Below are 144,179 nucleotides of genomic sequence, written 5' to 3' on the forward strand. Positions count from 1 at the left end.
GCCACACATGTACACACACACACACACACACACACACACACACACACACACACACACACACACACACACACACACACACACACACACACTCAAAACTCTTGTGTGTTTCTTTGTATCTTTTCCTGATATTTGTGTCTATGCAAGTGTAGCTGTGTGTGTGTGTGTGTGTGTGTGTGTGTTTGTGTGTGTGTGCACACTTTCTGTTTTTCTTTCTCGCTCTGTCACCTTATTTTGCTGACAGGACTATTTTTTCTGGACATCCATTCTCTTTGTTCTGTATCATTATGCTTTTCCTCTCATCAGCACATTTTCAGGTTTAAGGTTATTCTCTTCTGCAAGCACTGATAAAGCTGCACAGAATAAAAGCAGGCAGAGAGCAGAGTTATTCACACACTGGGAAGCAAAACAGAAATATGAAAGGCAGAGTGTTTTTTTAGCAGAAAAACAACATTGTTTGAGCTTGTTGTCATTTAAATGAGAAAATTAAGACAGACTTCTAATGTTTCACTAGCTAGTTTCATATAACAAAAATGCCAGTTTAAAAATTTTAATTAATAAAAACAAATAAATGTATGGTAATTATTTAGCTGTATATAGTACACACATTGTACCTGTAAATATTTCAGCTGTTTTGCACCTGAAATGGTTGCCTTCCAAAGATATTACCCGGGATTCATGATGCTTGCGCCAGATGCAGGCATAGCATTGGCATTCCAACACCAAATATGGCCGGTGAGCAATCCGGGTACGAGTTGTTTCCACGTGCATTACCTGCGTACGCTACACCCGCACAGCTCCCGGCCCCTGTATGGTATGCTAATTACCCCATTTGCAGCAGTATAGCATGCAAATGAAGGTATTTAGCAATCCAGGAAGTGGTGCAGGCATAGTGTAAGCATGCAGAAATGTAAACAATAAAAAACGGTTTACATTTTTGCAAACATAAAATCGGAGCCATGACAGCCAACCAAACACATGTATTATATTGTTAATATATGCCAATGACTAAATATATAACCACTGGCATAAAAAAACAAAAAAACATGTACAAAATATAAAAAGAACATTTAATTTTTTGTTCGCACTATCGCGAAGTATAAGCGCAGGGCAGCGGCGTGCAAACGGGATCGCAAGGAAAATAGAAAAATATAGAATAAAACTGCAATGTAACACATATCATGATTTCCCCATAATAGTCAATGGCAGGCATGTTACACCACATCATGGTGCAAGGGTTGCTAAGGGGCTGTGACAGTGTTTTGTGTGGTAGCTAGGAATTAGTAGGCAATGCCATGCAAATGAGAGGAGTAATAGTGAATCACAGATTCCCCTCTGGTGTAAGGATGCACCTCACAGCATAGCGTTATAACACCGAGGTGTGCCCTTGAGATAAAAATGACATCAAGAGAGGGCTGTCATCTTTGCTGTAAGCAGACAGGAGCATTGCTAATCCGGTTTTCCCATAACTAAGTAAAGCTGCAGGAAAGGGGTGTGTTGAATTGGCTATAGCTTTGCTTAGCTGAGCACACAAGGTAACCGAGTATGCATGTGAACAGAAATTAAAACGTGCTTAAACTCAGTAAATGGGTTTGCGGGGTGTGCACTGGAGCTGAAACAGGAAGGATATAGGAAAAAAATAAGGAAATTCTGCAGCAGGGAAATTGGAGTACAAATGACTAATTAACACCAGGCTGCAAGCAGCTACCTGCAGAACAAGAAAGGGGAGGGGCTGTACTGCAAAGAAAACAGTAAAGTGTCACAGCAGAACAAAGCAGAATTGCATTATATCAGCTACAAAACACAGTTTGCAACACATGACTGGGTAGGGAAAGTACAAAACAAGAAAGTTGGCAGGTGGATGCATGCCTGACAATGGAAGGGGATCCAGGTTTAAAAGTGAATTAAAGGGCAACAGATTAATCAAGGCAGGCAAGCATAACTCCACACTACAGGCCCCACACTTGCAGTACTCACTGTAAAACCCATAATTAAGATACCCTGCAGCTGGAATTGCTCATACACAGCCAATGACATCAGCAGCATCCATAGCACAATAGTATAAAGTGTGAAGGCACCACACACACACTTGTGTATTCCCATACACTCTGCACCATTGGTGTATACATATGGGGAACTTTTAATATGTACATGTTAGGGGCTGCCATAGCTTTGATCCACCAGCATGTGTTGGAAACTGAAGGTGGTGTGGAGGATGATGCTGACAACCACTTCGGGCACCAGAGGAGGAGAAAAGTGTTCAGACCCCGGGTAACCTACGAGAAGCTACATGATCTGGAGACAGTAGAGCATTACAGGGTGGACAGGGACACCCTACAGCAACTTGTGGAGCTGTGCCAGCCACGCCTCAGAGCCAGAGCAAACAGAGGGGACCCCATCCCAGTGGATATGAAGGTATGTGTAAGCCTGAGAATACTAGCCACAGGTACCTTTAAAAGGCCAACTGGGTATATCATGAGGATCTCACAGGCATTAGCATCCAGGGTACTTCACCAGTTCCTGGATACCATGTTACCACATGCCATTGAGCACATATACTTCCCCCAAATGCAGGAGGAGATGGCCAGCAATATGCGTCTCTTCCATCGTGTGGCAGAATACCCGGAGGTACTGGGTGCAATAGACTGCACACACATACACATCAAGTCACCACCGGTTGAGCAGGGTAGGCACTACATAAACCGCAAGGGATACCCCTTCATCAACTGCCAGGTCATGTGCAATGTCCAGGGCATTATCATGGATGTGCGTGTTGGCAGCCCTGGAAGCTATCACGACTCCCACATCTGGCATGCCTCACAGATGTATCAGGTATTTGCCAGGGGGGACATCCCAAATGGCCACCTGGTGGGGGATGCTGGCTATGCACTGGAACCATGAATGATGACTCCCATCAGAAATGCACACACACCCATGCAAGAATGCCATAATGAGGCACACGCACAAACCAGAATCATCACAGAGTGTGTATTTGGGATGCTTAAATTACGGTTCTGTTGCTTGGACACATCTGGTGGAGCCTTGCAATACTCTCCAGGCACGTGTGCCCACATCTTCATAGTATGTGCCATGCTACACAATATGATCCTGCAGAAACAGCTGCAGCAGGGACAGAATGGTGAAGGCCCTCACAGCCCACCAACATTGCCAAGGGCCCCACAGGCACAGAGGTACTCAGATCACGAACACCCTGAGCCAACCCCAGTAGGCAGACGGAGGCGTGCCCAGTAGGCCCATGCTTGGCAAGGAGGGAACGTCTAGCACACACACTGACAGTGTAGGCACCTAGGGACTAACACCGTTCTCAACCTGCACACACAGTAAAAATGGATGGCACACACACAAGACTACCTGTAAATTGTCATGTATAGGCAGTCTACTGTGTGCATCCAACATAGGCAGCCCTCAACTATTGCACACACAACTGCTTTTGACACAAGGTAAGTCAACACCTGAACAGTAAATTAAGCTATCAGCATGTGCTGATACTGTATGTATAGGTTCGTAGTATCATAGGTAGGTACTTGGCTAACTGCCCAAGGGCGTTCATAAGCCTAGCCAAAATGTGCCAGCATTTGCCACCCCATTGATTAAATGTCCCTCTGTGGAGCACAGCCAATGATGGGATCCCTGGGGTGCATCTACTGTTCCCCATCCATTCTTCAAAGTTTCTCTTGAAGAGTGTTAGTGAGGGGCTCTGTATAATGTAATTAGGGATGTTGTTCCAAAGCATGGGGAGTTTTTGTGATAGGAATCTGTTCCTCCAGCATGTTTTAGTTATTGTTGTGGCAAGGTATATGTCACTACAGCATGTGGCTCACTGTGACATGGATTCCCATAGGTGGAGCATATCCATTAAGTCTGAGTTGAACATGGATTTTTTGTCCAGCAGAGATCATCTCTGAGTAAACGAGATGCTACTGAGTAAAGCAGGAGTTTATTCAGTCTGGCTGCATAGGACATTTGTTTGAGGCCAGTAATCCTCTTGGCGAGGTACGTTCGTGGACCTTCCAGCTGTCGGAAGTGTCTTCTGAGGTACATCCCAAATGGTTTATCATACTCTATGATGGGACTGATGAGTGATGAGTAAAGGGGCACTATAACCTCAGTACGTCTAGATGTGAACCCTTTAGTAATCAGATGGCCTACATAGAAGGATGTCCTAACTACTTTGGAGATATGATTTTTAAAGGAGAGATCACTATCTACCTTAGTCCCCAGATCCCCTATTACCTCGTCTGTATTAAGGTGGCTGCCACTTATGTGTTAATATGTGGGTGTTTAGTTTTTCCCAAGTGGAATGACCATGCAGTTTGTGGCACTTAGCTTGAGGCCATGACTTTGACACCTTGTGTTGGTCTCTGTGAGGCCCTTTGAAGGATGTCTTGTGTCAGCTGGACTGTCAATTATGGCTCCCAGTTTGCAGTCATTGCCAAACATGGTCTGCCGTAGTCCACCTGTGTTTGCCTGCACCTCTGAGAAGTATATGCCAAACAGTAGGGGTCACAGGACAGAGTCCTGTGGGACACCAATTGTGACTGGTTAATAGTTGGGCCAGGAGGCTGCTAGTCTTACCATGTGGGTTCTATGTGTAAGCCTGTTGGCAACCCATCCTGTGATGTGTGGGTTCATGTACAGGCTGGTGAGTTTATCAATAATATCTGAGTGGGGAATAGTGTCAAAAGCCTTGGTGAGGTCCAGGTAGTATGTGTGAACCACCTCTCCCCTCATCTAATGCCTTGGTGACTGTCTGTAAGATGTCAAACAGGTTCAGTAAGCATAATCTGCACTCAACCAAGCTGACCTCGGTTGGGTCAAGTGTTTGGAGGTTACCAATGTCTTTGTTAATGAGTGCCATGAGGATGTGCTCCATAGCTTTGCAGACCAGACTAGTCAGGCTTATGGGGTGGTAGTTACCATGGTCAGTTGTGTTTCCACTTTGTTGGAGTGAAATAACCGTTGCTATGTGCCATTGCATGGGCATGTAGTCTGTGTAGAGGCTGAGATTGAAAAGCTTAATTATGTGGGGGGTTAGTTCACCTTGTAGTGTTTGGAAGACGCAGTCTGGGACACCATCTGCCTCCACTGATGCTGTGTTTTGCCATTTGAAAGGGCTATTTCCACCTGTGTGTCTCTGATGTCTGGGATACTGTACTTTACGGGTATTGCTGTGGGCTCTTTAGGGGTGAAGTTTGCACTGAATGTATCTGCAAGGATGCTGTCGATATTAGTAGGTTCAGTGTATTTTGTGTTATATTGCATCGGCACAGTGCAAATGTGTGTGTTACCACTTAGATCCTTGACATAGCTAAAGAAGGCTTTATGGTTATCTTTCAAATCCTTGCCTATTTTCCTGTTGAAGTTAGCCTTGGATGATTTCACGAGGGACCTAAGTTTCTTACTAATACTGATCATGGATGTCTGCCCTTCTTGGGATTTGCTGTTTTTCTGGACTACTGTCCTACTTCTGTTGTATAGCCTGTTTATAGCAGGGGTCCACCAGACTGATATCTTTGTCTTGGAGGAGTGAGTCTTTGTTTACCAGTGATAGCACAATCCATAAATCCTTGAAGGTGCTTATAGAGTGCATTTGTAAATCTTTTTGTATCTTGAGCAGTGTTTTCCCTTTCCGTGGGGGCTGTGAAACCTCCCACCTCTGTCTTTAGTAGTGTGAAGTTAGCTGTAGGAAAGGTTTTCACTGTGGTTACCTTGGGTTGGGGCGCTGGTTGGGTGAGGAAATCATCAGTGAATAGTTCATGGTCAGATATAACCAGTGACTGATTTACCTCTGCTGTGGTGCACCTGTCACCCATGTTGGTGATTACCACTTCTAGTATGTTTCCACCTCTAGTTAGGGAGTTTACCATCTGATACAAGGCATTTGATGTGATAAATTCCAGGAAGCGCTAGGCCTGGAAGTGAGTACTCGAGTAAGTTTCCCAGTTAATGGTAGGGTAGTTGAAATCGACCAGTACCAGGGTGTTCGGTAGGACTGTCATGTTTTCCACTGTCTCCAGGTAGGTGGAGTGCTGGTCCTGGGTCATGGAGGGTGATCTGTAGCAGGCCACAGTTTGCACTGCAGTTGTGGCTTTTGTTAGCTGCACATGGATGATCTCAGGTATCATGCTGCCCCACTAACCTGGAGGTGTAGGTATCCCTGATGAATATGGATAGAACCCCTCCATGTCTGTGTCAGTCCATGTTCTGTGGCCGAAATGTGTGGTATGTGTTGTAGTGCTAGTGTGCTCTCAGGAGCCTTAAAACAGGTTTCAGTTACTGCACAGATGTTGACGTTGTCCATACTGAGGAGTGCTGTGAGTGCGTGCATTTTATGATTACAATTCCTGGCGTTGAGTAGCATAACCATCATTGATTTTGCTATTGTACTGTTTATGGAGGTGGGATTCACCTTTGAGACTTGGCTAATAAAGGCACCATGGGGGCGCCAAAGCCTTGGCCAGTATTCGAAAACCTAATGCTGACACATGCAAGCCGGTATCGTATTGTTGCATGCATGTTTCCCATCTGTGCTTGTTTCTCATCTTTCCTGTAGGTCTGTAGGTAACCCACTGGTAAGCAATAGAAAGCCTTAAACTGATAGAAGTCTTCTAGCTTCCAAGATAGGCTTTTGGAGGGATTAAGTATCAGTGTTCTGTATGTTCTTGCTGTACTTAAAAGTTTTCTGATTACATGGTGATTTTTCACTGTATATTGTGATCTGAAAGCTCTGTTTATTCACATATTATTTATGTTATGGCCTGCACTTTAGAGGTTCACAGATAGGTAGTAGGCTATCTGCCCAAGGGCATTTAGAAGCATAGCTACAGTGTGTTGGCTTTCTCTGCACCATTGATGAAGTAACTGAGCTTCTGTCAAGCATAGCCAATGAAGTGATTCCAGGCAGAGTTGCCGGAAGCTGTTGAAGACTGGGGTGGCGGAGGGTGATAGGGGCACTTAGTGATCTAAAAAGGGCATGTTAACGTGAAAAATCAACACCATTCAATTTCCCCAACAGGTCTTGCAGCTATAAAACTGGAGGGGCTCCCCCTTCCCCTGGCTGTATGGTTCTGGGACACATGATCTCACGGGTGTATATTCTGTTCCCCATTCACACATCAAGGTTTCCCTTGAAGTGTGTCAGTGAGGGGCTATGCCTAATGTAATTAGGAATTTAATTTATAGTCTCTCATTTCATTTGTTATGTTTTGATTTCAAGAGTAAGTGAAGCTCAGTGGGTTTGGATGCCTCCGCCCTTTGCTTAGCCTAGCTTACACATAGAAATCATCTAAATAGGAAAGAGACAGAAGCAATGTTAATGTCAATAGTGTAATGGTTACAGCAGTTGCATAGTATCTGTGTATTCGTGGTTCAAATCCCAATAAAGTCAGAGATGTTTTTTATGTTAAAAAGTATACCTTAACCACAACTTACATATTTAGGTAGTATTCTTCAGTATAATAAACATTTGAAATACCCATATAAACCCATGTGTGCCAGAGAGTAAAGTCAACAGAGATTGTAATGTTATGTAAGCACATAGTGAGATGTTACTTCACTGAAATGTATATATCCTGAGTAGTTAGCAGATGTGGCCGTGTTTGCGCGCACAAGTTATATGTTTTTAAATTTTGTTTAACCGTGTTTAACTGCTACTTTAATGTCACACAAACCCTTTTAAACATGCTTACAACTGCTTAAATGAGCCTTATTCTGGAGTAAAAAACATTTTTAAAACATCGCAGGTCTTAAACCCTGAAACATGCACACCATAGTCATGGGACTTACCACTAAGCCATCTAATCTGTATACATGTCTCATGGTCTTTAGACTACACCTTTTGCTATAGGCATTCCACAGTACTGACCACAAATGGGACAGTCACTTTGTGTACATATGTACAGTACATTGTAATGTACTGTAGTTTGTGAATCAACATATACTAGTCTACATATGTATAACTTTTAAACATTAATACTAAATATATATGTATATATATATATATATATATATATATATATATATATATATATATATATACATGTCAGTGATGTCTGCACACACACACACACACACACACACACACATATATATATATATATATATATATATATATATATATATATATATATATATATATATATATATATATATATATATATACAGTTACAGCTATAGACATATATATAAACATCTAGGAACACAGTCACGAAGCAATCCAAAGGAATTGAAGTGTGCACAAAACACATGCAGCTCTGGTATTATAACTATTAATATTAACTTAATTCACCATAGAAGGGATGGTTGTTGTGTATGTGGAGATTGGGGTGGGGGAGGAATGATGGGTAATGAAATTATGCATCAAGGAGAGCCTGGGTTGGATGTTCAATAAGTGAACTGGAGGGGTATACAGGGAGTATGGGGACAATAAAAAAGGACACAAAACAAGAACCATTCTCATCCATAATACACCCAGTGGGGTCACATTGCAACACATAATTCCACAAACATATGAACATTAACAAGTACCATACATATGTACACCAACTGACTGTCACATTTGTTTTCAGTAGTGAGGAATGCCCGTTGTAAAATGTATATTCTAAACACCATAACATTTGTCCATAGCTCAGGTGGCTTAGTGGTAAAGTCAGGGATTGTGGTGTTCATGGTCCCGGGTTCAAGGGCTGCTAATTTATTTTGAGGGCCAGAATAAGGGCTGTTGGATGCAGGATGACTAAGGTTTTAAGTGGTTTTGCACGGGTTTGTGCGACGGTAAGCGGCGCTTAAACATGGTTAAATGGATAAGCGCTTCACAGGTGTAACCTTTACTTACCGTCCAGCAGACCACGGGCAAACTTGCTTGCAACTGCTTAAATATGCATTAATCACACTGTCCCTACCAGTGCATGCTCTGAGAGTTAAAATAATAACCACTTTCAGGATTAGAACCTGTAAACTTATACACCATCCTCAGAGTAACCTACCAGTAAGCTACCTGAGATGTACCTATGCCATTTGTGTATTCAGACAGGTTAAAACACAAAAGGGAGGATTGTGTGGAAATAGGACAAACTACCATGTACCCAATGAAAGGTGCATGCTATATATATATATATATATATTTATATATATATATATATATATATATATATATATATATATATATATATATATATATATATATATATATATATATATATATATATATATATATATATATATATATATATATATATATATATATATATATATATATATATATATATATATATATATATATATATATATATATATATATATATATATATATATATATATATACATATATACATATATATATCTATAGAGAGAGAGATACAGAGAGATACATAGATACATGTCGATATATAGAGATATACATATATGTAGATATATAGATAGGTTAAAAACAAAAACATCTACACATCTATGGAGGTACATATAAACTTATGCAATAATATATATTATATATCTATATCTATATCTATACACATTTTATATATATATATATATATATATATATATATATATATATATATATATATATATATATATATATATATACATACATGTGGGTATACAGCATCTGAAGTGTTCAAATCTGAGTTTAACATGGAGCATAGCAATCACACATTCTTCCACCACCAGACAATATGAACATAACATATGAAAAGTATACGCCAATACACTATTACAAATATGTTCTATGGACATGAGCCAAATAGGGTTAGTCACCAACACAACTACAATGACTGCAAATATCCATGACAGAAATACACAGACATCTTTCATTTAGCAAACCTTTATTACATTCTGATGTATTGCCAAAAGGATTCAAGGACTAACATTACCTGCATGCTATACAGGAAGCATTTAACAGTGCCTTAATGAATCAGCTTGCAATTACCATAGTATTAGTCCACTAAGGGATAGGTGTTCACATATGGAAAAAACACCCACACACATATAGAATATGTATAAAAGCAGTTCCTACACACCTGCATCTGCTATGTACACCCACCAACATCTCCACCACACCCAAACTAATTACAACAATACATACTGTCATACCATAACCAATTATTCACCCACTGTATGACATCTGCTGAAACCTTGACATACCTGGACAGAGACACACTAACATGGCCCTATGTGCAATAGTTGCTGTTATACAATGGAACAGTTGCTGATGTTACAGGGTTTGGTTGAACTAATCCTGTTTCAGAGGGCTGAAAAGTAATTACACCAGGAAGTGTTACCAATTACTGTTTGTCAGCACGGTATGATACACATTTACACCAAACTAAAGATGTCTGGTGAGCACACTGTAAACCCCCTAACATTATATGCATAGCCATACAGCCTTGAGCTGGTCAAACATCCTGGCCAGACTGAAACATATACAGAAGTATTAGGTACAGACAAACCCTGCACAAGTAGCAATGTTCAGAAATATAACAGCAGTATTCACATTTAGACCAAATCTTCTAGGCATTACACATAATATATTTGTGTTTGTCTCCATACAGCTGTTGCAATAGAAATCAGACAACACTTCCAGGCTGTCTTCCTCACAAGTAAGGCAAAGGGACAACGCCCAAGTGGAGTACTCAATTATACTTCACTGTTGCCATGGTATTGGCTAATGGAGTAGCCACACAGCTGATGTGCATGTAATTAACTACTTCGGAACACCAATTGGTGGTCAGGATAGCACATGTTACTGATTTCTAACTATAAAAGGATGCCTTGTCACACATTCAAACCATCTGTATATACCTGCAGAACAGTACAAAATACCCAACAGAAGACTGAAACACAAACTGAAAAAGATTAAAATACCAGTCAATAACACCTCCAATTACCAAGAAGGTATGTATAATATTTAGTATGTCTGTGTATATAGAACCTGTTCTGTAATAATTACAGTGTAATCAATGCATATAGTGGAAATAGCTATCTTGTAGTAATGTATTGTTGAGCAGTAGTAATGCTTGTAGTATTCTATCTGTGTACTGCTGTAGGTTACAAGGCAAACTCCTCATACACCACAAGGGATGATATATATGGGCTTGGAATTCACCAATTCCTTTCCAGCCACTGTCAATGTTAGGGTTGGTCCAACAAGTATGTGCTATAACAGAGGGTAGTATATGTTGATATATTGTAACAGTAGACATATGTATGGGTGTATTAGTGAGATGAACATGTCAAAGGTAGGCTTACTGTACAAATATTATTTGCATTGTAGGATATTGTGCCAATAACTGTGTAATGTACAGTATTCTAGGCAGATATGTATTCCATTTTACATAGCATTTCTGTTGTTATGCAAACATGAGTTATGTATATTGGCAATTACAATACTCAATAATAGGATAATATGAATTGTAGTCATCTGACAGTTTAGCAGCATGATAGCAAAGATAATTGGAAGAGCTAGGTAACTATCCATGCACATAAGACATGTAATATCCACCTCTCTAGTATCGTTTGCAAGCAATAACAGCTGTGCTTGTGCACATGTTATGCAAGTGCGTAGTGACCCTTGTTACAGGGCTGGGCCAAATGGCTATGTGCACACCTACATAGAGTGGATATTGAGAGTAGAGACACACTGGTTGAAAATTCAGGTTTGTGTAGCCTAACCTCTCATTGCCAACCTAACAGCCGCTTGCAAATACTGTATGTAAGGTTGTGCACAGTACTGGTAATGAAACAAGTTGCATATCATCTTTAACTCCAGTGTAACATCTGCAGTAGGAGTGTAAGATGTGGGAGACTTCTGCCCATGTGTAGTAGCTGCTTCATAGGTGATGGCTTACAATATCTGATTATATCCTGATCATGTTGATAGTGGCAGCAGAGTCTATTGATACTTGACTCTGTTTGGGGAGTGGGTGTCCATGCCCAACAGAGCTCATGGTTCTGGTAGATATGTGAGTATATACCCAGAAAAGGATACAGACCTGTTGATACTTGCATCATCTGTAATCAACTATCAGGATGTGATGTGCTCCTCAGATGAGGATTGCTGCTAAAGGTAGCTACTATGTTTCTGTAATAGCCAGTGTTGTCACAGCCATAACACAAATATTTACATGTGAGCATCACTGTCTAAAACATCTTCATAAGCAATAAGTAAACTAAATACAATACTTGGTACTTGTAGTACTGAATGCTCATACAGGCATGTCCACTAGTCAACTACTGGTGTTTACTAATGTCAGCTTTGTGTATGTGGCCATCCTGGGGGAATGTAATCTCTATGCCATGTACACTGCCAAACCTACCTAACACCACACCCCACACATTGTCTGTGATGCAGCTACAGGGGTAAGCTGGAAGGCAGTCCAGTCTACAGCCATGACTGGACTGGACAGTCATTTGGTGTAGGTTAACACATGCATCTCATCACCACAACCAACACATACCCTTAACAGAACACAGTAAGGACACCCACACATACCACCACACAACATACACATTCACAGAGACTTCTAAGTGTCTGGCCAAGCAAGAGACCTCCCAAGCTGGAAAAGACAGACAACATAATACACAAACTGTATGACATAGTTTGCCAAATTGTGCCACCCCTCAGAACACGTGGCCAGAAACATGCCCAACAGTACACATTTGTGAATGCAAACTCTAGCACTATGTTACACACCAAGCTATACAAGGGCAAACATACTGTCAGCTGCCTGTCTGCCATAATTAGCCACATACCCATACACTCAGACCACCTTTTGAACTATACACATGGCTCTGGCATATTCCATGTTGTTGTGCAGGACCTGTGATGCAGTAGCTTGGACTGCATGGAAGCACACATGTATGAATTGTCAGGTCTTGTAGCCCATGCAGGCATGTCCCAAGGCCTAGGTAGCATTCTGCCATTGGCCAGAATGATACTGCAGTACAGGGACAAAAGGATTGTATTCCACAATCATCCAGTGTACTGGTGTAATTCAAAGGGTATCCAGTATCTCTCTACCTGGGATAACATGGTTGACAGACCATGATGCTTTGCCAGATAGGGCCTGCACCTGTCACCCCTGGGAATCTGAATACTGGCTAGTGCCTTCATCATGCAAAGTTCAAGTGAAAGTCCACTGCTGTAATAGGGACAGCCAAGCAATAAACTGCGGGTCTCGCTACTCAATGATACATTTCAGAAACTCAATATGGACTCACTTACGTCAATCCTTAACATGGAGAACATATCTGTGCAGTGACTGTGATATGGTTCAATGCTCCGGAGAGCACCCCTGCATGACCATGTTATAACACATACCTCACCTCATGGCCATTATCCTTTATTGGAACACACAGGCAACAGGTGTGTCCATATTCCTGAAGGATATGTACACCCCCATGCTAGTTGCACTTGCATAACTTCAGATGCATTATGCTGAGCAACTACCTTTGTGCCAAAGTGGAATCCAATTTGCACCTTGTGACAGATCACCCACCATGCCTCAACATTCCCAACTGTCATATTGTGCTGCAATGGGGAATATTATGTTTGAGACAGAAAACCATAATAATGGCTACTCTCAACTATCCCATTATGAACTGGGAAGACTCCTCATGTACCAACACCTGTACTCAATGCATGTTGGATTTCATTGACCCCAATTACCTGGATCACCATAGTCACACAAACAGGGCTAACAGTATGCTACACATAGTCAGTCTCCAAAGCCAATATTATGCTTCCTAAGAGTGAAGTGGTGACTGTCATGGCACCCATGCAGATGGACAATGCATGTGCAATACTGAATCCTACACAAATGCACTTTAAGCACTCACATAAGTGCAGTGATTGTGCCATTGAAACAGAACCAAGATTCAACCAAACACAAACAGAAAGGCAAACAGGTGATACCCTGCCTTAAACTGCACCACAGAAGGTAGTAACTGTTGCAAGAGTGAACACACGAGTGGAGGTGATCCCTGGTCAGCCTCAGTAAGATACAGATACACCATATAAAACCACACAAAGCTACTGTGAAACTAATCAGCCACATATTATGAGGCCAACCACAGAGCATTCTATAGCTGTGTCATGAAACATAATGGCAACAACAAGACCTGCCATGCTTCAGAGCACTATGGCATGAAAAGTACTGCACCTACAGAAATAGCACTTGTTCATCCAGATAGGGTCTTGGATAACCTAAACACACTCTCATCTCCCCCCAACAGGTACACATATTTATATATCCATGTACACTACAGAGCCCCCGTAATAATAACTATGCAGGTACAAACTGCACTCTCTAAAGCCATACATACAGCTTGCATGGGACCTCAACATCCCAGAGTGTATTTTACACAAAAGTCAGAACAATTTGCTCTCCACGTACACATCATGTTCAATCATAGCTCCATGTTAGGCTGTGTACACACTGAATGGTGCACAGCAACAGTTATCACACCCCAAAATGGTAGAGTCACCACTGATAATGGGGAATAGTGCACTACTCCCCTGCTGAGTCTGGTCTGTAAGGCCACGAACCTTGATAAACTTATTTGATGTAGTCAGTACAGATGTAGTTGACAGTAAGGTTGATTCACACAGCATATCATGACCTTGCCAGGTCTTAGAACACCATCACCAATACTGTGTTCCAGCTACACTCAGTAAACTAGGTGTATATTCCTATGTCACAGGATTGGTTGGCAACTGAACTGCTGGCAGAACCAACACTACAGAAGGTGTCTGACTAATACACGTACATCAAACCAGTGCCAGCTACAGTAATACAGGATTAATTCTTGGTACTCCCCCTCTTTGTTATCTATACCACACAGACTAACACAGAAGGCATCTGCCTATTGAAGTTTGTAAATGACTATGAGCTAGGAGCAATAGTTGACTCAATGAGTGCTGCGGGCAACATACAGAAGGGCCTTTGTGGGTCAGATGTGTGGTGTGTGACGTATGGCCACAATCTGACAGCTATGTATTGCATTGACATCCCCTATGTTAAAAACCCTGTACCCATGAACTACCACCTAGGCAGCGGTCATCATAATGGAAACTGTGTGTGTATGGGATGCAGATGGACAGTAGTCTTTCCTTTGATAGTCACTTCACCACACCAGTCAGGTAGTCCTAAGTGGCATCCCTAATCATGACAGGGTGCCATCCATGAATATAGAGATCATTGTTCAGCCATACTCAACACTCAAGTGACCCATAATAGATCGTAGATTTCCTTTAAGGATTATTGGCCATGTTCAGATGGCCTACACCGGCCTTCCCAAACCCTACCTCCACTATGTAGCATGATGCCTACCCTGAATAAAGCCATGTCCAACCCAGAGATGTTGGACATGCTACACTCACACATCCTGATTTCAATTAAACACATACTTCATGGACATCCACCTTTCTAGTACAAGGATCATAACATGCCTGACAGATCCCTGTCTCAAACACTTTACATACTCCTGTCATACTATGCATCCCTGCCCAGCAGAGCTGCACATTGCCCCTCTTTGAGACATGGTGTGATGACTGCATGGCAAATATATCACTAACCCTGTGGATCAGTTCTGTGGCACTGCTTGAACTGGCCACTGAAAGTTACCTGTCTGCTGGCTTCAGCTAGGTAACCTTTCAGCCTATGCTCATAAATGGCCCAGGGCATATAGCCTACTAGTTCACTATGACCATACATGCGATAGTTGATATCCAACCCTGCAAATACCATCAAGCTAGCCATTGTCCCATGTGTTTCACATGTGCAACACAGGTAATACATGGCAGGATGCTATACTGCTGTACAGTGCCATGTAGGTGTATAGGGCAAAACTCATACATGCAAAACTTTCCGTGAGCACGTCTTCAGGGTCACAGGTCATGTCCCTTAAGGCTGTGTATGACTATATATGTGACATATACATAGTATTAAGGTCTCTTGTATTAATGTGAACACATCCAGGCATGTGCTGATAGGTAAATACACCAGTACAGGCAAACAAACATGCCCACATAAAGAAAACATCCACTTGGAGTATGAGCAATGTCAACACTTGACACACACATATATGGTGATAATATCAAATCACCAGTAAGTGTCAAATATGTGTGAGTTAAACATGTCATTGGTGTTATTGTCATGCAGATTTGCAAAGACATATTTGTAATCATAATAAATGTGATACACATGTATGTGCAGCTGTACTTCTGTACTTCTCTGTGAGTTACTGTGACCTGTCTCCATCATTATGTCTTCCAGGTATGCCACGTGCCAGGCTCCCACCATACATCTGCTTGGAGGATGAGGTCCTCATTCCATACCTCCATGACAACCATGAAACACTCTTCAGCCATGTGCCACAGGATGCACAGCAGTGGGATGCCCAGTGGAAGGAACTTCGCAGGAGGATAAATGATGTTGGTGGACACAATCAGGAGGTGTGCCGAAACTGCACCGACCTCATTAGACGTGCAAAGCAGCATGCATATGCAATCGCCAGGGAACAAGCTGCATCAGGTGGGGGGCTACTTACCCAGCCCCCACTCACATGTACCGAGGAGCTACTGGCCAACCTGGAGACACCTGCAGAACTCCATCCACAAGCTTTAGCTGGAATTGTGGAGGTGGGTGTCTCACAACCACTGAGCTGGGAGTTGCCTGGTAGGTCACTACTGCACATAGAACACAACTATATTTTATATAGTTACATGTGTTACTCTACAATATTTAACATAACATCATATGCAAGGCATGTATGCACACATGCCACATACTATAGTTTGCTACTCTATGTATGCACAGATGTGCATACTCCATAGTATAGTCTATTGTACTGGCTTATGTGCTAACATGCACATTGCACCCTGTAGCTATCACACAGGTGTTGATAATGATCTTACTGCTGTGACACACCTATTTAGGTACCTCTGGCATTTCACAGCGACAGCAGCCTATTGCAGGTGAGATTGTTATTTATTAGGCTTGATAATGCACAGATCATATTAATTGCATGCTATCTGCCATGTGGCCATTTAACACACATGCACATTATGGTGGTATGACTGTCGTACAATGTCATGCGCTATCTGACATGTCCATGACATTTTGTGGGCTGACTGCAACACTGGTTAACTATCCTACAAAACATATCTCTCATCCCAAACATACCACCTTTCATCTGCATAACCCTGTCCTCAGTGGAGCATATGACATCTACGGGTGTATGTCATTTGGGACAACACTCTAATGTAGAATAGATGCCCATCCCAACCATTGGACAAAACATGTTTACACATGGCCATGGAGGATGGCCAGAGACATGAAGCAACACACACAGTAGAAGGGATGTACATGTGTGTACACCCTGTTGTACACTGGCTCCACACAATACAACTATGGCCTTTGTGTAATGGTGATATTGCAGATGTGACACACTAAACAACATACAAGCCTGTGCACAGCTTGTGTAGGTATGACATCAAACCACCACATAACATGTGTTAAACATCTTGAGTGTGTCACGACATGAAAGCTTTCACCTATACAGTATCCAAATACATACATGTGTTGCACAACATACACATACAACTACATCAGGCCACAGACACAGTACATTCACCTTGCTGGTGTCAGACATCACTGTCATGCTTGCTTCTCATGTGTGTGAGGTACACAGATGGCATGTGGGACATGGAGTACTGCTAGGTTAGCCATGTCTGGGCATGGTTGCCAGGCATCAGCAATATGGTTACAGATGTGCAGCGGTGTCATCTGTATACCCTTCAGTGACCTGTGTCACACATTCCATGTTAGGGTTTAGTGTGTATACACCTCAGTGATGTGGGTCACATTCCACATTAGATAGGTATTGTATCTGAACACAGTCATGGCTATGAACTGTGTCTGTAACTCACACTGTAAAGCAACAGTGAAGCCACATGATGCCCTGCAATGACTATGCACATCAGCTCAATGTGCAGTATGTCACTGTATACCTGTAGGGCGGACTGACAACATTGTGCCAGCTGAAGGTCCATGTTAGTATAACACATCCCTGCATTGGGACACCATTACCTTACTGTATATTTGAAAGGACACTATTGTGTTAAACATGTATGCATGTCATTCAACACTTCAGCAGAAGACATGTCATACTACATGTGATTGGCAAGGTCATATTCCTCATAAACCTATGACATCCCACCCTCCCTCTTACTTATGATACATAACTCCACCTATCAAAGCTTATGTTCCCTCAGAATATTTACTTTATAATGCAATTTTATGTTCTCTTCTGAACAACTTCTCCAAATGCATATCTCTTACTGTTTTCAACTTATTTACCTGACATATTTCCTCATCAGAGCGTAATACTTTTAAATACTTTTTTAAATGTTTTTGAACTTTGTGCTTATATGTTTTAAATGTTTTAAATGTTTAAATGTTTTATCTCTCAACCTGTATAATTATTATTGTAGTTGTTTTGCATGTACCTATTGTTTGTCTGTATTGGAGCTTTTCTCCCTAGGACTCCATTGAAAACGGGTTCTTTTGGCCCAATGGACTATCCTGGTAAACCAACTGCAAATAAATAAAATAAATAAATAAATATGCCACACATCAGGCTGGTGTACTGTTAACCTGTGCTGGTCTGTGGCACAATTGCAAAGTAGGGACAGCCATGTCAAACATGTGTGTACAGCCACATGCAAATTGTCTGTAGACTCAGCTCAGGGGTAAGCATAATAATGTTGAACAGACATGCACTGCTGTGGGGGAGATATGCAAGGTAGGGCTCAGACAAACATAGTATTCACTCAACATACACTTCTGCTCATTTCCTCATCACACATAGAGGCAGTGGCCAACACAAAGCATCAGTGGCAGATGTACACAGGTCAGCCATTTTCTGTTAAAATGCGGGGTATGTTGCACAAAACATGGCAGTGTGGTGCAAAGGTGCATAGTGCATGCATTGTGTTGCAGGTCTGGGGCATGACCTACTAACACAAATGGTGCAACACAGGGATGTATGCTAACTACTACTATAATTGTGTAAGGTGCATACCTTCTGCTATAACACATGCATGGTGTGGTGTGCAACACAGGGATGTATGATAACTACCACTACATTGTCTAAGCTGAATTCCTTCTGCCATATCATATGCATGTTGCATACCGTTGGGTACCATATCATGTGTCTGTGTGTCTGTGTGTCTGTGTGTCTGTACTGTGCTGTATAACTAGTAATGTTCAGTTCTTGTCTGCCACTCACAGGTTTTGATGTAGATGTGCTGCCCTCCTGTGGTCCACCTGATGTTAGTGTTCCCACAGACTCTAGCAGTGATGATGAACGTATGATTGAGGCACTGGCAGGGTTGTCAGGGGCTGAATCTGTGCCATTGCTTGCCATTCCACCTGTATCCCCCTCATTCCCACACACAGTTCTCATGCCTACATATATCCCATCACCAGTGGCCATAGAGGAAGGACAGTTGGTGGGTGGTAGCATGGAACAGGAATGTATGGAGACTACGGAAGGTGTGCCTGCACACCATGATCCTAGCCAACTGACTGGTGATGTCCCACACAGGCATGTGCCTAGGGCTGCTCGTAGGAGGACTTCTGGCCAACATGCCCCCTGCAAGACATAGCGCATCAGCTGGTGTCACCAGACGCATGTTTCAGGCTGTAATGGAGGCACAGGCACATGCTGAATGGCACAACAGAGAAGGTCTGAGGCTTCAGAGGGCTGCTGTCCATTCTTTAACTGACAACATCCAGGCAATTGCAAATGCTCAACATTATCTTGCAGATGTTTTGGATAGACGATTGGGTGATATGGTGGGAGTCCTTGACCGTGGCATGTCAATCCTCCAGCATGGAATTTCTGTGCTGGAACATCTGGTGGGAGAGAGGCATCGGGCATGTGGTCATAGGCCAGCTACATCACCTGCTGAAGGTCTACGTGAACATGCCCACTCCCATAGTGGCGGTAGCAGCAGCAGTGCAGCTGGTGCTGTTCTGTCCACATCAGGACACAGCAAGCCATGTGCACATGGTCCTGGATGTTCCTAACAGGGACACAGTTCCAGTGGACATGTGTCTTCAGACAGTGCCCAATCTGGACCTTTGCCTGGTAGTGCCCATGCAACCCCTGGCAGGCGCAGGTCACGTGGCCGTGGCCAGACATTGTGAACTGTAAACCCTGCCCTGTACAGTCTGCAGCTGTCAATAATACCCCTGTGTAGACCAGCCACATGCCAGACCTGTGTGCATGCATACACACACACAAACACACACACACACACACACACACACACACACACACACACACACACACACACACACACACACACACACACACACACACCAGTAACAAATGTAGGGCACCTCAACACAAATATGCATAACATCCACACACAGCCAATGAGATAAAAGGCCCTAACCCACACACATGATGTCATCCAATGGTGCAGCCTAGGCCTCTGGCAAACATTATCACCCTATGCATATGATGAGGCCTGTGCTACATCCCTGTCATCCACACCATCGGTGCAGGGACATGCTCATATGGTCTTATGCACAGGGTGAACATACTAGGAAGACAATTGTAGATTATCATTGTTGAGTAGTGTTGACAGGCAGTAGACATACCATGTACTACAGTTTTGAATGCATTTTGTACTTTTGACAATATGTATCATGTGTAACAACAGTAACTGCATGTTGATCTTGATATTCTGCCTTCCTCTTTCAGGTGTAATTGCATGTGCCAGGGGATGTCAGTGTTTGCAGTTAGTGTCCCATATGTAAATGTAGACTACTCACACGTCTGTATGACAATACCTGCATGCACTTTGTAGCTTCCACATCACAGTTATAATCTCCCAAGTTTCAAATATGTGTACTGATCTAATGATCCAAGAAAATGATAGCTGTGTAGTAAGCTACTGTGGCCAGAGCCATCACATCCATAGTGGGTGACATCAGAGGTATGGTTACCTGGAGCGTGGAGGAGGTAAAAGAGTGGTTTAGCAGATGACAAGGGTAAAGGCCAGTGGAAAAAGTAGTTTTTCATTGGGAAGCAGTAATACTCGCTCTCATGACAGGATGCAAACACACATACACACCCACACACTCAGGGATTCACAGACACAATAACACACCCACACACTCAGGGATTCACAGACACAGTAACCCACACTCTGACACACACACAGTTGCCAGTGTTGGGATAAGAACCCCTGCCTATGTGCAAGTCATAGTACTACATAATTACAAGACGCGCCACAGAGATTACATATGTACAGGTAGTCAGAATGGCCTAAAATCGAGGACATCACCAGGGATACTAGAATGCGGTGAGTGTATGTGGGGAGGGGGGTTCATCAGTAGGCTATGTAACAACAAGCCTCACCCCAGGGTGTACATGTTTACAGGTGGTTAGAATGCACTTCTAAGATTGATGACATCAACAGGGATACTAGATTGCATTGAGTGGATGGGGGGAGGAGGTCTTATCATTTCACTATGGTAAAAATACAGCCTCACTCCAAGGACCAGACAGCCATACACACACACACACACACACACACACACACACACACACACACACACACACACACACACACACACACACACACTGTGGCATTCACAAAGATATACACCTATGTCACACATATACAGACACTTGACATGTGTGAGATTCAAACTCCTGCCTATGTCTTGCTTTCTACACTTCACTCTGTACAGATGTCTACAACAGTGTACAGGAGATTGAAAAACATTTGGGATGTATTCCCTACCATACGTGACATATATGGACACACACACACCCACACATGCAAGTACTGTGAATCAAAAATCTGCCTATCTCATGACAGGTATTACAGAGTTACAGCACTATCACACATGCTACAAAGTGTACTGACTCTTTCCTTTGCCAACTGTGCTGGTATATGCACAATATATGCACAGGGAAGGTGTTACTGTTACAGGTGTCAAGAGGTTTTCCTTCAGTGTCACCCTTACTGTATACTATGTTGTGTGTCTTTCCCTTCAATTAACAAAACCATAACTTACCAGTTACGCAGGTTACTGTAGGAATGGTTGTAACATACCTGTGAGCTGTCCTCAGTAATCATTCATCTGCAAAGTAGCCCCACCACTTAGTAGTTATGTCGAAACATCTGTCCATACCTAAAGTACAGCCTACTGTACTTTGAGCATGTCACCATATACAGTTGGCAATGCTGAGGCTGCATTGCAACTGCATGATGTACTAAGACAACAGTCGCCTTCAAACATCAGATACTGCACACACATGGAATCTAAACACACATCTAAACCTTGTCATCACAATAAACAAAACATGCTGAAGGGATAGGTTCCTGACCCAGAGACTCCCCAGACTCTGGAATAGATTGCCCATACATGTCAAGCAGAGTGCCTCTTTGGCCCTCTTCAAAAGGAACCTTGACGATTGGATGGGAGAAAGGAAATTCACCCTGGGGATCACGTCAGCCGCCCTGCTAGACAGGGGTCCAGGGAAGTAAATAGTGTGGGAAGAAATAGCCAGGGAATTGTTATGGCTAGGCTTGTATAGGGCCTAGGGCTGATAGCCTAGTACCAACCTATGAACCTATGAACTTATGAACATGTACACATTTGTAGTCTCCATCAGTAAGTGGACTAGCAGATCATGAGGATACATTCCACACCTTCCCCACACCATGTGTGAAACCTAGCTGAGCATTACACCATAATGGATACTGTATTCATGTACTGGTAGGACACACAACCACCTTCACTGAGTAGCTAAGTGTACATTTATGCCAACAGCACATATCAGCAAGACACACACACACACACACACACACAGCAATATTCCATGTCATGATCCCACAAACTGTTAGTTGACAGTTCCACTGTGAAGCCAGGGCACTGTAATGGTCAACAGTGAGCACATCATATTTGCCACACACACACCTCATGATTACTGGAAGAGTGCCAGCAATGTGCTCTGTTTGAGCTAGGCATTACACTTATTCAAGCATGTGTGAGGTCTGTGGCTTGTAAACATCTCACCTCAGCACATTCTGGCTATTGTGGTAATAAGGTTAATGTCCAGACAGCACACAGCATGTATGGGTTGCAATTGTTGACATGGGGTATATGTAGGAACTGTGGTCACACATGGCTGTACATGTCATGGATGTATCACCTGTAACTACTCAGGAACATATAGAGCATAGCTGTATTTCCCTGAGTATGTCAATACAGGCCATGTGTGTAGGTCCTATGATCCTGTTATTTGGGTATGTTTGCAGGCATTGCATTTGGTGGACACATCTAATGACATACATGCCACATGGGTTGTTGTATGATATAATAGGTGTCATGGGTGACAGTAGAGAGGGAATATTACCTCTGTCAACATAGATATCAAACCTTATGTACTATCTTCCATGTGCATGTGATGTAATGAATGTAGCCACCTGTATGTACAAAGGACAAGAACATCTATGGTATTTTCATTTATGTTGTATTAGTGTGGGATGTACATATCCAGGGCAGGTACATCTAGGTCATATCCAACCATGAGGGTATTGTTTACTGGTGTACAGCAACAGTCAACTGTGTTAATGGTGACAACATCCGAGGGACCCTGGTATGTGTACAACTGACCTGGTTACAAACAGTGGTATTATTGCATTGCATAACACATTATACAACTGTGTCAGTACATGGGTACTTTGCACAGTTGATGTAGGGCTAGGTACAGTCCACCAGTCGAAGGTTATTTGGTGTTGTACCATACTATTTCATACCACATTTATGGATGTGTGTTGGTAGTCTGAGGACATGGTGGTGGATGTATATGAGGATACAACCTAGATTGCAGCTTTTGCCACTGTCACCTGTACCTGACTCATCTGTGATGTATTATGTTGGAGTAGTGGTCTTTATTTGTGAGTAGCCTTTATGAATATGTGGACACCACCACCTGGAGTGATCCATACCAGTGTTATGGCCCACATGTCTGGATATGAGTTATATGGTGGCAGTGCTATTGTGCGCTACAGAGCCTTCAGCCAGGTGTTCCTCACTGCACAGATGTCAGTATTCCCCATTGTAGGTTGTACATTGAGCAAATGGATTATGACAGCCACACATCTAGCACTGGTTAGCATAAGTATCTAATGCAATTGTCTTGTAGGTGTCAGGGTGTTACTTCTGTGTTTAGGACATTTGCCTTGGAATGGCACTATATGTGTGAATGCGACCTAGGTATTATCCACACTCCCTTGAATCATGGATGCATGTGATCTGTGACAAAGGTTTGTCTTCTTTCAGTCATGTCATCCCTGAATGACCGACACTGGACAACCTCATAATTACAGCAGGACATTGGCTCATTGTTTTGGTCAAGTGGTTGCCACTCATACCATGGCATCACTGTGAGTGGCAGTATTGTGCTTGGTATCAAATGCTACATCTAAGGTGACGGACAGCAGCAGACATTGTGTAGATGACCAATGTCAGATATACTTAGTGGAGTGGTCCTGCTAATAATGACAACTACTAAAACAGCTGGGAGAGGTCATCTTGACACCTGCACCTCAGAACCATTAGACAATGGGGCTCGTATATTAAGCTTGCACATGTCACTGTTTCAAGTATAATGCCACTGTCCACAACCTAATATCAATGTATGGCTTTCAGGGCAGCAATGTCTGTGACACATGCTGTACTTTGCATCCACCTGTGTGTCCCAGTTAACTGATTGTCTGTCACTTCCACACATGCATGATTGTGTATGCTTCACATATATACGGCAGTACTTCATGTACATGTATGCATGCTGTACTTTGCATCCACCTGTGTGTCCCAGTTAACTGATTGTCTGTCACTTCCACACATGCATGATTGTGTATACTTCACATATATATGGCAGTACTTCATGTACATGCATGCATGTGTATCGCACAGCACAGATGCAGATATATCATTTACGGGCCACATAAAGGTAAACCTTTATGATGTGCCTATATCCTGATAGTTAAGATGTACATAGCTGTAAACCTGTGTGTTTACAATAGGAGTCCATTACAATATGTTCTGTACATCTAAGTGTATGAGCATGCACACTGTGGCCTTCTGTGGTTAGAATCAGAGTGCATCCCAAACAGCCATGCTACTAAGTGTATAAGGTACCCACTGCCACCTTGTGTAATTTGAGTCAGTGCATCCAAACAAGCCCTTTGTTTCTAAGTGTATGAGCATGCCCAGTATAACCTTGTGTAGTTGTAGTCATAGTGCACCCCAAATGGCCCTGTGCTACTAAGTGTATGAGCATGCCCACTGTCACCTTGTGTAATTGGAGTCAATGCATCCAAACAAGTCCTGTGATTCTATGTGTATGAGCATGACCACTGTAACCCTGTATAGTGATAGTAGTTGTCCATTCCACAGATGGGCATACTCCAGTTCAGGACTTGTTGTGCTACAACTATACCTCTCAGGCCTACCTATGTCTTACCTGCAGATGATGTGTCCTGTTTGTGCATACAGATTGTAATGGACTCCTACTTTAAACACACAGGTTTACAGCTATGTACATCTTAACTGTCAGTATCCCTGTTGATGTCCTCAAGCTTAGAAGGGTATTCTGATTACCTTAAAATGTATAATCTCTGTGGCGTGTCTCAAAACTTCATAGTACTGTAATAGTGATCTGTAGATAGGCAGAAGTTCTGCTCCCACCACTGGCAACTGTGTGTGTGTCAGCAAATGGCTGAGTGTGGTTGTGTGTGCATTTGTGTCTGCATCTTGCCATGACAGTGGGCTTTACTGCTTTCCAAAGAGAAACCACCTTTTGCACTGGCCTTTATCCTTGTCATCTGCTAAACCATCCTTTTCTCCCCCTCCCCACTGCAATAATCAGTCCTGTGATGTCACCCAGCTCAGAAGCAGAATCAGATTAAGTGTAATTGTATGGGATCTGTGGCACATACCCCAACTGCACACCACTCTAGTAGTTGCCTTTATATAGGCAAGACTTGTAAGCACAATACTGGCAAGTGTGTGTGTGACTACCCTGTAGCCAGACATGCACATGTGTTATGTCTTTTAACATGCTGCACACCATGGTAGTCATCTGTGGTGAGTGGAGTCTACAAATTATTACATAGAAATAGAAAGGAATAGACAATCAAGAATGACTACAGTTGGGTATGTTATTTTCCTGTGCCACTGTCGAGCAGTGACACAGAAGTGGTCCCCGGGGTGTATTTCCATACCCATCATTCCCCCACCCAAACTCCACAATCCCTGTGGTATATTTCCTTAGCCATTATTCCCTACCCCAAACTCCACATACACAACAACGATCCCTTCTCTGGTGAACTGATTAAGATTTAAATGTTATAATACAAGAGTTGCCTCTGTTTTCTTTACACGTCAATTTCTTTGGAACCCTTCTGTGTCACAAAGGGTGTTCAGACATGTTTATATATATGGATATAGCTGTGTCTATGTATATATATATATATATATATATATATATATATATATATATATATATATATATATGGGTCTACTTCTAAACACCGACACGCCGATTCCCCGACACAAAACTCACCAACGCCAAATAACCGACAATACACAAACCCGACACAAACCCGACAACGCAAAACACCGAACACCAAATCACCGACACACGGAACGTAAACAACACGCGACACTACATACCATACACACTAGCCCTGACCCAAACCCTAACCCTAAGGTCCAACACTATCGCACACTTCACCTACCTGCACCCTAACCCTAACTCACTTACACACCCCTAGCCCAAGCTCCGACACTAACGTACACATCACCTACCTGCACCCTAACCCTAACTCACTTACACACCCCTAGCCCAAGCTCCGACACTAACGCATACATCACCTACCTGCACCCTAACCCTAACTCACTTACACACTTACCGGTCGCGATCGCAGATTACCTTGTTGGTCTTTCCACTGTCGGCGAATCACCCTGTCGGTATGTCGGTCATCTGGCGCCGGTGATTTCGCCGGGGAATCGTGTCGGTCTTTAGAATGGGACCCATATATATATATATATATATATATATATATATATATATATGTGTGTGTGTGTGTGTGTGTGTGTGTGTGTGTGTGTATACACATCCCGTAAGTGCATATATGTATTTAGTATTTAGTTATAACAGTTGTAGATATGTAGACTTGTCTATGTTGTTTCACAGAGTACAGTACATTCAAGGGTACTGTACATATGTACACAAAGTGACTGTCCCATTTGTTTTCAGTACTGTGGAATACCTGTAGTAAAATGTGTATTATAAAAACCAGAAAACATGTATGCAACCCAGATGGCTTAGTGGTAAGTTCAGTGACCTTGGTGTGCATGGTCCAGGGTTCTAGACCTGTGCGGGTTGTTAATAATGTCATTTAGAATTGAATAAGACACTTTTAAGCAAGTGTACATGTGTTTTCGTGACAGTAAGCAGCATGTACACACAGTTAAAAGACGTGCAACTCGCAGTACACTTGAAATGCCCTTCTTTGGCAATCCTGCTGATGTCATCCAACTAGAAATACACCTCTGGGAGCACTGCAATCTAGTAATCTCTGTAGTGCTTCCTGTAACTGTGGAATGCTGTAGTGTGCTAAGCTAGTTTGGTAAGTGTTCTAATCCCAGACTTGCCAACTGTGTGTGTGTGTGTCTCTATCTGCCTGAAGAAGGGAACAATGCTTTTTAGAGTACGCACACTCCTTACAATTCATATACCCAGCTTTGGCAAGGATGCTGATGTCACCCACCTAGAAATACACCTCTGGGAGTACTGTAACCAAGTAATCTCTGTAGTGTGTCCTGGAACTGCATAATGCTGTAGTGTGATAAACTAGTTTGGTAGGTGTTCTAATTGCCAACTGTGTGTGTGTGGTTGTCTGCCTGAGAAAGGTACAATGCTTTTTAGAGTATGCACACTCCTTACAATTCACATACTCAACTTTGCCAAGGATGCTGATGTCACCCACCTAGAAATACACCTATGGGACTGCGGTAACCCAGTAATCTCTGTAGTGTGTCCTGTAACTGTAATGCTGGAGTGAAATAAGCTAGTTTGGTAGGTGTTCTAATCCCAGACTTTCCAACTGTGTGTTTGTGTGTCTCTGTCTGCCTGAGAAAGGAACAATGCATTTTAGAGTACGCACACTCCTTATAATTCATTTACTCATCTTTGGCAAGGATGCTGATGTCACCCACCTAGAAATACACCTCTGAGACTACTGTAACCCAGTAATCTCTGTAGCACATCGGGTAACTGTGTACTGCTGGAGTGTGATTTAGAACTGAGGTAGGGTTCCATCCACAACCATGGCAGTTATGGATGTTTTGTGTGTGTTTCAATGTCTGTGTAGGGAGCAATGCATTATAGCCTACTCACTCGCAGAACATTTACAATGCCCTACTTTGGTAATTCTGCTGATGTCATTCCTTGTCAAATACACCTCTGGGGAATGTGTTCCTTAGTAATCCTCATGTTGCATCCTATAACATCTCTATGCAGTAATATGATATAGATCTTGGTCATGGGTTCTATACCCACACATGTCAGTTGTGGATGTGTTGTGTGTGTCTCACTGTCTGTTTTGTGAGCAATGCATTTTGGGCTACTCACTTGCAGGAAATTTGAAATGCCCTACTTTGGTAAACCTGCTGATGTCATTCCTTGTGAAATATATCTTTGGGGTGGGGTAGCCCTGTAATCTCCATAGCACTTGCTATAACTGTAATGCTGTAGTGTGAGAAACTAGTTAGGTAGGAGTTCTATTCCAAGACAAAGAAGGTGTGTGTGTGAATGTCAGTCAGAGCCTGTCTGGAGGTGGCTGTGAGTGTCTAATCACTGGACATGTTGAGAAACGGGTTTTGTAGTTTTCCTATATGGTGGCCATATTATATGTCACAATGTCCACCTCATGAGGATTACAGATTTCATTCAGCCAAGAGACTGGGTTGGCAAGCCATACCCCTACATCTGGCAAAAGGCCTGGTGAGCAAAGTAACCAACCCTACTATTACCCAGAATATGGTCTGAACCCATGTGTCATACACAAACACACGCCTAGAAAATCTCGCTATATTGCTAGTACCCTGCACATTGTTGACAGATAGTAGGCACGGTGTGATTGCAGTGGGCTGCAGAGGGCATGGCACCCTGTCCACCAGTACAATAGGCACATAATTGCGGACAATGCACCTTCACTATATGTGGTGCCATCATATGTGATCCACAAAGGACATACAATGCCTTACACACATGCCCTGCATGGACAGATGCCACTGACACCAGGGAATACCTGTATCATGCTATCAGTGCAGGTGCAGGGTCAACCTGCTGTCTATTAGCAGGTCCTGCCACACCAGGCCAGGATTGGCACATCTGATGATAACAGTCTGTGTATATAACATGTGTCAGGCAAACCAGGTACACTTAAACATGTCACTGTACATTAATGTGGGACGTGCACATCCCAGGCAATGTCCATGTCAAGGACTATCAAACACAGACATGGCTTGCATTGCAAAGTAACCAGGATGACAGGACGGTTAATACAATACCCATCTGTGTGGGACATTGCAGACACTACACCCCTGAACCACACTGCAGACCATTGTCAGGTGGCCTGATGCCAAGGATTACCCCTCACCTAGCCTTGTACAGACATCTTGCTCAGCCAACCACTACACATCCATGAAGTAATGCACACATGCATGTCAGTACTGGCACCTTGTGTTTGCATGTGGGGTATGATTTTCCCAACCACAGTCACACCCAGTATAACTCCCATTGGCATACTGACTGATGTCAGACACATTCACATGCCCTAGCCCATAGAACCTCAGGATAACCCCTGTGGTGCATGTAATACCTGTGCATTACTGTAATGTGACAAACTAAGTAGTTAGGAAGTGTATTTGTGAGCCTGCCAAAATGTGCCAATGTGTCTGAGTCCTTTAGAGATTGTGGTTGTGTTGACAATGACATCTGTTCATGTGGACAGCCAGGTGTGCTACACCTAATGTATGTCTACTATATCTCTGTTGCAGATGTTGCTCACCAGCACACATATATGTTCTTACAGCACACCAGCATGTCAGCTATGTGGCACATGGAGTAACTGCATGCACTTGTAATCGTAATGGCTAGGCAGTCAGCAGTTTGATCCCCTTTACTGGTAGATGTGTGACAGAATATGCTTAGGCTTTAGACTCCCAGCCCTTCTCTGATGTACTTTGCCTCTGTCTGTCCCTCCCACACACTCTCTGGTGGGTGTGGAGATGTACACCTGCTCAGCAGCAGCTTGTGTTTTGTAAGTGATGGTCATGATCAGGTGATGGCCTCTGCACCTATTGCAGTCCTCCTCTAGCTGACTGCATGTGGAACAGCTGTGGTGACATTCCCATAGCCAATTGCATGGAAACACAGTACAATATCTAGGAACATCGTGTTGGTGTTTGCCCATGACAGTCGCTGTGAGTGGAACCTGCATCTGGTGTTTGGTAAACAGCATCACAGATGAAATCTGGATATTCCTCAAACAACATACACAGTGGAAAATAGTCTAAAGACAGGAGGGTGATGTGCCAGACATGACTACAGCATGTAAGTGCAGCTATGCTTCATTCAGACTACTGCCAATTTAACAGGTTGTGTGTGGTAATGGTTAGTCTGCATGTTTTACTAATTGACAAAAAAACCCATCTGTAGGATCAGCTGTGGACTGGTCAGTGCGTGGAACCATTTGTTTCTTGTGTTACTCACAGAGCACACATCTGTGAACTGCAGAAGCATAGTGTGAGGATTGCAGTCAGTACACGGTGACAGTGATGAGAGCTACTGCCATCGCATCCCTGATTGGACATACATCACATGAAACAGTGGTATGACAGTCACTGTCTGAGGTTATCACAGTGACATGCCAATAATGGGCCACTGTTCATAGCTGCAGTCACAAGTCATCTACACTTTGGACAGATGTCATGCAGTATATATGCATGTGTTCTGCTCCCTCTGCAGATGTATGACATCTGTTGTCTTGGGTTGATGGTAATATCTATGCATGCTGTTATAAGTAATCCTGAATGCTGTTGACTATTACTAAGCCTTATCTGTGTTAAAACTGCAACACCATAGGCTGTATGGGATTGGAGGTCCCGGCGGAACTAACTGTCTCAGGTCAGCAGGTCATGACACCGGGCACCAGCACGTCTGGGGCCCAGCCTTGGACCTCCACCTCTGTTGGCTCTACACCACCTTCTGGTGGAACTGCCACTGAGGATGGGGCTTACCCCCCTGGGAGCAGGTCCAGACAGGAACCTGTCAGCCATCGTACAGTCCAGGCCATGGTGTGTAGGGGGCTCAATAATGGGTTTTGAGGCCAGCAACACCAGCTCGAGGGCAGAGTGGCACATTTAGAGGGTGAGCCTGCCCCTCCTAGACAGCTCCCAGCACAGCCACCTTTCCAGCTGTGAAGGTGCAGTGGTGGCTGCCCATGGGTGGGGACCTCCATCCCACTGTTTCCATTTGGGGGTACATGGGCTTGTGACTGCCAACACCCCTCCCCATCCAAGGTATATCCCCCCACATGTGTCATCTACTGCCCCTGTATGCTGTCTTGTCTGTCTTGTCTGTCATCCTACCCAACCTATCCCCCACCAGCATATCTACTCTACTTCTCCAACATCCCAGTCTCACCTTACGAAAATGGAAACAAAAGGCCAATCTGTTCCCAGAGCAACTTTTGCCCCATACATAGCTGTCCATTTCACACGTGTCCACTGGACACATGTAACCTTTTTAATTTGCATCACAACATACTACTGTTGTCCTCACCCCTCTCTCAGGCACACGATCCTGGTATGCACATGACTCCTAAAGGTTCCAGGTACACGTGATGCAGATGACCCCATTGTACACATGACACTACCAGTCCCTCTATAGTTACCCCATTTCACTTTTTAATCATGATGATGTTGCACACAGCACCTTGAAAGAGTTCTGTTCTCACATAATGATTGGACAGGAACTGTTTTGTTAATGTAAATAGAATGCTCAAAGTAATGCATTTGGGCAATGTACAAATGTTTGCGTGTATTAATGACACATGTCTGTCTGAGTGAGTCTTGATATTGCATAAGACTACACCACTAGATAATACAGGAGTTGTGGGTGTTTCTCTTTTCATTCTTTTTAATGCTTTGTTGTCACATTGTATGTTCTTGATATATCTATATATATCTATATCTATGTATGTATATATATCTGGACATAAACACACACACACATACATCTACATAATGAAATACATTTCCTATACTGCTGAATGACTGTGCTGGATGATATGTTTGTGATAACATACAATGTCTGTGTATCTGTCATGGCTTAGTGGTAAATCACATTGGCTGTGGTGTGCAGGGTCATGATTTTGAGCCTTGCACAGGCCATTTATTTTGTTACTGGGCAGGAGAAGGGCCGCTGGATACGGAGTGATTAAGGCACTTTTAAGCAGTTGTGAGCGGGTGTGCGCGGCTTTGCGCTACGGTAAGCAGTAGTTACTTTTCGTTACAGTTCCTTACTCTCAGTTACCTTCTTGATTGCTTAACCTGTGTAGGCAGTACTTACCCCTGTGCAAACAGGCTGAAACCTGCTCGCTGCTGCTTAAGAGTGCTTACTTCCGCTTACCCCCACACTAATTTCTTTAAAAGAAAAGAAAAAAGGGGTGATAGGAAAGTGGTGAAAAGGGGGCACAAAGAGGGAAAGACAGTAGGCAAGGTAGCTAGGGATGTGCAGAAAGGGTGTAGGGAATGTCCATAGCTGTCCATTTCTTCTACAGCAACAGCTGTGCATATGCAATAAATTTGGCAGTACATTTGGACACTCACAACCTTGAGAGAAGGGTGAGGACAACAACAGTATGTTGTGATGCCAATTAAAAACATTTACATGTGTCCAGTGGACATGTGTGCCAAATGGATAGCTATGTATGGGGCGTGCTTTTTTGCGGGAACAGATTGCCCTTTTTTTTTTTATGTTTAGGTGAGAGTGGGATGTTGGGGAAGAAGAGTAGGTATGATCAGGGAGGATAGGTTGGGTAGGATGACAGACAAGACAAACAAGATGTACAGGGGTGGTGTATGACACATGTGGGGGGGAACACCTTGGACGAGGAGGGGTGTTTAGAAGTCGCAAGCCCGTGAGCCCACAAATGGATACAGTGGGACTGAGGTCCCCACCCATGGGCAGTCACCACTGCACCTTCACAGCCCAGAAGGTGGCTGTGCTGGGGGCTCTCTAGGAGGGGCAGGCTCACCCTCTAGTTGTACCACTTGGCCCTCAAGCTGGCATAGGCAGTCTCAGATCTCCCTGTCGAGCTCCCTATGCACCACGGCCTGGACCGTACCATGGGTGACAAGTTTCTGTCCGCTCCTGCTCCCAGTGGGGCTGAGCCCCATCCCCTGCTGTGGTTCCATCTGAAGGTAGTGCAGGCCCAACAGACGAGGAGGTCCCAGGCTGGGCCCCAGATGTGCTGGTGCCCGATGCCATGGCCAGCTGAGGTGGGACAGGTGAGTCCGCTGGGACCGGCCTTCCCATACGAGCTATGTTGTAGCATGTTTAAGGCAGATATGGGTTAGTAAGAGTCAACAGCATTCATGATTAGTTATAACAGCATGCATAGGTATTCCCATCATCCAGGGCACCAGATATAAAATAGTTGCAGAGCAGGCAGAACACATGCATATATGGGTAAACAGTGGCCATTACAACAACATGCAGTTTCATTGATGGCAACAGGATTATTTTAACATGGCACATGCATAGAAACAGATGTGAATATTTATAAACCAATAGGACATATGTCCCAACAAAGGTTAGGAGTGTAGATATACCAAATGAGTTGTGAAAATAGGTTATTTTTGCACATATGGTAGGGGTGAGAGAGAGAGAGTTCAATTAGCAACTAATAAATCCTTGTAGTTTTCACAACATTCTTAGTCACTGCAGTGGTCTGTCCCTTACATGTATTATTACACTACCCAATGGCGTTATATTGTACAATGGCATGTTGTTAGATTAGTATGTACGGGACCTGTGTCTTACGTAGAGGCTTGACAAGATGCAGGTGTTAATGCAACATGTTTTGAGACTGCTGTCGTACACTTTGGGTGAGATGCTGGGATGACAGGTATGTTTGCATGTACATTCTCTGACTATGTACAAGTCAATCAGTTATATGTCATTAACAGCTGCCTACATTTCTTGGATCATCACACTAATTTGTCAGGGGAACAGGGCAAGAGGCAGGTGATGTGGGCCGTTTATCAGGACATACTGGGCAGACTGGAACAGTTGAGGGGTATGAATTTGCATACCGCTTTCCATTTGAGCATTCTAGCAAAATCTGTACAGTTGTTAAGTGTATATATGCATACACCTTTCTCTCTGAACATTCTAACAAACTGTGTGCAGTTGTATGGAATGATTATGCATACAACTTACTGGTGCTCCTGGGATCCAAAACCTTGCTTTGTGTGACAAAAGCATTAGTACAAGTACACTATGCTATCAGGCAATTGTTGTGAGGCTTTGCAATGTATTTAGTCTAATATGACTGACCTGTTTGCACTTCCAACATTGTTATACAGCACTTCATACACATTTTATCTGTATACCACAGTGTGGGTAACACTGCTTACTACAACAGTACTATTTAATAACTGCAACAGTACAACAACATATGACTGCAGAGTAAACAGAAGCAATGCAGGGGGTTACACCTTTATTCACAGCATATTACACAATTCTGTATACTGGTACAACACTTTCTGAGGCTCTTACATTTATTTGTTATGAAAGTACATGCAGGCTATTTAATAACCTGCTTCACGACGCACCCTTTGCAGCCTAGCATCATAGGCTTGCTGGTTCACAGCACACTCATCTGCAGCTGTCAGAGAAGTACAGTGATATTTAGCCATACCTATCCATTGTATACACAAACTAGGCAATTATTAACTATGTAGTGGAAGGAGTACTTACTCAGTTCTGGGGCATTCTCCATCTGCCTTGCTTCCTGGATCCACTGTTCCAGGACATCCCCCCTCCACTGCTTCAGGTCTGCATGGTGGTGCCTGACCTGCTCACCAGTCTGGGGGATACCTCTGGCACTAGTGAGATCACGGGCAAGACTGTCCCAGGCCTCCATTTTGTACTGCGAGCCCTGGTACTAACCCTGCAGTAGTCTCCTGTCACGGTGCTTTACCAGGAGCCATACCATGAAGATGGACTCCTGGATGCCCCAGTGCTGCGCTCTAAAGTGAGTGCCTTCTCCCACTCCAGCCATTCTGCCTACAGGGGTTGCTACAACCAGTTATGAGCTGTATTCCCACCTCTTCAGTTTAAGTAGGGCCGGATTCCCGCACTTTTCCGTAATTGGCCGGTTTTGAAAAGGCTAAGCTATGTCTTATTCATTACAGGTTATATATGTGTCTGGTATCTGTGATTCATGTGTACATACACTGTATGGGGTCCTGGGGACTTCATAACCTTATTACAGTGACACCTCAACTCTACGTTTACTGCAGTACTCCAATTCACATATTTATGGTCTGTGGTGGGTTATAGAACATTACACTGTACATAGATTCAGTTCACATGTTTGATTTGATTTTCCTGTGGTGAGGATTAGTTTGCTGATACCTTCTTTATATGCATTGCTATCATGGTGTAGTGGTTAACTACTGTGACTATGATGTACAGGGTCCTGAGTTCTAGCCTTAGAGCGGCTGTTTATTTTGTGGCTGGCCAGAACAAGAGCTGTTGGATACAGAGTGATTAAGGCACTTTAAAGTAGTTGTGAGTGGGTGTGCACGGGTTTGCGCAGAACTAAGCAATGCTAACCTCCAGTTACAGTTTCTTACACTCAGTTAGCCTCTTACATTGCTTCACCAGTGTGGTACTCGCATACCGCAGCCAAACAGGCTTACACCCGCTTGCTCCCGCACTTGCAAATGCACTGCATTTGATGTTTGCATCAGACACTCACACCCCTGGGTGGGGGTGAGGACTACAAGAATACCTTGTGATGCCTATGACATCGGCTTACATGCCTACAGTGGAGTGTTATGACCGTGTGTTTGTAGGTGTTGTGTAGTGGGTTATGCAATGACAGATATGGTTATGCCATACTTAGCCATATAAACTGGACTGTGCTGCGGTGGGACCCATATCGGGAATGGCTGCCCATTAGGCGTAAGCATGCCAGTCGACTGTACAGAATCCATGGCCTGTCCAGAGTTTGCTTCATACTATTGGTGTGTTCCTCTTACAATCTGCACCTGTCTGGCAAATACCTGGGAACTGATACCATTAAATACAGACAAGTAATTGGGTTTATGACCCCACATCCTTCAGCCGAGTCATGCTAATGCATAACCTATTATTCTATCAGCTTTCTAAGGTTGTAAGTGGAATATGTGCTTTCTGTCCCTATTTGTTCCCCCAATGGTTTATGTTCTGTCCAGTGGTTTTGCTCTTAGGGGTTGAGAGGTATGGGCATAAGCTCTGCCCATTTTGGAATATTACTTACATCCCCGGGGTGGTCCTAATACAACTGCGCCAGCCAACACCTGCATGCCTAGGCCCATAATTACATACCCATAGTTCCCCCACCTGCCCCTCCTCTACAGCACTCATCCTTACTGTGGGTGCTGATGGGGTCTAACCACACCACTACACACTGCCCACTCTCCATGTGTCAGGACCAATGTCGTACGTTGTATTGACCAATGGGTCATCAGGCTTGCATAACCTACTGGTCCGTGTACGTATACAGCCTGGTTGGGTGAATCATTACAGGGACTGACTCTGATGATCATTAATTTTTGGGGTATCCCACAAGGGACATTGATGTCTTTGTTTCAAGATTAGACCTGGCAGGTCTCTCCCACTGGTAGTATCCTGCCTGTGGTCTGGGAAGCAGTGGTGTGTTTACTTGTATCATGTGTTTGCATGTTTCACCTGTCTAGGTGAGGCTGGTTAATGCTAAGTGTTACATGTTTGTTGATTGGACCCCTCACCCCCATTTGCACGGCCTGTGAACATATGTAATTCAAAACTGCTGTATCTTATCCTAGCTATTTACATGTGTATATTTACACACACGCACACACACACACACACACACACACACACACACACACACACACACACACACACACACACACACACACACACATATATATATATATATATATATATATATATATGTATATCTATATATACATTACTATATACAGATATATATGTATATGTATGCATATATATATATATATTTATATATTGCTGTCTATGAATATCTAACAACATATGGGTGTATGGGTGTCTGAATATATGTGGGTATGTATATATATATATATATATATATATATATATATATATATATATATATATATATATATATATATATATATATTCTGTCTCTGTATGTATACATTTTTACTACGGAGAGGGAGAAGTATATCTCCATGTAGCTATGGGTAGATATACACACACACATTCCTCTACATATATACATCTACATCTGGTTATTCCATTCTTTGCCATGTAGATTAGACTTTGCTGCAGTGGGACTCATAGCGGGTGTGGCTGCTTGTTGGGCGATGCCTCTGCCCAATGAACACTTTTGCTCACATCCCTGGGGCTGTCCGTATAGACCCACATCAGCTAACACCTGCACACCTAGACCCATAACTAGCTACCCATAGTTTCCCCACCCGCACCTCCTCTACAGCACCCATCCTTCCTCTGGGTGCAGGTCGGGTCTGAACACATTAATACATGCTGCCCACTCTCAACTTCACGAGACCCATGTCGTACGTTGTCTCCTCAGACATCCCAAACTTTTAGTCCACAAACATTGGTGAAATGAGTGACCAATAGGACACTATTCACAATTTTTGGGTTGTCCCACGTGGGACACACATGTCTTTATTTCAAGATTAGACTCTATACTTCATTATATCATTACTCCCGTTAACAAGACACTACAATAAATTAATAACTATGACTATGTGGTAACGCACATGTTACACATGAGAGCTAGTAATGTACGAGTTCGGCGACATTATATTACAAATAGGACCGGTTTAGTGATTGGCGTTGTTGTAGCAGGCAGATCACAGGAATGATTCCACTATTTCATAGTGAGAAAGTCCTCACAATTTAGTTTTTGATAACAGCACTGTCTTCGGACAAAGTACACGCTTCTGCATTTTTGCAGATTCGTCCCTTCCCTTTTATGCACAATCTATTATTCTATCTACTGTCGAGGTTTGTAGGGGCACTTTCATGTTATTTATGTCTGCAAAAGGAATGCATGTGTTACAGGGAATGTACTTCTACATAAACATGTATGCATGTGTGTATGCATATATACTTATAACTAACTTGCTGACCTCCACAAGGTGGTCCAGTTAGAACCAGGCCATCCAACCCTGACACGCTTGGATCCATAATTTCATACCCATGGTTCCTCCACCCCACCCGAATTCGACATACACGCAAACCATCCATTCTCCGGTTGCTATCACAGCCATGACACACCTCCACACATTGCCTTCTCCACAGCGTTAGGGACCCTACACATATGTTGTATCAACCCATGTATCATCAGGCTCTCCCAACATTTGGTCCTTGAACACACCTGCCCTTGCTTGTGTAATGGTTGGAAGTCTACACCGCCTAGCAATTTTTGAGTAGTCCCACCAGGGACTACCCTGTGATTGTTTGTAAAGTAGACTTAGCAGATCGACACTGTTAACCCGCCTGGTAGCATCCTGCCTGTGGTGTGAGTAGCAGTGATTTGCTCAGCCCTGCCCAGCTTGATATGACATAAGCTGACAGCACTAAATAATACTGGGGTTACTGTTGATTTCCTTCTTATTCTTTTTGTAAGCTTTATTGTCACAACCTTCATTCTTCATATATATATATATATATATATATATATATATATATATATATATATATATATATATATATATTATACATCTGTACATACACATGCACATACCTCTACATAATTATATACATTTCCTATGCTGTTGCATGACTGTGCTGGACGATATGTTTTTGATAACATCAGATTTATGCATATCTGGCATGGCTTAGTGGCAAATCATATTGGTGGTGGTGTGCAGGGTTCTGGGTTTGACCTTTGCAGAAGCCATTTATTTTATTGCTGCCAGAACAAGGGCCATTGGATACAGAGTGATTAAAGCACTTTTAAGCAGTGGTGAGCGGGTGTGTGCATGTTTGCTAGGCGGTAGGCTGTGCTATCTTCCAATTATAGTTTGTTAAATTCGGTTAGCTTCTACTATGCTTAATGTGTGTGGGCACTGCTTACACCCGCACAAACGCACTTAGACTTGCTTACTGGTACTTATATATGTTTACTACTGCTTATTTGTGCTTACACCTGCTTACTAGTGCCTTATTCATTATGACACTACCACTTTGATTGAATGACATTAGTTAAACATTTCATGCAGTACTCCAGTTCACATTTACATGTTATTATGTAGGTTATACAGCAAAAGGATGTATAAATATGTTCATATACACATTCCACATGTAAAATTATATGTGCTGTAGTGGGACTCGAACTGTGCATGCCTGTGCATTATGCAGATGCTCTAACCACTATACTATTGATACTAACATTGATTATGCATGTTATTTTCTATTTGGATGATTTTGATGTGTAAGCTACACTAAGCAGAGGCCAACGATGTGCAAACACACTGCGCTTCGCTTACACTTTTAATAATGAAGCAATATAAATGTGAAATAGGGACACGGTGAATCTAATTGTGATAGTTCTAGGGACGGGGCTCAACATTCCACTACGTGCTTGTGTGTTTACTACTTTGATTTTATTTCAGTGTTCGTAGACACTCTTGTAGCATACATTTCAGTATCCACGGACACTGAATTAATTGATTACTATTAGAGGCGGGCTCTAATAGTAAGCACTGTAGGTTGTGCAACTGTGGGGGCATGTTTAAGCCTCCGTAGAGCACTTAAACACTCCCCCTGCACTTGCACATGTTTCCTGTGCACATCGAGGGTGTGGCAGTGCGCCCTCCTAAATATTCATATGGTGCTACTGCACCATCTGTAAGGAGGACACTCGGTGCAAGGCTAAAACCGTCCTTGCGCCGAGCTTCATGAATCCCGGGGATAGTGAGGGGTATGTTTCTACACTTTGGTACCAGTTGGGTAACTTGTGTTCTTAGAAGATGAAGGTGTTTATTGACTGTTCACCACAGACAGAGACTAGAGACTGCTGCTTACCATTTACAGTTTTACAGCTTTAACAAGGTTCAGTAATGAACAAACCCAACAAAGAAAATGCTATGGCTTTCACTCTTGTATCAGATTTACTTTTGGATAAGCAGTGTTTCACAAACAGCTTATTTTCTCTCGTAAAATCATTTGCATTTTATGGAGTATCCTGAACAGTAAACAATATAAATGCCATTGATAATAAGCTGTGAAAAAACAGAGATACTTTCTAAAACTATGGAAACATTGAACTGATAATAGCACATACAGATAATTTAAAATCAGAACCAGGAACGGAAACTGCTCATGAGCTGGTATCATGGAGCTGTAAATTATTGGTGACTGTACTGCACTGTGAGAATGGAACACAGTGATCCACTTCATGATGCTAGTGAAATACAGGTGCACACTGTAGAGGAACATGGTTACTATAGAGATCTCCTGTAAGATCCCACAGGGTTCAGTCCTGGGTCCTCTCCTGTTTGGTATCTACTTCTCTGAAGTCCAGGCCAACACGAAGGAACTCTGGCTGACAAAGTTCACAGATGATTACAAGTTGGGAGCTATTATTAACTCCCCAAGTGATGTTGACATCCTGCAGAAAGGCCTCAATGAGACCAACGACTGGTGTCAGAACCGTGGCCTTAAGCTCAATGCCAAAAAAATGTGTCTTCATCCCCTTTGGAAAAAACCTGGTTCACTTGAATTACCACTTGATGGTAGTCCACTGAACACAGAAGGCGTTATAAGAGATCTGGGAACAGAGGTTGACAGCAACCTCTCTTTTGACCACCAGGTTACCACTGTGGTCAGAAAGTCCTTCTATGTGGCACATCTCATTACTAAGGGTTTTGCATCCAGAAAGAAAGAGGTCATTGTCTCCCTCTACTCTTCCCTCATTAGGCCAATCATCGAGTACAATGCTCCATTTGGCATGTACCTCACTAGACAACTGTAACAACTGGAGAGGCCACAAAAGTACCTCACAAAGAGAATCGTAGGCCTTAAACACTTGTCCTATATGAACAGACTCAAAAAAACTCCAACTATTCTCTGTCTCATATCGCCTACTTAGAGGCGATCTCTGCTTGACTTACAAAACCATGTCTGACCCAGCTCTGTTAGAAATGCTACATCTAAAGAAATACCAATCGCTCCATACCACATGCTCCAGAGACCTCAACCTCATTACCGCAAGCAACAGGACATGCTGGAGGGACAGGTTCATAACCCAGAGACTGCCCATGCTATGGAATAGACTTCCCATGCATGTCAATCAGAGCACCTCACTGGCCCTCTTCAAGAGAAATCTTGATGAGTGGATGGGAAATAGAAAATTCAAGCCAGGGGTCACTCCATTGGCTCTACTCGACAGAGGCACTAGGAACTAAGGTTGGGTGGCACGATGCCAGAGTAATCCTATGGGCTAGGCTTGTAAAGGCTCCAGGGCCATTAGCCTAGTATACACCTATGAACCTATGAACCTATAAGACAGACTATTAAAGTTACATGTGGAAATCCTTTTATTGTAAATGTCCTTGTTTAATAGGGATTAGGGCTATGTACCTTCAGGCTTGTGTAACTTGTCTTACAGGTAGGAAAGTGGAATATTTACCATGAAAGCAGTAAGAATGCACCTCTGTCCACAGAATGATCATTTTAATACACGATAACTCCTCTGCAGTATGTTGAAATTTGCACTGTGCACATGTACAACCTTGTATTGTGAATGAACCCTCACATACCACAACTGTATCTCAGGAGAATGGAATAAGGATAGAATATGATGCAAACATTAAGACAGAAATTTAACATTTAATCTGTATTGTGAATGCACTCAAAATGTATGACACAGGCCTTTGCCCACAGAAGCGCAGTATAATATGCACTACACAACACTGTGTGATACCTCTTTTGAACAATGCGGAATTGCACAGTACATACTTGTAAGTAATTGCCAACTGGATTGTGATTGAGTGATTGATTGACAGTCTGATGATCACGATCTAGTGAATCTCAACTCATCAAACCTTGGGGATGATTTTAGCCTGGGTCCTGCATGGAGTAGTGACAAGTCCAGCTCTAATGCTCAACAAATTATGTTTCACTGGATTGTGATGGATGATTTGTGAGTCAGTCAGAATGCAGTCAACAATTATGAGATATAAATTATGATATATATAGTACATATATATATATATATATATATATATATATATATATATATATATATCAATACACACACATATCTATATCTATATCTAATACACACAGACACACGCACACGCATGTGCACACACACACACACACACACAGAGACACACACACACACACACACACATATACATTTATTTAAATAGTTCTTTTATTGAAAGTTTCATGTAATGCATACATACTTTCTGATACATGCATTCCTTTTATAGTCTACCACTGTGCTCTGACATAACAAATCTCATGTCACAGTCTTCATATCTTTGTATCTAGCATTGTTCGCAGTCTGATTCCTTGCTTATTCTCTTATCCTCTTTTCCATTATAGAATGACTTGCAATTATCATTCCTAAATCTGCACTCTGATTGGACAAAGTACTCAGTGTGTCTGCTGTAAAGCCATCTTATGCACAACAACAATTCTGGCCTAAAAACAAAATAAATCTTGTATAAGCCCCTGTGGCTGTAGCTGCTAAAAATAAAAGCTGCAGACGCCATGTTCTATATGATATTAAGCTGTCACTCCAAAAAAATCCAACTGACCAGCTCCCAATCAATACAAATTCTCCTGTCTCTTAAGCAACAGAAATGCAAAAGGAAAAATGCTATTTAAAAATGTTAAAATTAAATTAATGAATCTTACTGCAGAATGTCAGGTGTCTGAACATGTCTTTACATACACATTAGGATTCCTATGCACTCCTGGCCTTCTAAAATAAAACAGTATTGAAAAGTGCATTTACCCTAATACACTGTGCAAGGGAACATGGAGTACAGCAGGAAGTCATCCTCAGCTGCTCAAGACTGTGAAAGAAGTTAGCAAATCCAATACCATTATTTATGAAAAGAAAGTACTTTCTTTTTGTAAAATAATGGTATTGCATAATAGCAATGACATACTCCTTGGTGTGGGTAATACTTGCTTACACATGGCTGCATTTTTTGTTTTCTCACTTGTGCATTACAGTCTTGCTCAAAGCATGCCAGCCATGATTAAACCGAGTATTACTCATACTTCCTCATGGACCGCTGCTAAATTAATACCCAACTTCTTTCCCTGTCTTCAGTTTCAGTTCACTAATCACTCTTCTTATTTTGTTCAAGTTTATTATTCTTATGCCTGTAATGCTACAGCATATGCCTCCTTCCCAGTGTTTAGCTATTACACTTTGATTCCAGCTCATAAACTTTAGATTTAGTGCTTTACCCAGTTCTTTAAAGTCTTCTGTCATTTGTCCACCTGAGCACATACAACTCATAATTTGTTTTCAGTTTTTCATATGTTCTTCCATTTTTTCTTACTTTTTCCCAGATTTAGCCTACTAATACTCCAAGTACATATGGATGAATCCCACATTCTCCTCTCCACATTTCCATCACTGTCCTTCCTGCCATCTTCTTTGTGTTCTATACATTATTGGGATCCTATACCATCAATTGGTTATTCTAGATTGTTGGCCCCACGAGTGATGGATCAGTTAAGCATTTCTGTCATTTGTATAGTTTTTTTTCAGTTTCATCTACATTTTCCCATCCTTCAGTTTCAGTATTTTTTCCCATTAGGGTCCTTTTATCCTTTCCCTGTCCTTTCTCCTAATATCTTTGCATATGAGGCCTAACACTTTCTCTGTATCTGCCCAATTTTTTGACCAGTTTTCTTCCTTTGTTTTTTTTCTCTTCCTGTTTCCTTGTGGGTGCCATTTGCTATTTCCTTCAGTATTGTTTTCATTCACATTTTTTAAAGTACCGCTGTCCTTGCTTTACCCACATGCTCTCATATTTTTACCCTTACCTTTGTGTCATAGCACCTGCATGATTATTTATTAAGATTTGGCTTAGCTGCCTAATCACTTTCTTCTGGTAACAATCTGAAATGTTGGGACCCGCATGAGTGTGTCCCAAAATATGAAGACTGAATTGCCAAAAAAAAATGGACTTGCATATACCAAGTCCAAGATAGTCACTTCAAAGAATACTCCCTTTTCTCCAAGGTATGCCAATTTTGAAGTTGGCATATATAAGTATGGGTGGTATGTGGGTGGCGTGCCCCTGCATTGGGGGGTGTAGGGGGAACTTGTCTACCCTGCACAAGCAAGTTTATTGGAAAAGAGTAATGTTCAAGATTCACTCATCTCCCGCCTATTTGACCTTTTTTTTTCTGTCTGTCAGCACATGATATTATGAGTGCTGACATTTCAATAGGGAGCTCTTTCTTTTCTATTACCCATCCCTTCTCTTGACTTTTTACTTTTTTTTCCAGTCCTGTCTGTCTCAGATTCATTTTCTTGGCCCATTTCTCATTATGCTTCCATTATTTCTTTGACTTTTATTTATTAACATTTGTTTACTGGGAAAATCTGATGGCACAGAGCCCATTTTCAGTGGAGGCTTAGGGAGAAATGCTCCAGATGCATATCTTTGGGAGGAAACTGGAGCACCAAGAGAAAACCCATATGAATGAAGGGAGGACATGCAGACTCCAAACAAAAGGCACTCCAGCTTAGAATCAAACTAGAGAACCTCTTTCTGTGAGGCGACAACTCTAACTGCTGCACCACTGCCCCACTCCATTAATGCTTTCCCTTGTTGTTTCTTCTATATGTTCTTTTAGAAGTATATTCTTGTTGTTTGATTGCTACCACTCCACTCCTGTTTCTTTTTCTCATTCTCTGATTTTACTACCCATCCACTGCTGGACAATATATGCTAACAAGTATCTTGTGAAGTTCAGTGCTCCCATACCCCATATTTCTTCTTCCTTGCATTCTGTTTCCTGTTATCCTTTGCACCCCTACCGCATTTCTAAATTAATTTCTTACATTTGTCTGTATCTACTTTATTATCTTCTACATCTTTTTCACTGGGATATATTGCACTGCATATCTTACCTTTGGAATTTATCATCATTTTTATGGTGTTTTCTCTGCGTGTTAACTTGATGCCTTATTTCTTTGAATGTTTATGTTTTTTTTCAACTTTCTACAGTAAATTTGTAAATTTTTTTATTCTTTTAAATGTGTTCAGCACTTGCAGCTCTAAGTGTTTAGTACCTTTCTTAAGTTTAATTGATCCTAACATTTTATCTTCCCTTGCTTCTCCGATGATGAACTACATTATCTTCTTTTTTTTCTTTCTAGGTGATTTTACCCCTGTGCCTTCCCCAACCATCAAGCCACGCTTCTGTCAGACAGTTCCTAAGAGGACGTTGCACTGGAAGCAATACAAGGGAGAAAGGAAGTCCCATCCACTTTCTAAGAGTCTCTGATGGTGCATGTAATGCCAAAATGGAAGGTGGTGGGGCTGAAACATCAAAGCAGAATGCAAATCGAACCCTTCTGTAGCCAGATAATGACTTTCCTGTGCTTGTTTCCACTTCAGAAACCATATTTCAAAATAGAAAAAGTACTGTGTCTAAGAAAACATATGTGTCAGTTTCTGGTGCTATGGGGAATGGTTTCTTAAACAAAAACAGTGTGAACAATAGAATTAATTCCTTGCAGTTTGAGGAATTAGTTAGGAAGGATTTTAACTTTGAACAACTTCATGAGCAAGTTGAAGCAAATTTTAACTATGACTGTACATTGAAAGACTTGATTAATACTTTAGAAAAAAAAGCTTTTGAAAATCAAGAATTTACAAATAGACAATGGATATTTTAGGAAAGGTATTGAATTGGACATTGTCCCACAGGGAATAAGAGTTTTTAAATTTCCCTTTGAATTAAGGTATGATGATAACATGTTTAAGGAATTTTTTCAGATGTTTGACTTTCATGGTTTTGAATTAATGCACATTTATAAAATATAATGTAGAAGTATTAATCACGTTTTACAAGAAGTAGAGAATTTTAATGTGAAAATTAGGAATAATTTGATATTTGAACAGTGGGAAAGGTATTATAATGAATCTAATAACCAGTTCCAACTCACAAACAGTAAAAAGCAGCTGGAGAGCTACGAATTGTTCCACTGAACAAATGATAAAGGTAACAAGATGATCACACGAATTCCTGGTTTATTCAATGCTCAATGCAAAATAACCAAACACACTGTTGACCTAGGTTTCATCCACTTAATCAGGACTTCATCAGAACAATGAAACTCCCTGAGGATGACAATTTAAATACCTACCCAATACATCAATTAACTCATTAAATATACATAATTGACTATTTACTACTTAAAATGACAGTGCTAAATTTATACAAATGCTATATACCTAAAACAATTAATCTATTTCTCTGCTAAAAATATCAAGTGAAAACTCATACTAAAACAATTTTGTAAAGCAATTTTCATAAAAATATTTTATAAAAGTATATAAACATAAATGTGCATGTGTGTGTGTATTACAAAACACATAAGCTCAAAAAACAATAACATATATTATGTATTAAATATTAAAAGCTATGACCATTATGCACTACCTCCTGCCCAAAATATGTCTTAATTTTAAAATAGGGGCTATGCTAATACTGTCGTTGATACCAGGGTAATTTAATGCATCCAACCTTAGTTGCCATTGTAATTCACATATATCTAAATGGACGTCTAATACTTTACCCTGGATATATTTTTTGATTTGTTGAATAACACAAAATTTAAAACTGTGATCTGCATAGTCAGCAATGTGCCTAGCCATTGCATTTGTGTTCTTAAAATGCCTAATATCCAACACATGTTCGTTGACTCTTTCCCTAAATTGCCTTAAAGTTTTTCCCACATAAAATTCGGGACATGCTGTGCATTTTGCCAAATAGACCACATCCTGGGCATGACAATCTGCTTTCAAAGGGATTTAGTTTTGTTCCATGCAGGAAAGGAACACTCTCAGGCATGTTAATTAATTTGAAGTTATTTGTGCGTAAAATTAATATTAAATTGTGGTTTCCTGAAATAGGGGCTAATCAAAATTTAAAACCATTGTTAAAACCTAGTAAGTTCATCCCCCCTATGAATCAAATGATAGCACTTTTTGAAAAAGCTTGTGAGCTAGACTTGAGGGAACATTTTAAGAAGTCAATGGGAAATAAGTTTAGTAACTTGTCAAGTAGTGAATATTCTTTATTAAATAAAATTGGCTGATAATAGAGAAATTCGAATAATGAAGCCTGACAAAGGCAATGGGGCAGTGGTCATTGATAAGAATGATTACGTTGACTGTATGATGGATATGCTCATGGAGGATAACTATGTGGAGAGTAGCATTAATGAAATGAATGTGGCTTATCAAAAAATTGATCTGATGATAGATGATATGTTGTTTCAGGGACAAATTACTGAAGCAGAGAGTGAGTTTTTGAGAAATTCTAACTCAGCAATTAGTGGAATATTTGGAATCCCTAAATTGCACAACGGCCTTGATAATGTTAAATTCAGACCTATAGTTGATGGAAAAAGAAGTAAAACATGTTTCATCAGTCAGTTTATGGATCATTATATGCAAAGAGATTTAAAAGCCTTTACATATATAACCAAAGATTCTTGGAATTTTTTGGACAAGTTAAATATGTTATCTATCACTGAAGATATCTTGCTACTCACTATAGATGTATGTAATTTCTTTTTGGTTATCCCTCATGAGATTGAATTAACCTGGTTGGAAAGTCAACTACTAAAAACTGGGTTGTATAATCAAGACCAAGTGAATGTATTTGTTACACTAATGGAAGCAGTGTTGTTTAACAACTTCCTGTATTTCGAAGGGCATTTTTATAAACAAGTCACTGGAGTGGCTATGGGGGCTGCTTGTGCCCCCATTTATGCTAATTATATAATGTCCTTCTGGGAGCAGGAGTATGTTTTTTCCAGTGTCTTTAACAAATATATCAGGCTATATACACACTTCTTGGACGATATTTTTAATGTTTGGGAGGGTGATAGGAAACAGCTCAAGTTATTTGTGGATTACTTAATAATACTGTTGATTTTTTAAAATTTACCCATGAGTATAGTGCAGACTTGATTACCTGTCTAGATGTTAAATTAAGAATAGACAGAGAATTGAAGTGTATGAGATCCAGTATATATAGGAAAATAACCTTTTCAAACTCATATTTAGATTACGATAGCTGGCACCCTCAACACCAGAAAAAAATCTGTTGTTAAGGATCAAATAATATGTGCGGCCAGGATGGTGAGTGATGAAAAATAGTTTATTGATGAGCTGGATTTCATTATTGGGATGTTTCTCAGAAGGGGTTACCCTGAGATTTTATGTATTAGTAAGGATGAAATTATGATTAAAAGTGAAACTGGCATTTACAAGGCCATTTTAACTGGTGGTCTTGGCAACGATGCTGATAATTTGATTAATCAAAATGAGAAAACCAGTTTGTCTAAGCAGATTGATAGGTTAATGTTTGTCACCACCTTTAACCAGGATGTTGATTGGTTTAAGTGGGTGGTGAGGAAAAACTGGGGTTTATTACAGTTGGACAAAAGTATAGTAAAAAAATGGGTGGTATGCCCAATTTTGTGTTCCGAAGGGACAAATCTTTCAAAGAGATTTTGGAAAAAGGGATACATTATATACAACCAAGTGGTGGCAGAAGGATTGGTAATTTTAAATGTGGAAGATGCATAACATGTAAATACATAATGGAAACAGGTAGGAGTATAACAGTCAACAATTGTTTGATCCCGATTAGGGGACACTTTGACTGTCATGTCCAGAATGTGGTCTATTTGGCGAAATGCACAGCATGTCCCGCATTTTATGTGGGAAAAACTTTAAGGCAATTTAGGGAAAGTGTCAAAGAACATGTGTTGGATATTAGGCATTTTAAGAACACAAATGCAATGGCTAGGTACATTGCTGAATATGCAGAGCACAGTTTTAAATTTTGTGTTATTCAACAAATCAAAAAAGATATCCAGGGTAAAGTATTAGACATCCATTTAGATATATGTGAATTACAATGGCAACTAAGGTTGGATGCATTAAATTACCCTGTTATCAACGACAGTATTAGCATAGCTCCTATTTTAAAATTAAGACATATTTTGGGCAGGAGGTAGTGTATAATGGTCATAGGTTTTAATATTTAATACATAATATATGTTATTGTTTTTTGAGCTTATGTGTTTTGTAATACACACACACATGCATATTTATGTTTATATGCTTTTATAAAATATTTTTATGAAACTTGCTTTACAAAATTGTTTTAATATGAGTTTTCACTTGATATTTTTGGTAGAGAAATAGATTAATTGTTTAAGTATATAGCATTTGTATAAATTTAGCACTGTCATTTTAAGTAGTAAATAGTCAATTATGTATATTTAATGAGTTAATTGATATATTGGGTGGGTATTTAAATTGTCATCCTCAGGGCGTTTCATTGTTCTGATGAAGTCCTGATTAAGTGGACGAAACCTAGGTCAACAGTGTGTTTGGTTATTTTGCATTGAGCATTGAATAAACCAGGAATTTGTGTGATCATCTTGTTGCCTTTATCATTTATTCAGTGGAACAGTTCGTAGCTCTCCAGCAGCTTTTTATTATTATAATGAATCTATTTTTAATGTGGAAAAGAAATATAATAATGGTTTGAAATGGAAACAAAGGAAGTTGGAGAGGGATTTAAGATAATATGCTAGACACGAAGCTTATGTTATTAAAAAGATATAAATAGTAAAAAAAATGGGCAACAAGTTAAGGGGGATAATAAAGAAGGGAATAGACCAGGTAAAGGTCCAGATGGGGAGGAAAAGGGCACTCAGAGTTTCTCTACCAGGAAGAAATACTGGAAAAAGAAATATTATCACCAGAATTATTCACAAGGAGGGAAGAAGACATATGTCTACCACCCCAGCAGATAGAAATAAGACAGATAGATCCTGATTTAGTGACTTTGGATGGGATAGATTTTGTTTTTCAGGGTTTTTACTTTTATAACTTTGCAGAAATTGTATTACAAAAAACATTTTTTCTTTATTTTAGAAGGGTGTGAAATTTGTACCCTCCACAAAATTTGATGCAGTAGATTCTCTTATTGATCTTAAGTTATTTTTTAGGAAGATTAATTTATTTGGTTCAAAGACAATGAAACAAAAGATGCACAAAGAGAGACCAATAATTTTAAGAAAAAGTTCACATAATCCTCCACTCATTCCAACTTTACAGATATTTGAGAAAGCAGTGAGTGATGAACTTTAGTCCCTTAGAAGTAGGAGGGAGAAATCTCATTTCTGTAATTTGTCTAGGGAAGAATGGACTCTATTGAACCAGTTAACGCAAGATAATCGAATTTGAATTATGAAGCCGGATAAAGGGGGAGGGATGGTTTTGTTTAATACTTTGGATTATTCTAATGTTATATTTAAATTGCTATATGAATTAGACATTTACTCACCGGATTCACAAAATGAGATTCATATTGCCTATCACAGAATTGATTCTCTTTTAGAAGAGTACCTGGTTGAACAGAGAATATCTGGGGAAACACATTCAGATTTGAAAGTTAATAGCCTTAGGGATGCCACCTTTTTTGGCATCCCTAAAATTCATAAAAATGTCAAAGACCCCCCTTTTAGGCCTATTGTGGCGGCCAATGGTTCTAAAACCTACCCTTGGTGAGTATGTATAGATAGGTGGCTGAATCCTATTTATAGACAAGTCCCCCATCTCCTTATAGATTCTTGGGATTTTTTAGGGTAATTGAAAAAGAACACTTAGTCCTAATACCTGATTTTCCTCACTCTTGATATTAAAAAACAATTTTACATCCATTCCCCAGGACAAGGGCTTAGATTTGTTTTTTGATAGTTTGAACGAATATGCTCCCCTTTTTGGGAAAGATATCTCCCCCAGATTCAGCAAGGTCTCCATGTAGTGTCTGAATAGCGCAAGAGCTGCTGTGTGCAATATGGCCGCTGAGCAATCCAGGATTGAGCCCCTGAGACGTGCATGAGCACGCCTACACTATTCCCGCATGGACACCACTGCTATATGCTAATTGCCACATTTGCTGGTGAAAACCATGCAAATGAGGTGAATTAGCAATCCAGGAAGCAGGCAGGCATCTGTGCAGGAATAGTGTAACCTGCAGAAAATTTCTGCAAATTACAAAATGACGGCATGACAGCTCAAAAGAAAGCATGTATTCAATGTAGTAGGCATGCCAATAGCCATTGGCATGAAAACTAGTTGCAAATTTATAAAAACAAGTTTTTTTTGGCCGATCTCAGTCGTTTAAGTGTAGGGCAGCGATGCACAAACGAGATCGCACCAAAATAAGAAAAAAAGGGGAAATAAGCTTTTAAACCCAAATCAGCATTTTGTCATAATAGTCAGTGGTATGCATAAGACAACAATACCAGGGAATAGTGGTTGCTAAAGGGGAAGGCTCAGTGTGAGTGTGGTAACTATGAATTAGCATTCTGTTTTATGCAAATGAGGGAATTGATACTGAATCACAGATTTCCTCTCAGTGTTAGCTTGCACCCAACCATGTAGGTGCATCAACTCCATTGTATAAGTCTAAGAGGTGGATGACCACATAAGGGGAAGTGTAATGCATTCTGTAAGCTTATTGGAGCTCTGTGGCCAGTGTTTGCCCTAAGCTAAGCATAACTAAGGAAGGGGGTGTGTCTGAAGCTGCCTAGCAGTGTTTACACTGCCTAAATGGGTGTACACGCCGCACACCGGGTTTCAAACAAAAAAAAAAAAAAAACAGGAAATAGCAGCTCTGTTCACATCTCAGCACTGGGTATGCATGGAGCACTTCAGGGCTTAAACAGGAAGGCAATGGGAAGAGAAAACAGCAGTAGGAAGGCAATCAAGGAGAACTAGCATAACTGGCAGGTGAAATGTATCAGAATCAGCCAATTACACATGGAACAGCCTAGCACACTGCTATAAACTATGCAAACACCTTCCAGTCTGGTGTTTCCCACAAACTCTATACCACCAATATGAAATTTTACCTGACAAAACTAACACAATACATTAATATATGCAAGAGACAGAGGATGGTGAGGATGTGAATGTTGATGACCAACCCACAGTGAGGAGGAGGAGAAGAGTGTACAGACCCAGGGTAACCTACCAGGGGCTACATGAGCTGGAGATAGTGGAGCACTATAGGGTGGACAGGGACATTCTACAGCAAATTGTTGAGCTGTGCTGGCCATGCCTCACACACAGAACCAACAGAGGGGAACCCATCCCAGTGGATACCAAGGTATGTCTAGGCTTAAAAATACTAGCCACAGGTACCTTCCAAAGGGCAACTGTGGATATCATGGGGATCTCACAGGCATCAGCATCCAGGGTACTCCACCAGTTCCTGGATGCCATGTCAGCACATGCCAGTGAGCACATATATTTCCTCAGCACCCATGAGGTGTTGACCAGCAATATGCATCTCTTCCACCAAATAGCAGAATACCCTGAGGTAGTGGGTGCTATAGACTACATGCACATACACATCAGACACCACCCGGTGAGCAGGGTAGGGTTTACATAAACCCCAAGGGCTTCCCCTCCATCAACTGCCAGTTCGTGTGCGATGCCCAGGGCATGATCTTGAATGTTTGTGCTGGAGCCCTGGAAGCCATCATGACTCCTACATCTGGCATATGACACAGCTGTACCAGTCATTTGCCAGTGGGGACATCCCATGTGGCCACCTAGTGGGGTATTCTGGCTATGCACTGGAGCCATAGCTGATGACACCCCTCAGAAATGGACACACACCTTAACAAGAAATCCTTAATGAGGCACACGCACAAACCAGAATCACAATAGACCATGTGTTTGGGATGCTCAAGGCATGGTTCCGCTGCCTGGACTTATCTGGTGGAGCCTTGCAGTACCCTCCAGCTACATGTACACAGATGTTTATAGTATGTGGCATGCTACACAATATGATCCTGCGGAAACAGCTGCAGCAGGAACTGCACGGGGCAAGGCCACACAGCCCTGCACCATTGCCAAGATCATCACAGGCACAGAGAGACTCGGAGGAGGAACTACCTGAGCCTGCCCATGTAGGCAGAAGGAGGCATGCCCAGGCCTTGGAAAAGAGGCAACACATAGCACATACACTGACACGGTAGGGATCCAGGGAATGATACCTCTCTCTGACTCGCACATACAGTAAAAGGGATGCCAAACATGACACTACCTGTGCTTTACCATGTATAGGGAGTGTACTATGTGCATGCGACATAGTCAGCTCTCCAGCACCATCCTCAATACTGGCATAACCACAAGGTAAGTCACTGTTCCTATCAATTACTGAATGGAGTAGTATGTTCTGATAGTTGTGTCTATGTTATGGACATGAGCATGCAAGGGAATTGGGTGGCTGAATTGGATGGCAGCAGATAGTGGGCACCTATATGGGCAGTATGAAATCCATAACAAATACTGGTGTCAGCATACTAGGCAGTACTAGACAAGGTGACAAATCCCACTGCAGTACATGTGGTGGCCCAAATGTCTGTCCATAGGACACACGCATGCATGTCAGTGAGGCTCACATACCCTCCACCAGCATCAGCCAGCAGGACAGGTGTAGATGACCATAAAGAAAGGCTGGGCTATGGCCTCCAATTGATGGTAATGGTGAACAGCCCCCTTTCAGATGTACACAGACAGACTACAACAGGTTTGGCAGTTGTATGTTAGTTCTGAAGGGTAAGAAGTCTGAAACTGAAATGTAGGTCAATAAAACCTAAGATCTGTACTCTACTGATATGCCTCCAGTCTGCATGATATGTCAGAATACAAAATGAAATGGAAGCCAGCAGAGTACCTGATATACCAGTACAGTCATAGCAAATGTTTAAAGTCGTCAGGTGTGACCTCCCCCCCACAATCCTATGTAGAAATGCAGTAACATGTAAGTGTGAGGAGTAATATCAGTGGAGCACAGATTACGTGAGCTGGCCCAATCTACAGGATAGATTGCTGCATGTGTACAATATGCAAGGGTCCATGTGTTAGGTTGTTGTCTGTTCAATATTGTCTTGAAGTGGTCAGCATGTAGGCATGGAGGGTTGTGTCTCGATGGCCTATGGGCATTACTGTGGTTGACAGGGCCATGCTCCGACAACTGCAGTGCCAACCACAATGCTCCTCAGTGATACATATGTTAGCAGTCATCCATACTCAATGTTCAGATGTCAATATCTGTCACTGTCTAAAAGATGGACATGCCATGAATGTGGACCCACACATACACACAGTACACAAGTGGAAGTACCCTAGACAGAGTACATAAAATGTAACTGTCAACTGCACACAACTTTGGAATTGTACATACAGGTTAGCAGCACATTAGTTGTCCATGTAGTACGGAATACTGATGTAGTCTGGCCAGTCACTGGCAGACCACAAAAGGCACAGTTATGAAGTAATGAGAGACTGCCTATGTCCCTGCACAAGGCAGGATAAGGGGAATGTTCCAGTTATAGCTATGAATCAGCTGCAAGTAGCTTCCATATCACACATGCACTCAGCTCACCCCGCCATCAGCCACAGGTTTATCACGGGTCATATCCTTGCTGTTGGGAATGAGTACAGTATGACTCCTCTTCTGTATGGGAATACCCACAGAATGCAGCATGCTGAAGAGGTGTCCCATGCAGGTATATCCCTAGCTGTAAGCAGCACCCTGCCTGCATCCAGACCAATGGATTAATATGGACAGGAACTATTGCCATTAATACCTTGCACACTTACCCTATCACCCCAGGGAAATCCACTGGCTCACAGCCTGGGAATGTAGGAGTGACAGAATGCACTGGCCTGCTACAGATGGCCTGCATCACTAACAAATGGCCTACAGTCCTCTGTCAAAGGCCTGTGCCTCACCCATAGTGCCAATGTATGGTATGTCATGGGGTCCTAACTAACAACCTAACACAGTCAACAGAATATAAATGCAAGGCCATGTTGACAAATCCCAGTAGCATGCCCACCATTTCCTACTGCATGAACTGTGGACCAACCCCTAAATACCACTGGGATGAAGGGCCAGCTATAGGGTTACTTCTCTTATATCACTCACATAATGTTAGGAAGAGGATAGAATAACATAGTGGGGGGTGTAGAAACATGGACGTCATGGAGTGTGTGAAGTCTGAAATTCTGATGTGTGCTCATACTACCCCCTGCCTACAAACCCAGTAATGAGTGGCTACAAACCTGCTCATAAACCACAATGTGAAGGGGAACTGACCAGATATATGAGCCCTGCCTCTGGATAACCTGGGTGAATTTGTACAGCTGAAATGTATGGCTACAGCAGGAAATGGCCATTCTGTTAAGTCGATATATGTCCAAGAAGGGGATCTTCAGCCACCATAGTACAAAGGTACTGGACCATTTACACAGACCCATCAGCAAGTGTCTGCAGCTACCCCTCCAGAATGGCATGAATGTGCAAGAATTTGTAGGCTGCGGACCACAATACTGGAGACAACTTCATTCATCTTGTATTTCCCAGGAAATAACTGTGAGCAAATAATTATATCTGTCAGTAGTTGATGACATAATACATTACAGTGTAAAACAGTACATATGTCTGAATATCTCTGCTAATACCAACCATGTAACACAAGTAGCACAGACAGTAATAGTTGCAATACCCCATTATCTATCACCCATTGTGACTCCATATTGTCAACCTCTCTACAGATATCCTGCAGAAACAAGTTGCTAGCTGTAGGTATAGAACACCAAACCCTGGACTGGAGTACAACCCTACCTGGAATGGATTCACACACTCAATACAGAAGGTCATACTGGGCATGCTCCTACACTAAGAGAAATGAAGCCCATGTCTGACAACACAGTGGACTATACATATCTGTCATTTTCAGATGTCTGTGCACACACACCAAATTGTACACCATTCATGCTTCGCACACACATTGGATAGGAATACTTACACATATCCAAGGCCAACACACTATAATATGTCAAAAATAAACACACAGAGATGTGGGGAAGAGAAAGACAGATGGTGACAGAGAGAATTCCATTATGAGGCCTGTCCCACCCACCACACATCCAATTGGCCGATACCACATGATGTGCTGATGTCAATCACTGTAGACATTCCTTTTGGTAGCCCTCAGCCCTATAGTGTCTGTGGTGCTTGTGATAACTGTGTAACATGATAGTACAAATCAATATTCATCTAGCATTTCTATAATCAGTCCTGTCAAATGTAAAGTTGTGTGTGACTGAGTGTGTGTGTGTGTTTCCAGAGGAATGATTTATGGCCCATTTACACACACTACACTTCCCATTGCCCATGTAGGCACTTCTGCTGATATCAGTCACCTTGAAATATCCCTCTGGCCAAGTCTCAGTGCTATAAGCTATGTGGCACTTGCAATACGTGTGTAGTACTGTAGTATAGAAAACTAATTAGGTAGGAGTTCTAATCCACAACATGGAACCTGTGTGTGTGTGTGTGTGTGTGTGTGTGTGTGTGTGTGTGTATATGTGTGTGTGTGTGTGTGTGTGTGTGAGTGTGTGTTGTGTGTGTGTGTGGAGATAAATGATTTTTGAGGGCATTCACATTCACTACACCTCCCATTGTCCTACTTTAGCATGCCTGCTGATGTTGGTCACCTTGAAATAACCCTTTGGCCAAGTCCCTGTCCTATAAGCTATGTGGTGCTTGCGATAACTGCGTAATACTGTAGTGTAGCAAACTAATTAGGTAGGAGTTCTAATTCTTGCCCTGGCAACTGTGAAACTGTGTGTGTTTGTGTGTGAGAGAGTGTGTGTATCTTTGATGATACCTGATTTTATGGACATTCACACTTACTACTCTCCCCTTACTCCTCCTTTAGCACTGCTGCTGATGTTACTCACCTTCAAAGATACTTTTGGACAGATCTCCAATGTATCAGTTCCATGGCAGTTGTGATAACTGTGTAATAATGTAGTGTAGCATACCACTTAGATAGGAGTTCTAATCCTGATCTTGGCAACTGTGTACATGTGAGTGTTTGTGTGAGAGAGAGTATGTATATCCTTGTAGAGACCTGATTTTTGTGGTCATTCACACAACACTTCCCTTACCCCTCCTTTACCACTGCTGCTGATGTCACTCAGCTTCAAAGATACCTTGGTACAGCTCTCTAACATATAAGCTCCATGGCACATGACATAAATTCGGAACAATGTAGTAGCAATAACTACATAGATATGGGTTTAAATCTCATCTGTGGCAAGTGTTGTGTGTCTACATATGTATATCTGTACCCCAAAGATTTTTGCCCCATTTACACCTAGTACACATCTCAGTGCCTTACTTTAGCAGTCCTGCAGATATCATCCACCTTAGAAGTACCTGTTGCCAGCCCTAACTCATGTAAGGTCAGTAGTGCATGTGGTAAATGTGTAACCATAATGGTCCAAAAAGATTGCTAGATAGAGGTTTGAACCATGGCAAATGTAAATGTGCGTGTAGAGTAAAATACTTTTTGGGATCTCTCACCCACTACATCACCCAATACCAGTATTTACAAGGGCTGGTGATGTTCCTCACCTTAGAAGTACCTTGGGACAGCATCCATCCTGTAAGCTACATGGCGCATGTGATAAATGCTGTACACTGTAATAGCAATACATCGCTAGGTAGGGGTTTGAATCTCAGTACTGGCAAGTGTGTGTGCTTGTCATCAGTATCCTGTGTGGGGATTGCTGTGATTGTGTAATAAGAGGATCCATTGTGAGGTGCGTTTTGCCAAATTATTATGTTGAGGACCTAGCATATGACACAATGTCCACATTACAAGGCCAACAGATGTCAAACACCAGAGAGGTTGGTGTAGACAATCCACACCCCTAAATGTGAAAGAATGGATTAGTGAACAATATAGGCAACTGTTATAATACCCAGAGACCACTCTCCACTCCACACAAGCATGCTTGGCTGTTTCTCTCTTTCTTTCTTACTTTCTTGCTGTCTCTCTGTCTCTCTCTCTCTCTCTCTCCTCTCTGGTAGATGTGGAAAAATACATCTGTTTTGCATAATCAGCAGCTTGACTTTTGTAGGTAATGCTCATGATCAGCTGATGGCCTGTGCACGAATTGGAGTCCCCCACTTGCTAATTGCATGTGGAACAACTGTGGTATCATTCCTGTAGCCAGTTGCATGGAAACACACTCCTATAACTAACACTTCATGTGGGTGTTGACCCTTTTCCTTCACTGTGAGCAGGATTTCATGTGGGTGTCTAACAAACAGCATGACAGAGGGTAGTTGGAAATACCTCTTACAACAAACATTGTGGAGACAGGCCAACAAACTGGAGGCCATATGTGAGTTGTCCTTTCCTAGGGTGTGTCAGGCTCCTCAGCTGTGACCCAACCTATCCACCTCTTAAAGCATCACATGTGGACAAAGCCTAACATTGGGGGGGATATATAGGGAGAGATCGTAGATATGCCTATAACAAACCTATGAAGTTTGTAGCATGATACATTTCGCATTATCATGACTGTTCTGAAGGTGGTGGGGTCTGAAACTCATGTGTCTGTCATTACTTCATTACTTCCATTTCCAGATATTTGTCAGACTAATATAGATGTTTGGAGAAATATAACAAACACTATGATGGCTAAATCTTGACATTCTGTGAAGATCTGCACAGCTGACAGGTATGGCCCACTGCAGACAGAGCCAGATGCTATGTCCATAGCATTTGTTCAGCAGGACATCATTACAGCAAGTACTGATGGCATTTATACATCTTTCATAATCATCTATCCCATTATTACAGACTAAGTACTACATTCAGTTACATGCTTACATGTTTCACATACCTGGTTTATCTTCAGGTTCCTTCTGTGTGCAAGTTGTCTTCTTGTTTCTTATTTTTTTAGGTTTTATTTATGTGGTTGTTAATTCTTTTTTTGGTCTCTCTCTCTCTCTCATTGCTATCAGTACATGGCAACATCCATTTGTGTTTCTGACTTCATATTCCTGAGTAAGGGTATGTTGCAACCAATTCTGTAACACCAGCAACTTTCACAGTGTATAACAGCAGTATTTCAAATATGGCCCTGTGTTTCAGCCTATGTCCTCCACTTGTATACCAGGGTTTGTCCAGATGTCATGCAGTAAGAGGTTGATAGGTAATGGTCTATCATTATTTAGTGCTGACATTCCTGCTATCATTCCAGTGATGTTGTGGACTCCCACACAAGTTGTGGGGTAGGGTCCATATATATGAGGGCTACAGCTGGACAAAACATGTGTGACCCTGTACCGTCTGGAGGTCAGTGCATAGAGAACACTGTTATATGCTCTTGTAAGACATTTTATGGGGGAGGGGTATTAAATGTTTTAACCTAGGCTGTTACAACATGTGAGGGATATCAGTAATAAGAAACATTAAGGTATATTAATGTACATTTTCATATGTTTCACCATGGGAACAGTGGTGGGCTAGAGCTTACTGTCTTGCACACAGTTCTGTTTGTTAGTGTGGTAGTGATATTTTAAGTTAAGCATTGATATGTAATGGATACATTTACATTGTGACAATTGATACATTTCCCCCTGGGGGGTTGACTACAGAGTGTAATTGGAGGCTGTTGAACTACAGCTGTAATTAAGGGTTGATTGATTCTTGTTTTCAAGGCAAGTGTGTTTCTTACTGTTGTACTTCTTGAAGACTTAAGACTAGACGGCAAAGTATGTTATTTTTTTGCAGATTACTGTATCATATGATTTCTTTCAGAATTGCATTAATCAGTTATGTATTTCAAACTCTTAAATGCTATAAGAAATGGCATAAACAACTGAAATAGTACACAAATAAACATTTATATGTATGCAAACTGTGTGGTGGCATGTCCTTTGCATTGTTTGTGGGTATATGTTTCATACAATAATTCTCATTTGTAGGAAAGAGTCAGACACTGGCCATTTGAAAAGGTGGCAACTGTAGGAATAATGGCTGTTTGATATTCTGTGCACCCTCTATATATACTGTCTTTATATATATCTATAAGTATTTATCTCTCTCTCTCTCTCTCTCTCTATATATATATATATATATATATATATATATATATATATTTATATATATAAAATAGTCAATGTTTCAGACTTAGTCTCATTCTCATATGTATTGTACTGCTGAATGGCATGCTACCTTTTTTAACCTTGTACCACTAAAAATGTCTAAGTTTGAACAAGAAAACTACAATGTTAAGTTTAAGTATGTATGTATTCCAAGTATGCATATAATCTTATAATTCTGTACTGGTATCTATATGTGACTGTATAAAACTGCTACTGTTTAACTCTTATGTAACTATCATGTGGAGCTTTTCTCCCCAGGCCTCCGCTGAAAATGGACCTGTGTCAAGTCGGACTATCCCGGTTAACAAATGTAAAAAAAAAAAAAAAAAAATATATATATATATATATATATATATATATATATATGTGTGTGTGTGTGTGTGTGTGTATGTATCATTAGAATGTTTAGTACTTACACATTGTACATTCCCTATGGTAGACTGACTGTTCTGCATGATATGTTAGAGAAATCATCCCAACATCTTGCATTTCAAATGGTTTAGTAGTAATTTGTTGTGGCTTTGTTGGGCAGGGTCCTGGGTTCAAGGCTTGCAAGGGCTGGTTATCTTGTTGCAAGGCAGAACAATTCAGCTGTAGAGGAAGGGATAAAGGCAATAATTACAAGATGTCCCTGTTTTGGGCCCCTTCACCTCCATTTACAGTGCCTTTAATCAGATGCTTTGCAGTGAGAGGTTGAGAATGTGGATCTGATGTCCGAATGCACTACATACACACACACACACACACACATATATATATATATATATATATATATATATATATATATATATATATATATATATATATCTGTGTGTGTGTGTGTGTGTGTGTGTGTGTATATATATATATGGATTACCTTCAGTTTCCCAACAGATGACTTTACCGACATGCATTACACTGACACGTTAATTCACCATTTCCAAACCCAACGTTAACTGTGCGGTTAGTAAATATTCGGCCATAAACTTGAACTTTGCCCTTTACCCCAGTGCTACTGTGTTATTAGAGTTGGTATATTTACTAAGGAGGGTGTGGAGGGCAAACCTCCCCACATCGGTGGGCCAGTTTTTTCAGGTAGTGTAGTTTGTCGGGATGGCCAAGTGTTTACTAACCGTGCGGTTAACGTCGGGTTTGGAAATGTCAGTGAATTGACATGTCAATGTAATGTGTGTCAGTAAAGTAATCTATCAGGAAACTGAAGGTAATCTATATATATATATATATATATATATATATATATAAAAGCTATATATATATATATATATATATATATAAATGCCATATATATATATATATATATATATATATATATATATATATATATATATTTATTTATACAAATACATTTTCCCTACTATTGAATGGCTGTGCTGCATGATATGTTTGAGAAAATATCACACTTTACTGCGGCTTAGTGGTAAATTGCTGTGATTATGGTATGCAGGGTTCTGGGTTCGAGATTTGCAACGGCTGATCATTTTGTTGCTGGGCAGAACAAGGGCTGTTGGATATAGAGTGATTAAGGCACTTTTAAGCAGTTGTAAGAGGGTTTGTGTGGGTTTGGGTGGTGGTAAGCAATGCTAACTTCCAGTTGAATATGCTTACAGTTAACCTTAAAAGTGCTTAATCTCTATAGGCATTGCTTACTGCTGAGCAAACAGGCTGAATCCTGCTTACTACTGCTTAAAAGAGCTTTCTCCTGCTTACCCCAGCACCAATTTCTTTAAAAGAAAAGAAAAAAGGGGTGATAGGACAGTGGTGAAAAAGGGGGCATGCAGAGGTAAAGACAATAGGGAAAGTAGCTGGGGATGTGCAGGACGAGTGTATGAAAGGTCCATAGCTGTCCATTTTTTCTACAGCAACAGCTGTGCATATATACTGAATTTGGAGGTATATTTGTACACTCAAACTGCTGAGAGAGGGGTGAGGATAACAATAATGTGTTGTGAAGCCAATTAGACCAGATTACATGTGTCCAGTGGACACGTGTGCGAAATGGACAGCTATGTATAGGGCAAATTTCTTTTTTGGGAACAGGGCAGTCACCACTGCACCTTCACGGGCCTGAAGGTGGCTCTGCTGGGAGCTGAGCAGGAGGGGCAGGCTGACCCTCTAATTGTGCCACGCGGCACTCAAGCTGGTGTAGCAAGTCTCCAAACTCCTTTCGGAGCTTGCTACCCACTAAACCCCAGACCTGGCTTCGGGTGACAGTATCCTGTCCATGCCCACTCCCAGGGGGCGATGAGCCCCACCCCCTGAAGTGGTTCCACCCAAAGGTGGTGCAGGACCAGCAGACGAGGAGGTCCCGGGGTGGGTTCCAGATGTGCTGGGGCCCGTGCCATGGCCAGATGAGGTGGGAGAAGTGGGTCCACCGGTGTTACAGCTTTAGAACATTTGTGGGTTAGTAATAGTCAACACAATCCAGGATTAGTCATAACAGCATGCATAGATATTCCCATTAACCCAAAACAACAGATTTGGAACAGTTGCATAGCAAACAGAACACATGCATATATGGAACCACAGTAGCCATTACAACGGCATGCAGATAACATTGATAGCAACAGGACACCAATGATAGTATTTCAACATGGGACATTAATAGAAACACATTTTAATACTTATTGAACAATAGGACATATGCCCCAACAGTAGCTTTGGTGTCTAACATATCCATTGATTTGTGTGTTTATATTATTGTTGCAGATATGGTGGGGGGGGGGAGATGTCAATTAACAAGTTATATATCTTTGCAGTACTCACAACTTTAATGATCACTGCTCTAATCATTATTCTACAGGTATTATTACAATACCCTATGGCCTTGGTTTGGACAGTGGTATGTTTATACACAGTGTATACTTCAACTGTCTTATAGCTACATTCTACTTGTCTTCCCTGGTAGACCTGTGGGGGGAATGTTTGTTAACACTACCTGACTGTTTCTACACATATTCCCAGATTCCTAGTTAAAATTCTGCATACAGCTTATTACCAGTCCCGGGATTTGAATCATGGCTGTGTGTGCTAAAAATACAACAATTTGTATTTCACCCAATTGAGCTATTTAGAAAGTGCTGTTGCTTCTTTCAGTGTTTTCATTTTAAGTCTCTCTTGATTGTACAATCTGACCTTGTAATTACAACATTCTTATACAGACATTCCTAGACATATTTGTTATGTAGCACAATGTGAGAAACAGTTGACACAACAGTACTATTCACATATCAGATCTTGGTGAATGCAACATGTGAGGCCATACAATAACAGAGTAAACACAACCAGTCCAGGATTTAGAACTTTATTGCCAGGCATTTACAGTTTCATTTAAATATGACCTATATGGGACTATTACCGTCATATCGTCTGGTTTATTCAGTACAAATCATACACATTTTTTATAGTGCCAGGTGACATTTTACTCCATTATATTTATTTGGTATGACTACTACAAGCAGGATTGTTACTCACCAGCCTTGCGACGCAGCCTTTACAACCTGATGGCATGGGCTTCCTGGTTCACAGCTCACTCAGTTGCAGCTGTAATGAAAATAGAGAAACATTTATGCATACCTAGCCATCACATACACAAGCTGGAGTTTGCTAAACAATTATTGCTATGAATACTTACACACTGCTGGGACATCTCCCCTGTCTCTTGCTTCTTGGACCAACTGTTCCAAGAGTTCCCTCTTCCTTAGTTTTAAGTCGGCATAGTGGTGCCGGACCTGCTCAGTCTGAAGGAGACCAGTGGCACTAGTGAGATCATGGGTGGGACTTTCCCAGGCTTCTGCTTTATATTGGGAGCTCTGGTACTGGTCCTGAAGCAGTCTCACATCATGTTTTTTTACCAGGAGTCCTACCATGACCTTGGACTCCTGTATGCCCCAGTGCTGCACCCAAAAGCACATGTCCTCTCCAACACCTGCCATACCACCTACAGTGAAGAGCTACAACCAGTTATTAGCTGTATTTCTGCCTGCGGGGTTTAAATACGGCTGATTTCTCACCCTTTGCCATGATTGGATGGTTTTGAAAATGCTGAGCTAAGCTAAGCTACGGGGAAACCTGCTTAGCTAAGGTTGGCAGTGCTTAAAGGGGCAGGTTCAGCATTGCTTACCAGTGGGCCAATCTACTTAGCTGGGCTATTCATTGCTTAGCATTCATATGTAAACAATACTTACACCCAGTCAGCATAGCTGTGCAATGCTTAGCATTGCTTATGTTTTATTATATTGGTCTAACACCTGTATGGGATTGATTCATCATTCATTACATAATATACATTTATTTACCTTCCTTGACATCCTCCAATGTGCTGTGATTAATTTATTCTTATGTGACTATACTGTATGGGGCACTTGTGTTTATATGGGGGTTTCACTACTTTATTACATTGACACTTCACATCTGGGCCTAATACCCTTCTCTGGTTGAGCAAAATCAGTTACTTCTTACATAAATATACAAAAAAGTAAAATTTCAATGTTTACACATACACAGCAGAAACAGCTTTGGTGAGGCTCAAACCGTAAATGACCACATGCAAGTGCAAGGCGCACACTCGAACCACTACACTATTGCACTTATGCTGGGTGTCTATTTCTTTTTAACTTATCATGTCGTTTTAGCTGGGCTAAGCATAACTAAGCAATGGGCACACCCATGCAGCTACGCTTAAACTTTATTGCATATATAAAAAAAATAATTTATTTGTTCTGTTTTTTTTATTTGCAACCTTCAGAATATCCATGCTAATGCTGAACCTGTTATTCTATCAACTTTCTGCTTTGTAGGGACGATTGCCCCTTATGGCTTTATCCACATTCCTTACTCTGACGGGTTGGGAGGTGTGCACTATGTGCTTATGCTAAACCTGTTATTCTATCAACTTTTGGCTTGGTAGGGATGATTGTCACTTATGGCTTTGTCCAGATTTCTTACCCTGACGGGTTGGGGGTGTTACAAGCATTCTCGCTTGTTTTAAATTGCTGAGCGGTAATTCTGGAGTGCAGGGGGCATGTGTATTGTGAGAGCTCTACTCTCAGACACACCCCCTGCACTCGTACACAGAACTGTGTCCATTTTACAGCACGGCAACACGCCTTTATGCATATGCATGGGGCGCTGCTGTGCTGCACAGGGACGGTCCTTGCTGTGCAGGAATAAGTTATTCCTGCACAGCTGCTTGCTGAATCTGGGAGTCAGGCTTATAGAGGAATTGATGGCTGTACTTTTGGACAATAATTTTATATTTTTTGAAGGGGAGTTCTTTAAACAAATTAAGGGAGTGTCCATTGCAGCCTCCTCCATTCTTGTTTATGCCAACATGGTTATTTTGGCATGGGAATACCATTGTGTATTCAATTCTACATGCTTTCGGCATATAGCTCTCTACATTCACTTTTTGGATGATATATTCATCCTATGGAAAGCCTTGGACCATTCAATAGTTTGTAAAATTGTTGAATAATTCCTCTGAATTTTTGGAGTTTACTTATAAGTTTCAAAGGGAGGGCATCAATTTCTTATATACATTCACTGAACATACTTATTGTGGCTTTAAATCAAGAGTTTATAGGATGGTAACATTTAGCAATTCTTATCTGGATTTTAACAGTTTTCATCCACTTAGAAAAAGAGCCTTGTCAAAGGACAACATATTAGAATTGCTAGGATGACTTCACATAGAGCTGACGTGGAACCAGAATGTGATAAGATTACTAAAATGTGTTTAGATAGAAATTATCACTTTCCCTTGGTTAAAAGTATTAGTGAATATGTTCAGGGTGAATGGGGAAAGAAATATTTACCCCTGTTGGGGGTAGCGTTACAACAGGGGGTTAACAAAGATGAACAAGGAGAAACCCCAGAAGAAAAAAATAATTGTGAGTGCCATGGTGTTAAAATATTCCAGACAAACATCAATAGTTAAAGGTATTTTTAGGAATAATTGGAGTATTTTCAAAACCAACCCCAACATTCTTGAGATAGTTGGAAAAGAATCTTTGTTTACATACAAGACTAGAAAAAAATTTAAAGACTTTTTCGATAAAGATAATTTTAATATGAGAAAATAGGGTAGGAGAACAGTTCATACTACCAAATGTGGAATGTGGAATTAATGCCCTTATATATGTGAAAGAAGGAAGTTGTTTTAAACAATATCCTAAGGTCAAAGGTGGGTTTTTGTAAAGGGTAATTGTTTAATTAAATGGGTTGTATACATTGCTTAATGTGAAGGATGTTCAAGGTTTTACATAGGTAAAACAGAGAGAACTTTACGTAGATGTATTTATGAATATCTTTATGATATTAAGAACAAAAAATAAAATGCCTTGTATAAACATTCAGTAGTTTGTTCTTCATGTACTAAGTTTTGTTTTGCTATTATTGACTCAGTCAGCTATAATCCAAGGGGTGGGGATGCCAAAGTGTTGCTAGAAAACAAAGAATTAAAATTGCAGTTACAATTACAAGCAGCCTCTTACCCAGATTTAAATGAATATACTTCTATTCAGTCTGTCTTAATTATGATGGTGAATACTTTTTAATGAGGTGATAGTTTTAAAAGTTTTATGGTTTGTATTTTGCTTAAGACAGGCTTCTCTTGAATTTTATTATACACTGTGTAATTAATTTTTCCCATTGTTCTAGGTTAATTGAATAAGTGGTTAATTAATTGGTTTTCTATAAAAAGGCCATTTTGGTGAAATGGTTTGATTCTGATGAAGTTATGTTTGTGTTAAGGATGAAAGTGCTTTTTCGGTTTGGTCATAAATAAATAACATATTTTATTTTATAGAAGAACCCTGTCTGTGGCTTCTGGTTACTAGTTTTTATTTTTTCCTTGACAGTTCCTATATGTTTATCCACCCTTGGGCTTCCATCCAGAGCTGGGGTGAGAGCTGTCCAGGGGAAAAAGGGAATCATTCATATAGCCATGAAAGTGCTTTGTGCTCTCACTGGCATTCTGGTAATGACAATAGCATTTTGGATAGCCTAACACCATCTACTGGGCAAGACGGATGTGCAAACTCTATCACTGTAACAGCCCACAATGTCCTCATCTTGTAAGTGCACTGAAGTCATCACCTCATTGGTGTCATGGTGAACTTAAGGGCCACTGCAAAGCTGATGCCCTGCAACAGCACCTCTCCTCTGAGGGATAACTGCAATGTGTGTGGTGAGCTGTGCTTATCTCACCCCCCCGACACCAGGATGGGCCCACCCATCCCTCCTGCCAGTGCCATCAAGTGCCCAAGCCACTAAACAAATTTAGGTCCCCTGTGTCCTAGTCAGGGCTCTATACCTCTGTGCCACCATAAGTCTCCAAGTGTCCTTTTTAGGTTGCATTCTACCATGGAAGCTTTCTTACAACTGTTTAATTTTTAACACCACCTATCTTACTGCCTTCATCTGCTCTGACATCAGAAAGCTACTGTCTGTAATTTTACAGACTTTAGCCTTTCCTCTCTTTTTTTTCCAGTTTCTCTAGGTCTTACCTGGCTGTCTTTGCTAGAATTTCCATAACTGAAGTAATAGTGTGCATTGTTCCTGTGCAGATGTCTTTAATTGTTATATTGCCTTTGGTTCATGATACAAGGCCTTCACCCACCCTATGAATTTCTCCTGTATTTCTAGTTTGATTAGCACTCATCATAGCCCCCTTCACTTATGACCCACCCACTCTTTATACTTTGTTCTTTGTGCTTTTCTATGAAGTCATCCAGTTGTCTATTGATGATCTTCACCAGAAAAGCTTTGTCTGCCTCTTCCGAATCAACTTTGGCATTACTGTGTCCAATCATTTTATACAAATTCTGGCTAATATACTGCTATCTGTGTTGATAATTGAAATGGGCTTGAATTTGTTTGGCTTTATCATTTCTTTTTTTTTCTCTTTAGTGTATGAGTAACACAAGTAACATCTTCGCTGAGGTTATTAACCTCCCTTCTTCTGCATTTCTATTGAAAACCATTATTAGGCTCTGTTTTATAGAATTCTGCTGCGTATCCGACTAGCCCTACTGCTTCCCCCTTCTTGGTATGCTTTATTAACATTTCTGAATCGTTCAATTCCTTGTTCAAATATTCTCTGTTTATTAATTCCTGCATTATTGTTTCCAATCACATTCTCCCTCCTTCTGTCCCTATATTGTGTGTCTGTGTAACTCCTCTTTGCCTTTTCTTACAGGCTTCCATCCATTCCCTCTAAAAATTATTTGAAAAAAAAAAAAGAACTTGATTTAGTGTGGATGCTCTACTTCAGTTTTCTGTTGTAACAGTTGGAGGAGAGGGGGAAAGTGAGAAAAGTTAAGATTTATTTTTCTTTACCACTTCACCATTTTAGGTTCATATGTATTTTATCTGAGTTTTTGTGATTTCACAGTCAGTATACATATTATTTACTTATTTATTTTATTTTATTTTTTTATTTAACATTTGTTTACTGGGAAAGTCTGACTGGGACAGCACCCATTTTCATTGGAAGCCCAGGAAGAAATGCTCCAGATGCATTTCTGTGGGTCATGGTCATATGCCTTTGTGGAAAACTGGCAGACAATACATTTGTAGATGCTGCTGTGCTCATTATTTATCTGAAGAGCTGTGAATGTTGAATGTTAACACCAGAACATTGTTGCCTGCAACTTTGTTTACAAACTGAGACAGTTTTTTTTTTGTTTTACTGAAAGAAGCATTGAATACTGTGAATAATACATTCTCTTTTTCACATGGAGTGCAGATTGAGCAATTAGTATTTAAGGTTTGTGAGCAATATCACTCAGTCTAACAGATAATCTCCTTCAAGGAAAGAGTGAGGGTACACCAGAGATTTCATCTGTTTTGTATCATGTGTCAGTAACTGAAAATGGCCAAAATTAAATGCCACATCTGTTACATTGGTCAGATTATTAGCTATATAGCCTTTACATTTTTGCATATATTCAAATACAGATACCCAAAGTATTTGGACAAATAATAATATACACAAAATCATAAAATATATGGAGTTTTTTTAAACACAAACATCAAAATAAACAAATAAATGCATATATAAATCCAACAAAATAAAATAAAATATTTGTAAGCCATACCAGTCAAGAAAATGCAAATAAATTTCATTTTGTATGTGCAACCATGCCCTCTAAAAGTTTAGATATAAAACACACTCATCCACTAAAGCACAAATAAAGCCCATTTCCTAAGTGCATATCTAGCCCCCATGGTGGATATTCTAAGAAAACTGCATTCTTCAAGGGTATGAAGTCTAGTCTGCCTATATCATAGGGACAGACCCACACTTCTAGGTAGCCCTCTCTTTCCTATAATGTTAAGCATTATTGCTTACTTAACACTAACTCTTCCAATATACATTTCCATTTAATCAGTTCAGAATTGCTCTATGGCATCTTAAGGCTGGAGATGTAATTAACTAATTGTGGAAGAGTAGTACTCTGAATCATGGGGTAAATAGAGGCCCTCTGACATGACAGTATAAAAAGTACTTTGATGAGCAGAGTAGATTATGCGGCAATTTTTTTGCATTACTAATTAAGTTTGTATTCTTTTTTAGATCTTTAATGTACAAGGGTTATCCTAGGAGATGAAGGAGTAAAAGCCTGGTATGAGGATGGTGAACACTGTACACAAAACAGAGGCTGTATTACATACAGACTACATAGATGATTCTTCTACCACCTTGAATATGCATTGGTTTTCTCTTTCTCCCTGGCACAACTCTTTTTTTCAGGAGATCCATGGATGAAGATTAGATTATTCGTTGATTGCTTCTTGTTTGTAGACCATAGCTGAACTACTACTAGCCACCTTTGCTTGTACCCCCTTCATCCCTCCTGTTTTCACTGACATAAGTGGGCATTTTGATTTTGTTTCTAATCCCAGAAAGGGCAATACAAAAGAGAAAACAAAAAGAAAATCAATGAATATATTCTATTCTAATGAGATAGCTTAGAATTATTTAATGACTACATTTATGTACAAGGAACACTTGAGAAATGTGATGAAGAATTACAAAACACTAAATTAGTAAGTAAGCAAATAAAGAAAACAAACAAAACATAATTATGAGACAAACTGGATCTAGTAACATTGGTGCTAAAAGACAACATGTTAGCAGTAATGCAGAGGTTGTAATCATTTTTCTGCAGACATTTTGCAACCATTGATGCTGTTCTGTCTTCCTACATTTTTCTGGAACATGAAAATGGTAATCAGACTTAAGAATAAGTTACATAAATTAAGAACATTGGAAATCTCATTGGCCTGACTGCCATAAGGAGTGCAACTAACCAGGGATCAGTGAGTGGACACGGAGAATGCTACAAAGCATGGGAATGTCAAGCCTCTATTGTGCTGGCTAGTAAAGACTGACAGGGTGATTCATACAGCACTGTGGAAAGAAAGGAGGCAGACATTTATCAGGATGAGTGATGCATTGGACAAACAAAGGGCTTCAGAGTAGTTAAGCAGTGTTTAACCATGATTCTGAAGACAATTACAAAGGTTACCCTGTAGGTTTTTTGAGGCCATGAAGGAAAGCAGAACTGTCCGTCAGTTATTAATACGAGACATTTAGTGCAGTAAATGAGATGTCTAGGGGATAGGAGAGGCATCTTAAGGCTGGAACTACATCTATTACCTCCTTTAAACTGCTTATTTACAATAACATTACAGGAGATCAAAAGCATTTGGCCAAGCAATTTCTGCACTTACCAGCAAAATAAAGCAATGAGCAGGCTTATGATTTAATTTATTTATTTTATTTATTTATTTTACATTTGTTAACCGGGAGAGTCCGACTGGATACATGTCCATTTTCAGGGGAGAAAAGCTCCAGGTACATAACAGACATATGAACATTGTTAATGCAAAAAAAGGAAGATAGTTGAGTTCTAAATACAATATAAAGATACATCACATCTTGGGAAAAAAAAAAAACAACAGCAGCATATAAAAAAAACATAGGTCACCTTGTTAAAAAGTGGTTAAGGATAGTGAGGTAAGAGAAGGGTAAATGATAGTGGTTAATCAGGTTTGGAACAGGGACATTGCCAGAGAGTATTGAGATGGGGTTTAAGCTTTTTGAATTGTAGGAGTGAGGGTTCTGAGGTGAGCATAGTTCCACATTTTACCTACAAAGTTTGAGAATAGAGAATCCCCAGCAGAATTATTGGGTTTGGTAGTTTGAGCTAAGATCTTATTGGAGGAGCGAAGATTGCAGGTTAATATAGGGGTGAATGATGTTTTCAGAGCTGGTGTTTTCTCTGGGTGATACAATATCTGGTGAGCCATTTTGAGATGGTTGAAATGGAGTTGGCTGGAAAACTCTAACCACCCTAGTTGCTTCAAGTTAGTGCAGTGCTAAAGGTGGAATTTGTGGCAAATCTAGCTATGTGATTGTAACAAGAAGCAAGTTTGTTAAGGGTTGTCTTGTTTAGGTTTGTAAAGAGGGGAGGCATAGAAAAGAGTTGATAGTAGGTGTGTGCTGGCAATTGTAATTTTAGCATGAGGAGTGAGAAAGTGTTTTACTTTATAGAGAGAGCCAAGATTTTATTGACGGTTTTGATGGTAAGATTGAAATGGGTGTCAAATTTAAGGGAGTTATCAATGGTAACACCTAATAGCTTTGTGTGAGCTTCTGGTGATATAGTGATTCCACTGGAGGATGTAATAGACAAGGTGGAGGGAAGAGTCTTGTTAGTGGGTGAGAAAGTAAGTAGTTTTGTTTTGTTGGGGTTGAGAACTAGTTGTCGACTTGAGAACCATTTTTCTATTAGGTTGAAGGTGTCTTGGGTTGAAGCAGTGAGGTCTGCCAGGTTGGAGGCAGTGCTGATGATAGTCGAATCATCTGCATATTGAATGCATGTGGCATGGGGGTGATTGTGGGCAGGTCATTAACAAAGATGGTGAAGAGAAGAGGGCCAAGAATAGATCCTTGGGGAACTCCAAGTGTAACAGGTAGGCATGTAGATAATTTGTCCTGCCATAGAACAGCCTGTTGCCTATTGGACAGGTAGGATTGGAACCATTTCGAATTGCTGAGTGATAGTTTTTTTAATGTATGGAGGAGTTGAATGTGGTTCACCATATCAAAGGCCTTGGATAGGTCTAAGAAAAGAGCAGATGATAGTTTATTATTGTTTCTGAAATTATTGATGGTATTAGAAAAGGATAGTAGGGCTGATGTGGTACTGTGATTTGGCCTGAAGCCATGTTGGGAGTTAGCTAGAATTTTATTTTTGGTGAGGTGTTCCATCAGTTGTTTGTGGACACACTTTTCCAGTTAGCTCTAGTGAGCTACCACCTTTATGGAGAGCAATAATGTGGGACATTTTCCATATGGAGGGGATGAAGGTTTCTGACAAGGTACGGTTTATGATTATGGAGACGGGATAGGAAATGGCCTCAGCTGCTTTTTGCAGAAACTCAGCTGGGAGAAGGTCAGCTGCTAGCTTAGTGGGTTTTAGTTTTTTAAGAAGAGATGTTATAAAGGATATGGGTACTGGATCGAAGGTAAATAGATGATCTGATGTAGTTGTAGTATTCTGCTGGCATGGGTAGTGGAGTGGGCTGGTTGTTTGTTTGAATTGTGTGGCCAGGGATTGTATAGTTTCTGTGAAGAAGCTATTGAATGTGTTGGCAATGTTTACAGGGCACTGTTGTTTGCAAGTTGTTGGAGTGGGGGTGGTTGCCTGGCCTGGGTGCAGGAGCTTGTTTAAGCCTGCCCAGAATTTTTGTGGATTATTAAGGTGTTTGTGTTGGAGGTGGAGGAAGAAGTTTTTATCATTTAAGATCATTCTTTTAGTTTCATTTCTAAGTTGCGGAAGGTTTGATGGGAGTGTGGGTGCCATGTGACCCACATCTTGTTTCTAGATAGGATTTTGGATTTTGTTTCCTTAGAGAGCCATGGTGTGGTTTTGGTTTTAGTTCTAATGGACCGTATTGGAGCATGGGAATCTAGAATCTTGAGGAAGGTGGTGTTGAAGTAGATAACTGCCTCTTCAAGGGAAGAGACTTGAGTATTGTCCAGTTGTGGGCTTTAAGTTCAGTTTGAAAAATGGTTGAATTTATTATTGTTCCTGATTTTTTATGGTTGTAAGAAGGGGGGTGATTTTCTTGAATTTGATAACATAGGTGAGTAAGTGATCACTCATGTCCTCTGGGTGAGTACCTGCTGAGTACTGGTCAGGATCTTTATTAGTAAGGATCCAGTCCAGGATGCTGTCTTTGTTTTGGGGTTTACCTAGTCTGGTAGGAGTGGTTATGAGCTGAGAAAAGCCATGTAGATTTATGCTGCTAGATGGGGAGCTAGATGAGAAGGAATTCCAATCAATGTTGAAGTCACCTAACACTATGGATTCCTGGGGGTGAGTTTGAGTTAACCAGTGGAGAAAGTCCTCTAAGGTTTTGTTATTATTGTTGCCTGGGGGGATGTAAATACATGCTATATTTATGCTTTTATGTTTGTTTGGTTGAAGTTTTACAAGTAGAATTTCGGCATTATTTGTTAGGAGGGGTTGTGGAGAGGCAAGGGAGATTTGTAATGTATTTTTGTAGAGTATGGCTACACGTTATTCGGTCTGCTCTTAGTATATCATACCCTGGTGGGATTATCTGTGTGTCTTTCATACTTGGTTTAAGCCAGGTTTCTGTGAGACATAGTAGGTCTGGGGAACAAGTAGCTAAAAGGGCATGTAGGTTGTGAATCTTATTGTTTACACTTCTGATGTTTAGATGACAGGTCAGAAGAGAGTTAAAAGGTCTAGAGTTTAGATTGAGAAGTGGAGGGGAGGATAGGGTGGAATTACAATTGAGTGGAGAGGAAGGGCCAGGGTTGGGGTGGATATCACCATCTGTGGCTAGTCTGTGATTCAGAGTGGTAATGAATTTGAGGGCTTTGAGTAGAAGTTTGTAGTAATGTTTATCATTTGGCCTAATATTGGTAGGTTTGATAATTACATAGCGTTCGAGTTCTAACAAGGTGGGTGTGTAGGAGTCGAGTCATGGCCTCTGTTGTTAATTATGGGTGAGGGGTTGGTTTGGTAGCCTGGGTGGTGGAAGCCTATGTAAGACCAGGTTTCATATAGGGTAGCTAGGTAAGGGACAAGTAGGAGGGGAAAAAGAGTTAGTATGATAAGCTTCCTGGGTGGTGTCATATTCCGTTTGATCTTAGAGGGTAGTGAGGTACAGGAAGTTAGTGGACAGTAGGGGAGTGGTTTGAGGTTATAAAAGTACTGGGGGCGGGTGAGAATAGGGCTAAGCCACTAGAGCCCAGGTTTCAAGATGTAACTCCTGAATAATTAACTTGCAGGTGAGTAATCTCATCTAAACAAACACCAGGTTCAATGCCTATGCTTTGGGAGCTTGTGTTTACAATTTTATAGCAGTTTGCCTTAGTTTTAGAGTGTGTTCTGTAGTTTAAGTGGAGTATATGCAAACAAGCTTGGATTTTTTGTTTGGGTAAGCCTAGGGAGATTTGTGCTAGTGCTGAGGACCCTTAAATAATACTTTATTTTAAAGTCTATACTAAAATGACCAGATAATGACCTGTTTTGTTTTTACAGGTTGTGGGCAAAAGTAGAGTAGTCGCTCGAAAAGGGCGAAGTTCTTTTCTGCCTTACGCTGTGCAGGGGAAGACCTGGGAGGGATAGAGAGAAAGAGCTTGATTTCAGAGGCAGTCAGAAGCAGCTGTGTAGCTTAAACAACAGCCCAACAACAGCTTAATGGAAGTAGGGGTATCTGTGGAGGGATAAAAGTTTATCAAAGGAAGGCAGCCTCCATTCACCAGGAAGACAGGTCTACAGCCAAGTTTAACCATATGAATTACTAAAATATTAAAGAACTGATATAAAAGGAAAGCTGTAACTTTACATCAAAATTAGAAAAAGACAACAAATCTACCTAGTATATTCTGTTTGCATTATTAGCATTTTTCAACTGCCCATCTTATGCTTTTTTTCTCAACCCACCACCCATCTCAAGCCCTTTTTAGGACTCTGTGGTGTTATATTCTTCTAATCTGTCCAATTTTCAATACTTTCTTAATAAGAAAGTACATTTGAATATGCGTTGTGAGATTTGCTCCCTTAACCTCTTATCAACTGATCATTTTCCAAAGGGCTGTTTGTTAATCACTGACTATTTTGTTTCATTTTTCTGTTTTTATATAAAAATTTCTACCTCCAGAATGGCTCAACATTTTTTCATTAACCTTTCAGAGAATGTTATTGGTACAGTAATCTACAAAACTTCCTCAAACTGGGCTATTACACTCAAAGACAAAGAGGCAGCTACATCATGAATTGTAATAAAAATATTACTTTGTGTATCCTTTTTATGTCTCAGCATACAAAAAGTAAAACTATCAGTTTTCTGGAGAAAGGTACTCTTGTTTTAAGTGTGGAATCACACCAACATTATATAGTTAATGTTTTTGATAGTGTTTGCTTAATTTACTCAGAAAAAAAACTGAAGGCTACTCAACTAATACAACTTGTCAAATTTCAAAGGCATTCTGACTTAAATTTTACCCTAACATCAAATAGCAATATCTCTCTATTTATTCAAAATTGCCTTATACAATTTTCAGGAATACACCCCCAAATAGCTTTACTTTTATTAGGTTTTGCACAATTTAATATCTTTTAGAGAAAGCGTACAACATAATATCAAATACTTGCATGACAAGGCAAGTAAAATGGCAAAATATATTCCTTCCTGAGAAAATAGTATTGCTTTAATTCTCAATTCAAAGCAAGACACAGTGATGTGATTCTGTTATATTATGGGTTTCTAAGCCTGAATAAATTCAAAGCATACTTGTTTGTTGAAAACTGGATGGCAAAAACAGACACCCAGATTACTATATAGGACTACTACTGGTACTTAGCAATAAAAGATTATATCTTGGTAACTGTATGAAATATTACTGCAAATTTCTCAGAATAATATTTCATGACACTCAGCTGTAAAATGTTGATTGGGATTCCAGGTATAAACAGCCATATAGTTTTATCTTCCAGTAATGCACATAACTGCATATGAGTCTAAACTGTCAGGTGTCATAAGCTCAATGATAATCTTTCTTATTCTGTTGACATAAATGGAATTTTATTTTTGATGTAAAGACAGCTCAATAAAGAAGCATTTTAGGCCATTACTGTACACAGTATAGCAAGCAAACTTCATCACAACACTCATAATGAAAATGGACTATAATGCAAAATATGAAATTGTGGCAGTGAACACCTCTGAAACAATTGATACAATGCTAATATATATATAAAAGGTAATATCTCAGTCCCCCTTTCTAATTCCATTATACCACGATGCTTTGCCAGAGATGGCCTGCACCTGTCACCCCTGGGATTCCGGATACTGGCAAAGGCTCTTGCCACCCCTATAGTGCCTTTTTAGGCAAGATTCAAATGACAAATTCACCACTGTAACAGGAACAGGTAAGCAAAATCTGAGGGTAATGCTACTCAATGCTAGAAGTCTAAATCTCAAAATGCACTCACTCGAGGCACTCCTTAAAATGGAGAACAATGATATCTGTGCAGTGACTGAGACCTGGTTCAAGGCTCCAGACAGCAGCCCTGCATTACCAGGCTATAACTCATACTAGTCTTTTCCACCATCTAACCTGGACCAAAACACCAAAGGTGGAGGTGTGTCCATATTCATTAAGGATATTGACACATCCAGGCTAGTTGCTCAGCATAATGCATCTGAGGTTATTCAAGTGCAAATAACTCTGGGCAAATCTGCAATCCAGATATTAGCTTGCAACAGATCCCCCACCATGCCCCAGGATTCCCACTCCTATTTTCTTGATATACTGGAAAATATTAGGGTTCAACCAAACACCCTAATATTGGGTGAGTTCAACTACCCCACCAATAACTGGGAAAACTACTCATGTACCAACTCCTTTGCTCAGCACTTTCTGGAATTCATAAATTTCTATGCCCTGGATCAACTTATCCACACCTCCACCAGTGGCAACAATATCCTAGACCTAGTCATTACCAACATAAGTGACCGGTGTTCCCCACCTGAAGTCAACTCCTCGTTGGTCAGATCCGACCATAAGCTAATCACCCTAGATATCCACATCCTGCCCCCACCCCCATTAAGGAAACCACGGCAAAAAAATTCTCCAAAACCAACTTCATGTTTCTTAAGACAGAAGTGGGGAAGTTCATGACACCCATGCAGATGGACAATACAGTTACGACTGCTGAATCCTACACAAATGCACTCTATAAGCACTTACACGAGTGTATGGATAATGTTATCCCAAAAAGAACCAAGACGCTATCCTCCAAAAAAAGGAAGCCAATCTGGTTGTCCCCTGCCATAAGCAAACTCTACAACAGAAGGAAGAGACTGTTGCAAAAGAGAGTAAAATCCCATGAGTGGAGGAGCTCTCTGGTCAGCCTCAGTAAGAAGCTGAGATCCCTTATAAGATCCTCCAGAGCTAGCTATGATAACAAGATTGCCACTGATTCCAAGGACAACCACAAAGCATTCTATAGCTAAGTCAAGAATCTCAATGGCAACACCCAGATCTGCTCTGAGTTACAGCACAATGGCACACAAATTACAGAACCAACTGATATTGCCAACATCCTGGCAGATAGGTTCAGTGCTAACTTTACCCCCTCTCACCCCCTAAAGGGCCTATATCTATACAGGAAGAAAGCAGAGTCCCTGTAATCACAATTACACAGGTAAAAGCAGCACTCTCTAAAGCCAAAAACACAGCATCCATGGGGCGGACAACATCCCAGGCTGCGTTTTACACGAACTTCGGAACAAACTGGCTCCCCACCTAAGCACCATGTTCAGTCATAGCCTTACATCAGGCTTTGTGCCCACTGAATGGCGCACAACAACAGTTATCCAACTCCACAAAGGGGGAACCACCACTGATCCTGGGAACTATCGCCCTATTAGCCTGACAAGCCTGGTCTGCAAGGGCATGGAACGTATCATCATGGAATTCATAAACAAAGACATTGGTAATCTCCAAACTCAGGACCTCACCCAGTTCGGGTTTGTGAAGGGCAGATCATGCCTCCTGAACCTGGTTGACTTCTTTGAGGCAGTCGCCAGGGCTGTGGACAAGAATAAGGTGGTTCACAAAGCCTATCTTGGCCTCGCCAAGGCTTTCAACACCATCCCCCATTCTGGAATTATAGCTAAACTCACTAAACTAGGCATAAATTCCTATGTCACAAGATGGGTTGCCAACTGGCTCACTGACAGAACCCACACTGTAAAACTTGCAGACTCCAAATCTGACTTCAAACCAGTGACAACTGGAGTACCACAGGGTTCAGTCCTGGGACCTCCCTTGTTTGGTATCTACTTCTCTGAAGTACAGGCTAACACAGAAGGTCTCTGGCTAATGAAGTTCACAGATGACTGCAAACTAGGAGCTATAGTCAAGTCCCCAAATGATGTGGACATCCTACAGAAGGGCCTTACTGAGACAGATGCCTGGTGTCAGAGCCATGGCCTCAAGCTCAATGCCAAAAAGTGCATTGTTATCCCCTTTGGTAAAAACTCTGTGGCCATGAACTACCACATAGGCGGCAGTCTTCTTAACGTCGAATGTGTGATAAGAAACCTTGGGACCCAGGTGGACAGTAGTCTCTCCTCTGATAATCACATTGCCACAGTAGTCAGAAAATCCTTCTACATGGCACATGTCATCACAAAAGGGTTCTCATCCAGGAAAAAAGAGGTCATTGTTCCCCTCTACTCGACACTCATTAGACCCATTATAGAGTACAATGCTCCTTTTGGAATGTACCTCCCAAGACATCTGCAGCAGCTGGAAAGGCCACGGAAGTACCTCACAAAGAGGATTACTGGCCTCAAACAGATGCCCTACACTGACCATCTCAAAAAACTCCAACTTTACTTTGTAGCATATCGCCTACTCTGAGGTGATCTCTGCCTAATATATAAAGCTATGTCAAACCCAGAGCTGTTGGACATGCTACACCTAAAGAAATCCCAATCCTTCCGAGCTACATGCTCTAGGGACCTAAACCTTGTCACCACAATAAACAGGACATGCTGGAGGGATAGATTCCTGTCCCAGAGACTTCCCATACTCTGGAACAAGCTACCCATCTGTGTCAAGCAAAGTTCCTCATTAACACTCTTCAAGAAAAATCTTGATGAGTGGATGGGAAATAGGAAATATACCCCGGGGATCACTTCTGTGGCTCTGCTCGACAGGGGCACAGGAAATTAACTTTCTTGGGTTGGTGTAAGCCAGGGAACTTAGTTGGCTTAGGCCCTTGGGCCGATAGCCTAGTACCCACCTATGAACCTATGAACCTATTTCAGCTAATAACCAAAACATATTTAGATATGTAAAACATATATGTTGTTATTTGAGTCTTATGGATTTCACTGTACCACTATGCTGAATTTGACTACATCATTTTAAATGCTGTGATATATTGCATGTTATCCATGGCATGTGCCAAATGAAAAAAATATATATTTTATCTGGTAAAATATACACGCTTTTTAATTTTAATGAATTGACAACTCAGTAAAAAACATTTCTAGATGACTATTGTATTAATTATACTGAAAGCAAGTTTAACACGACACCAGTAATGGAAGTGAAGTATAATGCAAAATATCTGACTATGGCAGTGATCACCTCTGAAACATTGGAAAGCAATGGATATGCTGCCTACATAGAAAAGGGTGTATCTCATTTTCCCTTTGAGATTTTAGTATGAAATTTTTAGGAGGTTGTTACAGCATATTTAGACACAAAAAATAACTAAGACTGTTATTCTACCCTTGAGGATTTTATTGCAGCATTACACTGAATTTGACAATATCAGTTTAATTGCTCCAATATATAACTTCTCACAAAAAGAATGAAAATGCTTAAGAATGCACAAGATCCTCTTCAGACAATAAAAACCCATCAGATGAAATAATAAACTTTATTTGATTAAGTGCTTTCACCCACTCACCCCATGGACTTCATCAGAATCTAACTACATTCATCATGAGCACCTGTTTTATATACCAATCTATCCAATAGGATATACTCATGCTTAATGATTGACAATTCAAATAAACTTACTTAAACTGACAGTGAGTAATAAAATGTTTTATGTTTTCTAGTTAAGAAATACACAACTAATTCCATGTTACAAAATAGATATGTGAATATTGTAATGAATATTAAATGATTAAAAGACCATATAATATAAAAAAGTCCAAAAACTTTCTCTAAAAATTTTGTACGCTCCATTTCAGCCAAAAGTGTATGAACAAATAGTGGCATTTTACTATATAGTATATAACCTAGACAAAAACCATCTTGACCTATTACCTCAGTTGTAATACTGGATTGATAGAAATAATATCATTAATAACAGGGTGGCTAGTGGCATTGAGTATCAACTGTCATTTGACTTCTTTCTCTTCTAACAAAACCTTAACATTACACCCCCTTAGGATTCACAATTAAAATATCTAAAATTGCAAATGTAAACATATTGCACATCAGGTTGGCTGCCAAGTGTCTATATAAGGCATTGGTGGTATTTGGCCTTTTTTCGGGTAGTTGTGTTCATATATTCTATTCTTTAGTGCTCATCAGTTTTTCCTACATAAAAAACTGTGCATAACATACACTTGGCAAATTAAACCAAGTGCCTCGTGCTACAATTTCCTTTCATAAAATATATTTTGGTCTTATTAATATTTTCTAATTTTATACTTTCATCATCAAAAGGCAAAATACCACTTCACTACCCCATGTCCCAAGTGTTCTCTCCAGCCAGCTGCTTCAATCTACAAAAAGTGAAACAAGCACATATACCTTCTGCAGCAGCAGCAGTAGTCAGACTTATCATATCGTACTACCTAAAGAACTTACTGTCTTTCGGCTTTTCCCAGTTAGGGGTCGCCACAGCGGAACTCCGGTCCACTAATGATTGGCAGTTGATTTTTACATGCTGGCTTGCTGGGCCTAACGCACAACCTTCAACGAAGGAATGCCCATCCACGCATGTCGACACACAGAAGACGCTCTAACTGAGAATCGAAGGGCAACGTCTAACTGTGAGGTGACAACGCTACCGCAGCACCACCACCGCAGTTGACACTACCTAAAGAACTTGCACGGCTGAATAGATTTTACTTGGTTATTTTTTCTTTGAAAACTTTTGCCAACCACCAGTGAAATTCAGCTGTGCAAGTACTACCTAAAGAACTTGCACAGCTGAATTTCACCGGCGGTTGGCAAAAGTTTTCAAGGAACAAATAACCAAGTAAAATCTATGTAAGGCTATCTCCAAAACTTAAACTAATAACTACTTAATTTGTTAAGTCTAGTGTGTATTGTTTTGTAGTGTTGAATCTGTGGAAGGATATCCCCACCCCACCCTCACACTCACAGGCCTTTTACTGCTAAAGGTGAAGCTACATTAACATAGTAGTAGTTAGATTATGATGAAGTCCACACAGTGAGTGGACAAAAGCGCTTAATCGAATAAAGTTTATTATTTCATCTGATGGGTCTTTATTGTCTGAAGAGGATCTAGTGCATTCTTAAATATTTTCATTCTTTTTGTGAGCAGTTGTGTTTGTGCTGGAATGCTTAAGGTGACTGTTTATTAGTGTTGCTCCAGTATATGGCAAATTTATATGTTCATAGGTACATTGTTGTCAACTGCAGAGTCTAAACAATAAGTTTTGCCACTATTTGCTGCTTTTCACAATAAACAAATGAGGGATCAGACCCAGAAGAATTTCCCATCCATTTGTTGAGGCTAGGAATGAAGAAACGGAGCTGCTTTGTTAACTAAAGAAAAGGGAGTTTGTTGTAATTGAACAAAGTTCATTGAGAGAAAGATATATACCCTGCCTGCAGACTTGGTTTAAGTAGAGGTAGAGGTTCAGGTCATTTGTATGAGTGTTGGTGGTCTTGGCTGTATTACTGGTTTTGCAAATGGTACAATTGGTAACATCACCAAAACTTACACAAAGTATCTATAAACTGTAACATGTGACAAGTGAAAAATGGCCTTTTGTGGTGAACTATCCAACATAGTTACCTCTAATGAAATGGCAATACAGTAAAGAAGTATTCTTGACCATTGTTATACTCAGTATACTGAGCAGAAGTTCAAGACAAACCCACAAGCAAACCTGAGTATAATATAAATATTCAGATTGTGGCAGTGGACATCTTTAAAACAATGATATGCTGTCTATATATAGAAGAACATATGACAATCTGTTTTTGAAATTTCATTACAAAACTATCATGCAGTAACCACAGTATATTTAGCTATGAAAAGCTCTTCAGATTGCGTTTTTACTCTTGGGATTTCAGTGCAGCACTACACTGAGTTTTAAAATAGCACTTTTGTTGCTTTAATCAACAACCTATTGGAAATTCAAGACTTGTTACAGTAAGTTAAAAAACTTTGAAAAATCAAGTTTCATCTTGTTAAAATTACAGCAAATTTTGAAACTCACTGTTGCACATTAAACATGTTTTTTGTAGAGCTCATACTATCTATACCCCTGATGTGGGGGTTCTATATTATAAATTCGAACGCTTACCTTATTGAATCCCTAAATGTTGACCCATCCTTATCGAACCACAAAAACACTGAACGTCCAGAAGAGTGAAACCGGAAACGTCGAATCTTCATGGCTGGCCTTCTGCAGTATAGCTCCGTAAGGTAAGTGTGTGATAGTCACGGACCTTAGGGTTAAGGTGTGAGTTAAGGTAAGTGCATAGATGGTACTGTATGTCAGATTTAGTGTAGGGTTTTGTTAAGTGTATGTGTGTGGATTATTTAGTTTGTTTGTGTTTAGCTTTTTAAGGTAAGTGTGCGATAGTTACGGACCTTAGGGTTAGGGTGCGGGTTAAGTTAAATGCATACTTGGTGGTATATGTAAGATTTAGTGTAGGGTTAGAAGTAGAGTTTAGTTTAGGGTTAGAAGTAGGGTTTTGGTTAGTGTATGTATGTGGTTTATTTAGTTTGTTTGTGTAGGTAGTATGTAGCAGGCGGTGGGGTGGGACAAGTATGATAGTTCGATGTTTTGAATTTCGCTATTTAGGGCGTTCGGTGTTTATTTGGTTCGATGAGGATGGGTCGATGTTTAGGGATTCGATAAGGTAAGTATTTGAGTTTATAATATAGACTCGATGTGGGGGCTACACTCCAACTAACTCCAACACCACTGTATTTCACACAAAAAGGAATGCTAAAGGATACAGCAGCTATGGAATTAACATATATTTTCCTTTAATCATCCCTAATTTCTCACATTTCAGAGGTTCTTGAACATGCATGGGGAATCTTCAGTAACCTATGGCATGTGGGAAATGGAAGACATACTTATTCTTGTAAATATACGGGATTTATTTCTAATGTGTGGGCAACTCAGTAAATACATAGTCTAAGCCATTATTGTACTAGGTACAGTGAAATGAAGCTCAGTATAACACGTCCAATGGAAATCATGTGTAATGCATAATGTCATTCTATGCAAAAGTCAAACAGCTGCCTAGGTGAAAACTGGGTATAGTGCAAAAATGTGAAAACAAAAGCTTTCTGTGATTTCTGAAATGCTAGATTTGCTAGACATATATAACAGGACATATATTTCTTCCCCATAGATATTTCAGAATAAAAAATTCAGGGACATCTAAAAAAACTTTGACAGTCGCGCACAAAAAAGAAAACTTACCCAAGAATGCCATTCTGCCCCTAAGGATTTCACTGAATCTCAGTCTGATTTGCATAACAATGCACTGTCTTTTTCATCCTTGCCCTATAGGCAGTAATTGAAATGTTGCAATGGCTGATGAACATCTCATCTAATTAGGTCTTAGTGTACATATATTCTACACATTAGTTTCACATGGTCTTGTGAGTAGAAGACAAATATCCAGCAGGTAGAAACTGAATGTAGTGCTATATTATAATGACAAAAGCCCTCTGAATTGCTGGCCACGTGTCAGTTATACTAAGGCAGTTCACAGTAAAATAATGAGGGAATAAAAATACTTGTGCACAAAGGAATACAAAAATGCAGTTCCACCTAGTAGGATTCTACTGCAGGTTAAATCTGATTTGCATTGCATCACACTGCCCTTGGCAGTTTACAGAGGACAGGCATCATCATATATGCATTAAAAAAATGTTGACTTGGCTTGCAAAATGAAAATTATTTTTTAGTTCTATTACAGAGAAAATAGAAGACATATCTTTTGGTCATTAGTTCTCTCTGGCTATATGATCAGAGATTAAAAAACCCTGAGGTAAAAAATAAGTATAATGTCAGACAGACATAATGAAATTCCATTAAAATGCTGGTTTTGCCAGCTGTATATACAGTAACATATGCCAGTTCTCTTAGGAATGACATTCTACCCTGAAGGATTTCACTGCAAATCAGTCCTAACTTTCAAATCAGCTCACTGTTTATGTAAGCATGCAGAGTACAGGCCTCATTGCTTTTGCTAGTGAAATGATTTTATTTTCACTTTTGGTATAATATGGACTTAGTGTACCTATATTACAGAAATTAGTTTCCCCAATACTTGTGAACAGAGATCAATTACTCTCTAGTTGAAACTAGGTTTAGTGATAGACTATGACAACAAAAGCTCCCTGAAAAACTATATTTGTCAGCTGTATATAAGAGATTATACATTGTTTCCCATAATGCACTTTATAATTAAAAACAGGGAGTTCTAATAAAATCCTTGGGTACAAATTGCATTGAAGAATGCCATTTTACTGCTAAGAATTTTACTGCACCACTATTTTGATTTATATGGCAGCCCACAGCCTTTGTCAGTATGCTGAAGTCAGATTCACCCTATATTCAATTAGAGAATTGTTGCCTTTGCTGGTGAAATATAAATTATTATTTTTTTACTTATGAGGTAATGACAACACACTAGAAACAAATGGAGCATATATATTTCATTGTATCAAGCTGAGGAGAACTTGTATTCTCTCACCTACTGGAAACAGAGCATGACAGAGCTGGTAACACTAATGCTCATGTAGGCATATTGGTGTCTGTTAGTAGAGTATTATATCACTGAAACAATTTGGCATTTTCTAGTAACACATAATCTGTAGTTAGGGTGTGCTTTTAGGTAAACAGTTAACAGAACAGCTGCATACTGAATTTCTGAATGCCAAATCATTATTTCCAGTAATGCTTCTCCTTTTTCTATAATATTTCAAATGCTAGGAAAGACTTTCAGAATCAAAGAAATAATACCTTTCATTCTTAAGCTTTACAAGCAAAATCTATTTGTGATTTTATATATTGTTTTTCTGTCTCTGTTAAAACTGTAAAGATGTGAAAATTTCTTCTGGTCTGAATCTAAAGATATATTCATTATGGAAGCTGTAAATTAGTTGTGTCTTCATTGTATTTCTAAAAATGAGTCACTAGCTTCACCCCTTTTTGACACAGTGTGTGTCCATAGAATTTCCCCTTTGGAGATGGTACATTACCTTTAACTTTGAAAAATTCACAAAATCATAATGGCCATGTTGTTCTAAGATGGGCGCTGCCCTCCAACAAGCCATATCAATAATCATTCAGCAGTGATTGCGTGCAGCCCTTTGTTTTTATTCACAGTCTGCTCTCAAAAGCAATACCTTGTACACTTCTAATTTCTAACCTTGAGAAGACAAGCTGTGATAGACAGTACTAGGTTTGTGTGAATAAATGCTACAAAACCTGTATTACAAAAGATATAACAACAACACAGCAGGGTGAGCAGCTGTAGCCAACCAGTATAAAATCAATGTACTAAGAGAACCTGTGTCAAGGATGGTCATAAAGATAAAGGACAGAACAGTTACATGGAGGGGTGTACACATATAATATAAGATATGCTGCCCCAAGAAGACACAGATGTGGTTATTATGATGTGCAGCACCAGATGCTTGAACAGAATGGCAACACAGGTGCAGTGGAGGGCATAGGGAGCCTTCCTCCATTTCCTACTACCCTAACAAATGTTATGGTGGGGCAGTACTTTGTAAAGAACAACAATTCACCCTAAGGAAGCAATATGTTGCGGATAAGGGAAACTATGCTGGCTCTGACCACTGAAATGAATCTGCAGAATCTAGCCTGACTGAAGATACTGTTGATAGATGGTTGTGCTCTGAAAATGAATATATATCATGCACAGGTGTATTGGCATGGCCTCAACTATTAGGACTGTGCCATTAGTATATGCTCTATAAAAATGTGCAGGCTCCAGGGTATTTTGACTTGAGTGCACAAAAGGTCTTTATTTGGATTCATGGTTTGCCAAATTAAATTCTTTCAGTCTGTTTTCAATTAGTGAGAGGTTATTTAAATGCAGTGTTGCAAGTGATTGCTTTCAGTCAGCAGTCTATGAATACCACAAACATTAATTTACATATATATACTGTAAGTTATGCTGCACGAGTAATGTGTGCAACGTCAACCATTTTTCAGGTTGTAGTTGTTTTGTACTTTATGTGTCAGTTTCAGTGACCTTGTCTTCATTCTTCTGGTCTTTGAGAAATCACACTAGAACTTTTATGGTGACTGCCTATTTTACTATGTACAGTTATAAGTAAGGAACAATGGATGTTACTTGATGTTCTAGATTAATTTTCCATTGTGCCCTTTATTACAGGACTTGATTTTCTTACATTTCTTGCAAAACTGCCATTCTAACAGTCATTTGACTGGTGTACTTTCTCTGTTCCTTATCATCTTCTAATTTCTGATCCTATGGTCCTTGTCCCCCAAACCAGTCACTGACCATCTATTGGAATTACTTATGGTTCCAGACTAGTGATACATACATACATACAAACAAATATTTTAAGCATGGGCATTAATGCTCGTCTAGCTTGCCAATATACCAAAACACTTGTTTCCATAATAAGTGACCAGGCTGTTCTTAAAAATATCTAAATTAGTGCTTGCTTTAATGTCATTAGGTAGTCTGTTCCATGCATCAACTGCTCTGTTAGAGAACCAATTAGCACACTTCTCATTCCTATAGAATCTCCTACATAGGTTGTCTAATGATTCTCTAGTACTTTTTGATAACCCCAAACATTCCTAGAGGTATCTGTCTCTAAATGCCCCATAACCTGAATAAGATCTCCTCTTAGATAGCTGTAAGAGACGCTGTACAAATTCAGATATTTTAGTCTTTCATAATATCTTACATTTTCACATCCATGGATACCCTTGGTATATTTCTGCTGTACTCTTTCCAGTTTATTCATGCTTGTATTCTTATAGGGTTTCCATATTGCTATTCCATACTCACATTTGGGTCTAATGTAACTAACAAACAATGACTTCATTATTTTTGATTTCCTAGACTTTATAAATCTTTTCATACAACCTATACTTCTATAACTAACATTAACCAATTGCTTAGTTTTTGATGTATTTATCAGCATATTATTATTTTATTTATTATTATTATTTCATCCAACCTATACTTCTATAACTAACATTAACCAATTGCTTAGTTTTTGATGTATTTATCAGCATATTATTCTCTGTGCCCAAATGGTCATTGTAGTCAAGTTATTTTGCAGACATGCCTTATCTGTAACACATGAAATCAGTTTACCCAATTTCAGGTCATCTGCATATAGACTGTAAAACACCTCAGATGAAAAAGCTAGGTCTGAAAGATATAATCTAAACAAGTAAGGGCCTAGGGCAGAGCCCTGTGTGAATCCCTGACTGTAACCAAGGATTTCACCTGTCCAGTTGCTGTATGATACATGTCATGTCCTATTTGTAAGCCATGCAGGTATCCATCTTATCAAGAGTACATTAATACCTAGTTGTACTAATTTATTGATCAGTGTTTTGTGTATGACCCTGTCAAATGCTGAAGTTAAATCTATATAAATTACATCACAGCACAATTTTTCATTCATAACTGTTATTATATTGGTGATGGGACCAAATACAGTATAGGCTGTAAGTGCATACCTCTCCTATTGGATGGGCCCTGTTCAATGGTGCATAAGCAGTTTCTCTCTTGTTTTGGGTCTTTAGGCATCTCACAGGTTGCTGTATCTCAGATTTTCACCTAGTCCTTATATCAGATCTCAGCCTACCCTAAGATGAGAAACCTGATTGCTCAGTCTCACTAGCTCTGACTGGTCATTGGGCCCTGGTTTTACCTGATAAATCTGTCATTGACACTGTATCTGCTTACCAATCTAGTTTTGATACTTTCTACTCTCGATCTATATTTGCTGTCCCAACTGCCACATGTGCCTTATGCTCCCAGAACCCATGTCTATGTTATACATGAAGTTAGGCAGAAAGGGAAGAAAAGAGTTTACAGACAATATGAAAATTGACAAAAAGAAGAAAAGTAATCTGTTGGAAATAGCCAGCGGATCCTACTATTGCACAATAGGACAGAAAACAACAGTTTCAGTGATGGTGGGCCACAGGAGAAGCTAACAATGGCAAAATAGCATCTACCACCTGCACTACAGCAAAGCTCTCAGATTTGGCTGAAACACATTTGATATTGATTAATTTAAGGTTTACAATTTTCCCAGAGTTGTACAATCTCAGTGCTGACCATAACAAGTGCAGAACTGCAGGAGACAGATCTCCCTGCTTTGGAGCACGGGTAGGTGATTAATTTGCCATCTACAGAAAAACACCCATGATAAAATGTGAGTCAATTGTTTTGAGTCAGCTTACTTTTTGTTGAACTGGGTGACAGAAAGCTGACATGTATCCCAGCAAAGAAAAATATTCAAAGGCAGTCAGATATAAAGGTGAGATGACAGACATCACAAGTCAAGAAAAAAGAAGAGTGCATTGTGCAAGAAATGATGCAGATGTAAGGAGGAAATAAATGCCATTATAGGTTCATAGGTTCATAGGTAGGTACTAGGCTATCTGCCTGAAGGCATTTATAAGCCTATCCAGAATGTGTTGGCTTTCGCCACCCCTGTAGATTAGTTCCCTGTGCCTCTGTCCAGCAGAACCATTGAAGTGATCCCGGGGTAAACTTTCTGTTTCCCATCCACTCATCAAGGTTTCTCTTGAAGAGTGTTAGCGAGGAGCTCTACCTAATGTAGATTGGGATCTTGTTTCAAAGCATGGGAAGTCTCTGGGACAGGAATCTATCCCTCCAGCACATCCTATTTATTGCTGTGGTGAGGTTTAGATCCCTAGAGCATATGGCTCGAGGGGATAAGGTTTTCTTTAGGCGGAACATGTCCATCAATTCTGGGTTGGACATGGCCTTGTATGTCAGGCAGAGATCACCTCTGAGTAGGCGGTATGCAACTGAGTACAACTGGAGTTTCTTCAGTCGAGCTGCATAGGGCATCTGTTTGAGGCCAGTGATCCTCTTGGTGAGGTACTTCTGTGGTCTTTCCAGCTGTTGCAGGTGTGTTGTAAGGTACATCCCAAATTGGGCGTTGTACTCTATGATGTGTCTGATGATTGATGAGTAGAGGGGCACAATTACCGCTTTTGATCTGGATGCAAACCCTTTTGTTATTAGGTGGGCCACGTAGAAGGATTTTCTAACCACTTTGGCAATGCGATTATCAAAGGTGAGATTACTATCTACTTGGGTCCCCAGATCCCTTATTACATCTTCCATATTTAGGGGACTACCACCTATATGGTAGTTTGTGGGTACTTTGTTTTTTCCAAAGGGGATGACTATGCACTTTTTGGCATTTAGCTTGCGGCCATGATTTTGACACCAGGTATCCGTCTCAGTGAGACCCTTTTGGAGGATGTCTGTGTCAGCCAGAGAGTCAGTTATAGCCCCTAGTTTGCAGTTGTCTGTGAACTTGGTCAGCCATAGTCCTCCTGTGCTTGCCTGTACCTCTGAGAAGTATATGCCAAACAGGAGAGGTCCTAGGACTGAGCCCTGGGGAATGCCACTTGTAACCGGTTTAGAGTCGGACCTAGCTCCTGCAACTCTTACCATGTGGGTTCTGCCCATGAGCCAGTTGGCAACCCATCTTGTGATGTAGGGGTTTATGTTCAGACTGTTGAGCTTGTCTATAATACCACAATGGGGAATGGTGTCAAAGGCCTTAGCAAGGTCTAGGTAGGCTGTGTGTACCACCTTTCCCTCGTCTATAGCCTTGGTAACTGTCTCAAAGAAGTCCACCAGGTTTAAGAGGCATTATCTACCCTTAACAAAGCCAAACTGGGTAGGGACCAGTGTTTGGAGGTTCCCAATGTCTCTGTTAATGAATTCCATGATGATGTGCTCCATAGCCTTGCAGACCAAGCTAATCAGGCTTATAGGGCGATAGTTCCCGAGGTCTGTTGTGGCTCCACCTTTGTGGAGCAGAATAACCATTGCTGTGCGCCACTCTATGGGTATGTAGCCTGTGGAAAGGCTGAGTTTGAACAGTGTGTTTAGGTGAGGGGTTAGTTTGTCTTTGAGCTTGTGTAGGACTCATCCTGGGACACTGTCCGGTCCCATTGATGCTGTGTTTTTGGCTTTGGATAGGGCTGTTTTAACCTGAGTGTCTGTGATTTCAGGGCCTCTACATTCTTTTGGTATGGTTATGGGCCCTTTTGGGGTGAAAGGGGGGGTTGAAGTTTGCGCTGAACCTGTCTGCCAGGATGTTGGCGATATCAGTTGGTTCAGTGTATTTTGTGTCATTCTGCACTAACTCTGAGCAGATCTGAGCATTGCCACTTAAATTCTTGACATAGCTAAAGAATGCCTTGTGGTTATCTTTGGAGTCCTTGGCAATTTTTCTTTCAAAACTCGCCTTGGATGATTTTATGAGGGATCATAGTTTCTTGCTGCTACTGATCAAGGATGCCTTCCCTTCTTGGGAATTTACTCTTTTCTGTACTAGTTTCCTCCTTCTATTGTATAGCTTGTTTATGGCAGGAGTCCACCAGACTGGTTTCCTTTTCTTGGAGAAGTGAGTCTTGGTTTTGCTTGGGATGGCACGATCCATGCATTCTTGTAGCTGCCCGTAAAATGCATTAGTAAAGGATTTTGCAGCTTGGACAGTGTTATCCTTCAGCATGAGGGCTTTGAAATGTTCCACCTCAGTCTTAAGTAACGTGAAGTTTGCTTTTGAAAAGTTTTTCATGGTGGTTTTCTTGTCCAGGGGTTGGGGGCGGAATATGGATATCCAAAGTGATTTGTTTATGGTCCGATCTAAGTAGGGAGGGGTTGACCTCTGGTGTGGAACACCGGTCACCCATGTTAGTGATGACCAGGTCCAATATGTTGTCACCTCTGGTGGGAGTGTTGACCAGTTGAAGCAGGGCATTTGAGTTTATAAATTCTAGGAAAAGTTGGGCAAGGGAGTTAGTACTTGAGTAGTTCTCCCAGTTAATGTTTGGGAAATTGAAATCACCCAATATTAGGGTGTTTCATAGGAACTTTATGTTTCCCAGAGTTTCCAGAAACACAGAATGGGGGCCCTGGGACATGATGGGTGATCTCTAGCAAGCTACAATTTGAATTGCAGTTTTGCCTATTGTTAGTTGCATGCGGATGATCTCTGAAGAATCGTGCTGTGCCACTAACCTGGAGGTGTGGGTATCCTTGATGAATATGGATACGCCCCCGCCTTTTGTATTTCGGTTTGGGTTCTGTGGCTGAAATGTATGGTATGAGTTGTAGCCTGGTAGTGCTGGGGTGCTCTCTGGAGCCTTAAACCAGGTTTCTGTTACTGCACATATATCGATTTTCTCTATACTGAGGAGTGCCTCGAGTGCATGCATTTTGAGGTTTAGACTTCTGGCATTGCATAGCATTACCCTCAGTTTTTTTATACTTGGGCTATTTACGGTGGTGGGTTTGTCATTTGAGCCTTGCCTAAAAAAGGCACTATTGGGGTGACAAGAGCCTTGGCCAGTATTCAAAAGCCTAAGGGTGGCAGGTGCAAGCCATCTCTAGCGAAGCAGCGTGGCTTGTCGAGCATGTCATCCCAGGTGGACAGACACTGGATCCCCTTTGAATGACACCAGAAACTTAGCCAATTGTTGAAATTGAGAATTTTTTCTTTATACCGTGGTATCATTCTTGGTGAGGACAGGATGCTACTCAGGGCCAGGGTCTTACCAGCCTGGGCTATGTGATCAGAGAGCTCTTCCATGTTTCTCTTCATGTAGTCCAGGGAGGTATGGCTCAGGTCATTCACACCAACGTGGACAATGACAGAGTCATATTTGTACTTGTTCTGGAGTGACCTGAGTGCTTGAGTTTTGTGGAGGATCCTGGCACCAGACAGGCAGCTAACAGTAACCTTCTCCTTATTCAGCCTAGTGAGTGGGACATCAGTGTGCCTGACTATAGAGTCACCTATTACTAGTTTGTTGGGTATGTTATTTTGCCTTAAGGGCTGTGATTGCATGGCACACTGGTTTTGTGAAGTATGTGTTTCATGGTTTATGTTGGGGGGGTGGAGGATGCTTGGAAGTTTGCTTTGGAGGTCTCTGTTGGTTTTGCAGATTTTTATTTAGAGCCTCCGAGTATGTATTCATGTATTTATGTGTGTTTTTTGCCGGTGCTGATTTAATGGGTCTATGTAAGACTGGTGGTGTGCTGCAAGTATTCCCCTTCTCCTGTTGACTGTCTGATCCAGTCTTGGGTTAAGAAAGCTTAGCCTCTAGTTTGGCTGTATAACTGCATCTCTTGCATGTATTAGTGTTTGGTGGAAGGAGGAGGGGGTTGTCTGTGTACATGAGGCAGTTGTAACATTGCCTCAAAATGGCGAGATTTACCAGCTGGACTGGAGAGTACACCTGAAACTGCCCTTTGGACATGCCTGGATAGGTACAGTGAACTGTTTTACTGGATTGCTGGTAAGGTCGAATAGAGAGCCTTGCCCTTCTGTAAAGTACAGGAGAGTCTAGTACTACGGTTTATAAGTGCTTGCTATAAGTTTTGAGCAAGTGCCGGGCTGAGAAATGAATGGCTTGAGTGCTTAAGTTGAAATTTTGTCTAGTTCCAAGGGAAAAATTGCAGAGGAGACTTTGTGGAGCTGGGAATAGTTTTACCCTAGCTAACCGGCACTGCCCAGCGGGCAAAACCAGGTAAATACGGTATTTATAGCAGGGAAAAGAAAGAGATAGAAATGAACCCAAAATGGCCAGTAAACTACTAATTTCTGGACTGAAACCACTCCTCCAGGGACAGATAGGCTGCTCAAAGCTCCCTTCTCTCACAGGTGAACAGAGAAACTTCCTTCTATCCAAGTAAGGTATGGGCAAACACAGAGATTTGTAACATGGCCCTGAATTCAGCACTAACCTGAAAACTGGACTATACTAGCTTAGAAAGGCAGAAAGTATTGTTATGACTCTGTCATAGTCCATGTTGGTGTGAATGACCGGAGACGTACCACCCTGGACTAACAGACATGATCGAGCTCGCTGAATATATGTCCCAGCCAGGTATGTCCCTAGCCTTAAGCAACATTCTACCATCACCCAGAATTAGGCCTAAATACAAAAAAAAAATGATTGACTTTAAAAAAATTGGCTTAGTTTTTGGTATCATTCCAAGGGAATCCCGTACCTGACAGCCTGGGAAGACATGATCGACAGACCACGATGCTTTGCCAGAGATGGCCTGCATCTGTCTCCCTTGGGCTTCAGGCTTCTGGAAAAGGCTCTTGCCTTCCCTATAGTGCCTTTTTTAGACAATGCCATGAGGTCAAAACTACCAACATGAAAATTTCATCAAAACGCAAATTAAAGGTCATGCTGCTAAATGCTAGAATTCTAAACATGAAACTGCACTCATTGCAAGCATTCTTAAACCTGGAAGATGCTGACATTTGTGCAGTCACAGAAACCTGGTTCAAAGCTGCGGAGCACACCTCAGCCATGCCAAGTTACTCAGCCTATCATACATTCAGACACCAAATCTTGGGCAGCAAAGCAAAAGGAGGTGGAGTTTCAATATATATACAAGACATACACACCTCCAGGATGGTCAAACACTATGAAAACACAGGAGACACTTCAGATGCAGTTAACCTGGTGACAAGATCCCTATTCAAATTATAGCTAGCTACAGGATCCCAACTTTGACTGAAGATACCCACTCTACCTATCTGGACCTCTTCGAATCTATCAAGATTCAGCCCTTTACCCTGATCCTGGGTGACTTTAACTATCCAACCACCACAGATTGGAAGAACTACTCATGCTAAAACACAAATGCCCAGAGATTCCTTGATTTCGTCAATGCAAATGCCTTGGACCAGCTGGTTGATACCCCCACATGAGGTGATAATATATTGGACTTGGTATTAACCAGCATGAGTAACCACTGCAGCATCCCTATAGTGTCATCCTCCCTGGTAAGATCTGACCACAAAGCGGTCACTTTCAAAGTCACCATCTCCCCCACCCCCCAGCTAAAGTCAAACAAAAAAAACTTCTCCAAAGCTGATTACAACCTCCTGAAGGAAGGTATAAACAGCTTCACAGCCCCACCCCCCCATGTAGGAACTGGCACAAATGTCTAAACCTAAACCAAAGTACTATATGAGCATTTATATAGCTGTGTGTAATCAGTAATACCCGACAGCACAAAATCATCCTTTTCAAGGAAGAGCAAACCTGTCAGGTGGACATCTGCAATAAATAAACTCTATAATAAAAGGAAACAATTGCTGTCCAGGACCAAGAAGGAGCAGGTGCCTAATTGGAAGCAATCTCTCCTTAGCCAGAACAAGCAAATAAGAGCACTAGTGAAATCTTCCAAAGCAAACGTCGAGTCCAAACTGGTCACATCTACTAAAGACAATCATAAGGCCTTCTTCACATATGTCTGCAATCTCAAAGGAACCACTTAGATCTGCTCAGAACTGGTGGTCAAGGACACCACATACACAAATGCCGTAGATATAGCCAACCTTTTGGCAGACAGGTTCAGGGAAAACTTCACCCCTCTGTCCCCTCCATCAGTAAATCAGGACATCCCCAGCACCTGGCCCCCTCCCCTTATCTCTAGGGAGTAAGTCATTACTGCCCTCTAAAGCCAAATTATACAGCCTCCATGGGACCCAATAACATCCAGGCTGCATCCTACTTGAACTCAGGCAGGAACTTACAGCACCATTAGGCACCTGAGTACCGACTTCATCCCAGCTAAGTGGAGGACAGCCACTGTCATCACTTTCCACAAAGGTGGAGTGTCCAATGATCTAGGAAATTATAGCCCAAATAGCCTGATCTGCAAGGTCATGGAATGGATTATCATGGACCTCATTAACAAGGAAATTGGTCACCTCCAAACACTTCATGCCACACAGTTTGGTTTCATCAAGGGGAGGTCATATCTTATAAACTTGGTCTACTTCTATGAGACAGTCACCAAAGCCATGGATGAGGGGAAGATGGTGCACACCACCTACCTTGACCTGGCCAAAGCCTTCAATACTATTCCCTATTCAGGTATAATAGATAAACTCTCTCAACTAGGCATCAATCCATATGTTACCAGATAGGTAGCAAACTGGCTCACTGATAGAACCCATCTAGTCAAAATAGGGAAAGCCACCTCAAGCAGTATACCCATAAAGAGTGGTGTACCCCAGGGATCAGTCTTGGGGCATCTGTTTGGGATATACTTTTCTGAGGTGCAGGCCAAAACCAGTGGGCTATGGCTGACCAAGTTTGTAGATGACTGCAAGCTGGGCACTGTCATCAATTCCCCTAGTGATGTGGACATCCTCCAAGAGGGTCTCACTGAAACAAATGACTGGTGCCAGAAACATGGCTCAAACTGAATGCAAAAAAATGCATCATCATCCGTTTGGGGAGAGTGACATTCTCACAAATGATCACACTGATAACAAGGTCCTAAGCATGCAATCAGTCGTGAGGGATGTGGGCACCCAGGTTGATAGAAACCTGACTTTTGACCAGCATATTGCCTCTGTTGTACAGAAGGCTTTTTACATGGCCCACCTCATTAGGAAGGGTATCTCATCCAGGGACAAGGAGGTCATAACATCCCTGTATTCTTCCCGTATAAGACTCATTATTGAATGCAATGCTCCTTTTGGCATGTACCTCACAAAGCACATACAGCAGCTGGAGAGATCACAGAGATTTCTCACCAGGAGAATCCAGGGCTTCAAACATCTACCCTACACAGATAGGCTAAAAGCCCTGTTCCTCTACTCAGTTTCATGCAGACTCTTAAGAGGTGACCTCTGTCTGGCATACAAAGCAATCTCAGACCCCGCCTTGATGGGACTGCTGCAGATCCACAAGTCAAGCTCCACTAGAGCAACCCATACACTCGACCTCAACCTGGTCTGCGATATCAATAGGACTTCTTCACGGGACAGTTTTGTGTCCCAGAGACTCCCCCATCTGTGAAATAGACTTCCTCACCATGTCAAGCAGAGTACCTCATTATCCCTTTTTAAGTGCAACCTGGATAACTGGATGGGGAAGAGAAAATACACCCATGGGATTCTACCTGTGTCCTTGCTGGAAAGGGGCATCGGGTGCTGACTTGTCGGAACACGGGATAAATTCTTGGCTAGGCTTGTAAGGGCCTCAGGGCCAATAGCCTAGTTATTTCCTATGATCCTATGATCTTATAAATGCTGCATAGAAGGCAATCCATCCAGAAAATAAACTGGAGAACCATGTGCCATAACGCAGTGAGCTGAGAGGTATTAATTACTATAACAGCATAAACAGTACCCAGTAATTGTGCAGTTAAAACTGTTGCATTCATACTGTAGATATCATATCCCATAAAACAGATTAATTTAACTCTTATATTTATTCTATTTGTTTTTTGACTAAGTAGTTTCACAGGTCTCACTGGTTGTGCCCATTTTCAGGGAAGGGGAAAGGTTGCATTCAAAAAACCCAAGTTAAGAAGATTCAGGTTATATTATAATAAGTTATACAATAAACCATAATCACTAAATGTAAAACATAACATAAAGTGAAGCATTAATGAGGAGAAATGCAGTTATCAAATATGTTATGATATAGTGGTGTCCAAGTAGCGGTGAGAGGTATGCAAACATTGAAATGATAAAATTACTATATTATTATGCTGTACAATAATCTGTCAAATAAAATAGTGAGCTACTCATAACAGAATATTATGTGTTCTGGTGATGTTTTATTCTAAGCCTGATTTAGAAAACTTTGCTGCATTGTGGTTAGTTAATTTGTGTGACAAGTGGCAATATAAGGTGACCAGATGAAATAACACGGTTGGATATGTCATATGCTAATGACCTCATAATGAGGTGCAACATATGGTAATGAGGCAAAGCAAGAAGGAAGAGTGATTCAGAAATATCTAAATGTCACCCAGAGACACTGCACATGCTTTGGCTATGTACAAGACCACAGCAATTGTAACAGCGCATTTGCAAGAGGTACTGACTTTTCATGCGCGGGAGAATAGCGCCTTCACCACTACAGCAACATGAGTTGATAAAAGCTTGACCTCCTTAACTGATTGGAGGTTGAAATTACTGCAAGTATACCATCTTTTAGCTAAGCAAATAACCTGTCATTGCATGCCACCATCCATTTTCTCATTATGTTCTGTTTATATCTTTAGCCCCTCCAAGGAGATTTGCACAGGAGCAGACCAGAGCACCTCAGTTAAGTATACATGGTGTTGTGAAATATTCCTTTGCTTACATAGTGACAGTTGTTGGCATTAAAAATGAATGTATATTGCTTTCATACAGCAGTACCACATCTGTCAGTTCTTCATAGTTTAAGGAAATTAGTATGACTGTGCCATGTTAGAAGTGTGCTTCTGCTTTCCTCCTCCTGTATACGTGGATAAGTGTCTCTTCATGTTAAATATTCGTGCAGACACATGACCACAAAGGGCTAATAAAAATATTTCTCTATGATTGTACATTGCACAACAATTGGTAGAAGGCAAAAAAAAAAAAAAAAAAAAAATATATATATATATATATATATATATATATATATATATACACACACACACACACACACACACACACACACACACACACACACACACACACATGAAATCACAGAGAAATGACACTTCTTGTCCTATGGCAGAAATGAAGAAAAATCTTTGTTGTGCTACAGTCTTGCTTTCAGTCATATAAACGAGCTGAGAGTTGATGTGCAATTCCAAGCAGTTATGAAATAAGGTAAACTTAATTGTTTCAAAGGCTTCCATGGTTAATTGTAGTCATGAGGTGATGTGTATGTTGTCAGTTTACTGTGTGCAGGGTTCTCATTCGCTGAGGGTGCTATGGTGTTTTACAATTTGGTTTTTAGTCTGCAATGGTATCCCATTTCCATACAATGTGTTTTTACAGATGTCTTTTCTCTGATAGCTTCTGTGGCATGCCTAACTAATGACCTAGTTCAGGGAACATGAGTGACAAAGGCATTGGTTCTGATCCATTCAGTTTGGTTAGTTTATTCCTGCTGTCATGCTTCATTTCCTGAAATGAAACATTCCTATCATGCATAATTATTCAAGTCAGGGAGACTGGCACTTCCTTACCAAATCTATTTATGGTTTTGTCTAACACTGCTGAGCTAATAAATTGAGAGATATATTCCTTGTTCCTATTCCTAACCAAAGCGGCATAGAATAAATAAATAAATGAAACCCCAAAACAACAAACAATTCCAGTGAAGCCAGTAAAAAAAAATAGTCTCCAACTCTGGTCTAGGTTAACCAAGTGCTTGCGTGCATTTAATATATCCTCAAACTTCTTCTAAACTCTGAAAAAGTTCAAGGACGTATTAAATGGACGAAGGTTAATCTAGACCAGTGTTGGAGACATTATTATGTATGTTCCTAATCCTTCTCCAGCTTACTCATTCCTTACTTACTCATCTTCTGTTCTGCTCTCTGCTTGCTTCACCTTTTCATATCTGTTGCATACTCCTATTTCCAATCTTTCATCTGGTCAAGAAAATAGATAAACACAAAATACAAGCACATGCCCATAAAAAGCTTATAAAACAGAAATCATCTTTCTGTGTTGCTCAGTGGGGATACAGAGGGCAATACTGGTGCACATGCACAACCAACATGGAATGGAACTCCTAGTCCTATGGCAAAAATGAAGTCCAGTCCTTATCACATGCTATCATTATGCCATCTGTTGTGCAAATGAGCTAAGTCTTGCTGCTCACCACCATGACAATCTGCAATATAGTTTGGCTAATGCCATTATTACAAATGCTTGTTTGGCTCAGTGTACTCATGAAATGTTCTCTGATGTGTAAATGCACTGGTTAGCGTGTTCAAACTCCCTGGGGGTGTATGTCATTTTATGCTGTTGGTTTCCAGCCCAGCATGTGCTACATTTCCTTGATGTGTGTTTTATGACCCCTTGTAGTGTGACTGCTTCAGTGGCTCCCCTCATATGGAGGATATCAGTAATAAAGGTATGTGATCAAATCGTTTGAGGCGTAGCTTAATTTTCTTGCTATGAGTCTGTACATATAGTATAGCTCCTTCCACTTTTAGTCTGACCACTTCTTTGGGTCCTCCTTCAAGGAAACTGAGTGTATATTGGCATGTGGACTGGACTGATAGGTCCATTGTCCTGAGGGTATCATATTTTCCTTTTTTATTGACTTTCACATTGTAGTACAGGTCCACTACTCTCGTTCAGATGTTGTCAAGACTGGTGCAGGATGGTACATCATGTTACTTTGCACTATCCCACCTTTCTTGCCTATGTTTCACATTGTTCTACATTCCTGTATTGTCATACCACATTCTTCACTGAGTGTTGCTGCCTTGCTTTGTTGGATAACTCCATTTGCACTCTTCTCTTTATCTCTGTAGTTTCTCTTACTGTAGTGCAACCTCTACGCCACACTTAGTTATCCATGACATTTTCCCTTTCATAGGACATTTTTCCTACATATATATTGCTGTATCTTACACCCACATCATCACTGTAATTCTCACATCTATACACACAAAACTGCAAGGACTACCACAGATGCTCATAAGCATTTAATGTTTACCTCACTTGCTTGTACTGTAATCTGGGTATGAGGTCATTTAACAAAATCTGGCTGCAGGTCAGTTTTGTGGCCATAATGAAGAGCTGCTCATCATGCACAATGGTCTGGTCACATGTACGCATGCATAATAAGCATTAAGGCTCATCACACCTGCTGTGCAAATAGTGCATTTCTGAATCCCCATGATGGTTTTGACAGTGGTGACTGCTTTTTGCTCATAATTTGTAGCAAGTGATACAGATAATGACATTTTTAATAGTCTTCCTTAAGAAGCACAATCAAAACTTCTTTAGAACACTTCCTTTTAAAGATATAAGCAAACCAGGGTAAACAGTATGTCATTGAATGAGGTATTTTTGGCTCAATGAAATATACAATACTTACCTGATTCAAAATGTGTCACTTAGTACTCAGTTCCAACTATCCCTAGTTTAGATAATCAGTAGATACATTTACCTCTTGTTCTGATTTGCTCCAGCAGTCTGCCTGTCAGTTAAATCTGATAACAAGTGCCACTGGAGGTATTACAATTCCACATGCATATCTGTGTGTCATATTGATGGTTCTTGATCATATTCCACTGGGAATAACAAATAATTGTTTCTGTTTTGAATGATAATGCCCAGCATTGAAATTGAACCTTTGTCAATGCGCAACTGTCTAGAAAAATGCTTGGGGTCACTTAATGAATAAACAGCTAGCTACTAATATGTTCAATATATTTATTATTTTCACATACCTTAAATTACAATGCCAGAAAAAAAAAACAACTTTAATCACATTATAGTCCTGGAGAGGTGGGCAGATATCTTTTAGCAAGTGACAGACAGTTAGGTTTTATGCTTGCAGCTTAGACTACTTGTTAAATATGACAGCCCAGTTTTAAATTCAACAATTGCCTTTAGGAAAACAATGAAAAAATATCTATGTCCCTTTCTACTGATGTGTTCTATTTATTCCATATGTATCCATTGCTGAGGCAATATGAATGAAGCAGAGTCTTTGTTGTCTGATGTTTTCATCTGCTTCAGTAATTTGTTCCTCACTTAATATTGTATTATTCCGATTTTGACAAGTTAATTATTCTTATGGCAATAGAATGTGAAATCTTAATAAATAGTTACATCTTCAGCTGTGGAGGCAAAGGAACTGTGAAAAATAACAACCTTATTTTCAGTACATTTTCAAAGTAATGTCTCTTTTCCCAGAGGTCTCAGCAGTTCTGATTTAATGTTCCATACTGCCATTTCCTAACTAAATAAAACATTCAGAAACACATCTGGTAGTTTTCTTTTAGTTATATATCTTGTAGGATAGGTCTTTTTCTTGACTTTCTTTTTGTGTGGGTCATATATTATAACTGACAACAAGTTTGTAGTACATAAGGAATATTTGTTTTTTTTTCTCTTTGAATGTGTTTTAAAAATCTCAGTTTTTATTGTTTTGCAGTATAAAGCAAATGTAGGAAACATAAGCTCTTTGAAAAAATATAGACCACATGAAATTCTTGTATTATCAAAATAATGACACAAATATTGAATTTTTACATGAGAATTAGTCAGTCATAAAAAATGCAAAATTAAACAGTATAAACACACATTGCTTTGAATGATGTACAGTAAGGTTATCTAAGTATTCAAATCATAATAGAACACAAAATGAAAACAAGAACCATCTGTTTGAATATTAGTGAATTATAAAAATAAATTCACATTTTATACTTTATTTATTCCTCATTTTAAATTCAAGTCTATTTTAAATGTATTTTCTGTGTAAATAATTGTTTTTAGCCAATTTGTACAACAAACAGATGATAGCATGGGGTCTGTAGTCTTCCTATAATAAGGATATAGCATGGGGTCTGGGGTCTTCCTATAATAAGGGTAAGGAGGTAAACGTGACTCTGGACTGCTAATCAGGAATTATTATATAGCAAGAGCTATTTGTAGCTTACTGTAAACCTCATTGGTATATCTACAGGTAGCCAAGGCAAAATTCTTTGAGCATCAATTGTCTGAAGCAAGACGCTGATGAATTCATTGTCTTATCCATGGGAAGTCGCTGCCGGTGTCATTTCTAAATGTTCCCTGGGACTGTTTTCCTTTTTTGGGAAATGCTTCCCTTCCTTGAGTTAGTGCAACCATGGAGTGGTATATATTAGTTTGGGGTGGGGGACTTACCTTTCTGTATAAAAATCACTTGCAGTAAACAATAATGTTCCACAGTATTTTTTTGTCCTTCTGTGCTTTGGGTGTTATTTTTTGGCATTTCTAATACTTACATTTTTGCTATTTCATGTTTCATAGTAGAACCAATGTTATTATGCTTGTGGTTCAATTTCTATTATGGCTTGGAGCAGGGGTGTGACTAGCAGAGGCATGATGTTGCATTCCGTGTTTCAGGGACAGAAAATACCTTGCATCTAATTTCAACTGCAGTAACAAAATAGGTTATGATATGTTTAAATCGATACAGTCCTTTAGTGTTGTATTATTTTAAATTGAATCTTTAAGTTTATGAGTCTGCACTATACATAAACGTCACAGTTTTGAGAAGTTGATGCATTTTTTCAAGCTATTCGTTGCTGAAAAATTTGGGAATGGAACTTACAAATTCAACTGTAGTTTATTCCAAATAATTGTTACTTTATTCCCATGCAAAGATTAAAAAGTATCAATAATTGTGCTTTTACATATGATACAATCTTTTTCCCCTTAGCATGATATTCATTGCTATAATTCTAAAATCTTGGAATAATACCACAGAAGATGACCATAATTAGAGCGAGCATGTTTTTACATGGCTGAATGATTCTATTGACTGTTTAGTGACCGGTTGATCAACTGTTGCTCCTATGGATGGGCACTGCTGTGTTATCCCAAATATGTCTGCTTGTAACCCAAGTGCAAATTATCTGTCCTTTACAACAAGCATTGCTGCCCTTATTTAGGCATGTTAGTACACACTTTGCACTGAGCAGACTAGCACAAAGTAGAAAGATATGCCACATCACGCAAATGCATGCTGCAGGTGTGGGTTTGTACCTGCATGTAGGAGTAGTAATTATCTGAAGGAGCTTGTGTAGTAAGGAGAGCACGAAGCCATCCAAGTAGCTATTTGTTAATTCTTTCTGGCTGTGAATAGCAAGTGCTGCTGTGACTTACATTTAGTAATTATTCTCTTTGAAACTCGCATCCTATAAGGATTTATCTATACTGGCATTACTGTTTGGCTGAGTATTTAATAGTGTAGTTTATACAGCTGGGGACTATCATGCAGTCTACAGTGCTGTACAATCTTAGCTACTGTAGAGGCACTAGGTCTAGATAAGTAAGGACAGTACCGTCTATGTCTAACTTGTGAAGCAGTTCACAGAGAGCAAGGTGCAGTTAAATAGCACCAAATACACCAAAGGAAAACAAGGAAAATAAAACACTGTAGCCTTGTGCTACAGTTATGAGAACAGTACAATATTTATTACTATGTCCTTCTTGTATGAAGCTGAGTCTGTGCATGAGCTTGTGTTGATTTGCATGCTGGGTAGCATCCAGTAAGGCAGACATGTAAAGCATAACTATAACTCTAACCACTTTCAACAAGCATTCATGCATTAAACCTGTGAGCTAGGCCGCTCTCTAGTTGTCATAATAGAGGCTTATGAAGCTCCCTGCATTATCAGGCAAGAAAGTATACATTAAAGCTCATCATGGACCCTTTGTTTTAAGCAATGAGTTCACCAGCCTATCGAGCATGCTAATGCATTAGCACAGTAGAGACAAAATTAGGATGCTCATAAAGACAGGAAAAATGATAGCTATTTCAGACAATTCTACACATCAGGTGAGTTTGAACCAAATGTAGAAGTTATCACAGAATCCTAAAACATTGATCTCCCTTTGAACACCATCTGACCAGGCACCACACTTAATAATAACACTAAATTCACCTTAAAGGGATATCAGTGCTTGCACCCATTATAACAGTGGAAGGGGCTGTGACAAGAGGTCACATCACAACTCACGCACATAAATGCCTTTGCTAAGGAACTTAAGTTATTTTCTATGTAATTAAGGAACATGTTCTGAGTGTGGTGCACTCATATAAGGGAAGTCCATGCAATTGGGAGTTATGTAGGAGGAGTTTAATTACCCATTTAGCAAATAAATAATACATCAAATTAAAACACATGGATTCATGTTCAAATAAACATAATAAGAAAAAGGTGACTATGACAGAATTGCAAGAGTCTAAAATAGGAAATACTGTTAATTGGTTTTAAAAGTTTTAGGGCTACATAGAAAAGTACAAACTCACCATTGCTCACATGAGATAAACATACAAAGCAGTATATGGTATGTTTCATGAAATAATGGATTGTTCCTCTTTTTAATTGATAAATAATACAGCTCATGATTATTTCAACCTGCCAAGACTCTTGAGGTAGTATATTTAAGTAAAGGGATGAAGCCAAGTCTCACACAATGGGTGTACAAGGGGGGGGTGCAACTTCCCCCTTCAAAACTCATTTGCTTTTACTGTTTTTACCCCAAGTTTCAGAGATGTGCTCCTGTTGAGTTGAAATTATGATGAGATATCATGTTGCCATTTAGTGCCTTAGCTGAGACTGATAGTACATATATTCTCAGACAAATTCTATCTGGATTTCATACAATACTTAACTAACAGAAAAAGAACAATGTTTACTGATTAGGTAAGAGTAGATTGGCTGTGGTGGTACAGCAGTTAGCGCTGTCACCTTACAGTAAGAGGTTCTCTGGTTCATTTCTCAACTGGAGCTCTTTCTGTGCAGAGTCTGCATGTCATCCCTGCAGTTCAGTGAGTTTTAAAGACATGCAGGTAGAGTTGTGTGTGTATGTGTGTGCCTTCTATGAAGGTTGGGTGCCAGGCTGGCAACCTGATACCATAAAAACACCACTGCCAATCAATCTGCAGACTGGTGATCCGCTGTGGTGACCCCTAACCAGGAAAAGCTGAAAGACATTGTTTAGTGATTAGCTAAGAATATGGTATCTTCATGACAGATTCTGTGTTTCATGTGTGAAAAAAATTTGCAGAACTGCATCCTTTCATCTATTCCATAGTTGGAAATATTGACATACATTAAAAAAAATAACCCCACAGAGAACTTTGGGGAACTCCTTGGTTAACTGTGCTCAGACAAAAACTTATTACAGGCTTTAATTTTGCTTTTATAATTTAGTAATCCAGTTGATAATGCTAGAATTCACCTTTAGAGTAGATAGGCCTTGAAATAGATGTTGCTGAAGACCTTTTTCAGAGTGAGGTGTAGTACGTATACAACCAAATCTTCCTTTATAGTGTAAAAATGTAATACGATGGTACAATTCACAAACCCATGTTGACTAACATCAATCAGTTGTTTAAAAGAAAAAGGAAGGAAGCAGAGAAAAACCTTCCAAGTCACTTGTCAGTTATTCTAGTTAAGCTGATAGGCCTGTAATTCTCCACACTATTTAGGCCACTGATTTAAGGAACTACCACAACTGTGGTTAAATCTTATTGTTTTGCAGTATAGCCTGTTTCCAAGCTTTACTGAAACAAAAAAGTTAGGCATGGTGCAATGCAGTCCCTGATTTTACTTAGAAAAAAAAAATTTAAAACATGAAGACCTGCTGCAGCAGATGGCCTAGTGGTGTTTAATTCAGTTTTAAAAATACTTCCAGGGACTTTGGGACAGCTGTCACCCCTTGAAATATTAAGTACAGAGGGTGAAACAATTGTTCCCTCTACTTTTCCAGGAAAGGTATTACAAAATATTTTAGTTAGCTAGTCATAGTCTGGCACACATTGTTATGTACATATAATGCTATTGTTACAGGACAATCACATCAAAATGAACTTAGGTGTATGGAAAAGTTTTTATTATCTTTTGTATACATGGCTGACAAGCTTTCTATCATAAAAAGACATATCAATTATTATTTTTTTCCTAAGAACTGCCATGGGCTTCATGTACTTTTCTAAATTAGGACTACAGTCAACTCTGCTTAAATGCATAGCATCGGGACCAAGGTTAGTTAATGCAGTTAAGCAGACTATGCTTATAAAAGTATATATGAGTTATTATATATTATTGCCGGATACACAGTACAATCACACAAAACACACACGTGCGTGCACACACACACACACACACACACACACACACACACACACACACACACACACACACACACACATACACACACACACACGTACACAAAAAACACAAGTACAGTGATAGATTTCAGAAACTTTATAGAAAAGTTACTGTTTACAACTGTTATGTGAGCAGGAAGTCCATCATTAACAGGTTTAATTACAACTACTGTATGTATTGTAGTTGCAGGAGAAAAACCTCTTTGCAACCTGGTATTACAGTATCATTTTTCTTCCTGCCTCAGGCTTTACTACCACTTATTCACATATTCACTTTATTCACTGTATTCAGTTTATTCTAGCTTTATTCCTGCGTACTTCCTAATGTGTCTAGTTTAGAAATCAGTATGGTATGTCTTCCATCTAAAACAGATTTTATTCTGTATAGTCAAAATGTACTTATTTTCTGTTTTCTTATGCTAGATAAGGCAATGTGCACAAACAGTGATACATTTCAGAAACGTTATAGAAAAATGTCCCGTATAAAATACTTACAGTAGTCAATACAGTCCCTTATAGTTTAGAGAAAAAAATTGTTATTGGTGTTTGAACAGCTGTTGGCTGTTTCAGATGAAATACAATGTCCTTCAGGATATAGAAAGTGGAAAATGACTCACATCCCTTTTGTTCCACAAATTGCACAGTATATCGAGAGATTGAATAACGTCATGGAAGTGTACTGGAGCAGTCGAGACATCGTCCTCATCATCACTGTCTTCCTCTTCATTTCAATTGCTAACAGCGCACTGTTCCAGAACAAATTCATAATCAGCAGCCATTTCTTCTCTTTCAAGTTCTTTATCAGTTGCAATGTATTGCTCAAAATCATCCACTGTTATGCCTGAAGGTGTGCAAAAGTTCTCATGCTGATCTCTGTCACTATTGTCACTAATGTCTGTGACATCATTTGGGCTCGGCACAGCAAAACTAACCTTCTTGTAGTGGTTGGCTGTTACACACTGTAAAATTTTATTCCATGCTTCTCTCTGCATGTATAATGAATCTGGCATGATAGTTTCTTGGCAAGCTCAGCTGCTGTTTTCTGTGATTTGGATGTACTGTCTATGATTATCTACAACATGATGCAGGACCAGTGAGTGGTAGTGCTTCTTGAAGCAAGCAGTAATGCCCTGATTCATTGGCTGAATAAGGGATGTGGTGTTTGGTGGCAGGAACTGAAGTTTTACATTTGTCAACTTTACATCATCAGTATGCACAGTTGTTGCATAGCAACAAGATTTTCCTTCTTTTAGTTCTTATTGAGCTGTCAATTTTTAGAAGCTATTCTTTCCAAAATTCACCAGTCATCCAAGAATTATTGTTTGCTTTATAAGTGACTGGTAACTTCTTTAAATTCTTGAAATACCTTGGGTTTTTACTTTTCCTGATCACAAGATTTTTAAACTTCTCACTGCCATCCATATTACAAGGTGATAGTAAATTCATTCGATCTTTCAAAGCCTTTGATCCAGCACCCTAGACACTTTTAAATATCAATATTCCATCCGGTATAGCTCTCCAATATAACCCTGTTTCATCAGCATTGAAAATGTCACATGGGTTGTACTCTTTCATGATGTCTGAAAAAACTTGTGTCACCCATCGCTCAGCTCCAAAATAATGTGTCTTTTTTTTCACCATGCTGTGTTTTGAACACACTCTTGTGATGTCATTTCCATCTCTCTAACCAACCAGATGTAGGTTTGAAATCCTCAGCTCCTATGCTTTTGCTAGTTGGTCAGCATTTTCCATTAACAATGGACCACTAATGGGAATTTTTTGACTTCTGGCTTGTGCAAACCAGTGCAACAGGGCATCCACGACATCTTCATCTTTACGTAACCTCTTGCATTTGTGATTAGGACTGGTATTTGTTTGCCACTCTTTAATAATTTCTTCTCTGTTTTTCAGAATTCTTGAACTGCAATAGAAGTCTGACTTTCTTGATTATCAAGTCTTTTAATAATGTCAACCTGCTCAGCTAAAGTAATAGTCTTTTTAAGAGGTTTCTTCGACATTCTTGTAATATCCCTTAGATAACCAATACATTTCCTGCTAGATACCGAGAGACATCCTGCTCACATAATGATCACATAATGACACAGTACATACACATAAATACCCCCCTGGTTACAATGTGCAGCCATACTGGGCTATGGAGTTATGTGGGGTACATAACATGGCAGTGAACTACACTGGATTTGAGACAGCTATGCATTTAAATGAAGTATGCAATTAATCAATATGTATTAATGCAGAATACACTCCAATACAATTCCATTGACTAACAATGGGACTGAACAGACTCTATGTATTTAAGTGGAATATGCTTTTATCCAATATGCATTTAAGTGGAATCGACTGTAAATGCATTTTTTATATACTACCCAACTGTTTTTTTCTTTTTTTTTCCATAATAAATTTTTATTGATATATATTTTCAAAATACAATAAAATCACACACATAATTCACTATTATTACTATCAAAACTATATACAATAGCTACATGAAATGCTTCCATATAAAAATCATCATTATTCCAAAAAAGAAGACACCAGGGAAGAAAAACAAAGCCAAAACATTTGTAGAAGTACTTTGCGTCCATACATATCATACATATTTTCAAAACCTTGTTTCCTCCACATATGCATCCAAACTTTAATATATTCCTAATAACAGTATTATGCTAATATAATGTTAAAAACCTTTTCCCATATTTTCGGGTTATTAATATTTTTGTTACTTTGCTTCAGGAGTAATTTATGTGCTAATATATGCTTTATAGCCACAAGCTTGAAATTATCCCATGATGTCTTATCTGGTTCTAACCAATTTGTAGCTATATATAACTTCATCAGCAAAAAAATATTCATACATATTATAGTTTGTGACCTAGAGAGCTCTCTTGGAGGAACATGTAGAATCATAAATTCCCATGATAACGTTGAACTTTGATAACCCATCTTTTGTAGTTGTGTTCTAAGAGAGTTCCAAAGTTTATATATACACTTGCAGCTCCAGAACATATGAAGAAGATCCGCTTTGATTTGTGCAATATGGACAAGTTGGAAAATTCCTAGGATTAAATTTATGTAACCTAAGACGAGTATAATAAGCATTATTCCAAATCATCAACTGCGTATACATCAACTTTTGAAAAGAGACCGATTTTATTGTTAAATCAATTGCTTTTAATACCTGATTATCTGCTACTGTCATTTTGTTTACCCAATACCCTGACAACAGAATTTTATCCTGGAATTTTAAATCTTTAATTAATTTATTTGTTGTTGTTATAAATTTGACCTCCTGTTGGAGAGCCTGCCACAATTCAGAGCATTTATCCACAATTCCAACTACCGGTTTAAAGTTTTCAAAATGACTCAGAGCAAGTTCTTTGATTTGTCTCATGACAACCATATAACTCTTAGGAATATTGAATTCCTGCCTAACTTGAGAAGCCGATAAATGAAATTTATTAAAAGCATCAATCAGAGTAAAATTAACTATTAATGGGAATTTACTAAGATCAATCAACTGATTATTTAGTTTAAAATTGGGATTCCTATGGAACGGCTGAAAAACCATCATATATTGCAACAAGTCTACTGATTGGAATAAATTTTGCAAAGATGACACATATGTTTTTAAGTGGTCCATAATCCCATACTTTATCAAACTAGTTTTATCCAAAAAGGGTAAAGCTTTAGGATTTATGTTCCGATCTAGAATATGCTTGTAATTCAAGACCACCCAGGTTGGTATCCACTTTGTACTAATTGCCTCGTAATTAGCAATTCTTAAACACCTGTTGGCGTTCACAATTAAATAGTATACTTCAAAATTCGGTAACTCAAGTCCTCCTCTACTCTTCGGGGTCATTAATTTCTCATACGATATTCTAGTTTTCTTTGGCTCCCAAATAAATTTAGCTAGATCTTTATGAATTTGTTTAAAACTGTCTTTGTAATTGATACTTGAGCAGACCTAAAAATATATAACATTCGTGGTAATATATTCATTTTCACTATTGATACTTTTGCCAATACCGGTAGTCTTAAATTCCTCCATCTGCCACAATCAGCTACTATTAGTTCCCATACTCATTTAATATTATTACTATAAAAGTCCTTATTATCCGTAGAGAAGCTAATACCCAAATATTTGATATTTTCTTTACATGATATCTTCCCCAACAGGGACATTATTGAAAAGGTTTAGGGTTCTTAACGGAAAATACTAGTTTTCTCCAAATTAATTTTGTAATTAGAGACTTCTGAAAATTCGTTTATAACATTTAATATCTTTTCACTATCAGAAATTGGGGTTGTACAATAAATAATAAGATCATCAGCAAATGCCGACATTACTAATTTATTCCTATAAAGTATTGGTGCATTATGATACAAATTTTGCTTAATATATAAAAATAGAGGTTCTAAATAAAGGTTAAACAATAAGGGGGACAAAGGGCAACCCTGCAATGTACCATTTTTAATCTGTATTCTTTTAGAATAACTCCTATTAATATATAACGTAGTATACGGATTACTATATAATATTTGTAGTATCTGAATAAATTCCTGTGGCATATTGAAATAAGGCAACACATCAAACAAAAAGTTTATATCCACTCTATCAAATGCTTTCTGAGCATCTATTATAAGGGCATAAATATTAGAGTTGTTTTGTTTAGCATACATCATCATATTATGTAGTGTAAGTGTGTTATCACTAGTTTGTCTAGTTGCCATAAATCCAGCCTGTTCCTTAGAAATTAAATGGATCATAATATTTTTTTAATCTACATGCTATAATGGTAGTGAGAATTTTCATATCCACATTTATTAATGCTATTGGCCTGTAATTATCCGGACTTTGGGGGTCTGAATTAGCTTTATGTATAAAGATTGTTTTTGACGCATTAAGATGAGGGTCACTAATTTTATTTCTGATTATGTAGTTAAATACATGAGACAATATTTTACCAAAACTATCAGCAAACTCTTTATAAAATTCAACTGTCAAACCATCAGGACCTGGTGACTTATGTACTTTCATATGTTGAATTACATATACTATTTCCTCTGAAGATATAGGTTTAATCAGATCACCTTGCAGACTCTCTTCTAATTTTGGAAAATTAATTTTTTGCAAGCAAGAATCTTTTATTCTGTTTATGTATAGGCCTATCAATTTGACCCTCATAAACCTTAGTATAGATTTTTTTGAAAATATCAATAATGTCCTCAGTTTTAAAATACACTGTGTCATTGCATTGTATTTCCGAAATATGAACTGTTGTTTTCGATTGATTTATAATCCTTGCCAATGCTTTTGACAGTATTTGAACATTATTGGCATATTTTACTAAACACCTATGCTCCTGAAGTGTTACTCTACTATTATGCAGCAAGAAGAGATCCCTTTGACATTTCAACATTTCCTTCTCTGTTTGAGCATTAAAATTCTGAATCAGTTCTTTCTCGAGTAGCTTCACTTTTGTTTCTAATTTTTGAATATCATTGTTTTGCCTTTTCTTATAATATGAGGCTTTTTGCAAAAGAAATCCTCTAATTTGAGATTTAGCTGCTGCCCATTCAATATCAGGAGTATGTTCCTGAAGCTTCATCCTATCTGTTAAACCTTTCAGATATTTTACAATTCCATCTATTATATCCTTTTTATTTAACAGATTTGGATTACGCGACCAATTATAACCTCTATGCATTCTTGTATCTTTTAAATCTTTAGAAAACCTTAACGAAATTTTTGAGTGATCCGATAGATATCGAGTATGTATAACCACTACTGGTTCCAAATTAATTAATGCTTTGGATATCAAGAAAAATCTATCCTAGACCACATTTTGTGGCATGGTGAATAGAAGGTATACTTAATTGCATTATTAATATTATGTGCATAACAAAAGGGGTCATATAATTGAAAATCTTCCTTGAAGTCATTTAATGCTATCCCGGCCTGCTTATTAAATGCTCTTTGTGGACAAGACCTATCCAACTTTGGATTTTGATAGGTATTCCAATCCCCACCCACAATAAAATAATAACCATCATACTGTGATAAGATTGGATATAATGATGTTATGAAACTTTGTTGGTCATTACATGGTGCATATATATTCAAAAGTAAAAGAGGTTTATCAAACGCATTATCCTATAAAATAACATAACACCATCGCCCATTTTGATCCACTTTAGAGTCTAAAATTTTGTCTTTGTATTGAGTTTTAATAATTATAGCTACTCCAGCACTGTTTGTCTTACCTTCTGATGCCACTACCGCTCTAATCCAGTTCTTTTTCCTAATATCATCCCACTGATCATTTAACAAGTGTGTTTCTTGTAAAAATGCAAACAGTGCTTTGTCCTGTAGCAATATGTGTAGTAACAGCTTCCTCTTCTTCAAGTTCTGGAGCCGTTTAACGTTCCATGAGTCTAATTCCCACATTGACAGGTCTAATTATCCAATAATAGTATAAAAGGGAAATTATCCAATGGATATGTATTAACTGCATACTAAACATAATCTGGAAGCATTTCCTACATCCCGTCCCCAGCCAGTGCCTACCCACTTTACCCCTGGACCAGGACTTATATAGGTCTGGTATGTGAAAACATGAACAAGGTTAGAAACACAAACATATTTAAAAGCTTCATGTAATAAAACTTAAAACATTTCCTAAACTTACAACCTATATATTCTAACTTAGCTACTACAAAGTCTAAACTAAACATTCCCTAACAAACACTGCTGATGCTCTACAGCTTATGTTCCAACTATTAATTAAGCAAATCTCTATTGTAAGGTATTATTACCATTTAAAGAAAAAATTTTAATATATTAACTAGCTACTTATACCTACCCCAAATACCTCTTTTGGTACAATCATTATTTATATACCACTTTTATTGAGAGAGAAAGAAAGAAAAAAGAAAACAAAAAAAAAAACACAGACAGAAAAAAATAAATGCATCCCACATTATAATTCTGTACCATACACAGTGCCTGCAACTACCAATTATCAAAGTTTTGCAATTGCATGCTTTAGTTCTTAACTATACTGACATTAGTTGTCTGATTAACACCACCCAATAGCCACTATTTACCTATTTATATTCATATATATATAGTGCTATACCTTGCACCCACTGCAGATATTGTAAAAATATAATTTGGTTCAACACTATAAGCATAAGGAAAAAAAACAGGAAAAACAGATGTTATTATATGCTTCACATACATATTCTAATATTATTTACTTGTTAAAAAAAAAACATTAACACATTATGTCAGTTCTTTTCAGCTTCTCAAACCAGGAAACCATCAGTAATACTCACGACGGGGGACTGCTTTCGCAGCCAGACCACAGGAAGTGTTACATCGAAATCCACACTCTCAGCTGGATTCAAGAGATTTCCTGTTTACCACTCAACGAAAAAAGTTCATAGAGGTCATAAAAGTTCGGAAAACGGCCAGCAGACCCTCGGATTATCGCAAACAAACAGTTTTATTACTTTTACAGAGGCCTAAACGACTTAAGCAGGGAACAAAGGATTACCTAAGTCTCGAAGTATAGTAAATACTGGATCTGACCTCAGGAGCATGCCAGTCTCAACGGAAGTTTCTTTCAGCCCTCTGATGCAGGTAAAACTTTAAAAACCTTCAGAAACACTCCCTTTGCCTCGTTTTTAGTAGAAACAGAATATTTAATCCCATCCACCATAAATGTAAGCACATTAGGATATTTCATCTGGAATTTAATTTGCTTGTCAATCAGAAATTTACAGTATGCAGATAAAGACTGCCTAGCTTGCCTTACTTGCAGTGGTAAATCCTGAGCCAGAGATATTTTACTATTTTTCCACATAACAAAGCCACCATTCTTTTTTGCAGTAAAAAGTATTTTGCTAACATCTTGAAAGTTCAATATCTTAGCATATACAGGTCTAGGCATATTAGAAGCTTGTACCTCTCAGTGCTCTGTGTGCCCTTTCAATAACAATTTGTTTCACTCCATCAGTATCATTTAACAAAACTTCAAGTATTTGTGTTATAGTTGGTATTAACTCTGCATACTGAATGTTTTCAGGGATCCCTCTAATAATAATATTATTTCTTCTAGACCTCGCTTCTAAATCAATAAGTTTGCTTTGCATGGCTTGTAACTCCACATCATGTACCTTTGTTTTCTTCTCCAGCAAGTCTATTTTGTCCTCGGTTTCTGAAATTCTAGCCTCTGTTTTGTCCATTCTCTGCAGCAACTGATTACATAAAACTCCAAAAGTTTGTATTTGAGCAGTCAGGTCCTTTAAAGCTTCTTGTATAGGCAATAAAGCATGTTTGATATCATCCATGTTCAGTGGCTGATCAGTTTTAGATCTAGTCTCTGGTTTCTGTTGTTCCTGCTGTCTAGTGATTCTTTGTTTTTTCGCACTCCCATCCTTTACTGGTGACTGTAATTCTGACAGCTTTGTTTTGGTAGTAGTTGTTTCCATGCTTTTTCCTTCTTGTGACATTTTCCTTTCCCCAAGCTGACAGGTAAAATGAAGAATGCAAACAGTCCTTTGTTTATTTTTCTCTTCAGAGCTAGCTAATCACTTGGAATCCTGATAGATAAAGACTTTTTTTTCCACTTTTTTTCCTGGTTATAGATTAGTTAAGTGTAGATGCATCTTTTTTTACTTTAATTTGATGTTCAAACCTCTTGGTATTGACTCAGGTTACAGATTTTTCTCAGGTTTATTGAGGAGCTGCAGGTCAGCAGTGTTTACAGAATGGCAGCCATCTTTGAATCCACCCAACTGTTTTTTCAATTCTCTGTTTTAAAGATTTTCTCTATCATGGTGGCTGTTTTCTTACAAACTTGCACAGTATCCTGTTGTAAGAATTGATAATACTGTACTGTACCATAATTAGCTGGAAACACTGTGATGAGACTGACAACGAAAGTCGTTATCTGTTAATTACCCAAATTCATGCTGAACAGGTGCCAGTCTCTCCTTTAAGGAACAAGTCTTGTGTATTTTTAGAATGAATTTTCCAAACACTGTAGTTCATTTAATAAGGCTTTATTAGATGTTTGCAATATTTGAATACTGTCTTTATTAACAGTGCTGATAAAAAATTAGTGTTTAAAGTTACTGCATGTCATATTTTGATTGTTCTGAACAATGTAAACTAATATAGTCTTTATTCATCCTGTCTTCTGTATTCAGGCTTGAGTCTCTGAAATCTTCTCTGAAGTAAGAGGTCAAACGAACCCACTAACCTTAACTGAACTGCTATCCTGAACACAACATATTATATTGCTTCAGTCCAGTAATTAATAGTAATTATTATTTTTTTATACTCTTTGTATTTTTTATATATTTTTTATATTTTTATACTCGTTATATTTTTTATACTCTGTATTTTTTATACTCTTTGTATTTTTTGTATTATATTAGTTAACTGACAGGCTGGGTAATAGTGGATATATGATTTTACTAGTGGGTAGTTCTTTTAAATGAATTGCTCATTTTGCACATCGAGTAATTATTTAGCACAGTTTTTAAACAAAGTTTTTTATAATATTTTTTAAAATCAGGTCATCCTCAGTATGCATGTTCATTTTTGGTCAGTTTTATTCATGCTTGTTTATTTATTCATGCTTATTCATTTAATATTTGTATTTATATTGAAATGTTTTTAAATATCTGTAACTTTTGCTTTTTGAAGCTAATTGTTTAGTATGTAACAATTTAAATAGCTGCATTTTGCATTAGTTCTGTTTGATGAAGTCTTTCTCACAGAAGCAAGAAGAAAGCACTTACACTATTTTTTTATGAAATAAAACTTGTCTCAGTGGATTATATTTTGTTTCTTGGATTTGTCTTATTACCTGTGGTCATTTTCAGCATTTTTTGCAGTTATTTTTTACAAGTTTGTTAGCGAACCCACTAACCTTAACTGAACTGCTATCCTGAACACAGCGTATTATATTGCTTCAGTCCAGTAATTTTCCTTATTTAGTTTTCCTAACCTTGGTCTCAGGCTTTGTTTCATATGTGCTTTATCCAACATTCCATTAAGGAATATTCTGTAGCTGGCAAGATTGTATCTTTCCCTTGAGAAAAGAACATTATGTATTTGTTACACACTTTATGCTTATCTTTCCTTTCTAATAAACTGTCTCTCATACTTGACCAGCAAGGTTATTTTTCTTTCTGCTTAACTGTCTTTTATGCATAAATGAAACATAATTTACTTTACCCTTTAGACTGTCTAATGTCAAATAACTACTTTAAAATGGAAGTCCCTACTCTAACAGTTGCCCCTGAGGTCTCTGATGAAAGTCTACAGGGATCAACTTTTGTAGTTATCTTGCATTTATATTGCTAACTACTGTATACAGCTTTATGCTACCCGGCTTATAATCTGAAAATAAAATAAAAAAAAATTGGTAAACCTGCAATTTTAATTTTAACCACTAGGTGTCACTTGAACATTTATGGCCTGTTGGGATTTAAATCTTTTAACTTTATGATTTCATTCTAACTAGGGAATCATTTTTTTTTAATCTGGTGAATAAACATGCAATTTTAATTTTGATCACTAGTTGTCACTTGAGCATTTATGGCCTGTTTGGATTTTTTGATGTATGAGTGATATATTTAAAACCTGTTCATTACTCTGAAAATTAATGTATTTTAATTATGTGGCTTTTAAAGCTGATTAACCTGTCTTTGTGAATTTTTATTTAAGTTAGACAGAGTACAAACTGTTAACCCTGCCCATTTTCTTTTTATATTTCTGTATGCCGTAATGGTAAAGTTACGCTGTTTATTACCTGTGTTTTTTACCTTATGAACTTTTGCCTTAGGGTACTCTGATGTCTTTTTTTAATAGCAAATGAAACCTTTTCCTGTTGTTTATAGACTTACATCTTTAAACATTATACTGTTTGTTTTTATCTCATAGCCTATCAAGAACAATGACTATTTTTCTGAAGACTAACTGAAATCTGCATTAAAAAGATAACTTTAAAAGTGGTCTTGAAGCATAATTACCATATTCTGTGTTAACTTGTGTCTATACATTTTTATTTAAATTTGCTCTATAATGCTACTTATCTTTTATAACTTTTATGAATATTTATGGGCTATAATAGTTTACTGAAATCTATACTTTCTGTATTTCAAGTCTCTACATTTGTAAGTCTGTTAGTGTCCTTAATTTCTAGCTAATGTACAATAATTATGTAAATTGTGCTGTAATATGTAAATGTGCACTGTAATCTGTAAACTAATTAACAAATTAAGCCTACTCTGTTATGCCTTGAGTGCATTGACTAACTATTACTACATATTCTTTAGATAACTTAGTTTAATAGTTTAAAATAAACCAGGTGATCCAAGGTACTAGAACTTGCATCCAAAAGCGTTTATTGTCTTACACCTTAAAGTTTAAAAACAAACTGCTGTTGTAAAAAAAAATCAAACAGGTTTAGCACTTTCATCTTACAAGTAAAAGACATTATCAGAACCATTGCATTTAGAGCAGCTAAGCTTTTACAACCAAACCCCATCCTTACTTGAAAACAAGTCATGAAGCCAAGTCTTGCATTTAAAGCTACATACTCAGCTAGCATTCACATTGAATAGATATGTGTAATAAATGGTTACAAAAGAAATCATCATGAATAAAATAAGTAAAAATAATGTACATATATACATGCTATGCATGCAGCATACTACAAAAGCAACAAACAGTAAGAATATAGGTTGTCTAAATGCAAGTTGGCAAAAGACAAGTTGATCCAATGTACGTACGAACATGTAATTGTTTGTTGCTTTTGTAGCATGCTGCAAGCATAGCATGTATACATGTACATTATTTTTACTTATTTTATTCATGATGTTTTATTTTGTAACCATTTATTACACATATCTATTCAACGTGAATGCTAGCTGAGTATGTAGCTTTAAATGCAAGACTTGGCTTCATGACTTGTTTTCAATTAAGGGTGGGGTTTTGGTTATAAAAGCCAAGCTGCTCTAAATGCAATGGCTCTGATGATGGGCCAGATTCACGAAGGCTTGCACGGAGTCTAAGAGTAGTGTAAGACTCCATGCAGCCTTCGCGATCCAGGAACAGCCCAAAGTCCGTGTAAGAGACAAGCTAAAACGGCTCTTACACGGAGTGGGCGTGGATAAGCTAATCACCTCACTTGCAGCCGAATAGCATGCAAATGAGGATGATTAGCGATCCAGGAAGCCCAGAACAGCCCGTGTAAGAGCCGTTTTAGCTGCAGAAATGTACTCAGTTGACAACTGAGCACGCGTTTCTCAAAACCGCAATGGAGCCATGGCAGCTCCAAATAAAGGGTGCATATGTGTCAGGCAACATGCCAATGGCCAAATATGTGGCCATTGGCAAGGTAACCTGATGCAAATATCTTAAAAATATAATTTTTTTTTCGGCGGCGATGTTTAAACCCAGCACAGCCCTGCGCAAACGGGCTGCGCTGTATAAAACATAAAAACGAAGGTTATAAACCCACAAATGTGGGTTTTATGCAATACATGGAATGTCAATGCAGGGACCAGCAGCCCAAAACCAACATGGCCACCGTGTAGTGGTTGCTAAGGGGGGAAACTGAGTCTAAGAGATGTAACTAAGCATTAGTAGGCAATCTGATGCAAATGAGTGTTAGGATACTGAATTCCACTGTCACATAGCAAATGAGCACAGTCTGAGTAGTGTAAGAGTTACAGAAGGGGAGGAACAGAGTAGGAGATAGGTGACATCACAGGGGGGAATGGTAGAAAGAAATGCAGTTCATTGGAGGTCAGAGTTACATGACAGATGTCAGACAGATATCATGGAAAGAGGTGTGCCACTAAATAAGCATGAGAAAGTCAAGAAATGGAAGGTGTACACTGTTGCCTACACCAAAGTTTCTTGCTGGGCGCATCTTGCGTGCGCGCCATGAAGCGAGTAAGGCAGTGTGCGCGTGTAAGGCAGACTGAGCATGTGGGAGCATGTTGGGGGATGTTTAACACTGTTTGCGCGGGTGTGCATGCGTTTTAACCCAAATAAGAAGATTCTGAACTGTGTAAGCATGTGTGCGCACGTGTAAGCCACTGTGAGCATGTTTCTGCTGGTCTGCACACGGCTCCTCCCTGAGGAAACAGAAAGGAAAAAGGAAGCAACAGATTTAGTAGGAAGCTAGCAGGGAATACTGCTGGAGCTAGCAGGTGAAAACAATTAGAAGCAGGCAATTACACAGGCAGAATAGTAGCCCAGCCCAGCACTTAAAACTCTGCAAACAGCAGTGCAGGATGTTTCTCTCAAGAGACACTGCAAGACAGGAGTTAAGTTATTAGAAGTGAAAACTGAAAAAGCTGAACTCAGAGCAGAAATGTTAGGGGCTGCCATAGCTGTCATAATGAGACATAGGCGACTTGCTGAGGGTGGTGACAATGCAGATGGTGCCAGACAACCCACAGTGAGGAGACGGAGAAGAGTGTACAGGCCCAGGGTCACCTACCACGGGTTACATGAGCTGGAGATAGTAGAGCGCTATAGAGTGGACAGAGACCTCCTGCAGCAAATAGTGGAGCTGTGCAGGCCACACCTCACACACAGAACCAACAGAGGGGAACCCATCCCAGTGGAAACCAAGGCATGTGTTGGCCTAAGAATACTAGCAACAGGTACCTTCCAGAGACCAACTGGTGGTATGATGGGGATATCACAGGCATCAGCCTCCAGGGTACTGCACCAGTTCCTGGATGCCATGTCAACACATGTCGGTGATCATGTATATTTCCCCAATGCCCGTGAGGTATTGGCCAGCAATATGCGTCTCTTCCAGCAAATAGCGGAATACCCTGAGGTAGTGGGTGCAATAGACTGCACGCACATACGCATCAAAGCACCAGCCGGTGAGCGGGGTAGGGCCTACATTAACCGAAAGGGCTTCCCCTCCATCAACTACCAGGTTGTGTGTGATGCCCAGGGCATAATAATGAATGTGTGTGCTGGCTGCCCTGGGAGTTACCACGATTCCCACATCTGGCATTTGATGCAGCTGTACCAGACATTTGCCAATGGGGACATCCCGCACGGACACCTAGTGGGGGATGCAGGTTATGCACTGGAGCCGTGGCTGATGACACCCATCAGAAACGCACACACACCTGAACAGGAACGCCATAATGAGGCACACGCACAAACACGTAATGTAATAGAGCATGTGTTTGGGCTGCTCAAGTCACGGTTCCAGTGTCTGGACACATCTGGTGGAGCCTTGCAGTACACACCAACTACATGTACCCAAATTGTCATGGTATGTGCTATGCTACATAATATGATATTGCGAAAACAGCTGCAGCAGGACCAGCATAGGGCTGGGCCAAACAGTCCCCCACCATTGCCAAGGCCATCACAGGCAGAGCGTGACTCGGAGGAGGAACAACCTGAGCCTGCCCAGTAGGCAGAAGGAGGCGTGCCCAGTATGCCCTGGCCTTGGCAAAGAGGCAACGCATAGCACATACACTGGCTCAGTAGGAACCCTGGGAATGATACCCCCTTTGACTCACTCAAATAATAACATGGATGCCTACAATGACATGACCTGCTCACAAACATGTACAGGGAAGTGTAATATGCGCATCCGACAGAGGCAGCCCTGCAGCACCACCTGAGGCATGAATGCTATGTGTTAAGTAATGTAACACCATGTACTATATGCACACCTGAGGACCCTGACTAACATCCTACCCTCACCAAGCATCATGCCACAATATGACAATGAGATGATCAAGTGCAATAATTGACTGAAGTATCACAGTTAGTCAAAGGGGATCCAATGTGTGCCAGTCTGGGATGACATGCTGAGCATGACATGATGCTCCACCTGCTAGTACTGGCGTGCACCTATCAGTGCAGGCCGTATGGATACTGGCAAAGGCTGTTGTTACCCACAGTGTGCCCTGAATAGGTAAGGCCCCCGTAAAAGGGGTAAAAAAGATTAAGTCAACACAAGTGTGGCCCCCAGTGGAAATTGATATGCTTACAGAAAACTGAGTCAAGGCTAACAGCACCCTAACCACCAGACACCCATACTGTGTGTCACCTCCCGGAAACTACTACTACAAGGTAATAACCACACCCCATGTGGACCAAACAAAACAGCATGGACGGGTTAAAAAAAAATGGTTTTTTGGGGTTTTTGGTCAAACGGGGGAAAAAAAAAATCCCCCCCATGCTAAATACAAAAAAGCTACCCTTTTTGGGGGGTTTTACAACATGGAAATTTGGGTACCAAAAAAAATGGGGGAACCAAAGTGAAATTTAAAAGGGGTATTGGGGGGGAAAATAAATTTGCCCCCCAACCTTTTTGGAAAAAAGAAACCCTAAAAACAAAGTGGAAAACATTTAAGCTGACCCCCAAATGTGTAAACCAAACCTCTCCCAAAAACCAAACCCCCGATGAAACACCATTCCCTTGCATGCAAAATGGGGGGCCCTCCTAAAAAACAGCCACAAGGGCCACATATCTGGCATGGCCCCAAAATGGGAAAAAACTTAAAAGGAAAAATTTGAAAAATCCATATTAAAGGCAAAAATTTGCCAAACAAACAATACAAGGGCACCAAAAATTTTGTTTTTAATGAGGCAAGAACCCTCCCCGTCCCCGCTGGAAAATTTGTAAGGGCCCACCTTCCAAACGGAACCCCCAAAAGCTCCAAAACTGGGGAAAGGGGTCCCACCAAAAAAAAAGGCCACCCTTTCCCCAATAAAAAAGATTGGAGGAAAATCAAACAGACAAAAAGGGAAACAGAACCCCTTTTTCCACCCAAAACTGAAAAAGGGGTGGTTAAACGTCACAGGCAAAGGAAAAAAATGTTAACAGGTATGTTCCCCAAAACTGTTCCCAAAACCCCAATAACAAGAAGGGGGGTAAAAGGGTGCCTTATGCCCCCTCCATTTAAAAAGATAAAAAGGTCCCCCAAAAGGGGAAAGTTAAAATATATTAATTGGGTGTAAACCTGAGAGTCCCTCCCAAAAAAAAGGCTTTGGGGGCTCCTGTTGCAGGTTGCAACCAAATTTGGGCAGCCCCCCCCAAAAAATAAAAACCCGGGTGAAGAATGCAACCTAAACAAATAATGTGGTTGCTTGGGACAGTACAAACCGAGGCTCCCACCCCTGGAAGAATCCCCCTCCATGTTAGGAAACCCCCCTACTGACCCCCAAACGGGAACTTAAGTGGAAAATTTTGTAAGTTACATGGGGTCCATTGCATGTCCCAAGGCACAGAAAGAAATCTTTGGGCCCATAAACCTGAAAGGGGGTGAAAAACCCACACACACTCCAGGTAACAAACCCCTGGGTATGCCAAAACCCTTTGAACCTAAAGATACAAATTGACGGGACACTAAGGATAATCCCAAGGCTTTCCCCCTAGGGTAGGAACCTGTTGGGAATTCACAGAAGCTCTGAACACACAAATATTCAAAAAACCCCAAAAACAATTCCAAACAAATCCACAGGTGGTAACCCCCAAGAGAAATCACCCAGCAGACTGTGGCCCCACATTGCAATGTGAGGAACGCCAGCACTACAAAAACACACAGCACAAGGTATGGATTGTCCTCTTCAACATACTCCAAGTAATGGAATGCCAAACACACTACTGCTCAAGTACCTTTCCCAAAGGGATAGTCCCAAAAGCAGTGTCAAAAACAGTGGTCCTTCTCAACAAAGGTGTTGCCTGAAGGATACGAAAACTCTACCCCAGAACCTAGAAGTTTGGTTGCACACTAGGGAAAGGATCGCATTACCAAGACATAAAGATATTGGGGACCTACTGACACGGACCCTCCCAGTGTGGTTTTTAAGTCAGCCCTCCCCTCATTTTTGACCAAGAAACATCTTTAAGGCATTATAGGGCAAGTGGCCAAAACCCGTAGCTACCTTAAAAGGGCTTTATACAATACCCTAGGGTTTCATTTAGATAAGTACCAGCTTAAATATAAACCCCCTTTGTAAGGGGTTGAAACCAACCAAACAAACAGACATTCGACATGCTGCAGATGCAGATAAAAAACCAGAATCTGGCCCCACAAGGTTTGGTCCGGGATCTCCCCACTGGTATAATGTCCCTGGTAAGGCAACATGGAAGGATGTGTCAACATTTTTTCAAGGTAAAAACTCCCCCATATGACCAAGCTGACACAACATCCCCAAAAAAAGGGCCAATAGAAACAGACAACTGGTGCCATAGAGTCAGAAAGTAACAGAAAAGTTATATCAACCCCCCGTGGTTCTAAGTCCCCACCTTCCACATGGTTTAACCCATTAGTATTAACATTAATGAGGCCTGGGGACAAAAGGGTGATGAACCTCTTACAAACATGGGGTTATTTTAAAGAAACTACCATATACCCCCAAATCATAAAGGTTGCAACAGAAAGGGGGGGCAGTGGTCGCAGTCACCTTTCAGCTACAAGATAAATGCCCCGGGGTGTCCTGGAAAACCCTCCTCCTGTAAAGCCCCCAAAGTTCCCCAGGAACAAAGGCTTGCCAACCATGTTTCCCGGGTTTAAAAAAACTGCTCACCTTGTCAACTGAAGGCATACAGCACATGAAGACCTGCCCCAGCCTGACAACATGGAAAGTGTATGCAACCTAAACAGAAGCCCCCCCACCCATGGTAACCCCAGTACAGGTTACCTGGCACTTATAATTTCCTAAATGGAACTTGTGAGGGGATGGGAGATGGTAGTTTCCTGGGTATCCTTATGTACAGGTGAAGAGGCACATTCTAACCAGACAAGTCATGGCAAACTCCACACAATGTGTGTTAAAGGGAAAAACATCTCCAACAGCTTTAATGGCGGGGCACATGCATGTTTGAAAGTCACCATGTTGGGGAATCACTCCCAATTTTGGAAAAGCCTTTTGTACAATCAACAAATAAACATGGTAGATGAAAAAGGAAACCCGGGCTGTTGCCACATAAAATGTAAAAGTGAAGACAAACCCGGGAATTCCACCACAGTAAAGTACACCATACACTAAAGTACTCATGTTATCATGTGAAAGGATGTTGACAACTGTATAAAATACCCCTGAAAAATGGGCCCGTTAACCTGTTGTGCACACACAAAGCATTTGTACAGTAACTACAAACATGACACACAACACAAACCAAAAAGGGGTATTTTTTGTTAAAGTTACACTATCCACAAATGTGGGGGGTGCAGGCCAACATATAATGTCACAGGGGCATGTACACATTTTGATAAATGAACATTTTAAACAACATCCAGGGGAAGGGTGAACTGGGCATGCTCACCCCTTGGCCCAAATCCAGAGCATTGGACACACATATCTGGATTTTATTGTTTTTCCCAGGAACCAACCACATTACAGCAGTTGCCCAGTGCACACAGTTAAATGACACAGAGACATGTGATATAGTGGATCCCCCCCATATCAAACATCTTACAGATGCACAAGTTGTTCATACAAACAGGGAATGCTATGGCAATAAAGACCTGCAAACAGTGTATCAGCAACAAATAATGTGCATTTGACAATTAAACATATGGGTGTAGAGGTCAACACTAGGCTGTTTGCCCTAGGGAATGACAGCTTAGGGGTGTGTTTGGTTCTGCCTCCCCACAGGATGCACATTCCCTTTCTAAACAGATGATGTCAGCACCCTATAAGTACAGCAGGAAAAAAAAAACTCCCAGTAATGTGAATGCTCTCTGCTAATTTTTGTTCAAGTGTCATAACATAGTTAGGTGGGGGTTTGAATCCTGCAAATCTCTGTGGTGAGTGTGGTTGGTGTGTGTAAGTCTGTAGAAATGCCCCTTTGGCCTGGGAAAACAAAAAGGATGCACTTTCCCCCTTTCTAAACCCCGATGATGTCAGCACCCTATAAGTACAGAAAGAAAAACCTCCCAGTAAGGGAATAGCCTGCTAATGTCGTCTCAAGTGTCATAACATAGTTAGGTGGGGGTTTGAATCCTGAAAGGTGTGTGTTTGCTGGGGGTTATGTGGGGGAAATGTCCCTTTGGCAACTGGGAGAACAGACTACAGGATGCACCCTTTCTAAACACTGATGATGTCAGCACCCTATAAGTACAGCAGAAAGGAAACCTCCCAGTAATGCGAATAGCACCTCTGCTAATGTGTCTGTCCCAAGTGTCATAACTATTTGGGTGGGGTTTGAATCCTGCAAATGGCAAGTGTGTGTTTTGGCTGAGGGGTTAGTGTGTGTGAGGAAATGTCCCTTTGGCAACTAGGGAACAGACTCAGGATGCACATTTCCCTTTCTAAAACTGATGATGTCAGCACCCTATAAGTACAGCAAGAGAAACCTCCAGTAATGCAAATACCCCTCTGCAAAATGTCTGTCAGTGTCATAACATAGTAGTAGGGGTTTGAATCCTGAAAATGGCAAGTGTGTGTTTTGGCTGAGGGGGTGTGTGTGAGGAAATGTCCCTTTTGGCAACTAGGTGAACAGACTACAGGATGCACTTTTCCCCTTTCTAAACACTGATGATGTCAGCACCCTATAAGTACAGAAAAAAAACCCCCCAAAATGCAATGCTCTGTTGCTTTCTCAAGTGTCATAACATAGTTAGGTGGGGGTTTGAATCCTGCAAGGTGTGTTTTTGGGCTGAGGGGTTAGTGTGGGGGAGGAAATGTCCCTTTTGGCAACTAGGAGAACAGACTACAGGATGCACATTCCCTTTCTAAACACTGATGATGTCAGCACCCATAAGTACAGCAGAAAGGAAACCTTAATGCGAATGCCCCTCTGCTAATGTGTCCATCTCAAGTGTCATAACAAAGTAGGGGTTTGAATCCTGCAAAGGGAAAGTGTGTTTTTTGGTGAGGGGTTAGTGTGTGTGAGGACAATGCCCCTTTTTGGCAACTAGGGAACAGACTACAGGATGCACATTCCTTTCTAAACACTGATGATGTCAGCACCCTATAAGTACAGCAAAAGGAAACCTCCCAGTAATGAATGCACTCTGCTAATGCATCCTCTCAAGTTCATTAGTTAGGTAGGGTTTGAACCCCAAATGCAAGTGTGTGTGTTTGGCGGGGTTATTTGTGTGAGAAATGTCCCTTTGGCAACTAGGAGAACGACTACAGGATGCACTTTTCCCCTTTTCTAAACACTGATGATGTCAGCACCCTATAAGTACAGCAAGGGAAACCTCCCAGTAATGTGAATAGCATTGCTAATGTGTGTCTCTGTCATAACATAGTAGTGGGTTTGAATCCTGAAATTTGGAAAGTGTGTGTTTTGGGTTTGGTGTGGGGGTGTCCCTTTGGCAACTGGGGCAGACTACAGGATGCCACCCTTCCTTTTAAGCTACCAGGTTGCCGTTTCTATGATCCCCCTTTGGAAGATGCTTGTGTGCTGGAGAGTTTTTTGGTGGGGCAGTCATCTTTTTTGGTACCACAGTGTTTTTGGTGCAATAAATATATACCAAACAAGATAGGACTGAGCCTTGTGGGACAAAATTTAAATGGTTTTGGCAGGGCTCAGCAATTCTAACCATATGGGTTCTTTTGAGCCACTGTAATCCATCTAGTGACATAGGCTTTTTAAAGCTGAGTTTTTAGAATCCCCAAAGGGGGTATTGTTGTGAAGGCTTTTGGGTCCAGGTAGGCTGGGGGAACCACCTTTGAAAGGCCACTTTTTCAAAGAAATGGTTAAACCTGGTAGTGTTGGGTGCCTCAGTACCCCAAAGGCATCTGATGAAAATATGTTCCATGCCAAAATTTTGGGTGCATGCATCTGGAGGTTTAGACTTCTGGCTTTGGGTAGCATTACTCTTAGTTTCTTATCCTTGTGATACCTATGGGGGGGTTTTTTTTGAGCCTTGCAAACATAGGCACAGGGGGTGCAAAGCCCCAAATATCTGAAACCCAGGGTGACAGGTGCAGGCTTAGAAAGGTAGTTCAACAGAAGATGAAATGTAAAGGTGTAGTGCCTGTGATTATAGCAGTAGCATTTTGACTGCTCACGGGGAAAATGCCAGGTAAGTCATATGTGTGCAGGCAATGTACATGTGAACAGGGTGACATCCTGTCAATGGGACATGGACATACATATAGTGGCAGATGGCACTAGGAGTCCACAGAAGCTCTATAACTATGCATTGCGGGTGTGCAGTATTCCAGGGTAATTGAAAGCAAACATGCATGCAAACAAAGTACAGAAAACAGGGCTGCATGAGTCCATTGTAAAACAAAAAAGCTGCCAGTTCCAGTAGGTAACACTGAAAATTGCAGGCACTATGAATTTTGGAAATACACGGGTCAGATGGCTAGGGTCCAGTTTTAGTGCACACAAGTGTACAGCCTTTATGTCAGGATGTACAATAACTGGATGGAAACCCATGTGCTCATACCTGCAGTAAAAAATGAAAATGACACTGAGCCTTCACTCAGTGGTTCCATATGTAGGATGTATGTTTGGCCTGCCACCACAGTATCCCTGACATTATGGGACCCCCCTCCTGTGACAGTTATTTTGTGTGTGGGGCTGTCTGCATGGTATGAGATGTGAGCATGCAGTGCTGGGGTGCTCCTATGTGTCCTGTGTGGTTGAAAATATCAACATCCTCAAACATCTGCATTGCAGAGTCCAGTGGGGCAACATGCCACTTGAAATTTTACATGTCCATCATTGTATTACTACATTCATTACCTTATCCCTGTGCTATGTTTTTTACATAACCAATGCCAACATGTGCAGATGATACACTATGGTACTTACCATGGGTGTAGACAACAGGACATGACAATCACAACTTACTGCATCAGGCATGCTGTGATATACCCACAATTAATTCAGCACACAGTACTGTTTGTATTTACTACACATTTGTGGCACCGGAAAAAATGTTAAATTTTTACAGTTGCAGGAGGTGGCAATTTTAAAACAAGGGGGGAACTTGGTATGCCCGAGTCCCATACCAAAAATGTGTTGTGTGTTGGTGAGGGACAGCAAAAAGGTGGGGCAATGTTGATGCAGTGTGTGTTTTCGGTAGCCCTGGTTTTTTCATGTGTGTATGGATGCCCCAGTTCCACCTCATGGCTGCCATATACTGGTGTTTTGGCAGACCCCCCAGGTTCCTGTTCTGGCCGGAATTTCCTGTGCCTTGCAGGGGCTACCCCCCCCAACGGGGGAAAAAGGGGGGTTTTTTTGGGCGCCCCGGGGGGGCCCGGCCCCGGGGGCCCCGGGCGTTCGGGGGCCCCCTCGGGGGCCCCTTCGGGGTGCGCGGCCTTTTTGGCAGGGCCCGTTTCTCACCCCCCAACCCCCTTTTCTGGTTAATTATTTCCCCCCCCAAAACCCCCTGGATGGTGGGAAAACCGGCCCTTTTTCCCCCTCTGTCAGCTCTAAACCCGGTGACCCCTTTGGGGGTTACTCTGTGGACTTGGCCCCCCCTGGGGTTTGGGCCCTGGGGTTTCGGGGAAATTTTGGGAAAAACCGGGCTTTGGGGGGGGGAAAAACCCCCCCCCCCCTGGCCTGTTTGGGGTCCAAACCCCCCCCTGGGGGGGGATTTAAAAACCAAAAATTTTGGGGATGGGGAAAAACCAAATGGGACGGGGTTTTTGGGTCCCTTCAATTTTACATTTTCCAACCCCTTTCGGCCAACCCGGCCCCAAACCGTGGGACAACCAAAATTTTAAAACCCGGCAACCCCAAAAATGACAGGGCCCCCACGGGGGAAGGGGGACAACCCCACATCCTGATGCATGCACACTGCCCCATGCACAAGGGGCAACCCTGCACAACCCCATGCTGGGTTTTCACATGCACAAACATGCCACTGCGGTCACACTGACATTCATGCCATGCTGCGGGCACATCCAATTTTCTTCACTGCCTCACATGCCTCCCTGCTGCAATGGCGGGCACATGCCATCCTCCCCATGCTGCCGGGCCCCTGAAAAATGCCTGCACCTGGGTGCCAGGGCCCCTGCAACTGGGTGGAAAAAAACTGTGAAGGGGCCTAAAAATTTCCCTGACAGTTGGGAAACCCCGCACATTGGGACAACCCCAAAAACACCCCATGACATACAAAAAATTCATAACCCCAACCTTCAAAATACTCACGAGGCATTTTTAAAAAAGGACAAACGGGGCCCTTCCAAATGGGAAAATGAAAAATTTCCCCTGCATAGACCCCAAAATTTAAATTTTTTTAAAAACCCAATCAGGACAAACACCTAATTTAACCCCCGGGGGGCCCGCTTTACAAAAGTTGTTTAAAATGGGATGGAAACCCTTTTCAAGGGGCCCGCGGGAGTTTTCCAACCCCCTTGGGAATTTGGGCGGGGGAACCCCAAGGCCTTATTATTTTTAAAATGCAAAAAAACCTTTAAAAGGACCCCCCCATTTCCGGGAAAAAATGCGGCCCCCCGGTTCCCCCCTCCCCCAATTTCCCCGTCTGGGGTTTTTTTAAACCAAATAGGGTTTGGCAAAAAATTTTTCCCCTTGGACCTTTCTTATCTTAGGGGGAAAAATTTTAAAAAGCTATTTCCTGCCAAAATTTCCCTTTCAACCCGGACCCCAAAAGGGGACCCCCCCAAAACCCCCTTTTTTAAACAACTTAAATTTTAAACCCTGGATAAACCCCCCCCGTTTTTTAACCTTTCACCCCCAAAAAAAATTTTTACACAATTCACTACCTTTGAAAATACCATTTTCGCGGGGGTGGAAACCATGGGACCCGTTTTAAAGTTTTTCCCGGGAAACCCCCCCCAAAAAAATCCCAAAAGGGGAAAACCGTTGGGGAAACCCCCCCCAAAATTGGGGTTTGATTGGGGTACTAGGACAAATTTCAGGGGGGCCCCTGAAACCCTGGAAATTTTTTATAAAAAAGGGTTTGGGGGAAAATTCAATTTTCCCCCCTTTTAAGGACTGGATTTTCCCCCCATGGGTGTAAACCCAAACCCCAAAAAACCCCCCCCCAAAATTTAAAACCCCTCATGCATGCAACCCCCTTCCCCAAAAAAAATTTCCCAGGGGCCCCCTTTTTAAAAATGGGGTTTTAAAAAACCTTTTACACAAATTTGGGGGGCCCTTCACCCCGGGGGGGGTTTTAAAAAAATCCTTTAAGGGTCAAGCCTTAACCGGGGCCCCATTTTTCACCCGGGGCCCCCAAAAAAATAATTTTCCCAAAAATTTAATAAAATAAAAATTTATTTAAAAAATTTTTTAAAAAACATTTCCCTTTTTTGGAAACCCCGGGGTTAAGTTCCCGGGGGGCCCCCTTGGAAAATCAAAAAAGAGTGGTTTTTTTAAGTTTCTTACCTGGGGAAACAATATTTTTGAAAATTTTTTTTAATTTAAAATTTTCCTTTAAGCCCCCAAGCATTTTTTAAAAATTTAAATAAATTTTTAAAAATTTTTTTTATAAACTTAAAAATTTCTTTTGGGGAAGGACCTTTTTTCTACCTTGAAAACAAAATTTTTTTACTTCCCGTCCCTTTTTTACTCAACCCCTTTTCCAATTATTGGGGGGTTTACTTGGGGGGTTCCTTACTTGGGTTTATGGGTTTCCCCCTTTTTAAAATTTTTTAAATTTACAATTGGGGTTAAAAAACCTTTTTTTTTATTTTTTTTAATTTTTTTAAAACTTTCCCTTTTTTAAATTTATGGGACCAGGGGGTTTTAAAATTTTTTGTTTTTTCCTTCTTTGTTTTTCTTTTTTTTTCATTTTTTCCCCCTAAATTTTGATGTGGGGAAAAAGTCTTTTTTTTTCCCCCCTTTAAACCCCCCCTTTTTGGCAATTTTAAAATTTTTTTAATTTTATATTATTTATTATTTTCCCTTTTAAAATATTTTGCATTTCAATTTTGGGGGGGAAAAATTCTGTTTACTTTTTTTAAAATTTATTCCCTTTTTCATGGTTTAATAAACCCCTTTAACCCGTTTTTTAAAAATTTTTGTCCCACCCAAATATAACCCTTTTTTTTTTTTTTTTAATTTTTTAAAAAATTTTTAAGGGTTTTTCCTTTTTATATTTTCTTTTGTTTTAAAGGGGGGGGGTTTTTTTTTCCCCCTTAAGTTGCTTAACCCTTTTAAATTTTTGGGGCTGATTTTTTTCTTTTTGTTTTTTCTTGGGCCCTTTTTCTTTTGATGAAAAAATTAAAACCCCCAAATTTTTTTTTTGATTATTTATTTTTTAAAAAATTTTAAATTTCCCAAATTTTTTCTTTCCATTGTTTAAAATTTAAAAAATTTTTTCAAATTTTTTTTAAAACCCAACATTTTCTGTTTTTGTATTAAAAAAAAAAATTTCAATTTTGAATTTAAAAATTCCCTTTATTTTCATTCCCCCCTTTTTTTCAAAAACCCCCCAACAAATAGGGGAAAATTTTTTTGTTTCTTTCCCAAAACCCCCCCCTGTTTTTAATGTTCCCCTTTTTCCCCCCCTTTTGGGGTTTTGGGTTTGCTAAATTTTTTTTCCGTTTCAAATTTTGGGTTTTCTTTTTTCCCTTTTTGTTCTTCAGGGGTTTTAATTTTAATATTTTTTGGTTTGGGTGGGGCCAAATTTTTTTGGTTTTTTTTTGTGGTTTCAAATTTTTCCCCCCATTTTTTAAAAACCCTTTTTAAATTTTTCACTTTTTAAAGGTTTTTAGACAAACCTTTAATTTTGGGGGGCCCCTTTTTTTTTTGGGGGTGGGGAAATTTTAAACTTTTTTTCATTTTGGTTTAACCCTTTTTTTTCCCCTTTTTGCAATTTTTTAAAGTAAAAATTTTTTTGGGGGGGGTTTTTTTCTTTTTCCAAAATTGGGGGGAAAAAATTTAACCCTATTTACTCATCCCCTTTTTAAATTTTAATTTTTTACTTTAACCTTTTTGAAAATTGGGAAAAATTTTTTTGGGCCCTTTTTATTTTGGGGGAAATTTGGGAGGGGTTTTGGGGTTTTTTTGGGTAGATGGGTTTTTTTTGGGGGAAAATAAAGGGGGTTCATGGGGTGTTTGGGGGGAAAAACAAAAAAACCGTGAAGAACTTGGGGCCTGTACCCTTTATTTTTCCCCCCCCCCAAAATTTTTTTTTCCATGGGGTGGGCCCTGTTTTTTTAAAGCTTGTGGCCCCAAAGGTGGGGAACCCCCCGGGTGGGGGGGATCCAATCCCTTTTCAAACCTTTCATTTGGGGTTTCCTGGGCCCCCCAAAAATTTTTCCCCAAGGGCCCAACCCCCCCAAATCCCACCGGCCAACCCGTATTTCCCCAAAGGGGGTGGGGCAAGTTGGGGGTTTTGGGGTAAATTTTTTGGGAAAATTTTCCAAATTTTTAAAGCAAAGTTCCCCAAAAAGGGGTTTCAATTAAACCCAAACCCAAAAAGGGAAAAAAAAAATCCCTTTTTTAAATTTATGGAAAACCCCTTTGAAATTTTAAAGGGGTTTGGGTAAATTTTTTTACACCCTTTTTTTTATGAAAATTTTAGGGAAGGGTTTTTGGGGGAGGTTTGGGGGAAAAAAACCAAAACCTTGGGGGGATTTTAATGTGTTTTTAAAAACCGAAAAAAATTTTATTTTAACATTTAAAGGGGGGGGGAAAACCCCCTTTTTTGGGCCCCCCAACCCAACGGGGTTGGGGCTTTTTTGAAAAAGGGTTTGGGGCAAAATGGGGGGTCAAAATAAACAGGGGCAACTTGAAAATTGGGGGCCCCTTTTTTTCTGGGTTCAAGTTTTTTTTACCCGGGAAAAACCCCCCCGGGGGGAAAAACCTATCGGGTTTCACTTTAAATTTTTCCCCCCCCTTTTTTAAAGGGGTTTTTTTTGAATTTTTGGGTTTTAAATTTTTTTTTTTTTCAAGGGTTTGTTTCCCAAAAAAACCCGTTTTAAGGGGGTAAACCCGCCCAAAAAGGGTCTTTTAAAAAGGGGGGTTTTTTTAAAAGGAAGGGTTTATTTTGGAAACCCCAAACAAATGAATAACCCAAAAGGCACCCCCTTTTTTTTTAAATTTTTTTTTCCCCTTTGGGGGGGGGGTTTTTTTTTTTAATTGGGTCCGGGCCCCCACCCCTACCCATTTTCCCCAAAAAGGGCCTTTAAAAAATTAAGGGGAAAACCCCCCCTTTTTTCCCCCTTTTTTTCCCAAAAATTCATCGGTTTTTTCGGGGTTCCCCTTTTTAAAGGTTGGGGGGTTTTTTTCCTCCATTTCATTCCCCCTTTGGGATCCCCAAAAATTAAAAGAACCCCAATTTTCCCTTAAACCCCCAAATTTCCCCTTTTTTTGCCATTAATTTAAGGGAAACCAATGGTTAAACCCCCCCTCCTTTTTTTAAAGGGTTCCCCGGCTTTTAAAATTTTTACCCGGATTTTTTTTTAAACCTTTTCCAAAATTTTAAGGGTTTTTTTAAAAATAAAAAAATTTTTTTTTCATTTTTCATTTTATATTTTTTAAAATTTTTTTGGCAGATTTTTGAAGGAGCAACATATCCAGATTTTGGGATACACATTCCAGATGCAGCAACACTTTGAACAGATTTTGCTGTTTGGTTTTGAATCTCACATGCATTTCATTCTGTCTTGACTGCAGTATACTTTATTCAGGGTTATTACTACTGTATTGCTGGATTCATGACACTTTCTCACATTCTCTCACTTGCTTTCATTTTACTATTCAGGATGGTACTTCTAGGCTTTATTGACATGTTTTACCAGTAGTTATTACAATCCTTTCCAGCAGTCTCACTTCTGTCATGTTTCAGTATTTCCACAGGGATATATTTCACACATGTGATTTCATCATCTTCTGCAGCTATACTTTTCAGCCTGCTGCAGGTTGTGTACTATTTTCTTACAGGTAGGGCATTTTTATTTCAGAATATATGTCAGACAGTTTCATTTTTGGTATAACTTACAGGCTGAAACACACTTTTGTAATCAAGCAATACTTGCATACACTTTCACACTGTTACTTGCAGATTTTATTCCTTACTGACTACACTGCACTCTTTTGCTGACTGTCATACTTTTATATTTCTTTACAGTTACTGGTAGTGGATTACTGACCTGCCTGGTACCGCACCAGCCTATCGCCATAGGCTCTGCGGTTCGCAGAACGGACACCTGCAGCTGTAATATAAATGAAGTAATATTGGAATACACATCTCCATAATATCAGCTAGTTTAATTTCTTACAAACATAATTAAATGTTACTTACTCAGTAGTGGGGCATTGGGTGTTTGCCGGGCCTCCTGGATCCAAAGGTTCAGTTGGTCCTGCTTGCGTCTCTTCAGGTCTGCATGGTGGTGACGGACCTGCTCACCAGTCCTTGGAATCCCTGTGGCACTGGTGAGATCATGAGCCAACCGGTCCCACGCCTCGGCCCTGTATGCTCCCCAGAGAACCTGGCCCTGCATGAGTTGGGCCTCATGATTATGGATTAGGAGCCAGACCATGTACCTGGACTCCTCAACACCCCACCTCTGTGCTCAGAAGCAATTACCCTCTCCTAGTCCTGTCATTCTGCCTGCAGGTCAGTTCTACAATCGTTTATGCTGTGTATTCCCGCCTATGGGGCTTATATAGTCTGTTTTTCCCGCACATATCTGTGATTGGCCATTTTGGAATTGTATCAACTTCAGTAAACCTGCATTGTCATGCTCCAGTTTGTATTCATTCCTATATATTAGCTATTATTGCATTTCTAGGTACTGCTGTCATGGCTTAGTGGTTTGGTACCTTGACTATGGTGTATAGTATCCTGGGCTCGAACCTGGCCACTGCTTTTTATTTTTCATGACTGTCTAGACATGCTGAGGGGTGTGTCTGTGTAAACGCAGTTTTGATACGGCTTGCTCAATGCTGCCCGTCGGTTAGCTTGTTTGCGCGGTGCGCAGCTCTGCGCAAATGGGATACGCTGGTTTAAGCCTCATTTGGCTATCGGCATGCATATTACGCTCAGCTCAGTTAGGGGCACATAGATTTAGCATGTTAGACCACTGCTCAGCTACGGGCACTCATTTTGCACCAGTTAAACCACTGCTCATCTACGGGCACATGCACTCACTCTGTTAAACTGTAGCTCAGCTATGAGCACATCTGGCATTTTTTCTTCTTTTGTTACCTCACATGTCTTCAATATAAATGGGCTATTTCATTACATTTTACATAAATTGTGGTTTTATGTGTACATATTTGTCAGGGACTTGTTTCCTGCTTATTTTGAAAAAAAAAATGGTGTTGTGGGGGCTCGAACCATGAATGCCTGCTCTTCAGCCAACATCTCTACTGCTATGCTATTGCTTCCTGGCTTATTTTGCATATTTAGTTCTTATATGCTTTCCCACTGACTGCTAACTGTAGCTGCGCTACGGGCACGCCCACGCAAACGAGCGCACTCACGGTTAAACATCTTTACAATTTAAAAAAAATATATAACATGTTCATTTATATATTTTATGTTCATAGTCTGTGGGGGCATGTGTTGTGTTGTGTTTATTCACATTTCCGTGGACTCTGTTGTGTTTGTTTACTTTGGGCACTTTTACACTTCTGGGGGCATGTCCGCTTGCAGGGCTCAGCCTACGGATACACCCCCTACTGTCTTACATGGACCGTGTTAGACTTAGGTGTGATTCAGCATGCTCTCATGAATATGCAAAGCATGCTGACATCACTCCGTTTAACTGCAGCCTCCGTGTAAGAGTTATAACTCTTACATGGAGGCTTCGTGAATCCTTGCCGATGTCTTTTACTTGTAAGACAAATGTGCTAAACCTGTTTGATTTTTCACAACAGCAGTTTGTTTTTAAACTTTTTTAAGCTGTAAGACAATAAACACTTTGTGGATGCAAGTTCTGGTCCCTTGGAGCACCTGGTTTATTTTATTTCTGGATTATCTGCTGGGTTTGCTACCTTATTGTCTTTTATTAGTTTAATAGTTTACTAAACTTATGCTTTCTGTATTTCAGGTCTATACCTTTGCATTTTATGTTAGTGTCTTTTTTTAACTTTCTGACTAATGCATAATAATTATGTAAAGTGTACTGTAATTTATAAATTAATTAACAAAATTAAGGCTGCCATGTTATACCTTGAGTATACTGAATAACTATTACTACCTATTTGAATAACTTATTTTAATAAGCCTGTAAAAAGTAATTCTGTTACTTTACCCTTAACTAATGACTAAATAATGTAATAAGCTGGTTACAAATAAGTCTGTCACTTTACCCTTAAATAATGACTAAATAATGTAATTCTGTTACTTTACTCTTAAACTAATGGATGAATAATGTGAAGCATTTTGCGATTTGACTGAAATGTACTATACTAAACCCATAACTGAATACGAAAGTCATATTCTGAAACTTGACTGAAATTTACATCAGCATATACTGAACATTTAAAAATAGCTGTGTATATTCTGGAACCTAACTAGACTAAAAGAATATAACTGTCTGAAAACATGAGAACATTGTCTGAACATAGATAAACTGAAACTAGTACTATTGTAGAATTGTTTGAAAACATGAAAACATTTTGACAGTGTTACATAAACACAGATAAGAAATGAACTGAAATCTATTTTTGTCAGTATTGTCTGAATATTGATAAAAACATAAACTGAAGCTGGTATTGTTATATAACTGTCTGAAGCACATACACTTGCTTTAACCCATACATTTTAACTTTAAACAAACATTGAAGAAATAACTGAAACACATAGACAGTCAACTTCTGCACCACAGCTTTTGCCAGATTTTATTCTGCATTGTTTCAGTCACTGATGAGGTAAAGAAAGACCTGCTTTAATGCTAAAGTGTTTTGTTTTTATAGTTAGGCCTTTTAAACCACTTTTTTTATTTATTGTGCAAGGCTGGGTGACTAGAGTTCTTGATTGTATCTAGTATTTGATTTTTAAAATAACATTTGCATCTTTAACAATTATAAACTGATAGTATTGCTTATTGCCCTGATCGTATTTACATTTTTGCATGCAGCTTGAACAATTATAAACTGATAAACTGATAGCATTGCTTATTGCCCTGACCTTATTTACATTTTTCTGCATGAAATAAACATTAACTGCTAATAAACTCTTACAAGCCTGTAAGCAAACTGATAAATGAAACTAAATAGTAATGTAACACTGTGCATTTTTGCACCTATATAAAATTAATTTTAACTGTTGAACTTTTTACATTTTGTCTTGTAACCCTTAGATTTTAACATACTGTTCTGTGAGTGAAACTCCTCCCACTTTTTTACCATAACTGTTTCTTTAGCTGATGTCATTTAACTTTTCAGTAGTACTGAATGCTGTAAGAATTTATTATTACTGTCTACAATATTTTTGGATAAATAGTAAAACTGTAAATGCATTAAATGGATAGTACTGTCTTTAATTTAGCTTGCTAGGCTGGCTGTAATCTGGGCTGATGTGCTTGGCAAACTGCCATTTCTGTACGAAACATATACAGTCTGAAACTAATTACATAATACACTATTTTATACATAGAATCTGAATTTCTAACTGTGTTGTCACTTTTACAATGTAGCATCGACTTTAAATTTTACATTCTGTAAACTAGCAAACATTTTTGTCTCTGTATATATCATTGCTTATTGTTTATGCATTGCAACACTTTAATACAAAACTCTTAAACAAAACAATGACAAAAAATGTATTTGCTAAATCTGTAAGTGTAAACCCTTTATTCTGAAAATTAATTTAACTGTTATTTCTGATATACCTTACAAGATATAGAGGTATATGGTTAACCTTTTTTTTAACTGGCCACACCCAATATGTCTTTTTGAGCACTTCAGCTGCATCAGCTGAACTGGAAATGATTTTATCTTTAACCCATAAATATGCATGTTCCTGTCGTAACTAATTTTTAAAAATCTGTACATTTGCACAAATCTTGTTACTGAAGTCGAAAACAGCATATGATATGTTTATACTTAGTACAGAGCTGCTACACTTTGAACTGTTAGCTGCTATAATTTTTTTACTTTTCAAATTTTGACAAAGCTGCATTTGTGTCTTTTAATAAAGATATATGCGTAATTGAAATTGATTTGTCTGTAAACAATAAAATATTGTTATTTCTTTTAACCTTAAACAATGACAGATTAATGCTCTGATTTTTACAGATAGCTATGGAATGCATTTTTTTTTACTTAGCACTGAAGCATTTTCTTCAGTTATACTGCAATTTACTGTATTAAAATCTGCCTGTTACATTTCTTCCTAAGATTTACTTTACAATGTAGTATCCTTATGAAGAAATTAAGTTTCCAGACTACTACTCAGATTATCTGAGTTTTCAAATTTGGGATCCTCAGAGTGATAGCTAACAGTGAAATCAGAGCTCTCCCAGACTACAAGTGTGTTGTACTTTCTAGTAAGAACATATATAATCTGGATACAACCTTTCCTTATGCTACTATCAATTGCTTGGATTGCAAATATTCTACTTGATGTCAGGTTCTCCTAGTTTATATGAAAGGTACTGAAATCAACAGCAAAAATGATATAATGGTACAAAAAACACTTACTGAGGCTTTCCTATAAAATTCATTTTATCAGACACACTCAGTTTGGGGTCCTATGCAATGCTCCTATATCCCACCAGGTTCTGCTGCAATGAAAAAGTTATGCCTGCAATCTCACACTTGCTGCTTACAAATGAGTTTTGTGCCTGCCAGTTAGAAGTAGGAAGAGGTAGTTCCTATTTTTAAACAGATGATCAGTTCTAGTCTCACGTATTGTAGCTTAAATGGCCTCACTAATTATGATAGCCTTATACCATTAAAAATTGAAAATCTGGTCATTAGATTTAATAGAATTGACTTAAGTGAACTTGGAATTTATCGCAAACACTTTTGCTTTACCAACTTAGTTAACTTTTACAATACAACAATGTCACATACGAACTAAATGTTGCAATGTCTCATTCTTTTATATACATTGATAGGGTAAACGACTTTGATACTCTGTCATATTAAAAAACTAAGAGTTTAAAATCTCTAGATATTAATGACAACATAATCTTATATAGTAAAATGACTGGATTTTTGTAAGTCAGAAAATGCCACTGTTGGATCATCTGCCATCATATCGGGGATGAATAGTGAGGTATCCTTGTAGACTATTTTGTTTAATATTATGCTCTCCATGTCCTGCAGTACTATGGAAATTTGGCAGGAAAGTCTGCAGATAATTTGAAATACTCTCTGATAATCCTTTTGCCATACAAATGTTTCAGAGATTTCTTGATTTTTTTCCTGCTGGTGTACTTCCTTTGAATTTAAATCTAATTTTCTGAAAATAGTTTAGTGACAGAAGTAATTCAATTGAATGGATGGTATCAATACAGTTAATTCTTAAAAAGGTCTGGAAGGCTTGATGAACAAAAGTCAGATTATAATATTCAGCTCTCTGCTTACCCTAACATGTATTTGATTTTTTTCCTATGGGATATCTAGGTAAAAATATATAATATTACATTTATGTGCATCTCATATATTTTGATATTGAAAAGAGAAAGATATTCTGTAGCAACAACAATACCTAAGTTAAACTTCAGTGCATTCAGAGATGATATAACAATACACAAGTTAAACTTCAGTGCATTCAGAGATGATATAACAATATCTAAGTTAAACTTCAGTGGATTCAGAGATTTTTCACAAAAATAATCACAAGACTGCATGGCATTGTCTTAGAAGTACCATTTAATATTGATGAGTGTATATTTTTAAGGACAATAACACTTGGGTCATTCATATTTGCAGGCGGTGCTGTGTAGGAATCATATCATCCTGACCAATGCTGCTTAGGTTATGCTGCTCTAATTGCCAACTGGTGTTATCAGACACAGCTGATGTCAATAGCAGTGTTACATTCTGTGGCAGTAAAAGTTATTCCATCCATCTATTTACAATAGACAATCCAATAATATCCTTGCTATATGCCTTTAAAATATAAACTGCTTCTTTAATTAACTTAACATGACTAGCCATACAGAAAAGAGAAACTACCAGCACTATACAACATATGTTCTTCTGATGGTTCATGGATTTCTGACTTTGTTTTAAATACTAGAGGATTTAGAGAATAACTGTCAGTTTAACATTTCCAAGAAGCATCTTACAAAGAGAGAGCTTATGAATTTCCATCATCCAAATCTTGGTACACTTAGGTCTTGGCACTGATACTACTTAGTCTGTGTTTATTATTTTACATTCTTATGAATATTTAATGAATAAGCATTTCTTTTCTAGTACTGTTCTGTCTATCCTGTCACAGATGGCATATGCAGCATTGGCTGTATATATGAGGCACCAAACCATTTTGAATTTTTAATTTTTTACTGAAAATGTAATTAACACTGTTGGCAAAGACAAACCTTTATACAATGTTAGCAGGTACCCAACTTAAAAAAAAAATCTATAAAAGCTGCAGCAGCAGCTAAAAAGGTAAAGGTTTAGCCAGATGACTAATCAACACTGGCATGTTGTGTGCATTAGATTTATGTCTAGCAAAAGCTTACCCTGCAGTTTGGAAATAGATAACTTTCCAATCTGGGGATGTGTGAAGCCAAAAGGCTTGCTTAACCACTTTATATCCAAGCTATAATGTATGTAATCTGACAGCGTGAGACAATTAAAGGCAAGAAAGCAATGAAAAAATGGAATGTCTTGGCTCTTACCAGTTCAAATAATGTTTTTATCTTCACATATATATTCAGACTGTTCAAATATAAAGTCATTTAGAATTTAACAAAGTGCATTAATTTTTCTGTTTGTTTTTCCTCTCTTCTGCCATTTCCTCTCTTGCTTTTATTACTATTTCAAGGTAATATGTAAAAGCAGGGACTATGTTTCCTATTGGGTCTCTGCCTCTAACCATGACTAGCACACACACAGCATCTAGTTCTGCTGCTGTGATGTGGAGCTGAAAACAATAGCTACATGATAGCTGGAGATACTATTAACTGGTGTATATGTAACCTGCTGACAAACATTATGTCTCTTTATTGCTGTAACACTGTAGATTTCACTGATTGTTTCATCTTTAGACATGTAGGTAGTTGGTGTGACAGAGCAAGATGCTGAGGACAGGAAAGCATGGAAACAGTTGATCTGCTGTGGCGACCCCTGATGGGAGCAGCCGAAAGAAGAAGTTTCATCTTTAGAATATAATCTGATTTACCTTTGGTGATGGATGCAATGTACTGTTATGCTAACTTGAGAACTAAAGACAAGCTATGATTGACATTAATAATGAATCAAGCTCTAGATATCTTCTCACTCTGTAACAAAATATTCTTTACAACAATGCACAGGCATCTTGTATTCTTTAGCTAAACTGTATGTAGTACTGAGATAATCCTAAATTACCTGATGGCTTTATGAAATATGATCTCCCAACTATTTGTCCCAGATCAGTTTCCTTGCAAGTTGGTATGATATCAAAGTAGACAAATGGCAGTTCTCTGCTTTAAATTTAGTCTGCATTTAATTTTTCCCCTGTACAAACTTCATATGGTATTTCTAATGTTGTTAAAAAAGTACCTTCATAAATGAGCACAGCAATAATATTTGGAGTGAAAGAGCTTTATACAAAAGTAAAATTCAAACTCTGACTTTCTTGATAACAGGTGAGTAGATCAAGATTTATTTGTTTTACGCTGAAAGAAACTGGAATGGAACAAAGCAGCTGTAGTCTGAAATTCATAATTGGCAAGAACAGGCACATACCAACTTATCTGTGCTGCTTTTGATGGACCTGTACTGCCTCAACAACAAGGTAGTTTAAAATGGCTATGAGTCAGTTCACAGCAGTTCTATTCTACAACATTTATATCTTTCCCAAAAATAATGAACATTCACGTGCCATGGGGTTTGTGCCCCCTATACCCTACATGTCTGGTATCTCAAGTTCCAGGTCTTACCATGTCTTAATTTTAACTCAAAATATTTATTTTATTAGGGAATATATTTTCTTAACACTGTACTGAACCTGCCTAAGACAAGGCAACTCAGAATTACTACATACCAGCCCAGAAATATGCTGTCATATATCTGCCATACTGACCCGGGGATTCAGTAAACTTCTGTGCAGGAATAGCTTATCCCTGCATGGTAACAACCATTTAAGAGCAGCATGGCAGCGCGCTATGCATAGTTATGAAGGCATGCTGCCTCTGCTCCTAAATGGACATGGAGCGTGGATGAGTGCAGGGGGTGTGTCTGAGAGCAGAGCTCTCACAATATACATGCCCCTGCACTCAAGAATTGCTGCTCAGCAATTACAATGAGCAAGAATGCTCATAGGCTGTTGCCACCTCTTCAAATGCCCAAAGTGGGACTGTTAGTGCACAAACATGACATATTGCAGGACAAAACACACCCACAGCCATTGCAAAGGTCAAAGCCCCACTTTCCAGGAAAACCCTACGCTCATAGCAACTGAAACACACCAGGATATCTGTCAAATGTGCAGATGCATGCAGAAACCCACAGCAATAAGTGAAACCTGTCCCTTCCTAGAGAAAATAACACTAGAAATTTTTTTTATCAAACTGATTAAATTTAGCCGTAGCTGTGCGGGCTTTCCCATTGCTTAGCTACACATACTCTAGCTGAAATACACAAGAAGGTAAATAGCAAGATACATTCCATGACAAAAGTACTGCAATAGTGTAGTGGTTAGAGCATTTGTTTTGCAAGCAATCATTCCCGGTTCGATCCTCACTATAGTAAATTCCATTTTCCATGTGGAAACAATTTATGAACATTTTTTTTTGCTGTATAACCTACTAAATAATATATATTTGTGAACTGGAGTACTGCATTAAGTGCAGATGTGAGATGTCATTTTAGTAATGTGGTAAAATCAACAGATAAACACAAGTGCCCCATACAGTATATGTACACATGAATCAGGGATACTAAACAAAGTTATAATGTGTAATGAATGATAAATCAATGCCATACAGCAAATAGTGTAAAAAATGTATAAAGTATCCAACTCTACCACTTTCCCCAGACCCATGTTTCTTTTCTTTCTAAATTAGTGCGGGGGTAAGCGGGAGTAAGCACTTTTAAGCAGTA

This window comes from Protopterus annectens, chromosome 2.part0 (genome assembly GCF_019279795.1).
Source record: "Protopterus annectens isolate FY-2018-M chromosome 2.part0, PAN1.0, whole genome shotgun sequence".
In the NCBI taxonomy this organism is placed as follows: domain Eukaryota; kingdom Metazoa; phylum Chordata; order Ceratodontiformes; family Protopteridae; genus Protopterus; species Protopterus annectens.